The sequence below is a fragment of the Equus przewalskii genome, chromosome 29 (genome assembly GCF_037783145.1).
Source record: "Equus przewalskii isolate Varuska chromosome 29, EquPr2, whole genome shotgun sequence".
Taxonomy (NCBI): Eukaryota; Metazoa; Chordata; class Mammalia; order Perissodactyla; family Equidae; genus Equus; species Equus przewalskii.
The window spans coordinates 5,209,024-5,353,202 of record NC_091859.1 but is presented as its reverse complement, the minus strand read 5'-3'; the positions used below and the strand labels follow the sequence as shown (position 1 = coordinate 5,353,202).

The window sequence follows — 144,179 nt, the reverse complement described above, 5'->3', positions numbered from 1 at the left end:
ATAAGATATTCTAATCTACCTTTCCAAATTTAAGCATATGTTCCATATTATTCTTTTCTCTGCAGATAATGCATCACAGAGTATTTGGGTTGACTAGGAGTAATTTTTTTTTATTTTTTTCCTTTTTCTCCCCAAAGCCCCCCAGTACACAGTTGTATATTCTTCGTTGTGGGTCCTTCTAGTTGTGGCATGTGGGACGCCGCCTCAGCGTGGCTTGATGAGCAGTGCCACGTCCGCGCCCAGGATTTGAACCAACAAGACACTGGGCCGCCTGCAGCGGAGCGCGGGAACTTAACCACTTGGCCACGGGGCCAGCCCCTGACTAGGAGTAATTTTTAATTCCCACCACTACTGCTAAATCTTGACAAAGAAGTCAGGTGGAACAGCGGCTTCTTTTTTTATTATTAAGCATGTAGACTAGCAAAGGGAGAATTTATCTTTTCCTTTATTTAACATATTCTAAAAAATCCCTCTTCACGATAGCCTAAGTAACGATGGCTTCTGGGAAGGAATCCTTGCCCTGAAATAAAGTAAGGAGGCCCTTTGTTTATATTCACACTCATCTGGTTCTGAGTTTTGTTAAGAAAAAGTAGCATGAAAGAAAAATAATAAAAATATTTGAAAAATCTCAACTTGGAGCATAAGGTCATGAAGAAAGGCGACCTTGGTTCATCTTGCCTTAGGACAATGACCTTGACAAAGGACTTTGATTTGAAATTGGTTAATGGGTTCCAGAGAATGAAGGAGCTGTTACAAGTATAATGTGCATTTCTTGAGAAAAGGAAACCTTGCTGGAAACGTTTAACCTTCGATCTTGCCTCATAAGAGGTTGAAGGGGGTCAGACAGACCAGGACCACATGGAATTAAGAAGGGCTTATTCTCCCTGAGGGTGAATCTCTCCCACTAGCTCTTCCCTGGGCACACAGTTTACTTTCTACTAGAAGGCTCTTAATTGTTTGGGGAAACACTTAATACCTTCTTACTACCAAACCCTTCAGTAGGCAACATAAGATGAATGCTGGGCAAAACACAGTGTCAGTTTCTTTCTCAAGGCAGAAAAGGACGTCAAGATATCCTTGCCTACCAGAACAACCATCATTTATTGAGCGTTTACCATGTGCTTGGCATTTTGCACACATCATCTGATTTAATCCTTCTAATAATCCTACCAGGTGTGTAGTATCATCCTTTTACGAATAAAGAAATAGGTGCAAAGAAGTCAAGTCTTAGGCCAGGCTCACAGAGCTAGTGGGTTGAAACGACGTCTGTTTGATTCCAAAGCCCACACACTGTCATTTGCACCACTCTGTCTAAATAAACTGAAAAGAACTTCTTAACATTTATAATGAAAAGAGTCAACAGTGGAAAGAAATGGAAAATAAAATACTTTTAAAAATGTTGATAATTAAATACAAATTAAATTCAAAATCAAATGTTACTCATAATCACATTTTACTCACTGTAAAATATACTGAGACAAATACATGGAGGACAGATAGCAGAAATACTTTTAGGTCAGAAGCAGGCCCAGCTGCAAATGATAGGATGTGGCTGTGGAATTTAGGGACGACACAAGCCTGTCAGAAAGCAAACAGGTCAGGTCCTGGAGCATCAAGAAGAACCCAAGAACCCAGGGGGAGAAAGGACGATGGTTGCTGAAGACCAGTGTGGCAGTGAAATTCACCTATATAGTTTCATTCAGTAGAAACACTAATAAACCTAGGCAAGAAAAAATAAGTACTGTAAGCAGCAGAGCTAAATTGACCGTAGAATCTAAAGGGCAGAATTTTCGTGTCAGCCCCAGGAGTCGTCACTTTCACATTTGCTGGTATCATGAAAATATGGATTGCCCATATTTAGAAAAGCTCACAGCAGGCAGGAATACTTCCAGCCTCCTGCCGCAAAATCAGGAGATGTCAATCACCACTACGTGTTTTTGCACAGCGCTTGGTGGATACGATAAGGCTGCTATTATAATGAGTTTATCCTGGATTGGCCCCAGCATATAAAATAAAACTATAATATTATAAGCCAGTTCTGTACTTTGTCACGCAGATCTATCCCGGGGCAGTGATTCTCAACCAATGGCCTCCTCCCCCTCCCCGAGAGGGCACGTGGACTGGAGAAGTTTTTGATCGTTACAACGTGGAGGGCGGGGTGCTGTGGCATCTAGGGGGCAGAGGCATCCTGTAATGCACAGAACAGGTCCCCACACAAAGAAAGACCCAGCCCCAAACGTCAGTAGCGTCGGGGTGGAGACGCCCTGGACCAGAAGAGGCTACTGCATTTGTGGCCTGAGGGGTGGTTTTGGTCACCGCTGTTTGGAGCTCCCCACTCTCCCAAGTATCACTTCTCAGGCATCATCGCTTCCCGCACAGAGGTCATCAGAAGGCCTAGAACGTGAACCAGAGACGGCATCGTTTATTTTTCTTTCTGTCTAAAACAATAAATCATCCTGTAGCTCAGGTATCAGGTTCCCTCGGTTGTCACTGGCGTCCCTGGGGCTTTTCTGACATCAACAAACCGAAACCCAGGGCCCTTGGGCGCCCGGCCCGCGGCTGGGTGAGATTCCTCCCCCGCAGCAGCGCGCGCAGCAGAGCCCTTGTGGTGGGAAAAGCAAAATCCCTGGGGAACCAGGCGTTTTCGTAACGTCATTTATTTAGTCTAGAGGAGAAATTTTGCTCTTTAAGAACAGGAAGGTTGCGGATTCCCAGAAGCTGGAAATCGGCCGAGAGAGTGCTTGTCCACTGGGGAAGTCAATCACGTAGAGTTTACTTAAAAGGACGAGGCGAGGGGGAGGGTGCTGGAACCCCCCCACCCCCCGCCCCGATCCGGCCAGTTTCCCGGCGCTGGAGCCTCCTCCACCTTGGGCTGCTCCCTCCGGAGGGGGCGGCAGCGCCCCGGGGCCCGGCCCGGCCGTCGGCAGGGGAGCAGGTCTGCGTTCCCAGCTCCCGGGCGCTCCTGGAAGCGGCCGGGCCCGTGCCGAGGGGCGGCGGCGGCGGGAGCGGAGCCGGGACGTGGGAGGTGCCGGCGGCTGGACGCGGCGGGCAGAGGCGGGCCTCTGGCCTTTGTCTGCCGGTCTCAGCCGGAGGCGGGTCGAGCCAGCCGCGGCCGCCCCGCCGACCCCGCGGAGCGGCCGGGGACTCGGCCGGGACGCCGGGGCGGGGCTCCGCAGGCCACGCCCACCGGGGGGTCTTTAAAAGGTGAGCGCTCGCGCCGCCGCGGCGTCCTGACTCGCGCGCCCCCTGATTCGGCCTCAGTTCTCCGCCCGCTCTGCGTGGTCCTGCTCCGACTCGAGTGAGTACCGGCGATGGGGGCGTGTCTGCTGACCCCGAGGGGGGCTCTCAGGGTCCGCAGGCAGCCCCCCAGCCCCTCTGACATCCCTGTCGCGCTCCCCGTGTGGCCCCCCAGCCACCCTCCGCACACCTGCGCGGCTCCCCGCGGCCGCCCCGGAGCCCGCGCGCGGGGGCAGGGAGGTGACCGCGCGCGCCCAGCACACCGTTTCCCCGGGAGGGAGGCGACTCGAGAGTGTCGCGGCGTCGCTCGCCCGCCGTTCAGCAGCCGAGGGCCCCTCAGCCCGCGCCGTCCTCCTCCGGCGGGGGCGGCATCCGAGTCTGGGGGCTCCTCTGCTCCGAGTGCGGCGGCGCTGGCGGCGACCTCCCCGGGGGCTGCTTAGGAGCCCTGGGGGTGCGGTAGGGGCTTCGACAGCCCCCCAGTCCGGAACCCTTCCCGGCTGCGGTGCTGAGCTCCTGGCACCCCCATTGTTTGCTGGTCTCTGCCCGCCAAGCACTCAACCTTAAATGTTGAAGAAACAGCGGTGAAACGTCAGATTGAGCACTCCCAGATTTTTCCGGAACTTTCTACAATTCAGGTACAACCAGGAAAGCAAGAAGGCTCGGTTGTGAAATTCTGCAACAGGTCCTGCAAATCATATCCTGGGTTCCAAAGCTCCACGCAGGCAGCCCCTAGGGGCACGGGGGTTTTCTAAGTGGATAGACACCCCACCCAAGCCAGGACGTTTGTTGCTTAAATGGTTACCCAAAATGTTAAACGTGTTTGATTTGCAGTCTGCACACCAAGCACGTTTTCATTTTATAAATGCTTTTTCTTTTTTTTTTTTTTTTAAGAGTGGTGCCTGAGCTAACAACTGTTGCCAGTCTTCTCTCCCCCCCACCCCCCCCCTTCTTCTCCCCAAAGCTCTCCAGTACATAGCTGTATATCCTAGTTGTGGGCCCTACTGGTTGTGCTGTGTGGGACCCCGCCTCCGCATGGCCTGCCAAGCAGTGCCGTGTCCACGCCGGGGATCAAAACCGGCGAAACCCTGGGCCACCGAAGCGGAGCGCGCGAGCTCACCCAGTCTCCACAGCCGGCCCAATGTTTTTTATTTTGAATACTGATTTTTTTTTTTAACTCGGGCAGTAGAAATGGTCTTAGTTCTTAACTTTTCTGATTAACCTGTTTTAAAGCTCTACTTATAAAATGCCAAGAATTCGAGTAGGACAACCACAGAGCTGGCTATAATTTGACTCAAATTTTTCAGGAAAGAGATGGGTGGTAGATTCTAAAAGGGTGAATCTCACGTCATTTGAAAACTGCGTACCACACTAGGACCGATTTTATGAAGTCATCTCTGGTCTCCCCCACTCCGCTTGATCATCACTCTCAAGCTGTTGCCGCTGCTACTTTGTCAGTATGTCTCCGGGTTCTTTCTACTCTGGGTTCTAGTGTCCTTTGCTTCTTTAGAGTGAAGTTATGTAGCGACAGTGTCTGCGTCCTGTGAGTCTGTGAAACGGTGCTTGCTTGGGTGCCTTGAGCACGGCTGGACCAGGGCCAATATTGGTGAATTGAATGAAAGACGGAGTAAAGTTGCAGTTGTGGCCATTGGGAATTTAATTGGACAGACAATAGATACATTAGCAGATTTAAGCCAAGGCTTCCGTCATAATTTTTTACTGAATTCCTCCAAAGGTATTCAACAAACGTTGATTGATGCTGGTATATGCTAACTACTGTGTTGAAAGCAGTACTCACTGGAGATCTGTCCTGATGAATTGCCAAATCACTTGGGTTTGAAGAAACTGTAATTTATACTAAAACAGCAAGAATGTTGGCATAGAGTAGAGGGGGCAGCAGTAAATGAGGAGCTTTAGAAGCCTGGGTCCAGCCTCAAGGCTGCCGCTAAACGGCTGTGGAGGTCTGGGCCTCTCATTTTCCTTCTCTGTCAAAAATTAGGTAAATCAGATGAGCTGGGGCTTGTGAGCCCCCTGTGGGAGAGGAGGGCAGACCCACATTCACGTCCCAGCTCCAGCACCCTCTGGCCTCAGTTACTTCATCTTGTGAAGTGGCTGTAATAGCAGACCTGGCAGGCTTGGCTGAAGGCGCATTGATCGTTGCACAAAGGCCAGCCCAGCCTGGGAGAGATTCCTGGGCATTAGCCGCTGAGCTACAGGTGGTGGAATACGTGGGGATGCGGCCGGCTGGGGCGCCTCTTCCAGAGCAGCGTGCCTCCCGAGGGAGGGCATCTGCGAGGCAGCGCCTGGAAGCCAGCCTTCCCTCTGCTGACTGGCACCGGCTCCTCGAGGCGCTGTGTGGTTCCTGGCCTGGTATTTGCATGGGCTCCCTTGGGTTCTGTTGGGTGGCGAGTCCCCAGACTCCCTGAGGGCCTTGATTACGTAGAATGGTGATACTTTACTGTTTCTGTGTTGTGGACCCTTCTGGCAGTCTGGTGAAGCCCCAGAACCCCTGCTCAAAATCTTAAGTGCATAAAGTACACGGTACCAAGTTCACCAATCCCCAGAATTTCAAGGAATCCTTGGGTTAAGAACCCTGCCTTAGCGGCGTTTTCTCAGACTGGACTGTGGAGGAGCCAGGCACAAGTCCTGAGGTTTTGGTGTGGGCGACGGAGGAGGCACACTGAATCCTTGCAGATGGTATCAGGTTTCTTGCTTTGTTGTTTGCCATCTCATGCTAACAGTGCGACTAACTGGCCTTCACTAAGAAGAAGAGGACAGATACCATGTAATACATTAGGGCCAAATGACTTTCCCAGTTCCCTCTGGGAAGGGTTTCCTGGTGGCTTCAGCGTCCTTCCAGAAGAGCAGAGTGAACCGCTCCTTATGCAGCACACCAGTACAGGAAGCACCCAGCGTAAGAGGAACCCGGGCCAGAGCCACAAAGTCAGTACTGCATTTGCGTTCTCAGCAGTGGTTTAGTCTTAGCAAAACATCAGTCAAATAAGCTCAATACAGTTTATTTGAATTTTATTGGTATTAATTTTTAAGTTGAATTGGTAATTTTGTTTGGTTTCGGTTATAATCTACTTAATATCTCACTACCTCAGCTTGCCTGCCTGTAAAATGGGGATGATGATAATGCCCACCTCCATTGTTACTAGGAAGTAAATCAGGTGATAGAAGTAAGTTACTTAACAGAAGTGAGGCATCTGGTAAGCTTTATGAAAGTGTTTGTAATCACTGTTACTTATCATGTGGCAGGCACTATTCTAAGGGCTTTACATATATTATTTAATCTCAGAACAGCTTTATGATATAAATAAGTTATTTCCATTTTTAAAATGAGAAAACTAGCAGATTAAATCTCCACCCTAAGATCATTTGGCAAATAAACAGTAATCTTGGCATATAAATCTCGGTCTGACTCCATGTAAAAATCACATAAATGCTGAACTGTTTGAATGAATAAATGTCTTGTAGATTGCACAGATTGTGGATTGCTGTGGCAGATGCTGAAAGTCGGGGTGACCGAGTTTACAGCATAGTTGGATTCTGATGACAACATGGGATTGGCAGGTAGTATCCAGATCTGGCAGGGATTTTGCTGTGCTCCAAGTTGAAGACACTGGTAACAAGGTACAGAATTAGTAATTAACGGTGTGATTGTAGTGAACCCAGGACAGCTAGTGGCTGCAAGGAGGTCTCTCTGTGAGGTCAGACTGGGGTTAGCGGAGAGGAGTGGTAGAGAGCTGTTCGGGTTGAAAGCAGCACTTGGAGCGTGAGATCGGCACACATTGGACACTTACTAAGGGCTAGTTGGATGGATGAAGGCTGGGCAGGGGAAGTGTTCCTATGTGCAGGTAACTCAGGAATTGATAATTCTCGCGTGATTTGAATGGCCTCAACCTTTGAATCAGCTGTGGAGTTCTGGGGCTAGCTTGTGGCTCTGGAGTCAGACATGAATGGTTGAGCCTGGCTTTGCATCTTTGGAGGTCAGTGACAGCAAGTCACCTAACGACTGAACTTTTCCTAGCCAATGTCAGGCCCAGTAGTGCTCCTGAAGGAACAGAAAGCCAACATTTGTGGAGTGAGGCTCTTTGCCAGGTACTTTACAGAGTTACCTCATTACATCCTTATAACTGCCCTATGAGCGAGTGCGCATCCAGTTCCGAGTTATAGCTGGGGAAACGGAGGCGCAGAGGTTAGCACCACAGATCTGGTAACTGCCTGTCAGACTTAGACCTATCTGATTCTAAGTTCCACACTCTTTCTCTTATACCAGGAATGTCTTATAGGTGGCACGTGCACTGCAATTTCCATGGCAGACATTATTAATCAAAATAATCTTTAATGCAGAACCTCAGCTGAACTCCGGAATCGTTTTCAACATAGTTTGAGTAACCCACTATCAGTGAATCTACAAGATGATACCATTTCGCCGTCCTGTCTGTATAAGGAGAGGATGCAGACTTCCCAGAGCCCTCTCTGCGTGCCTCTAGGTCATGGGTTATACTGTATTGCTCTTGTTTGTTTACATATTTCTACCACCAAAGTGGAATTCCTATAAGCCCAGCCCAGGATATGGCTTGTAAAATGTTGAATGGATACATTTCTCTGAGGGCTTCATAAACAGTAAAGCATCGTACAGCGTTTGTTAGCTGCCCTGTCCAAGAAGAACTGCTTGAGGTTCAGAAATGAAGTCAGGGGCAGCTGGACAAGGGAGGGAGGTGAGAGCTGGCCTCATGTGGAGGGATTAGGGGCATAAGGAAAAGATGGATATATGAGACGGGCAGGAGAAGAGGAGCATTGATGACAAAGACTGAACATTGCGAAATCATGATGTTAGAGTCTACCATGGGCCAGCCCAGGGGCATGTTAAGTTTGTGTGCTCCACTCCTGTGGCTTGCAGGTTCAGATCCCAGGTGTGGGCCTAGCACTGCTTGTCAAGCCATGCTCTAACGGCATCCCACGTAAAATAGAGGAAGACTGGCAACAGATGTTAGCTCAAGGCCAGTCTTACACACACACGTGCTACCAGTAATGGAGCGCCTACTATAAGCATTTTCTGGTCTCATTCTCTTAATAACTCTATAAGGTACTGTTATCTTCATTCTGCATATGAAGGAAATGAGACTGTGCTAACTCCACGATCCATGCTCTTAATTCACCCTTGGGCTGAGCTGTCTTAAAGGCCAGCTTGAAGATAGAAGAACCAAATGGAACGTGAAACCAGCTGACTGCTAAGACATGATGAGTCTGTCCTTGGTTCAGTGGTAGATAGGGAAGGAGAATAAGCAGGGTAGCAGAAGAAAAAATTTTAGAATGGACATTGAGTAAAGCTTAATTTCCAATTAACTACAGCTCTCAAACTCCAGCCTTGTTAAAAATTACTGTAATGGGAGACAATGCTACCAACTTACATATTTTTTAATAAGCGACCCCTCTGGATGTAGCTCAAGATGAAACTAGTTTATAATAAACGCTCCCCTTTCAGGAAATTGGATTATAGCCAGGTTCTAGAGTAAGAACAAAGCCCTGTATGTAGCAATAAGTTGTCAAAGCTTCTGGAAGCATTTAGAATCTGGGTTTATAGATGGATTCACTCCAAACCTTTGGTATCCGAGCAAATAACATACACTGCAAGTGGCGACGTGTAGACACGAAACTCACGGATTCAAGGCATGTAGATTCTAAAAGCAGACAGTGCGGCCCAGGTGGTGAGAATGAGCCATGTGGCCATCCGCTGCTCTCGCTGGGCATCTAGAGGATGAGGTAACGTTACCACAGAAGGTGCCTCAGGTTTAGACGACAGTAATTTTCTTCTGGGGGTAAGTCTGATGAATTTTGGGTGGTGTCTTAGACTGGAGAGAAGCAGCAAAAAGAAATTGCACATAGGTGTTCAGATGTAAAGCAAGCTTTTTAATCTAATGCAGTGGATAAATCTTAGTGCTGAGACTCTTTCAGACATGGAAAACTAAAGAACAAGACTAGGAAACAGAAGGAACCTGTGTTTGGCCTCTTTTGTGAGATGTGTGTAAAGTGGGATTTTATTTCTCCTCTTACATTTTGTAAATTAAGGCATGGGATCGGGAAAGGCACGCAGCCCGGACTGCTCCATGCAGATCCAGTGTGCTGTGATTAATGTCAGCTGTGGGAGCAATGCAGCCAGAGGCATGGAGGGAAAATGAAACCTCGGTTTTCTTTATACGCGTGGCCATGCCAAGAGCGGCAGGGACGGAAGATCCTCACCCTTCCTCCTGCAAAATTCGGGAAATGTCCACAGGGCTTCACCCTAAAAGTAGACATTTGAAATTCATTTCTTAGACAGTCTTCACAAGTGGAACTATTGTTCTGCTTGCAGTGTGTTTTAATGTCCCAGAAAAAGGAGGTTTATGGTGACTAAGCAGCTGAGTTTTTTCTTTACCCTGTTTGTGGCCAAGTGGGTTTTCCTCCTGGAGTACTGATAGCAGGATGGACAGCGTGCGATGCCCCCTCTGTCTTCAAGCTAACAGTGCCTGGGTGTCTGCTAAGGCATCTGCTTACCTTGTTTTATGTTCACAACAGCTCTGTGATGTGGCGAGAGCTGCCTTTCCCTATTTCACAGATGAGGAAACTAAGCCCAGGGTTGTACAACCGTTAGAATAGTGAAGTTAACCCAGATCTCTCTAAACCAATCTTCCTTCCTCCCTCCTCCTTCCCCTCCCTCCCTCCTTCCTTCCCTCCATCCCTTCCTCCCTCCCTCCTTCCCTCTCTCCCTTTTCAGATGTACAGAATAGGAAATAATATAAGACACACACAGATACCTACTATTCAGCTTAAAAAATAAAACATAAATGCAGCTGAAGCTTTCAGAGGATGCTTTTTCTATTATACTATTTGCCTGGACCACAGAGAGAATTATTCAGAAATTCATAGGAAAGCGTTTAAACTGGATGGAAATAAAAAGTTAATGACTTGGAAATTTTACTTAGAATCCAAAAAAAAGTGACAGAGAAGTAGGACAGTGCCTTGTCTTGATAAGCATAAGATTGAATTGGGAATTGTACAAACAAGTTGAAAATGGAAAGATTCTTTAAAACAATAAAAATTAAATATTTTGATATATGCCAAGTCCTCTGATACGTGGTGTGGGGAATACAGAGATGTGGTCCCCACCCTCAAGGGGAGGAAGCTCATAACATAGTAAGAAGCTGAATGCTGTAGAACTTTGATAGGTATTTCCTGAAAAGAGAACACATTCACATTTGGCTGGTGTGGCATATACAATAGAAGTTAAACTTGACTCACGAGAAGTGAATTTAAGTAACCTTGATGAAGCAACGGAAGATATTCTCCCCTTTTTAAAAGTCCACGCTGCTCTTTAATAGAGAATAACATAAAATGATGAGTTCATTTTTAAAAATTTATTTTTAAATGTAATTCAGAAACAACCCAGGGATAGCATCAGCCTTGATGGAAATCTGGCTCCCTGAAGGTGATTGCTGCAAAATCAGTATGTGTGAAAACTAAGATGCCAGACGGATGTTAAACAGTACACTGTCTAATATGAGAAATGCTGCAGCAGTAACAACATACTGTAAAAGGCAGCTGGGCTACTGACGCTGGGGATCCAATTTTAAGTAGTTGTCATGTCTTTACCTGCAGTCCTGGATCTGGGTCTTGGTTTCCTCAGGAATCACGAGGGTCCTTCCAGCAGATGTCTGTGGCGTCCGTGAGCATTCCAGAACATGCGTAACTTTGGAGCCATGGGGCAAAATCAGTACCACTAATTGCACTCCAAACCCAAGCCAGTGCAGGCTGCTGGGGTCAAGACTGTGTCAGGTTTCACCGTCAGGCTGAAGGTTCACCGTTGATTTAAACACAGGAGCGCTGGTCTCCAGGGAAAGGAATGAGAGGTTCATGCAACTGCTGAAGGGGAGCCCGCAGAGGTATTCCGTTGTCGCTGGATATCGGTCCATATGGGTGCCTTCACCGTGGCCTGGTAACACTTCTGGACCCTTGAATTACTCTGTTCCTGCCTGAATAATGGAAGTGGACGTTTTGCAAGTTGAGACTGACAAGTCAGTGACAACTGGTCATACCAGCCAGGTCTCTTTGTGTGTGTGTGTTGTTGTTTCGAGGAACAGGAGCTCCATCTCCAGATGACTTAAAAAGGGAATTTACTGGCTCACGTAAGAGAGGAGTGCACGATCAGACGAGGCACGGCTGAACAGCGTCTGAACCTAGTCTCTCCATCCCCGGTTTCCTCTGTGCTGGCTTCATGCTTAGGTTCTTTGCTCACAGCCGCTACACAGCCGCTGGCAACTCCAGCCCTACTTTCGCACAGTTCTGACCAAAGCCCCGGGTCATGAGCCCGTTCCTTAGCAGTCACTATGGCAGGAGGGGAACACAGGGATCTCAGTGCCACGATGAGTCACGTGCCCAGCCCTGGAGTTGGGGGTAGTGTCAGTACTGTCTAAACTAGTGTTTCTCAAACTACTTCTTATTTTTGTTTTAATTTCCAAGTACAGACATTCTCTAACTCAGCTGTGTTCAACAAAATGAGCCCGCTGATCACGCTCTTGATTGTTGTGGCATAAAATTGTATTAAAGTTTCTAGATGCTTACCTGAATTTCATCTGGAATTGGGACCATCACCAAGAGACCACATGTTGTTAAGTACATTGCTGAACCACATGGACGAAGAAAGATGGTCACTTTCCTGGAAGGAAATCCGGGGAAACTATTACCAGAAGGGGGCGAGAATGCCCTGTGCAGAGAGATGCCCAACACAATGACTAATTCTGTAAATCCATCATTTGGAGAGGCCTCATCTCAGTGTTAGGAAATGGTTGGGTTCTGGATCATCTTCCTGGTGTAGGGTGAGAATTTACAGCCCCCTTTTTAGTTTAAGGATTGTGGATTCTTCAGGTTTGAGTTAGTGAGGAGGTCTCAGCTTGCTGGAGAACTGGCTGTCCCCTAGAGAGGCATGTGGCTCGTGCCAGGAGACTGACAGGCCAGGGCTGCAGGCGCCACTTGCCGAAGGGAAGAGTGAAAATAAGGTGGGCAGAAAGGCACACTTTCTCTGTGCTTTTAGACACCAGGCAGACATGACATGCTGTCCTTGCAGGGCAACTTTCTGTCCTGGCCGAGGCCTTTGGGTGTGTTGGCCATTCGGAAGCAGGCATTGTAAACTGGGTCCCTGCAGACGCATTCGTGAGAAGGGGGATTAGAACATGTCAGCCGCACGTCACAGCACGAGAGCCTGGCACTGACACTCGGGCCCCCCACCGCCGCAGGCCCGTTGCCCAGAGGTTATTCTGACATACTCAGCGGCACTGCAGTTCGCCGGCACGGGTTCTTGGTAGCGTGTTCTGTGTGGACTGACAGGCCCGTCAAAGAAGGAAAGCCACTGTCGGCCGGACTAGGGGACTTTGGGACTAGTGGAGCACAGAAACTGCGGTCACCCCCACCTGGATGGCTGTTTGCTGTGGTGACAGCTGTACGAGTCACAGACACAACTGCTCGGGCTGTAAGCCTGCCTAACTGCAGCCGACAAATATAAAGCCGGCTCTTACAGGGCAGGACGACAGTGTCTTCCTCCCTAGATAGCCAGTCATAGCTTGTACGTGTTCTGCGTTAAGAATTTGGTGGTGGCACGATGAATTAACGTGTAATAAACGCCCCAACGCCATGTCAGTTCCTCGCTGAGTGTAGATAGCACGCGTTAAGATGGTAGTGGGGGCAGTGTGCTCCTTTCTTCATGCCCAGGGGTTCCAGTGGCAGAGTTAGTTCTGTGCCTGGTGACCTGTACGTTCTAGTGAATGCAGGTCCTTTGTCTTGTAGGGGAAAAAAGCTCGCCTATGACAAGCCAGAGTTTCCTAATGAAAGAGCTGTAATTTGGGAGATGAGATTATTTTGGAGGAGGGCAGGCCTTTTCCAGATGTGGTTAGAGCGGTTCGTAAACACAGTCTGCAGCTGCCCCTGGGTTTAAACAGCCTCTGGGGCATCTGTAAGACACCTCATGTGGTGCGGGACAGTCTGACGAAGTCTTTGTTCCTTCAGGATGCCCGTGTGGGGAGGTGGAAACAAGTGTGGGGCCTGCGGGCGGACCGTGTACCACGCGGAGGAGGTGCAGTGTGATGGGCGAAGCTTCCACCGCTGCTGCTTTCTGTGCAGTAAGTACCTCCCGGAATTGATGCTGAGAAGCTTCGGTTCACTTCTTGAAGGGAAAAGCTGTGGTGTTGTTAACAAAGATTATTTTAGAAGCACAAGTGGTTTTTGCCTGTCTGTCCCCCTAGACATTGTAAATGCTCAGCCCAGCAGCCAGGGCAGCAGGGGTGACCGGGACATCTGGCCTTCCAGTGTCCCCAGAGCTCTCAGCCTCCACTGGGCCTTTCCTGCACTGACTTCTTCTCACCTCCGTCCCCGCTTCACTCAGAGCTCGGGTCGTTCACAGCCTGGCACCCGCAGTTTCTGGCGCGTCCTGTGGGCCTGGCTGTGGCTTCTGATTGGATGGCCCCTCCTCGCCCCAGCTTGCTTTCTGGCTGGGCTCCTTCTCTGACATCTACTTGCTGTTTCTTACCACACTGTTAGTTGAAATTCAGATGTCTGGAAGCTCATCTTCTCTAGAGGCTCAAATTGTCTTCTTTGGTAGTGAATAATCAGAGTTATTTCTGGTTATTGATATCCTAAATTGGAGGGAAAGGAACTTAGGATATGAAAATCTCATAGAGCAAGTTGGGAATTACTTTGTTTATAGATGGGAAATGATCAGAGTGTCTGATATAGACAGGAAGTAGGACATAAAACAGCACGTGCCCATATGCTCGAAAGACAGAGTGCCTGATAACAAGAGAAACAGAACAAGAGATGAGCTGTCGCTCTGCCCATTCCCTCTGTGACAACGAAGTGTTCAGTTTTTGTTGTTTTTTTTAAATATTTTTTTTTTTAAAGATTGGCCCTAACATCTGTCGCCAATCTTTTTTTTTCTTCCTCTTCTCCCCAAAGCCCCTCAGTACATAGTTGCATATTCTAGTTGTGAGTGCCTCTGGTTGTGGCATGTGGGACGCCGCCTCAACATGGCCTGATGAGTGGTGCCATGTCCATGCCCAGGATCCAAGCCGGTGAAACTCTGGGCCGCCAAAGCAGAGCGCACAAACTTAACCGCTCGGCCACGGGACGGCCCCAAAGTCTTCAGTTTTAAAACAGGAGAGTAGCTGCTTCAGAAAGCTCTTCATTAATCACCTGATTCAAATGACAAAATTTTCTTTCGTGCAGGCTCTGTCAGATGAGGAACTCACCTGTATGTGCAGACACTTGCTGTATCTATAGTACCGTACAGTGAAAATTACTGTTAGAAACTGCATCTAATAAAACATAAATCACGTCACACTAAGAAATAATCTTCAGGAAAAACTTGTCTCTCAAATTGTAGTTGTCGTTTTCCCTCCCGGCACCAGTCTTCAAGGGGTCAGGGCTTGCCTGCAGCATCACTGCTTCACGGACAACCGGGAGCAGGCCACAGAAGGTCAGTTACAGAGAGCAGAAAGACAGCAGATGCGTGTTTGCTGTGTGCCTCCAGACTCGCCGCCACTTCGCAGATTTGCCTTAACCATTTCTTCTCTTAGAAGTTCCTTTTTTTCCCTTAAGGAATGTATTTTTCTGGCAGGTTTCTAACCAAAAGAGTACGTGAACAAAGAGGAAAGGCAAATACTTTAGAAACTGTTGTGAGTTTCATCTGGGTGAAGCCATGATGGCTAGACCAAAAGTTAGTGTTTACTAAACGTCGGGCTCCTCCTAAGGTCTGTCTCTGTGCACTACAGCCTTGTAAGGAAGTGGTTCTGAGGGGTCTCCAGGCCTAGACGACTTTGACTGCGGAGGAGGCCGAGGACGCGGGGGCGAGAGTGGCGAGAGGAACATTTTCATATGCTTAAACTTGCTTTGGTTAGTAGATATGTGTTTTTCAAAGCTTTTTATATTTATATATATTTATTCTGCCTGCTAAGGGTGTTTGTTCTTCCGCAGTGTGTGGTTTTAGGGTAGCTGTCTGAAGTAGATGCGTCATTCTGAGCCTCAGCAGCATTCTATTCCACCAGACAATACAAACTTCGTCACCTCCCCCTCCTTTAAACCAGCCGGCTAGCCTTTCCCTGTCCTTCTGTCTGTCCTTCCTCCTTTTGTTTCTCCCCTTTTGAATAAGGGGGAGAATCTCCTTTTCTACTACACTCATCTTGGATTTCCAGCTGCCCCACTGTGCTACCAGTGAGCTCCCTCATAATTTCTTTTTTTCTCAAGCTTAATTGAAGTTTTATAAAGTGAAATAATGTCTGGATAGAACATGAGGACATCTGGCAGTTTTATGAAGTGGGATACGTGGAAATGGGGCAAGAACTCCATCAAGAATGAATGTGTTCTCCTTTGGGACAGAAGAGGAAACACATGCAGACTGTAAAGCACTCGCCGTTTTCCAGCGCACTCAGCGCTGCGGGGGAAGCGGGCCGAGATGAGAGAAATGCTGTTTCCCTTTTAGACTAGTGATGCAACCTCAACTTCTGGATTGCAAAATGTTTTTGTCCCAGGGGGTCCTTTCTGGGCACGAGGGTCTAAAGAGGCAGCTGCCCCAAGGTGCACTCGGCTCCCTTTGCTCTGTCTTAGGTTGTGATCCAACAGTCCTTGGATGAAGATGCTGAAAAGGTGGTGCTGAGGGTCGGGAGCACAGTGTTCCTTTTATTCATGTCATTATTGCCATCTCTGAAATTGGCTCCCTCCTGCCCGAGAGGCAACCCATATTCAACGTGTGAGGCTTCAGGATGTTAACGTTCCGAGATATTTCTGAAACAACTGTCATATCCATAGAGGAAGGCAAATCGCCATCCAGCGTGGCTGAGCCTCCAGATGCTGTCCCCTGGCTATTGGGAAGCCACAGAATAAACAGGGAATGTTAGCGAGCCTGTGCCTTTACCACTTGTGGACCATGTGTCAGCGCTGCCATTGTTCTAAGGAAAAAGGCATCTTTGACACACTTTTAAAGTCTAGCTTTTCCCCCCTCAGTGGTTTGCAGGAAGAATTTAGATAGCACCACAGTGGCAATTCATGATGAAGAGATCTACTGCAAATCCTGCTACGGGAAGAAGTATGGGCCCAAAGGCTATGGGTACGGCCAGGGCGCGGGCACGCTCAACATGGACCGTGGCGAGAGGCTGGGCATCAAGCCGGAGAGGTGAGTGAGTACTAGGTGTCACCCTAGAAATGAGTTATAACAATTCATGTGCTTGGGGAACAGGGATCTGGGAGTTTCCGGATTTATAGCTTAAATTAAGTAAATGACTAATTTTCTAGTGTAAATTAGTGACTATTCTTTAAGCTCGAAATACTGAGTTTTGGACCTGACACAGTTCTTACTGACTTTTCCAGTGGTTCCTAATCCTGCTTTTAGAGCATTCTAAGGTGTGTCAGGGGGTCATGATGTTCCCAAAAGAGGTCTGAATTTACTTCATTTCACAGCACCTTGGGGACCAGACGCCAGGAGCTCAAAGGATAGAGCAGTGTGGCATCTGAGTCACGAGATGCGTGTCTCATGAGCAATTGAGCGGTCAATGAAAATTCCTGTCACTCCTTCCGCGTAAGACTATTTCCTCATCAAGAAATTGCTTTTCTATAACTTAAAAATTGAAATGATTTTCTGTTTTTGATTCTTTGAAAGATTAGTGTTAAACTTTAAAGGTTTCAGTAGCAAAGTGCTAAGTTTGCTAAACTTCTCTTAGTATTTCAGGCTCAGGCTATGTAATTTCTTCATTTGGAATTTCCTCTTAATCCCTATTTTTGGTCCAGTAATTCCCCCACATGAACTCACATTTTTCACATCCATTTTATATTGAAGATGTCAAAATTGGTGTAATACCCCAAGAAGATGGCCATTGGATAAGACCATTAACGGTGTCCTTACTGTGGGCTGGACGCCAGGCTGGACTAATAACACGTGTTCACTCGTGGACTGCTTGCAACAACCCTGAAGGCAGGGCTTCCCGTCTTACTCAAGAGCAGATTGAGACAATGAGAATTCAGTGATTTGCCTAAAATCGTACTGCTAGTTAATTGTAGAGCCTGGAACTTAACCTAGTGTAACCCCAAAGCTTGCACTCTTAAAACATGATGCATAAGGTATGCCTGAAATAATGATTATTGAGTGCCTACTGTCTGCCGACCGTCTGTGCTCATCGTAGATGATCCTCACAGTAACTGTTAGAGTTCAGATACTTGGCCCCTATCATGTAGATGGGACACTCAGGGTCAGGTCACACAGGTAAGCAGCAGAGCCAGGATTGGAGCTTGTGTCCGTTTGGCTCCCAAACCTGTCCTCTCTCCATGGCACTGGGGCCACCTCTCTGTTCCTCGGTTTCCCCCCTGGTTCCAAGCCCTGGCGCCTTGCAGCAGTTGTACAGGGCCAGCTCACTCCTGGTGCGTGCCGTCACCTGCAGGAGCCCGGCTTCCCTTTGTCTTTGTTAGAGTTCATTGTTCTTGCTCTGCTCTCCTTTTCTGAGTTATTAAAACTCATTCTTGTTTCCCAAGATTTCACTGGGAATAAAACCTCTTTCCTCCTGCTTGCCCACCCTCTCCAGGCATTGGCGAGCCCTCTGTGCTGGCCTGACTCGCTCTGTGCCTTGAACTCTTCCTCTTCTTAGCCTGGCCACAGGCTGCCTTCCTTCAGGACCAGGTAGAGGGACTTCCTTTTCCAAGACGCCTTTCTTAAAGACTGCACTCGGGGACACCTGTGGTCTGGGCCATGCTGGTGGCATGTGGTAATTGTAACAGCTTTGGGGACCAAACGTCTTTCCGAGGATCTCCTGGAGAGGCGGCAGAGTGGGCAGAACTGCCCCTGAGGCCAGCCTGCACTGTTCACCAATTCAGCAACCTCTAGGCCCTCAGGCAGTTACCTAATACCTAAGCCCCCAGTTCTTTATCTGTAATCCGAGGTAACCAGTAGCGATAGCCTACAACGTTGTGAGAATGCAGGGGAAAGAGAATCTCTCTGAGGTTCTTGTTAACATAATCGGCAGATGTGGAAATTTTTCTCGGGAAACTCATAAATGCAAGTATTGGCTATCCTTCTGAACAGCGTTTAAAATCACTTTTGGAAGTAGGCACATACAGTAGGTTGTGGAGATGATTTGTAATATGCTACATTAGGAACAGAAAAACCAATGCTGTGAATTAGTACTTGAATTGGTATTTGTTGCTTAGAATAAAATTTCCAGTGGCCACCCCAAACACGGTTCATGAAATGCCTTGTATTAAATAGCTTGGGTGGAGGCACAGAAGACTGTTAAATGACCCAAAAGTGGCTAAAGTGGAGATGAAGATACTGAAGACGCAATTGGAGAGTTTGAAGAAACTGTTTTATGAAACGGCAGTATTTCTAAATTAACATTTTATTTTAAGTGTGTTTGTAACTTCATAAAATGGAACTTAGAAAACGTTTGTTCCCATAGGAGAACTGACCTGGGCACCACCTTCTGCTTGCCCACTGGTTAGATCTTAGCTGCTCTACAAACTTACAAGGTTCTAGAAGGGTCTCTAAATCTTCCCAAAGCCCAGAATGGTGTTCTGCATAGTAGGTGCGCCTGCATCTTGAATGGAAAAAATTAGAGCAAGGAAAATATGGATTACCGGGTGACCTGTAAATAATGACAAAAATACCACTCTACCCAGAGAAAAAGTAAAAATAGATCACATAGGAATAGGCAGATTTTCTAAAATATTCCGTGCAGAAAATAATTTTTCAGTTTCCCCTATTTGAGACATACTAAGAAATTAAGTATCTGTAAAACATACTTAACTTTCTTACTTGTAGACTACTTACTTATAGGACCCATTTGCAGAAACTTAACTGCTAAGTTAATGATTTTTCAATCTTACGTGACATGAAAGGCTAGATGCGATTCTAGTGGTACTAATATATGAGTCTGGGGTAAAAATACGTGCTACGGTAGGTTTTTATAAAGCACAGAATAATTGTTGAGTGCAGAGGCTAGCACTGGGGAGCAGGTGAATTTCGATGAGTTTACACTCGGGGACAGAAATGTTAAGTCTGGGGCCTTGTCTGTCCGTCTGTACTAATAATAAGCCCATAAATAGGTTCAAGTAATAACTGACCAGCACCTGAGACTCGTGCTGCCTTGTGGACTTAGACGGGCCTTTTGGAGAATCTTGCCTAATATTTTCCCCCTTTCCACAAGTGTTCAACCTCACAGGCCTACAACAAATCCAAACACTTCTAAATTTGCTCAGAAATACGGAGGCGCGGAGAAGTGCTCCAGGTGTGGCGATTCCGTGTATGCTGCCGAGAAGATCATTGGAGCTGGAAAGGTACGGTGCCGTTGTGAGTTAATGACAGTGAAAGACTACTCTCCACGCCCTTTCTCCTCCCCTGAACCCGCCACATCCCACGCAGGCACTCGGTCTCATAAGTAATGCCTTGGATTAAACTTTTTTAAATCAAATTTCCATCTGAATCATTAATTTTTTGAGGTGATGCCCTTATTTGACAGATCACATCTATGTTTAAAAGAAACTTGTTTTCACGGGGGGTGCTCCCGAAGGTTCTTACCTAAAAAGGCCGGACTGTTAACAAATTGGGACCCTGCAGTTTTATTCAGTGTAATGAAGAAAAGCAGCGAACCAGAGTCAGGACCCCTGATGCTAATGCGGTGTGTGGATTTGGAAATGTTCCATAAGCACATCACCTCTTGAGCTGCAGTGTTCTCAGGCTTCAAATGGGCGCACAGGCCTGCGGCCAGGTCCAAGACTGCACCCAGAGAAACGCCCTCAGGCACAGCTCCCAGCCCTTGTCTTCCATGAAGGAAGTCCGAACCCAGCCGTTTTGTGGGTGACCAAGAATGTAGACACTGGGCAGGTCCAGTTCCAGCCTGCTAGTGGGCTTTGGACCATGGCACCCAGGCGCTTGCTTTGGGTGGATCTTTCTGAGCCCCTTCCTGCCACAGCATCAGCATCAGCATCGGCATCAGCATCAGCATCTAAATTGTGCTCCAGGAAACCGGCCTCTCAACCTTACTCTTCTGTCCGTTCCAGCCCTGGCACAAAAACTGCTTCCGATGTGCCAAGTGTGGGAAGAGTCTTGAATCAACAACTCTGACTGAGAAAGAAGGTGAAATCTATTGTAAAGGTAAAATTAATTTCAGTTATCGCTATCCATGTGAATAGCCCACACTGGCTATTGGTTAGAACAAAAGAGTACTCTGCGGATGGGGGAAAGAGGGGGATAGTGTCTCTGGCTATTTGAAAAGAAAAGATCTAGAGATGCTTTCAGATGACGGAAGCACAGAACAATTTTAAATGATACAATTAAGTTCCTGATCATTTAAAACTCCCCTGCAAATAAAAGCAAACAGAAAACCTCACCACAGACAGTCTTCTTTCAACTTCATGTTTTAAGCAAAGCCTGTGAGGATGTGCTTTCTATGTACGAGTAGAGAAGGTAGTAGACAAATATGCAATTTGCCGGCCTGCCTTCTATGCCGGGCATGCAGTGGGACCGAGACTACCCACTGTGGAACCAGGATGCCTCACTTGGCCCTGGCAGCTGTAAGATATTTGCTACCTGGCACATCTTATGCAAGGCGAACTTTTTTGGGCATAGCCAACAGTTTTTTACGTTATGGGGTCTGATGTGTGGGTCTTAAGCAATGCTAGCAAAGCTTAATGGACTGGTACTCACTCTCCCTTTTCTTTTGTAGGATGCTATGCAAAGAACTTCGGGCCCAAGGGATTCGGCTACGGCCAGGGAGCAGGAGCCCTTGTTCACGCTCAGTAAAGGTGTGACCCCAGAGCCGGGTCCCAAACGGAGGATCTCTACGTCTCTAGGCACAGATAACCCAGCACTAAACTACTGTGAACCTCTGCGGGCACTGAAGTACTGTGTCTCGCCCTGTCCTGGGACAGGCTGGCTGACGCGTAGGAAGAGCACTGTATCCTTCTGCTTTATTCATCAGCATTTTCGAGAACCATTTCTTTTACATTTTAAATAAAACTGCAGCTTGACTGGGGTGTTCACTGTCTTTCAGTTACCTGCATGTTACTAGATGGAGTGCACCCCGTTGCACAGTTGCCACACTAGGTTCACGTTTGCAGTATAGCTGTTGGAAAAGATCTCTCTCTAAACTGGCAAGTGTGACTCGAGAGTGCGGGCCGCAGGCCGCAGCGTTCAGGCTCCCAGAGCTGGCGTTCAGCAGGGCCATGTCTCCTGCCTGCTCCTCTCGCTTGGTGGTTACTTGTCTCCCTTTGGGAGCAGTTTCCTAAAGCATAGCTCCTAGACAACGTGCATTACAAGCACCTGGGAGCATTAAAAGGCAGATTCCTGGGCTCCACTCAGCCCCACAGAAGCAGAGTCTCTAGGGGCAGGGTCCCAGAAGCCATTTCAACAAGCTCATCAGAAAGGCACACTGACCCAGGGTGGGCACACCGTAAACCCAAGCGCTTAAAAATTCCTTCTCTGTACCTACAGATCATTACCAACAGCCACCTACAGACCACGGCGGAACGTGAGGCTGAATGTGACTTTTTTAGACTCTCCACTCTAATCTGATAGGCGGTGATTTACTAAATCTGGAAACGGGTGCTTTTCTCACATCTCACTTCTATATCAGTAGCAAAGAACATTGCGCTGTCCTGGCACATTCAGTGGGCTCAGGGAGAAAAGGAGCACTAGATGATAAGGAGTATCTGCTTTATTGTCCTAGAAACTTCTAGTTCTTTACCAAAGACTCATCCAACCCTTTATTTTTCAGGGGTAGGGTGTGAAATTGGCCTGTCATGTGTATCGATCTGTGAACAAACCATCTTTTACAAAGCCTGTTTCAACATACTATATTGCTTATTTTGAAAAGCTAACGGGGGTGTGTTATGTATGACATCAAAAAAATAAGCAGAAACTTAGGAAGATTGAGCAAGGGTATACCAGGTGAAAGAAGTCATGCTTGCTGACATCCCAGCCTTGAGCACTTCACCTATTCTGTAAGGCATACCGCTTCCATTGTGGGAGAGGGGAGGGCCTTTTTGTTAAGAAGGCTGGGGAAATTATTCACCAATAAAGGAGAAAGGTTGAATTGAAGAGTTATGGAGTAACTTCTAATTCTATATGTGGTAGTTTTAAAACATGCCTACAAGTTCTTTGACAGTCCCATCAAAAGAGTAATTCCCCTCCCTTTGAATAAAGGTCAACCTTGGTGACTTTTTTTTTTTTTCCTTGGTGAGGAAGATTGGCCCTGAGCTAACATCTGTTGCCAACCTTCCTCTTTTTGCTTGAGGAAGAATGTCCCTGAGCTACTATCTCTGCCCATCTTCCTCTGTTTTCTATGTGGGACGCTGCCACAATGTGGCTTGACCAGCAGTGTGTAGGTCCACACTCCCAAGTGTGACCCCTGGGCCACTGAAGTGGAGCACACAAACTTAACCACTACGTTTCAACCACTGGGCCGGCCCCTTGGTGACTCATTTTGAACTAACAGAATATGATGGACAGGAATAGCTTAGAAAAGACAACACAGCTTTTGCCTGCCTCTTTCTCTTGGCATGCTCACTCCTGGAACTCGGCCGCTGTGTTTTGAGGAAACCCTGACGACATGGGGAGGTCACATGTAGGTGTTACAGCCATACCCCAGCTGAGGTCTCGCCCATCGGCCATGTGAGCGCACCTTCAGGTCCTCCAGTCCCCAGCTTCTCGACCACCCAGCTGACACCCAGTGGAGCAAAGGGAGCTATTCCTCTTGAGTCCTGACCAAATGGCAGGTCTGTGAACAAAAATACTGCTTTAAGCCACTAACTGTTGGGGTGGGGTGGTAGGCTGCTATAGATAACCAGAATGTTCTATAGATATTAAACTTCCCCACACAGAGCCAGCATTTCCCACACCGACTGCATTTCCCAAATTGTATTGGAAATGCTAGTTCCTATCTGAGGAAAAGACAGTGAAGTTGCCAGGTGCGTGATAATTTGAGATTTTTGCCCGATAAACAGTTTAGACAGCCATTCAAAATTAAAATCATCCTTAAATTGGGAGCTGTGGCAAACAGCTGCTCCAAAACTGTGACCTTAGCTTCCAGAGGTTCCAAGAGGGGACAAGGGGACTTGGCTTTGGGCAGAACTCGCTCTTTCGGTGAGGAATCACGTCATCATGTGGTCGTAAGTTGACGGGGTGGCCTCAAAGTAATCCAAATGCGATATTAAGGTGCTGCATGGGAAATAAACAGTTATTTTAAAATGACCCATCTGGGATATTTTCAGCCCCTTGTGGTGGGGTGGTATATTTCTAGAGGACTGCCGGCAATTCTGATGGCGGAAAGTCAGGATCCGTTGGGCGTGGGGAGTGCTGCAGCCAGCGGTCTGCGTGTCTGCGTCCCTGTAGGTGCACGGTGCACACTCGCACGTGGAAGGCCTCAAGATCCTGTTGAGAAGCCTGTCTGAACTTGAAGAAAGCCTTACACTGACAGTTGTCCACGGACCCAGTGACATCTTAAGGAACACTGGGAAATGTTGGTCAGGACTTGGTTCTCAAACTTTTTGACCCCTTTCCAATTCTTAAATTACTGAGGACCCTAAAGAGCTTTTGTTTATGACAGTTATATCTACCAATATTTTCCAGACTAGAAATTAAACAAAATTTTTAAAAAATATATTAACTCAGACTTCCACTTACAGCCAAATGGACATAACAGGGACCAGATTTACTCTCACTTCAAACAACCAAAAACACAGACAAATTACATTAAAAAAATATGGTTTTCAGGACACTGGACAGGAGGCACCCAAGAACAGTTACGGGGAAAATGCCATCTGTCTTAGGGTTAGCACAGCTTACTGCTTTGAGAGTTTCCAGTTTCCAGTGCAAGGAGGGAGAACGCGGGTGGAGCTGGAAGGCATCTAGAGGGACAAGGCCGCGAGAGTTCGAGGAGCTGGAGAGAGCTGCACAAGAAACGAAACACAGAGCACTGCTCAGCCCCTACCTCACGAGTCTTCAGCTGAGTTCTGACAGCACGTGCGTGTCAGCTAACTACCCAAGACCATGGACAAAGCCATGTGACAGACTTAAAGGGAACGCTGTCTGGTGCTCCTACAGAGCCAGGAAGAGCGCCTGTTCCCACCAGTAGGAAATGATTCCTGGGGCTTTGGATGGAGTACACAGGTCTCGCTTCAGTAACGAGGAATAATTAGCTCTAAATTGAACACTGCTCCGGTCCTAACAAATTGTGTTTAACAGCAAAGCCTAAAAGGTCAGTTTCCAAATAACTGCATCCCACAACAGAGCATTTTTTATAGGAATACAAAAATAGCCAGAACTCAATTCAGAGTGTGGCACCCTATCCAAAGTGACCAGGCACGCAAAGCAGCAGGCAAATCTGACCCATGATGAGGGAGAAAAGTCTACCAAATCTGACCCAGACCTGACACAGATGTGGAAATCAGCAGGTAGGTATTCAAACAATTAATTACAATTGTACTCCATATTTTCAAAAAGTTAAGTAGAGATCCAGGACATAGGAAAATTGTCCAAATGAAATACTGTAGGTGAAACCTATGATGTGGGAGATGAAAAATACACTGAATGGTATTAATGACAGACTAGACATACAGAAAAAATTTAAGTGAACTTGACAAAAAAACTATCCAAAATAAACACTGGAAAAAAGAGAACTTAAAAAATGAATTGATCAGTGAGCTGTAGGACAATCTCAAGCAGCCTAATAAATGTGTACCTGGAGTCTCCAGAAAGGGGACAGGAAAAGTATTTGAAGAAATGATGACTGAGAAATGCCCCAATTTGATGAAGACGGTAAACCTGCAGATCTCAGCAGCGGCAGCAGCAGTGAGCCTTCCGATGCTTTGACTGGAAACCGTCCCTCTCTGAGCCCTGGAAACTCTGCTGTCTGTCAAGTATTTGTCAATCCACGTAAGTGTCTGATGACAGATTTCTAGTAAAATTTATCTGAGCAAAACATTCAAACTCCAATTCAAAGGCAACAAGGGTTTTCTAAGAGACACATCCAGTTTCCTTGAGTTTGTGACTTAGCTGACCTGGAAGAAGGGACATCTGAGTGTTCCACTTGGAATTACAAATTTTTCTATTTTAAAAGTCACATAAGAAGAACTTTATGAAATGAAAGGTGTGCTTTCTGACAGAAGCTATGATTTCTTGTCCTGGTATGTACCACTTGTTTCCAGTTACCTCTGTAACGACACTCTTAGACCCCGACACCCACATCATAGGTAGTCTTCCAATCTGGGCAGGACCAGGGGATCCAGACAGTCGACACGGCGGAGGAGACAGGCACCTTACCGGGATGGAAACTGATGGCCTGCTGTGGAGTTGCCTTGATTTTATAAACTGGTTCAAAATATTGTTACTCGAGCTCTACATAGCTCTGGAGGGATTACTTTCAATATTATAATAATGAAATGAGTCTTAGTCCAATCTGAAAACATTCATTACCACTGGGTTCTCAGTTGAACCACAGACCATCATGTGAACAACAGAAAAGGGTTCCTTCATGATTTCTGCTTTTAAAAGTCCCAAATAAAGATGCTTTCTTTGTCACGCATAGCTTCTCAAGTAAATGAGATCAATGCTTGGTAGGTTTCCTTTTGCCATATTTCACTACAGTGCCTTTAGACATACATATATTTAAAACCTGGAGATTCACATAGTCCCTGAGGATCCTAATTAACTCCATGGAATCCAAAATTCTTAAAGAAAAATGTATTCTCTTTATTAAAAAAAATTAGTTACATACACACATACATACAGAACTGGAGTTTTTTCCAGAATACTCCTACCACGTTTTACTTTTGCCAATTTCTACCGTCTTGTGACCTGAATCCTAGTGACCCAGATAGAAATATATAGAAAAATCTTTTCATATCATAGGTACCACAACCAGTGTCTCATCAATTTCTTGAAGTGAACTGAGTAAAATAACAAACAAGCACACATTTAAGAGTCAATATTTATTCTGATTAATATTTTACAAAATTTTGACAGATTTAATTTATGTAAGGAGAGCTAATTTATTAAACACTTTACAGGTTTTTCTTTCCACAGAGTAACACGGTAAGTAGCAAAATAATACTTGGCACAGTTATAAATAAAATATAAAAGTATCCATAGCTTAAGTATAATGATACTGTTTTACGCCTATTAATATTTCAAATAAATTGCTGGGAACAACAAAAATATGAAGAAAAAAACTCCAAAGAAATAATTCATGTTCAGAGCTGAGAAAGAAGTTCCTATTTGCTGAAAGTATCCAATTAAGCTGAACAGAACTATTCCCCAAAGGGTCACCTTCATACACAACTTTAGAACTGGGTTAAGCTGGTGCCACACGCAAGACCTACACAGTAATTACACAGACGGTACACTGCTGCATAGTTGGCTCCTGACTATCCGACCGTTTTCGCATCACAGATCTCACTGGTACTCTGAGACGGTTAGTAGTAAAGCAGTAACGTTGCAAATATTTTCCATGTAATTATACATCTAGAGTTTTTTTCTATTTAACTGAAAGACACCTCTTTTGCACTGAAAAGAATATTGTACCACAAAGAAAGAACATGGTAACAACACTCTCATCCAGACTCTGAGAAAACCACCATTGTATTTGACTGTTAAAAAAAGTATTAAAAATTGCAACTGAGTCTTCATGTGAAGTGGCTCAAAATACAAAAAATTAAAACAAATTCTAGCCTTTTATAAATAATTTTGAATTTAAAAATTATCTAAAATTTCCCCCAATTAGTAGTCAAAACTAGCAGAGACATTTGTAAAGTTAACCAATTTTTCACATTCTATGACAAAATGGCACAATGCTATTGCCATCCCACACCCATCTCTTCCCTTTTCAAAAATAAAGTACGTATGCCAATTTTCTAATATTAAAACACTCACATACACTAAGGGTAATCTTTTTGATGTGTGACTTATGGTCAAAGAAACTACTATATAAAAATGGTACTTGGAAATACTGAACATCAACTATATACATTTCACTGCTCCTCTCACTAAGGCAAGGGGCGAGTACACCACTAGATTGCTTTAAGACCTGTAATCTGCATTTTACAGGGAATACTAATTTTACCAAGCATCAGACATGCAGTGAACTTGCAGATTATAATGCCTATTAACAGCGATATTGAACATCACTAGAAGCTCATTAGTTATCTCCCTTTTCTTTTTGGTTGGATAAAATGAAATGAGCAGCTTTAAATACACTAACACATACACAAAGAGAAAACTATTTGATAAATTATTTATATACAGATACACAATCTTTACACGGGTCTAGGATCTGCCATCTGACCCCCTTCCCCCCCTCCCCCAGCCCAGCCCCTCTCAGGTTTCCCACAGGTTGCTCGAACCACAGTTTGCTACAGCACTTAAGAGGACTAAGCCAAGTCTCACTCTGTAAACAGTATTTATGGAAGCAGTGACTAACAGTTCACCATGAGAATATGGAAATGCTGCAACAAAAATTGATCAGTGCATCACGGTGAACAGGAAGAAAACCTTTCTGAAATTATTTCAGACAGCATTAACACATTTCAAAACATTCAATATTGGGAACATTGAAATAATCTTGGGGATTAAGTTCTGATAGGTCATTTTTTTAAAACCAGAATATACCATTAGCTTTTCCTTTAGTCACATGTGCTATGTACAGAAATCATGCTCCATCTTTAGCTAAACTCCATTATTTTGCCCACAAGTCATTTTGCAGCTCAGAATTTAAAAAGTATATCCATTTATCTCCATTACTGAGAATTTTGCATTACTTCTTCTGCCTTTTCTTGAAAATGCCTCAACTCTTAAAAATTGGACCGTCTGCACATGACATTAAATTCTAATTTAGGCTTTACTGGATAGTATGTGCTAGTATACATTCTATGAGGTGTATCATGCACTTAGTAGGGCTTTAAGTTTGAACAAAATAACATGACTTACTCATGCAAGTGCTTTATTATCAGACCATAAAACCTCAGAGCAAGGTTGCTATAAATTATTTCACTGAACTAGAAATATATCAGCATTGCAACAGCTGATAGCAATAAATATTGTTAGCACTTTTTTTGTGAACATTATTTTCTTGTACCTTTGAAGACATGTTATAGGAGATCCCTAATAAAACCACATGATTTTCACCACAGTATTTACATGTACATTCTGAAATGTACATAATACTAGTCTGAATCAATTTAAGACAACTCTCCTGAAATTAAATGCAATACTATTAGTACATTGCATCATAAAATTTAGCTGTATACCATAAATTTAGTTTTACTAGAATCGAACATTTCTGATCAGTATACCATGTCTGTCAACAGAATAAGTTCACTCTTCTTTTTGTGAAAAATGTTATGAGAAAACCAAAAAGTTGAGTATGTTATAATTCCCACATTAAGAACCATTAAAATTCTTTGTAAGATCTTTATTCTTCCCAGAAGTGGCAGTGTGTTCTGTCCATGTTTACTTTTGTTAATAAAAGTGTTGAAAAAAAGACTGTAAAATTCACTGTTAGCCCTACATATAGCATGCTATTATTCAAAGGATGTGGATTCGAGCGTGAGAGAGACACAGACAGACACGATTTTCAGGCACCACTCAGCAATATGCTTCATAAGGTAAAGATGCTGCTACACGAGCTGGTACCCAGATCCTGATATTTGGTCATATTCTATTGTATACTGCCTGGTCCAGTCCACGATAACAGGACGAAAGAGGCCACAGCATCGAAACTCAAAGAAGTCTATAATATTCCTTACACATCCATGGCTAAAAACCCCCCACAAAAAAGGAAAGGAAAGGAAAAAGTCTGTTAGTATAATGATTTAATATGAGTTTAATATAATTTTGGTGTTAAATATATTATTTTCTAAACTTAAAAACTCAGGTTACTTGCTGGAAAGAACTTGTTTATAACTCTACAAACTACATATGCATTCATATTTCTTCACAGCTCTGCCAACACTGATTTGTCTTTTGCTAATTTAATGGGTTACACAATTATATTTAAAGTTATTTAAATGTGCATTCCTTTCATTGCTGAGTCATGGACAATTTTTGATAAGAACCTTTCCTTGATTGGTAGCTCTTTGGTAAGGAGACAAACTACATCCAAAATTGAGAAAGTAGAAGACAAAATAATTACAAATAGCATGAATTTGGCAGTGTACCAAACAGTAACAATTTAAAACAAGAAATGTCAAGGAAAAAGTTCACGGAATTTTAGGACTTCAAGAACAAGTGTGGAAAAGCAGTCAGTTTTCCAGCTTATGTAATTATTGTGCCTCCTGGGGGAAATAATACTACCCAGTTGACTCTTACTTTTGCTCTTATTTAAAGGTTTGCTTGCTTTCTAGAAGCATGTAATTATTAACAGCACTGCAAAAGCTTGAAGGTATTAGGCAAGGAGCTCGAGTAAAACTCCCAGTTTTAACTATTTCATATAATTAAACAGTACTACTGTTTCTAAGCAGCAAGCTGCATGCAAACTTTAAATATATATATATATAAAGAATAGGACAGTCTCTTCAATAAATTGTGTTGGGGAAACTGGACAGCCACATGCAAAGGAATGAAACTGGACCACTATCTTACACCATGCACAAAAATTAACTCAAAATGGATTAAAGGCTTGAATGTAAGACCTGAAACCATACAACTCCTAGAAGAAAAAACATGTGGTAAGCTTTTTGACATTGGTCTTAGTATCTTTTTGAATCTGACACCAAAAGCAAAGGCAACAAAAACAAAAATAAGCAAGTGCGACTACATCAGACTAAAAAGCTTCTACACAGCAGAGAAAACCATGAACAAAATGAGAAGGCAACCCACTGAATGGGGAAACTATCTGAAAATCATTTATCTGATAAGAGTTAACATCCAAAATATACGAAGAACTCATACAACTCAATATCAAAAAAACAAACAATCTGATTAAAAAATGGGCAGAAGATGGAATAAACAATTTTCCAAAGACATACAGATGGCCAACAGGTACATGAAAAGGTAGTCAACATCACTAATCATCCGAGAAATGCAAATCAAAACCACAATGAGATATCACCTCACACTTGTTAGAATGACTATTATAAAAAATACAAGAAATAACAAGTGTTGGCAAGGATGTGGAGAAAAGGGAACCCTTGTACACTGTTGGTGGGAATTTAAATTGGTGCAGTCACTATGGAAAATAGTATGGAGATTCCTCAAAAAATTAAAAATAGAACCACCATATGATCCAGCAATCCCACTTATGGTTATTTATCCAAAGAAAATGAAAACACTAACTCAAAAAGATATATGCACCCCTAAGTTCATTGCAGCATTATTTACAACAGCCAAGATATGGAAACAACCTCAGTATCCATCGATGGATGAACGGATCAAAATATGTATGTGTGTATACACATACACACACACACACACACACACATGCATACACACAATGGAATATTATTCAGCCATAAAAAAGAAGGAAATCTTGCCATTTGTGACAACATGAACAGACACTGGGGCGTTACACTAAGTGAAATAAGTCAGACAAAGAAAGATAAACACCATATGAACTCATTTACATGTGGAATCTAAAAAAGAAACAAGCAAAGGAATGACAACCAAGCTCATAGATACAGAGAACAGACTGGTGACTGCCAGAGGTGGGAGGTAGGTGAAGCAGCTGAAGGGGGTCAAAAGGCAAAAACTTCCAGTTATAAAATAAATAAGTCATGAAGATGTAACATACTGCATGGTGACTACAGTAAATAATACTGTATTGTAAATTTGAAAGTTGCTAAGAGAGATCTTAAAAGTTCTCATCACAAGAAAAAAACTGTGTAATTATGTGTTGTGATGGATGTTAACTAGACTTGTAGTGATCATTCTGCAATGTATATGTATCGAATCATATTTTGTACACCTGAAACTAATATAATGTTATATGTGAATTTAAAAAAAAGGAAAAAGAAAACCTATGTGTGTAGGAACTTTTGTGTCATTCAGAGGGCAAATAAATAATTCGCACTGAAAAGCAGCTGCCCCAGAGTCTGGAAAATTTCCCTAAATATGAATTTCAATTGACTGTATTTTTTAAAATCTTATTTCAATTCTCTGAATACATTCATTTCTCAATAAAACTTTGTAAATTGAGGGGCTGGCCCAGTGACGTAGTGGTTAAGTTTTGTGCACTCCACTTTGGTGGCCCGTGATCTGTGGCTTTGGATCCCAGGTGTGGACCTACACACGGCTCATCAAGCCACACTGTGGTGGCATCCCACAACAAAATGGAGGAAGATGGGCACAGATGTTAGCTCAGCAACAATCTTCCTCAAGCAAAAAGAAAGATTGGCAACAGATGTTAGCTCAGGGCCAGTCTTCCTCACCAGAAAAAAAACAAAATAAAATAAATTGTAAATTGAGGAAAGGTGAAAGAACAAATACTAAATGTTAGTTGGCCAATAAAGTTTGAATTGTGTAATAAAGAAAAAAAAGAATATCACAAACATATATTTAATGTGATGAATTCTAGAGTTATGGTGAACTAACCAATGCTACATGTGGCAGAAATCTGAGAATTCAGTAGGATTTACAGGCTATTTTACATTTGCTAAGTATAAGAAATATTCTCTGCTTAATAACCTATTGCCATACCTACAGAACTACTTCTCTGTGATGTAGTTCACTAGATACTTGCTGAGTAAGGAAATTTATATGCCAAGGGAGAACAGTACATTTCTAAGCATTACGTACTTGAATGGGCTTTCAATAGATGTCGTTGTGACTTTAAAGTGCTTGTATCTTCTGGCGTTCATCCTCTCATTTGTAGTGATACCTAAGCACGATATCTAAGAGGCAAGAAAAAGAAAACCATTAAACTGTCTCTGAATATTTCGTATACAATAAGTTAATTCTCGAGAGGCCCAAGATGGAGAGAAACTGATGAAGTCTGTTTCTGCTTTCCATCAGGAGATTATAAAGCGAGTTTACGTGATGTTTTGACTCTGTGAAAAGTAGCTGGTTAAACGGGGAAAATATTTAAAAACAAGTAATTTGGCATTGTGCTTGTGGAGAGATGGAGACTATGCACACAGACCACCTCTCCATTTAAGAATGAGCTTTAAAAAAAAAATCCTTAATTTAAAAAACCCTGAACTCTTGAGTAAATATTGATATTTATGGGTAATACAACATTCCTATTAAAATGAACATAAAGTTAATGGCATCATCAATCTAAGCTCACACTTATGTCCAGCTGGATGTAGGTGAACCAGCAACAGAAATAAAAAGTTTTGTTGATAGGATAAAAAGTCAAAGTTTACAACATAAAAAGAGGGAGGGGGGAGGGAAAGAGGTAAACTGAAGATTGTAATCCTTGAGAAGCAGCAGTGGTTAAAAAGAGATAGGTTATTACCTTTTAAGCGAGGAGTGAGTTTAGAGTCGACTGAGTCACCAAAGAACAAATGAAGGACCTACACGTACCTGGTACATCTGACACATGAGTAACACGGCCACCCACAGGAAGTGAAAAACACTGTTCAGAAACATCCAAAACATCCACGGGGAACACGTGGCAATTTGAGTAATGTATGTCCAAAATCCATCCTTGGTGTACGTGGTCTCGCAGTGGAGCCCCCAGTCTACAATCAGAGAAGTACCCACATGTGCTCAGTAATCGTCCAAGCACCTTGTGTAGGCATTTGTGGCAGGGACCACTCTGGAAACAGGGTCCAGAGCCCAGCTTTAACTGATGACTTTCCATGTACACTTTTTATACTCTTCAATAATCCCATTATACATTAGTGAAAAAACATCAGAGACAGAAACGGAAAAAGCAGCAGCCAATCTTAAAAAAACCAACTACTGGACTGTAACAACGTACAGTTTTTATTGGTTGCAATTGCATACATCAATACTTAAACAAACATTTTCTTTATACTAAGATGATATATATATAAGTGAGGTATTTTTGGAGGGCAGGCATATAACACAAGATCACCTTGGTGACGGGTCTTTTTCCAAAACAAAATTGACTCTTCGAGAGCTGCTGCCATGAAGAACTACTGTTGTTACAGACTGGATGGGTCCTCTCTCTTAGGTGTGTTGGGCCCAGAAATTAGGTCAAGATCTTTGACTAAGTCTTTCTATTAATCTCTACTTGAGGAATTAGCCTCCCTTTTCATTAGGGCAATAACAGAGAATATTCTTAATATCTTGGGAGTAGAAGGACTAGGAAATCATCCTTCCAAGACATTTTTTAAGCTAGGATTTAATACATCTTTATGCTAAATACCACCAAGCCCTGAAGCACAGTAACTAGACTCTTCATTTAAACTCTTTCCAAATTATGTTCTTGATGCAACAAAAACCCATCATTTCCTCTAAGATACTAAACCCATATGATCAAGTAAATGATAACTTATTCTTAAAAGAGTAACGTCTAATACCTTTTAATATTCTCTAACAGATAATAATTATATCTTACTTTTCAAAATATTTCAAGTTCTGTGCAAACTTAACTTCAACTATATTTTCCCTGCTTGGTAAGAAAGAGCAACTGGCACAATCACAAAACCAATCAACTACTAGAGTAAGGCAAGCACATGATGTGAAAAATGTTGCTGTATTTTACCCAGAAGCTTTTCAAAGCCTATTAAGCCAACAAGCTTCTCAGAGGACACACATACATGTATTAAGAGGTGGTTAATTGATAATTCTGTTGCTTATCCTACATGTTGAATATGTTTGATAGTTCTATTTTTTTCTTTATGCTTCATTATAGTGAGGAGCCCCAAGCAACAATTTTTGGTTAAAAGACTTTTGTCATTATATTTTCGGTTAATATGGTAAGGATGAGTATGCAAACATTTGTGTTTTAAGAAGGTAAAAAACTAATTGTACTTACAAGAAATACAACCATAAATCATCCAGCAGATCATGAAAAGCAAGAAGAACAGGTAGCCCATAAAGTATCTATGGTTGCCTGCACCTAAAAAACAAAACAGAAGCAATTTTTATCAGCTAAGAAAAAACAACTGGAAATACATCCTTTGGGGGGATGGGAGGCAAATGCCATGAAGGGTGTGATACAACTTTGACAATAATCACATATATTAAGTATTTTATAAATTTTTCTTCAAGAAAAAAATGTTTTAATAAAAGTCTTAAAATAAAAATGCTTATAATTGCACACAAAGACGTGATGACTGCAACAGTGCTCATTCTGAAGGCAAGAGAGCCCCAATAAGCCAAATGACTCTCAGTTCTGAGCTTTAACCCTACTGCTTGCTTTGTGAGCTATCAAAGAACCCTACTTTATCTCACTTTTATAAATTTTATAATCCAACTTTTCAAAGACTTCTCCCCAACAGATCCCCACAATCTTCGTAAGGCTTCCCGCTGTCACCTCATAAAATCCCCAGGCCCATCTCTCAGCCCACCTAGTACATCAGACCACACCATTCCTGAACACTGAGGTAAGCAGAGTTCTCATCTGTCACTCTCCTCTGCCTCTGTACATCACATCCTTTGAAATATTGTTAAAAGCCTTACATTCTCTAGTTTAACTAAAAAGGAATACTATCTGCTTCCTTATCAATTTCACCATTATCCAATGGAAAAGATAAGAGTAGGTACTAGAAAGAACTGATAGAAAAATGATATCAATCTTTTCTAGGCACTGATTTTAGAACCCTTTTCCCTCTCTCTCAAATGAGTTGCTGTTTCGTCAACCAGGAGGTAATTGAGGGGATGGGGGGTGTAGTAGGGTGCAGGAATGAACTTCCCACTATCTACCTTAATATTGCACTTTATTAATTACCTAGAGTAACTTAAATGAGCAACATATTCAGATACTGCTAATAAAACTTACCTACACAGTTGCCCACCCATGGGCAGTGATGATCAAATTTCGCTATGCAGCGATTACACACACCACAATGTTTGGACCTCACTGGTTTCCGTATCTGTTAATAGGCACGTCAAAAGATTATGAAAGGCATTATACTAAAGACAGGAAAGCTGAACATTTATTTTCTAAAATACAATTATGAAAAAAGAAAACTATATTTTTTGAAAAAGATTACACCAAGGTTTCCAAAAGAATAAGATGAAAAAGACAAGGGTAATCTAGAATATAAACTTTTAAGAATGGAGTAGAACCACCAATTTACAAAAAACAAATAAGAATCAAAGACCAATTTGCTGTTGCAATGAATGGTACTATAATTTACATCCCTCAAACTTCTGAATAATAAAAACACATCAACCTCCAGGCACCTAAATGAAAATTTATTGTGATTAATGGTTATGATATTGGCTGTGCTTTAATAAAATGAAATCGTTCCTTAATAAAAGGAAAGTCAAGTCAGAAGTTAATAAAAGCAGCTTTTAAAATTCAAAATCATCAATAAAATACATCTTCCCAAAGTTAACAAAACTAACAACAAACACTAAGTGTGCACATCTCTTTTCTTTCAGTGCGTCCTGAGATCTCAGATGAAGGTATAGCACTTCCCCTGCTGAACTGCATGCCCCGATCTAAGAAAGGACAACATGCTTAGGAAGTTTAGGCAGTCTCTACTGCTTGCAAAGATCGGAAAATACATTACTCAGCTCTTGACGGGCAATAAAGAATTCATGTCTATGGGGCCTTAAGTGTTGTAAAATATTTTGCTCTAAATTGGCCAAGCGAACACAAGCAGTCTCAATGCGGATACATGACAAGAGATACAGGTATTAACCCACTCCAGACACAAAATTCATAATAGCCTTCATTGGTGTTTCAACAAAAGCACTGCCATTTCCCCAACAGTTTGCATAAGATTATACGCTATTTTGAGGTACCAAGAAAAAAGCATAAGTGGACTGTGCAGTTCTGACATGTACTAAAATCATCTGTGGACGAAAGAAAGAATAAGCTATTCCTCACCACAGATATGAGATTAAATTTATTTAGGAGAAAGCAGCAGGATATATCAAACAAATTCTACCCTCACTTCCAACGCTCAGCTACATATCCCCTTTGGGCAACATTTGACAACGAATTCTGAACAAAGACTGACACCAGGTTCCTGAACATAACAGTCTCCTTGGTTCACTTACAGAATAATTCATTTTTAGGAAATTTCTGATCTATATGTGTCTTCTTAGGGACTTGTCTATTTATCAAAGTGAAGGATACCCATATAATGATAAATACCTCTGGCAATCTGAACCATTTTATAATAGGATATGTTCTATACTTTACAACACCAAATTATCTATCCAGAACTACAGGGCTTACAATAACATAATATATAAAAAACTGTTAATACTATGATGACAAAAACAGTCTTGTTCTTGCCATCAGATATTTATTTAACAATGAAAGTGTATTGAGTGACTCTATGAAGAATTTGTTTTCCATTCCGCAAATATACCAGCAATACATACTTGACTTTACGGAAGAGAATAGTATTTCCACAGAATAGCAAAACATAAAAACATTCTAGAGAGTGACAACAGTATCATGGTGGAGTAAGTTGTTCCCTTTGTCTCTCCCACTTGAGTTACAATCAGTTGGACAGCCACTGATGAACAGAGACTCCCTACATAGCACAACAGGACACACAAGAAATCTAGGCATCTATACAGCTGAAGGTGGGTGGACTGGACCCCCAGGAGGCAGTGGAACTAGGGGAGCAGCCCTCCCATCCCTGTAGCAGCAATCCAGCACAAGGATCCCCACACTGGCCAGCACACCTGTGAGAAAACAGGCACAGGGTGCCTCTGGCCAACCTCCCAGAGGACTTAAGCCTACATGCCTGCAAGTGGTCCCGGCAGGGATAGAGAAGTCGGGCCAGCTTACTACCTGCCAGTTTCCCAGTGGACTTAGCCTGTTTGCCTGCGAGTGGTACTGGCAGGGGCGAGAAGCGGGGAAGCTTGCTACCTGCCTATCTCCCAGACAATCCAGCATGCATGCCGCTTGCTCCCCCAGCAGTAGCCGGGTCTTTCCAACAGTGGAGATAGTATACAAAACATGGATTTTCCTGGCTGGGGTGGGGTGCTATGACCTGAATTCCTAAAACACACTGGCTAGTGCCAGAGATGAGAGGCTACACAGTGAGCAACAACAAAAACCTCTCCCTGCCTAGCCCCTGCTCCCCCTAGCAGTGGCAGGTGGAACCTGCAACCAGAGGTTTCAAGAACCACAGCAGAACTGGTGAACCAGCTCCCATTGGTGGCATCCCGGATACCAGCTCCACCAGCAGCGAGGGCTGCATACAATTCCCCAGGTCCCTGGGCTCCTGGCAGCGACAATGACATCCATGAACCCAGCACCCTTGGCAGTGGTGCAACCAGCACCCACAGATAACCCTGCAGCAGCAGCACAGGTGGTGCACGGAGTAGCAGTATTTGAGCATCTCCACTACAAAGCCAGTGGAGGAATATGAAACCCAGGTGACCCTGGAAGCAGTATAAGAGCTTGCAGCCTGGTGACCCTGGTGGAGACAATTGAGACTAAAGGAAAGGCAACAGCAACCCAAGAGGCAGAAGCAGCACAAGGAGGGCACTGAAGATGACCCTGGTAAAGGCAGTGAAGGGTGGAAAGTGCAGGCTCTCAAATACAACCAGAAGCAGCAAATAACCAAAGTAACCAAAGCCTCACACAAATAAGAAAGGTGGTTACTACTACAAAAGCACTGGCAGAGGATCAATTCACCAAACACCATGAAGAACTGCAGTAACATGGCAGAAGAGAAGCAGAACGACAGCTCTCCAGAAACCAACTCAAGTCACAGAAGTCTACACTCTGACTGAGAGAGAATTCAAAATAGCTGTCATAAAGAAGCTCAACAAGTTACAAGAAAAGTCAGAAAGACAGTTCAATGAGCTCAGGAATAAATTAATAAATTGAAGGATTACTTTACCAAAGAGATTGAAACTCCATTAAAAAACCAAGAGAAATTCTGGAGAAGAAGATCACAATAACTGAGATGAAAAATCATGTAGAAAGCATAAAAAACAGAGCAAACCATATGGAGGAGGGAAGCTGTGAGCTTGAGGACAGAAATCTAGAAATGAGTAGGTAGAGGAGGAGAGAGAAAAAAGATTTTTAAAAAATGAAGAAATTCTTTGAGACATATCCAACTCAAGTAGGAAGGAGGATCCCAGAGGGAAAAGGGAGAGAGAAACGAGCAGAGAGCTTATTATTCAAAGAAATAACAGCTGGGAACGTCCAAACCTGGGAAAGGAACTTGTCATGCAAATACAGGAAACTAATAAAACTCTTAATTCCACCAACACAAAAACACCCTCTCCAAGGCACAAAAGTCAATGACAAAAAAAAATATTAAGGGCAGCAAAACACAAGAAAATAACCTACAAAAGAACCCCCATCAGGCTTTCAGCAGATTTATCAGCAGAAATCCTACAGGCTAGAAGAGTGTGGAATGATATATTTGAAATATTGAAAAACAAAAACTTTCAGCCAAGAATAGTCTATCCAGTGAAATTATCCTTCACATATGACAAAGAAACAAAAGCTTTCTCAGATAAACAAAAGCTGAAGGAGTTCATCACCACTAGACCTGACTAACAAGAATGCTGAAAGGCGCCCTCCCATCAGAAACTAAAAAGCAAAGGTTAACAAAACCTTAAGCAAAGAGATAACACATAGACAGAATCAGAAAATTGCAGCTCTGTACCAGAATAGGTTAGGAAATACTTAATTAACATAAAGGATAAAGGGAAAGAAAGCATCAAAAATAATTATAAACACTTCAATTTGGTCAAAAACTCACAACACACAAAAGAATAATTTGTGACAACAAAAACACAGAAGGGGAAGAGGAGGGGATGGAAAATATATAGGCTAATGGACATAAGAGGATGCCCGAAAATGGACTATCTCATCTATGAGACCTTTTATACAAACCTCATGGTAACCAATAAACAAAAAATCAGAGCAAAGTTACAAATCGTTAATAAAGAGAAAACTGAGAAAAACATCAAAGAAAACCACCAAACTCAAATGGCAGACAGAAACACAAGGGAAAAGAAATAATGGAAATATAGGACAATTGGAAAATGAAAGATAAAGTGGTAGTACTAAGCCCTCATATATCAATAATCACTCTAAATTTAAATGGATTGAACTCACCAAAAGACACAGAGTGGCTGGATGGATTAAAAAACAAGACCCAAAAAAATGCTGCCTCCAGGAAACACATCTCAGCTCTAAAGACAAACACAGGCTCAGAGTGAAGGGAAGGAAGATGATACTCCCAGAAAATGGCAAGCAAAAGAAAGCACGTGTAGCTGTACTTCTATCAGACAAACGAGACTTCAAGATAAAAAACATAACAACAGACAAAGAGGGGCATTATAAAATGATAAAAGGGATATTCCAACAAGAGGACATAACACTTATGAATATATATGCACATAACACAGCAGCACCAAAGTATATAAAGGAATTATTAACAGATGTAAAGAGAGAAACTGACAGCAACACAATAATATTAAGGGACCTTAACACCCCACTTAAATCAGTGGATAGATCATCCAGACAAAAAGTCAACAAGGAAACAGTGGACTTAAAAGAAACACTAGACCAGATGGACTTACTAGATATATATAGAACATTCCATCCAAAAACAGCAGAATACACATTCTTCTCAAGTGCACATGGAACATTCCCAAACACAGATCATATGCTGGGAAACAAAGCAAGCCTCAATAAATTTAAGAAGACTGAAATCATATCAAGTATCTTTTCTGACCACAATGCTATGAAACTAGTAGTCAACTATAAGAAAAAAGCTAGGGATATCACAAAGATGTGGAGACTAAACAACATGCTACTAAACAACTATTGGATCAATGAAGAAATCAAAGGAGAAATAAAAAAATACTTTGAGACAAATGAGAATGAAAAGACAACATACTAAATCTTATGGGATAAAGTATAAGCAGTGCTAAGAGGGAAATTTACAGCAATACAGGCCTACCTCAACAAACAAGAAAAATCTCAAATAAGCAATCTTACACTATACCTGACAGAATCAGAAAAAGAAGAACACACAAAGTCCAAAGTAAGCAGAAGGAGGGAAATAATAAAAATCAGAGCAGAAATAAAATAGAGAGTACAAAAAAATAACCCCACAATAGAAAGGATCAATGAAACTAAGAGCTGGTTCTTTGAGAAGATAAACAAAATTGACAAATCCTTAGCCAGATTCACTAAGAAAAAAAGAAGATTCAAATGAATAAAATCAGAAATGAAAGGGAAAAAATAATGGATAGCAGAGAAATACAATTAAAGAGAATACTATGAAAAGCAATATGCCAACAAATTGGATGGCCTACAGAAATGGATAAATTCTTAGAATAATACAACCTCCCAACATTGAATCAAGAAGAAACACAGAATCTGAAAGGACCAATCACAAATAAAGAGATTGAAACAGTAATCAAAAACCTCCCAAAAAACAAAATTCCAAGTCCAGATAGCTTCTCTGGCAAATCCTACCAAACATTCAAAGAAGATGTAATACTTATCCTTCTCAAACTATTTCAAAATATTGAAGAGGACTGGATGCTTCCTAGCTCATTCTACGAGGACAACATTACCCTGATATGAAAACCAGACAAGAACAACACAAAAAAGGAAAATTACAGGTGAATATCACTGATGAAGATAAATGAAAAATCCTCAACGAAATATTAGCAAATCTAATACAATAATGCACTGAAAGGATCAGACACCATGATCAAGTTGGATTTATTCCAGGGATGCAAGGATGGTTCAACATCCACAAATCAATCAACGTGATGCACCATATTAACAAAATGAGGAATAAAAGTCACATGATCATCTCAATAGATGCAGAGAAAGCATCTGACAAGATCCAACATCCATTTAGGATAAAAACTCTCAATAAAATGGGTATGGAAGGAAAGTACCTCAACATAATAAAGGCCATATATGACAAACCTAAAGCCAACATCATACTTAATGGGCAAAAACTGAAAGTCATTCCTCTGAGAACAGTAACAAGACAAGTGTGCCCACTCTCATCACTCTTATTCAACATAGTACTCAAGGTTTTAGGCAGGGCAATTAGGCAAGAAAAAGAAATAAAAGGGATCCAAAGGAGAAAGGAAGAAGTAAAACTGTAATATTTGCAGAAGACATGATGCTCTATACAGAAAAGCCTAAAGAATCCACCAAAAAACTATCAGAAATAATCAATGAATAAAGTAAAGTTGCAGAGTACAAAATCAAGATACAAAAACCACTTGCATTTCTATACACTAACAACAGGCCAGCAGAAAGAGAAATCAAGAACACAGTCCCATTTACAATCACAACAAAAAGAATAAAATACTTAGGAATAAATTTAACCAAGGAGGTGAAAGACCTATAGACTGAAAACTATAAGACATTATTGAAAGAAATCAATGAAGAGATAAAAAAATAAAAGATATTCCATACCCATCGATTCAAAGAATAAACATAGTTAAAACGTCCACATCACCTAAAGCAATCTACAGATTTAATGCAATCCCAATCAGAATCCCAATGACATTCTTCACGGCAAAAGAACAAAAAATCCTAAAATTTATAGGGAACAAGAAAAGACCCCAAATAGCCAAAGCAATCCTGAGAAAAAAGAACAAAGCTGGAGAAATCACCTCCCTGACTTAAAATATAGTACAAAGCCATATAGTAATCAAAACGGCATGGTACTGGTACAAAAACAGACACACAGATCAGTGGAACAGAACTGAAAGCCCAGAAATAAAACCACCCATCTATGGACAGTTAATCTTCGACAAAGGAGCCAAGAACACATAGTGGAGAAAGGAAAGTCTCTTCAATAAATGGTAGTGGGAAAACTGGACAAACACTTGCAAAAGAATGAAAGTAGACCATTATCTTGCACCATACACAAAAATCAACTCAAAATGGATTAAAAAATTGAATTTAAGATCTGAAACCATAAAACTCCCAGAATAAAACATAGGCTGTACACTCTTTGACATTGATCTTAGCAGCAACTTTTCAAATACCACGTCTACTCAGACAAGGGAAACAAAAGAAAAACTAAACAAATGGGACTACACCAGACAAAAAAGCTCTGCAAGGCAAAGAAACCAGGAACAAAATGGAAAAAAAAGCACAAACTGGGAGAAAATATTTGCAAATCATATATCCAACAAGGGGTTAATTTCCAAAACATATACAGAACACATACAACTCAACAATAACAAAATGAACAACCTGATCAAAAAATGGGCAGAAGATATGAACAGACATTTATCCTAGGATATACAGATGCCCAACAGGAGCATGAAAAGATGTTCAACATCACTAATTACTAGGGAAATGCAAATCAAAACTATAATGAAATATCACCTCACACCTGTCAGAATGGCTATAATTAACAAGTCAAAAACTAAGAAATGTTGGAGAAGATGTGGAGAAAAGGGAACACCCATATTCCACTGGTGGAAATGCAAACTGGTGCAGCCACTATGGAAAACAGTATGGAGATTTCTCAAAAAATTAAAAATAGAAACACTATATGATCCAGCTATTCCACTTCCGGATATCTATCCAAAGAACATGAAATCAATAATTCAAAAAGATGTATTGCACCTCTATGTTCATTACACCATTGTTCAGAATAGCCAAGACATAGAAGCAACCCAAGTGTCCCTCAACAGATGAATGGATAAAGAAGATGTGGTATATATACATACAATGAAATATTAACAGCCATAAAAAAGAAGGAAATACTAAAGTATAACATTAAAGATAAAGGGACAGAAAAAACCCAAAACAAAGATAATCTCATCATTTTAACCACAAACTCACAACACAAGATGGACTAAGATGTGACAAAAACACCATAGGAGGGGAAGGGGAAGGGGATTGAATCGGTTTAGTGTAAGGAAATAAGAGGCCATCAGAAAATGGACTATCTTATCTATGAGATTTTGCACACAAACCTCATGGTAACCACTAAACAAAAAACCAGAACAGAGACACAAATAATAAATAAGGAGAAAACAAAGAAACCCAACATAAAAGACTACATAACTCAATTGGCAGACCAAAATACACAGGACGAGAAACAAAGGAAATGCAGGAGAACTGGAAAATGAGTTATAAAATGGCAGCATTACACCCTTATATATCGATGATCACCCTAAACATAAATGGATTGAATTCTCCAATGAAAAGACACAGAGTGGTGAGATGGAGTAGAGAACAAGACCCAACAATATGCTGCCTCCAGGAAACACATCTCAGCTCTAACGACAAACACAGGCTCAGACTGAAGGGATGGAAGACAATACTCCAAGCTAATGGGAGACAAAAGAAAGCAATTGTTGCTATACTTATGTCAGACAAAGTAGACTTCAAGATAAGACAAGTAAAGAGAGACAAAGAGGGGCAGTATATAATGATCAAAGGGACACTCCACCAACAAGACATAACACATTTTTATAAATATCTATACAGTCAATACAGGAGCACCAAAGTACATAAAGCAAATATTAACAAACCTAAAATGAGATATTATTAATAACACAGTAATAGTAGGGGACCTCAACACTCCACTCACATAGATGGACAGATCATCCAGACAGAAAGTCAACAAGGAAACAGTGGAATTAAATGAAAAGCTAGATCAGTTGGACTTAACAGATATACAGAACACTCAATCCCAAAACTTCAAAATGCACATTCTACTCAAGTGTGCATGGAACATTCTCAAGGATAGACCATATGTTGGGAAACAAGGCAAGCCTCAATAAATTTAAGAAGACTGAAATAATAACAAGCATCTTTTCCAATCATAATGCTATGAAGCTAGAAATTAATTACAAGAAAAAAGTTTAGAAAGGGACAAAGATGTGGAGACTAAACAACATGCTATTGAACAACCAATGGATCACTGAAGAAATTAAAGGAGAAATCAAAAAATATCTGGAGACAAATGAAAATGAAAACACACCATACCAACTCATATGGCATGCAGCAAAAGCAGTACTAAGAGGGAAATTCATTGCAATACAGGCTTACCTCATCAAAAAAAGAAAAATCTCAAATACTCAATCTCAAATTACACCTAACTGAATCAGAAAAAGAAGAACAAGCACAGCCCAAAGTCAGCAGAAGGCGACAAATAATAAAAACCAGAGCAGAAATAACTGCAATTGAAACAAAAAAGGCAATAGAAAGGATCAATGAAACAAAGAGCTGGTTCTTTGAGAAGATAAAACAAAACTGACAAACCCCTAGCCAGACTTACAAAGAAAAAAGAGCGAAAGCTCAGATAAATAAAACTAGAAATGAAAGAGGAGAAATTACCATGGATACCACAGAAATATAAAGAATTATAAGAAAATACTACAAAAAGCTATATGCCAACACAATGGACAATCCAGAAGAAATGGATAAATTCTTGGACTCTTACAACCTCCCAAAGCTGAATCAAGAAGAAATAGATAATCTGAATAGACCAATCACAAGTAAAGAGATGGAAACAGCAATCAAAAGCATCCCCAAAAATAAAAGCCCAGGACCAGATGGCTTCCCTGGAGCATTCTACCAAACTTTCAAAGAGGATTTAATACCTATCCTTCTGAAGCTATTCCAAAAAATTAGGGAAGATGGAATGCTTCCTAACACATTCTATGTAGCCAACATCACTCTGATACCAAAGCCTGACAAGGACAACACAAAAAAGGAAAACTACAGGTCAATATTGCTGATGAACACAGATGCAAAAATCCTCAGCAAAATACTGGCAGCCTGAATGCAGCAATACATCAAAAAGATCATACAGCATGATCAAGTAGGATTTATACCAGGGACACAGGGATAGTTCAACATCCGCAAATCAATCAGTGTGATACACCACATTAACAAAATGAGGAATAAAAAACACATGATCATCTAAATAGACACAGAGAAAGCATCTGACAAGATCCAACAGCCATTTACGATAAAAGCTCTTAACAAAATTGTGATAGAAGGAAATTTCCTCAACATAATAAAGGCCATGTATGACAAACCAATAGCCAACATCATACTCAATGGGCAAAACCTGAATGCCATCCCTTTGAGAGGAGGAACAAGACAAGGGTGTCCCTCCTCTCACCACTCTTATTCAACATAGTACTGGAGGTTTCGGCCAGAGCAATTAGGCAAGAAAAAGGAATAAAAGGAATCCAAATAGGAAATGAAGAAGTGAAACTCTTACTGTTTGCAGACAACATTATCTTACATATAGAAAACCCTAAAGAAATCATCAGAGAACTATTAGAAATAATCAACAGCTTCAGCAACGTTGCAGGGTACAAAATCAACTTACAAAAATCAGTTGCATTTCTAGACGCTACTAATGAACTTAAAGAAAGAGAACCCAAGAATACAACTCCATTTACAATTGCAACAAAAAGAATAAAATATCTAAGAATAAATTTAAGCAAGGAGGTGAAGGATTTATACAATGAAAACTATAAGACATTATTGAAAGATAACGACATAAAGAAATGGAAAGAGATTCCATGCACATGGATCAGAAGAATAAATATAGTTAAAATGTCCATATTACCCAAAGCAATCCACAGATTCAATGCAATCCCAATCAGAATCCCAATGACATTCTTCATGGAAATAGAACAAAGAATCCTAAAATTCATATGGGGCAACCAAAGACCCCAAATGGCTAAAGCAATCCTGAGAAAAAAGAACAAAGCTGGAGGCATCACAATCCCTGACTTCAAAATGTACTACAAAGCCATAGTTATCAAAACAGCATGGTACTGGTACAAAAACAGACACACAGATCAATGGAACAGAAGTGAAAGCCCAGAAATAAAACCCCACATCAAGAGACAGCTAATCTTCAACAAAGGTGCCAAGAATATACAATGGAGAAAAGGAAGTCTCTTTAATAAATGGTGTTGGAGAATCCCGACAACCGCTTGCAAAAGAAGGAAAGCAGACCATTCTCTCACACCATACACAACAATAAACTCAAAATGGATCAAAGACTTGAAGATAAGTCCTGAAACCATAAAACTCCTAGAAGATAATATAGGTGGTACACTCTGTGACATCAAACTTAAAAGGATCTTTTCGAATACCCTGTCTTCTCAGACAAGGGAAACAAAAGAAAAAATAAACAAGTGGGACTTCATTAAAGAGCTTCCGGAAGGCAAAAGAAAACTAGGATCAAAACAAAAAGACAACCCACCAATTGGGAGCAAATATTTGCAAATCATATATCTGATAAGGGGTTAATCTCCACAATATGTAAAGAACTCACATGGCTGAATAACAAAAAACCAAACAGCCCGATCAAAAAATGGGTGGGGGGGGGCCAGCCCAGTGGTGCAGTGGTTAAGTTCGCATGTTCTGCTTCAGCAACCCAGGGTTCGCTGGTTCAGAACCCAGATGTGGACACGGCACCACTTGGCAAGCCATGCTGTGGCAGGCGTCCCACATAGAAAGTAGAAGAAGAAGGGCATGAATGTTAGCTCAGGGCCAGTCTTCCTCAGCAAAAAGAGGAGGAATGGCAACAGATGTTAACTCAGGGCTAATCTTCCTCAAAAAAGAAAAAAAAATAAAAATTAAAAAATGGGCAGAGGATATTATGAACCGACATTTTTCCAAAGAAGATATAGACGGCCAATAAACACATGAAAAGATGTTCAACATCACTAATCACCAGGGAAATGCAAATCAGAACTACACTAAGATACTATCTTATACCTTTTAAAATGGCTATAATCACTAAGACTAAAAGTAAATGCTGGAGAGGATGTGGACAAAAGGGAACCCTCATACACTGCTGGTAGGAATGCAACCTGGTGCAGTCCCTATGGAAAACAGTGTGGAGACTCCTCAAAAAACTAAAAATAGAAATACCATATGACCCAGCTATCCCACTACTGGTGGTCTATCCAAACAATTTGAAATCAACAATCCAAAGTGACCTGTGTACCCCTATGTTCATTGCAGCACTACTCACAATAGCCAAGACGTGGAAGCAATCCAAGTGCCCAGTGACCAATGACTGTATAAAGACGTGGTATATATATACCACGGAATACTACTCAGCCATAAAAAAAGACAAATTGATCCCATCTGCAACAACACAGATAGACCTGAAAGGCATTATGCTAAGTGAAATAAGCCAGATGTGGAAAGACAAACATCATATGATTTCACTCATATGTGGGAGATAAACACACAAACACAACAGTTCAGTGGTTACCAGGGGAAGGGAGATGGGAGCTGGGGACAGGGGTGAAGGGGAGCACTTATGTGATGATGGACAAGAAATAACGTACAACTGAAATTTCACAATGATGTAAACTATTATGAACTCAAAAAAAAAAAGAATTACAATCTTGTAAATTATCCATTGTAAAGCACAGAAACAAAAACTTTTTAAAAGAATGCTTGAAAATGCAAAGGAATCTAGTCAGCACCCTCAAGTTGCTACCAAAAGTAATACATTATATATATTTTTCCCTTTTTTTTTTTTTTTTTGGTGAGGAAGATTGTCCCTGAGCTAACATCTGTGCCAATCTTCCTCTACTTTGTATTTGGGACACCACCACAGCACGGCTTGATGGGCGGTGTATAGGTGCGCTCCCAGGATCCAAACCTGCAAACCCTAGGCTGCTGAAGTGGAGCACGTGAACTTAACCACTACACCACCAGGGGGCCCCTGCATGTATTTTGAATATTCAAAACAACTACTGTTTCGTCAAAGAATGTTAAATGAACAACTTAAGGAATCCATAGAATTAGAGCTCAGTTTCAAAAACATTTATTCCATAACTCTAAGTCAATTATTTTACTATTATTCCAATATTAAGATATTAGCTCAGCTGCAGTGTAGAAATTAAAGATATAACTGTAAGAGCCTTTAGTTTCAGGTATGATTTGGGGCTATTTCAGTTTCTGTGTAAGAAAACATGGGTTAACCACTGTGGCAGTCTATACATGTTTCACAAGAACTAATTATAAAAATTAAGCAGAAAATAAAATCACAAAACAGTATTATTCTATAGTAATTTGATGTCTATAATAAGAAACAATGTCAATATTACTATATCTGATTCCATAAGTAAATGCTATTTAATTTCATTTATATCTTTATCTATGACCTGAAGATGACAACTTTTAATAGAAATGATAAAACAGTGCTCAAAGTTGCATAAACACTCTAATACAGGCAAACACTACTCAAATTGAACCAGTTTAGAGGTCATGTTATCTTAGAAGATATCTAATGGATTTTCCCACTGTGACCTTTAAATATAAGAATAAAGTTTCTTAAAGTGTAATTAGGAGAACATATTAGCGAATCACAGTAAACCTTTGATTTTAAATACGTTATTACTTAGTTTTTTATTTGAGTTACATTTTAAAAGAGAAAAAGAGTAAGAATGAACACGAATGAATGGCAGCTCTGAATCAGAAGTGTAGTCAGGGGCTAGGTCAGGAGTAAGCACAGCGGGAAGGAGACATCGTTTCGCCACCTGTCCTCTTGTCCCACAGTCTAAAAGGCACTTTTGGGGGCATGAAGTGTGCTCAGAGAAAGAAACTATTCTCCTCACTCCCCACAACCTCTGTGCTCTGCCACCGCCAAGGGAAGAGGAGAGGGGAAAGCATAAAGAAAAAATACTACCAAACAGGTACTGCAGAATATACTGAGGTCCAGACTTCCTGTCTCTGCAAGCTCAACTATTGTCTGTGAATCAAAAACAGAGAGATTTTATTCAAAATGGAACAATGTTCACCAACTACTGTGCCATCAACATGAATCAGTGAACATGATGCTTGTCATCAATTAACCAATGTTGTCAGCTCAAAATAATAAAATCTTATGTTCATTTACTTCTGCTATTTCATTACAGTATGAAAACAGGAATTTTATTTCTTGGATTTGTAAAGAGGCAACCCTAAATTTAATTACGGAAATACTCCTCCAACAATCAAACTAAGTTACCTACCCTAAGAAATGGTTGGGTTTTGATGATTAAGACATGAAAATAAACCTAACTCCAGTAAAAAAGTGATCTTCAGAACTAGATTATGACTAAGATAACCTGGCAAACCAATTAGCAGTAATGTCTGAAGAAAGCTGTTAACATAAGGGTAGCAATTTCTGTCAGCCTAGAAAAAGGGGAACCCAACCATAAGAACGTGCCAGTGTTTTTATCTACTGTGGACAGGAATAACTCATCAGGATTTGTTTTGCTTTCAGAAACTGTATAAAAGAGCTCTTAAGATAATCTAATTGCCTCTTGTCCAAGTCTCTACTTACGTGCCATCTTTAGATTATAAATTTGGTTTCCTAAGTACCTGGGTCATAGATGAGGGGGTTCCCTGGATCATAAATACAAATATTTCAGTTATTGGAACAATATATCTGCATTATCAACCAATTTATTGGCCTTCAAGTTTATACCGTATTTCAACAAACATTTAGTGAATGCGTTATTATTTGCTGAGGGTTTATAGAAATGTTTAAAATATTGTATTCGTCCCTCAAAGCAATCACAGTAGCCCTATATGGAGAGAAACAAGAAATTATAAAACGTCATGGAAGCGTTAAGGACAGGATCACAAGAGCACCAGGGTGAGCAGAAACTACACATGATCTCAGTTTGGTTTGAAACTTCTCCATATTCTAAAAAACAGTTTCTTCCTTTGTGCTCTATCTGCTATAAACACTGATAATTTGGCAGTTAAACACATGTGACTAGTTAGATTGTATCTTGCTACCTTTTTCTTTTGTTCTTCTGTAGCTTTAATAATCCCTGGATCTGATTTCCAAGATTTTCCAAAATTGTAGAAAAGTGCAACACTATTAGCAAGGAATGGAAGGTGGATAAATAAAAAGTTGAGATGTGCCTGAAGTCAAGGAATATAAAGAAGCAATGATAAATGAGTTACGATTATAGGTAAACTTAGAATCCACAAAATTTTACCACACACAAAAAACCACCTACCATCAAAAAAATACAACCTAGTTTATCTATTACATCAAAATAGATACATTTTTCCATTATATTACTTAACACAAAAAGTAAAAATAATGACTTCTTTACAAACTGTAAATCATGTAGGTTAGGCTTATGTGATACTTTTTAAAAATCAGTGAATACATTAAAAATTCAGTGAACACATTATTTTTAAATGATCATTATTTCTTTTGACAAAAATGAAGGGACTTCTCATGTTCAAAGTTATTAACATATTACTGTATCTATATGCATTAAAATCTTTATATATCTACAAACACTTCAGTTATCACACCCATCTATTTTAAAGATTGCTTTTAAATACTCTGTTGCCTTTTTTGAACACATTCAAGTTGACTTTAATTGTAGAAAAGATATTTATAAACTTGCTTAAAATAAAAATAGTTTCTATGTTCACATTTTTCTACCTAATGAAAACATAAGAAATCTACTAGGTATTTATAAATATAAGTGAAAAGTCAAAGACTATTTTAAATAACACTAGGAGAAATAAAGCAATGTTGCCAAAGCAACACAGTTATGAGAAAAAATATCTGGGCTACTCAAATATCATTTTCAATACTTTATGTAGGTACAAGCATCATACAAGAATCTTGTAAGATTTTTTGACATTATCATGTATACTCACTATTTATATTTCTTATGAAGCAAAGATAAAAAGAACAGCTTCTTGAATGAAATGATCATATATTTGTTCGCTAATTACCAAAACACTGAAAAATCGCTTAAAATACAGGAGAAAAAAAGGAAGAAGATATGAGTAGTTACTATCACCTGCCATATACAAAAGCGATGTCTCTTTTTCCAGTCCTTTATTTTCTCCCCACTTCCACCATCCGTATTCCACAAAATCCACTGATACAATAAGCACAGAATAAATAGGAAGTCAAATTTTCAGCTGCTCCACCAGCTAAAAATCTCTTGAGAATAAAGAGTAAATGTATGTGTGAAGAATGCTGAAACCCTGGCATTTTTTAGGGGCAGTACCTTTACTTACTGTAAGTTTCAAAAAGTTGCTGACAAGTAAATAACAGGTCAGGTTCTTATAGCCAGGATTAAATTTGTAAGGGGCTAACTACCAGCTCAATAAATGATTATAGATTTCAAAGGGATTTATTCAGGAATTAAACATCAGATGAACTTAAAGAATTTCTTTGCTTGTTCTTTAAAGGCAAAGAGATTAGGTATCTTCAAATGGTGGTTTGAAATTAGCTTCAGCAACAGGTTCAGACCAGTTAATTTTAAAAATTTAACTGAAATAGGCATTCTCTATAAATAGCATGAGTTTTTTGGTAAAGGTTTAAAACAACCTTTATTCCTGATGAAAATTAAAAAAACACTAAGAAGTATAAAGAGAAAAACAATAATTCCACCCAGAGATATCTTCTCTTACTTGGCAGTGTGTTTTTTATCATAATTGGGACCATAGTGTATTTATTAACACTAATAAAATAAATAACACATTAATCACCAATTATGTGCCATTTAAGCTGCACAAGAATCCTATGATAAATTCTGCTGCTATCCCCACTTTACAGGTGACAAAACTGAGAGAGAGGTTAATTAAGTAGTCTAAGGTTAAGAGAGAATTAGAGGTGGAGCTGATACTAAAACCCAGGCTCCTATTATCAATGCTATTCTGCTTCCTCGAAGCACTGAGCAGAATGTCCTAATTCACTAAATATTATGGGAGCAGTATCTTCAGGTATGAACATTTTTAAGGCTTGATATATATTTTATACTGTCAGATTATTTCCAGAAAGATATACCAATTTATAACCACACTAGCAGCATATACTGATCATTGAGTGAAGAAAAAAGTGTTGCCAATTTTAGAGGCAAAAGAAGTGTTATTCTATTGTAAACAGTCCTCCAACTGGAGATAAAACAAGTATTTGTCATCGATGTTTTTAAATGTTTATGGAATTATTTTTTTACATTTAACTCTCTACTCTACTTGGATGTTACTTCGATACCTGCTGTGAAATGCAGCTCTAACTTATCATAATACCCTACAAAATGAACCAAAAATAGTAAATCAAACAAACCAACTGCCCAGCCAAATACCAGAACAACTTTGGAAAGGGGACAAGCCACAGTATACCACAGAGTTCACGCTGGAAGTCAAGGAAAGAAGAAGATTCTGGGGAGGCAGGCTGCCTGCGTAGTTCTTAATCCTGCCTCCACCTGTAGAAGCAGTCTGAAAAACGCAGATGAGAAGACAAAGTCAGAATCTGCATCAATCTCACCCGGGTCCTCTGACACTAAATAGGGCCCCCACCAAATCCACATGCTGAAGCCCTGAACTCTAATGTGACTGGATCTGCAGACAGGGTCTTTAGGAGGTAATTAAGGTTAAATTTGGTCATAAGGGTAGGACTCTAAGCCGACAAGCCTACGGCCCTATAAGTGAAAGAAGAGGGAGAGATCTCTCTCGCTCTCTCCTTGCCATGTGAGCCAGCAATGTCAAGGCTGATACCACAACTGAACGAGGAAAGAGTACGCCGAAGCAATGGCTTCTCTAATAGGCAAGAAAGATACTGCTCCTCCCCATCATTCATTATACACAGTGTCAAATATACAGGATAAGATCTTAAATAAGAGAATATCTTTAGTGACTTCAGAGAACTTTTGCACAAGCGCACAAAAAAAGATATACAAGAATATAGCAATATTGTTGGAATTCATAGAAGGTGGTGATTGGGTACTGGAAGATAGGTATTAAAAAGCTTAGAGGATATTAGAAGGAAACTAGGAAAAATACACAGTAAACTGAAGGAGTCCTAAGAGTAAACTATAGAAAAGAATGGTTAAAAGGAAAATGCATAGAGGAAAATGATAATTTTACACTCTCCTCATTTTTATATATGTAATCATCCCAGGCTCTAAAAGCTCTTCATGTCTATCTTTAGTTTAAAAACTTAATTTAACTTAAAATATGACTGAAAAATGATTTATTTTTAGACATAAAATTTCTAATAACCTATAGAATGAAATAGAAATAGAAATAGAAATCTAATAACCTTCTATAATGAAATAATATTTCAAAAGTGGTGCCAACCACAGTTGACTGTCCTGGCTATGACAATGAATTTTACAGTTGATTATTATGATTATTATATTATATGGTCAATAAACAAAATTTTCAAATAAATAAAAGGACAAGAAACAAGATAAAACTACTCATGAATCCAACACCCAGAGACAACCACAGCTAAAATTATATGTACTCACTTGACACTCTTATCCTTTTTGCATTTCAAAATTAGAATCACTCCATAAATATAATGTTTTTGCTTATTATATACACTTTAAGTATCAGCTCATATCATTAAATCCTAGAAAAGCTTTTTTTTCTTTTTTGGTGAGGAAGATTGGCCCTGAGCTAACATCTGTTGCCAATCTTCCTCTTTTTGCTTGAGGAAGATTGTCGCTGAGCTAACATCTGAGCCAATCTTCCTCTATTTTGTAAGTGGGATGCCACCACAGCACAGCTTGATGAGTGGTGTGTAGGTCCACTCCCACAATCTGAACCTGCGAACCCCGGGCCACTAAAGCAGAGCATGCAAACTTAACCACTATGCCACTGGGCCAGCCCCTAAATCTTAGCAAATTATTTTAATTGCTATTTTAGCCCATACTATTATGTAGTGTAACTGATAGAACTATCCCCCTATTCAGGTTGTTTCCATTTTTTCCCTATCCTAATAGTACAATAATAAACATCCTGGTAAATAAATCTTTGATCATATCTCTGATTATTTACTTACGAATAAGAAATCATTAAGAGAGATTTAAAGCTCTTTCTACAGGTTGTCAAGTTGCTTTTGAGGGGGCTTTATGAATTTAAAATCATGCTCAGAGTCTAACATAAAGACATCTGAAGATACACTGTCTCAGGGCAAAAAGCTGGGTTCTACCCCAGACCCTTGATAATCACCTACGTGATTTTGAGCAAGACGTACAACTTCTCTGAACTTCCGTTTTTCCATCAGTTAGAAAACAGCATTATGATTTGTGTGGTTTGTTTTTTAGTCTCAAAGAATTATTCTGAGAAACAAGTAAAACAATGTATCTGAAAGAGCTATAAACAAAAAAGCACTGAATTAATGTAAAGTACATATGGGGTGATAATTAATGAATAGTAGAAAAGAATAAGAACTTATTTATTAAAAGTTTCTATCAACATGAAATTTATTATCACCACAAAATGCTTATTGGATATCATATTATGAAAACTAAAGGTTCACACAGGTGATCCTCAGGCCAACTCATTACAACTGATCTGTTACCCCACAATCAACACTCACGGTGATTTTCAGTCATCCGTGGACATGCACAAAGCGGCAAATGTAAGAATCTCCTTCGCACACATTCCCAGCTGAGTCGACAAGGTGACACTCTGCCTTCCTGTTTCAACTCTCATGCTGTAAACAAGTGTCCTTTCCGCGGTCTATTTAGTCCCACATTTTTTGCAGTTTTTGTGCTCTTTGTTGATGATTTTGCTTTTTCTTTTCTGAAGAATATTGGCCCTGAGCTAATATCCATGCCCATCTTCCTCTACTTTATATGTGGGACGCCTGGCACAGCGTGGCTTGACAAGTGGTGCATAGGTCTGTGCCCGGGATCCAAACCAGCGAACCTGGGCCACGGATGCGGAGCATGCGAACCCCACTGCTCCGCCCCTGGGCCAGCCCCTGATGAGTCTGCTTTTTAAAATGGCCTCCAAGTGTAGTGCTCAAATGCTGTCTAATGTTTGTAAGTGCAAGAAGACTGAGAAATGCGTGCCTTACAATGTGTGTGTCAGATATGCTTTGTTCAGGCATAGGTTATAGTGCTGTTGGCCATGAGTTGAACGTTAATGATCAACAATAAATATTAAATTTGATGTTTAAACAGAAACATGTAAAACAAGGTTATGTAGTGACTGGTTGACAAAAATGTTGCAGTAATCTAACCACCTTCTTCCCCCAGGAGTAATAGGTTCAGTATTTGCTAATTCAGTATTCACAGAGACTTTACAGAACATAAGTACTGTGAATAATGAAAATTGACTCTAACTCTATTTTTCAAAACTAGTCTAACCAGCTTTAATTATGGATATGTAATCATGAGTTGCACGAGGCAAGTGGTAAAAGCAACAACAAAGAGGTTGAGGACAGCAGAGCGGTGGACCCTGCCAGCTGCTGCGTTCTCTCGCTGCACCTTAATCCTGGCCTCGTATTATGAGCCTCAGAGCTCCTTCCTGTCTAACAGCCTTTGTGCTTTCATTATAAATTATTCCAGGCTCCTTTCTGTTCCCTTTCTGCTCCACTCTCTGGTCTCAAAAATTTAATACCAAAAAACAAAAAATGTAGCTCTAAAATCATACAGGGCCTAGATATATATATGTTCTTTTTTTTTTTTTTTTTTAAAGATTTTATTTTTTCCTTTTTCTCCCCAAAGCCCCCCGGTACATAGTTGTGTATTCTTCGTTGTGGGTCCTTCTAGTTGTGGCATGTGGGACGCTGCCTCAGCGTGGTCCGATGAGCAGTGCCATGTCCGCGCCCAGGATTCGAACCAACGAAACACTGGGCCGCCTGCAGCGGAGCGCGCGAACTTAACCACTCGGCCACGGGGCCAGCCCCTATATATGTTCTTTTATAACATAGAGAAGTGTCAAGTTTTTTTGGATAATCAGAATTTAAATTTGTTTGTGATTTCATTCTACATTCCATGAATATCACGCACACATACACATACACTCAAAAGAAACTATAAATGCACATTTAAAGTCCATTTGGACACAAACTTAACTAGATTTAAGAGTCATGCATAAACAATAATATGCACTTATGCAACACTTTACATGTCAGGTATGTCCTACACTATAGTATATTCCACTTTTCAAGAATTCTGTGAGAGAGCACTAGGACCAGCCCTCCGTTACAGACAAGTATAGAACTTAGTATGCTCACTGCTCATACTACAATTCTTATTCGAAAAATTAACATGTGAAATTTACTCAATGCATTTAAAAAATGAATTATATGCCATTCTATTTTAAAGCCAGAATTATTCAAATAGGGAAAGTTAAATAGACTTGATTGTTCTAGCCTTCCCTTCAAAATCTACCTTTCACATTCTCAACTCCCCAGCTTCAGAAACTTGCAAAGCTATTTTATACTCTCTCCAAATAAAGCAAAGCAAAAGATTCAAATTATACTATATAAAACTCTCTGGCATAAAGGTTTTATTGTTTTTTTTTTTTTTTACTTTTAATTAAGATTATGATAGTGGGGCCGGCCCTGTGGCCGAGTGGTTAAGTTTGCGTGCTCCGCTTCAGTGGCCCAGGGTTTCGCTGCTTCTGATCCTGGGCACAGACATGGCACCACTCATCAGGCCATGGTGAGGCAGCGTCCCACGTGCCACAACTAGAAGGACCCACAACTAAAATATACAACTATGTACTGGGGGGATTTTTGGAGAAAAAGCAAAAAAAAAAGACTGGCAACAGTTGTTAGCTCAGGTGCCAATCTTAAAAAAAGAGTCAAAACAAAACAAAGAAGTGAAATTTAAGAAAAAAAAAAGATTATGATACGTTTACAACCTTGTGAAACTTCAGTCGTACCTTATTGTTTGTCAGTCATGTTGTAGGTGCACCACTTCACCCTTTGTGCCCACCCCCTTTCCCCTGGTAACCACTAATCTGTTCTCTTTGTCTACATGTGTAACTTCCACATATGAGTGGAGTCATACAGAGACTGTCTTTCTCTATCTGGCTTATTTCACTTCACATAATACCCTCAAGGTCCACCCATGTTGTTGTGAATGGGATGATTTTATCCTTTTTTTACGGCTGAGTAGTATTCCATCGTGTGTGTGTGTGCGCATGTGCGCGCATGTGTGTGTGTGTACACCGTATCTTCTTTATCCAATCATCAGTTGATGGGCACTGAGGTTGCTTCCACGTCTTGGCTATTGTAAACAATGCTGCAATGAACACAGGGGTGCATGGGACTTTTGGAATTGCTGATTTCAAGTTCTTTGGATAGATACCCAGTAGTGGGACGGCTGGGTCATATGGTATTTCTACTTTTAATTTTTTGAGAAATCTCCATACTGTTTTCCATAGTGGCTGCACCAGTTTGCATTCCCACCAGCAGTGTATGAGGGTTCCTTTTTCTCCACAACCTCTCCAACATGTGTTACTTTTTGCTTTGGTTATTTTTGTCTGGTGTAAAGTTTTCATTATTTGGTAATTTACTAATTTTTCTGCCTTTCTCACTTACACGCATAACAGACTAAGAGTACGGCAACAGTCTAAAATTATTTTGAGATGTGAATCTGACTTTTTTCCTTGAACATAAAATTTACTGTCCAATTTAGGAAACAAAGTTAGAAAATATGTCTGGAATACTAAAGTCATTTCAGAGGTCAGTGTTTTTTATACATCTAAAACAGATGAGGTAATGAAAATAAGCAGATCTGTTTTACTCATATCAAATGTCCCAATACCACAATTCTAATACTCAATAAATCCTTGAAAAACAATTTTTATGTCAAGGTATAATACTAACCCAGAATGAGCTAGCGAAAACTGCCACATGGAAAAATTTCAATAGATACTTATGCCCAGAAAGTATTTTAAAAGTAGTATACTTTCTGAAAGTAATCACATAATGCTGTAAGAATAAAAGAACTACAAGTGTAGCTTCAATTCTGTGCCTCACTCTCAAAAGTAAAATAAGCATGTTTTGTTTTCAATTAAAATACAAAACAACTGAACAAAAAGAATACAGTATTATACCACGCAAGACTGGGAAGTGAAACCACGTATTAATTAAACTCATTCAGAACAGTTACAAGTCCCCGAGAGCTGCATACTGTTTAAAACATATTTTATATACTTTATGTTTTGAAAAATGATGAACAAACATGAAATTTATTTATTATAATAATTTATTTATTATAATAAATCAGACTGCCCTACTGATTGACCTATGCAACAATACCAAAAGTTGACACTGGTCTTATTTCTTTGATACACACACATGTTCACACACACACATTCATAATTTCCAACTACGTTACTTTTTAAAAGTATACTACATTGAAATAATTTGCTCGTTAGTAAACATTTGAAGATACAGCATTACATGCTTTCCATGAAGCAAAAGAGAAAATTAACCGTTACCTACCACAGCAAAATAATTGTGAAATTAAGAAAATATTTAGAGAAAAGTTTGATACTAAAACATGAAAATCAGAAGTTTAGTAGAAAGGTTTAGAACACGTGTTATAAAGTCAAACAAGTACGTATTTCTTTCCCAGCTTTCCCAGAAGCCAACCATGTGGCGCTGAGCAAGGATGACAGCTTACCCTGTTTAAACTTAAATTTTCCCATCAATAAAATGGAGATAACAATACTAAAATATAGGATGTATGTTAAATGAGTACAAAGTATTCAAGAAAATGCCCTTAAACACTCAGTAAATGGCAGCTATTATTACTGATGTTGTTATCTAAAGCAGCTTTCAAAAGCAAGCTATTCAATATAAAACATTTAAAAACAATATTTACATTAGTTCCCACTTATTTTTCTAAGAATACTTTTTTAATACAGCAAATCGTGAGTAGTTCGGTCCCAATGTTAAATTACTATTAAACATTTGTTTAAAAACAAACAAAAATTGCTTTAGATACGATCTTTATAACCAAAGGATATCATTCCAAAACCAAAAGAACCACGTCACATACATCCAGAATTTGGTTGCCAAATATATTCCAAGGGGCAATGCGCTATGCATTGAATGATCAAAAAAGGATCTGGAAAACACAAGTTTTGTAAAATTTGAGCTCTATATTTCACTGTAAAAATGAATCTTTATTTATCTAAATGAAAATTAGACACACATTCTACATAGCAAACTCTGGTTTAACTAAAATCCAGAAGTCCAGGATACTTAACTCCTAAGGCTGTTTTCACAGTAATCAATGATAAATGAGTTCACAGTTGAATGACTCGGCAAGATTCTGAGCTCCTTTTAGTTCACCAAGACTTAAAATTATATTCCCTTTACTTTTCACCTTCAGGATTTCAGGCTATTCCTCTTCTTTTAAATCAACAATTCACTTTAGCATACAGTCACGTGCCGCATAACAACGTTCTGGTCAACGGACCACATATACACAACAGCGGTCCCACAAGATTCATACCACACAGCTAGGTGTGTAGTAGGCTATGCCCTCTAGGTTTGTGTAAGTACATGGTACGATGTTCGCACAACGACGAAATCACCTAACAACACATTTCTCAGAACATATCCCATAGTTAATGACACATGACTACATATATAACTGTATCATTCAGCGTATTATTCACCAAAGATACTATAATTTTGACACATGAGTAGAAAGCAATCCTCATATTTTCTCTGTTTCCTCATTTCTCTTTACCTACACACTCCCATTAAGCTTCAGCACCTCTTTTCAAACAGAATGAACTGGCTACAATTTAGTGGAATTGAAGGTCACTATTTACAGTATTTAGAATTTAGGAAAAATAAATCTTATTAAAACATAAGCAGGATCAATCATTCATGTAGGCTAAATAGAAAGTCTTGGTGATTTCCTATTTATAATAGCCCTTGGAACTCCTAGAAATACTAAAATTGAGATTAATTACCCAGAATTAAGCCCCTTTTTGAGAGTTAACACAAGTGTGTTACAAGTCATTTTTGTTTCTGTGTGTTATTTTCAGAACTCTTTTTTGAAATTTAGGTAAAAACAAGGTACTAAAGGAATGGAAATTAAGTGGAAATCTACGGACCGAAAGAAAATGGAATGATCATAATGTTTAAAGAAAAAAGAGAGAGAAAATTAAAAAGAAAAAACGGAGCCTACTTTACATGCTTAGACTCTACTTTGCTCCTAAAAATCAAACCTCTTTCTTACATACTGCCTATGATGAAAGAAAATATAACTCGTATGGAAAGGTAAGCTCAAGCATTATGATTACCTAAAAACAAGCACCATGTATATTACATTTAGAGTTCAACAAATGCAAGTACACGTCTACCAAAATGTTTTAAAACCATTTCAGCCTTACAAATTAGATGCTAGACTTTGTCACTGAAAGCACCTTTAGGAACATTTTAACAATGTTAAAATTTTAAAAGATTTCACACACAAATTTGACAAAATTTTTTAAGATTAAATTAAGATCAAACATGTTACACAAAGCCAATGTTCTAAACATACAAAATATTAATTTTATATAGCAGGTCCAAATTATACTCCCTCATGTAAAGTTAAAATATAGTTAAAAACAACATACTTACTTTGAAAGAAATTGTACTGTAGCCCAAACACCACCATACATTAGCCCTTTAATGAGCCAAGAATCAATATTTAGGTCTGCTATAAACCCAACCAGCCAAATAACTAGGAAAGGAGTTCCCAGCATTACTTTCTGCCGAAATTCCTGTATAGAAAGAAAAAAACAATTAGTTAGAAGGTTTTGCATGTTTCAAGTAACCTCAATGTGAACCATTGTTACCTTTGTGAAAACACGCAACAGAGGGTGAAATTCATCCATTCAAGTATGCCTACTATGTGCAGGTACTATTCAAGGCACTAAATAAAAAATTTAAAAGCACATAGTTAAAATTGTGGAAAATGAGAACAAAAGTTTAAGACTGGGTCTATAGACAGTCAGATATAAAAGATAGCAGTACCACCTGCTAACATGTGGACAGGCTAGAAGACAGGTCACGACAAATACCACCCTGTTTTACCAGGCGCACTGCTTACTAGAGAGACAAGGAAGGACCAGAAGGACTGATGGTCAAAGAACTGTATCAGAGAAGGAAAGCTGAGGAAGCTTAGCCTGGAGAAGAGATTTGGAATGACACATATAAACAGTATATTAAAACCGTAAAATGAGATACAAAATAAAGTCAATCTACAGGGTACCAGAGTCCAGAGAACGGACACTGTGTCTCTGAACATTTCAAAGCAGAGTGCCTAATATTCCAGAGGTAGTTCCAGTTCATTTTCGTACTGGTCTGGTTGTCACGAAGTCCATACTTCTAAGTATAAAACCTATCTACTTCCTCGTGACATCTATCACAACTGTATCCTCAGAGCAACACGAGGTCCATCTATTGCCTCTTCCACACAACAGCCTTCACAAACTCACGGGCAGCTATCCAGTCTCTCTGAGTTACTTTAGTTGACAGATCTAAGATATCCCAGCTGTGATAGAATAAAGCTAAAAGTGTAAACATTACTTTCCTCATTGAATATTTACCTTTGTGGAGGCTAAGATGATATTACACTTTTTTAGCATCTCTTTCATCCTGTTGGCTTCTAGTGAAACACTTTTTAGTAAAAATGGCCACATCTTCCCCAATAGCCACTGTAATTCATTTTCTGAACTCAATTTGTACTTTCAACATAGACTAATAATTAAACATATCAACTTCAGAGTTTAATTTTATGCTGTAGTAAAATAACTAATCCTTCCAATTTGTTTTTTCACCTCTAGTATGTGTGAATTTTACATCAAAACATTAGAGAAGATTTATAACTGGGAAAAGAGAGTATGAGAAAGGGTGGGTACTGATAGGAGAGAAGATGAACATGTGTCATTTGAAAAAGTATTTACTAAAATTACCTGTGATTTTGCTTATTTTTAGTCAAGATACTGGTCTCCCTCAGCAATGGCCACACTTTTTCATTATTAAAAATTAATATACAATTTACATATAGTAAAATTCATCCTCTTTTGTGTACAGTTCTCTGAGTTTTGGTTAACTTACACAGCTGTGTAACCAGCAAGAAAATCAAAACACAGAACAGCTCTCTCAAGCCCTGAACCACTGTGTGCCCTGGTCCCAGGCCCGGGCAAACACTAATCTGATTTCTGCCTCTATACTCTCTTTGCAGGAATGTCATATAAACGGAACTACACTGAATGCAATCTTTTAAGCCCGGCTTCTTTCACTTAGAGAGCACATTCGACATTCATCATGTTGCCTGTGTTAGCAGTGAGTTCCTTTTAAACGCTGAGTAGCATTCTATCACAGGATGTATCCGTTTGTTTATCCACTCCCCAGCTAAGGGATTACAGCTGTTTCCAGTTTTTGATGATTGTGAATAAAGCCAGTATAAACATTTGTGCACAGGTTTTTGTGTGAATGTAAGTTGATTTCACTTGGACAAAGACCCATGTGTGGGATTTCTGGATTTGTTTTTCAAACTGTCATTTAACATATATATTATAGTATTATAAAGATGTAATGGTGACGCACTGCTTCTACAGATATGAGAAATCTGTTTTCACTTATATTTTATTACAGAAATTCTCAAATGCAGTCATCCCTTGGTATCTGCACGGGACTGGTTCCAGGACCCCCACGGCTACCAAAATCCAGCGATGTTCACGTCCCTTATACAAAATGGCATAGTATTGGCATATAACCTATGCGAATCCTCCCATATACTTTAAATCACCTCTAGATTACGTTTACTTCCTAATACAATGTAAATGGTAAGTAAATACTTGTTATACTGTATTGTTTAGGGAATAATGACAAGAAAAACACTGTACATGTTCAGTACAGACGCAACCATTGTAGGCCTTGCGATCCAAGGATGACTGAATCTGTGGATTTGGAACCTGCGGATACAGAGGGCTGACTATACACAGTAAATTTGAAAGCATTTTATAGTGAATACCTGTATATCAACCACCGAGACTCTACAATTCAGTGATCAATTTTTGTATGTGTGTGTGTGAGGAAGACTGGCCTTGAGCTAACACTTGTTGCCAATCTTCCTCTTTTTGCTTGAGGAAGATTGTCACTCAGCTAACATCTGCGCCAATCTTCTATTTTATGTGGGATTCTGCCACAGCATGGCTTGACGAGTGGTGCTAGGTCTGCACCCAGGACCCAAACCTGCAAACCCCAGGCCACTGAAGTGGCGCATGCAAACTTAACCATTACACCACCAGGTCAGCCCCTCAGTAATCAATTTTTTAATTCAAGTTTTTAGTTTGAAATAACTATAGATTCACATGCAGTTGTAATGATTAATACAGACAGATCTCAAGTACCCTTTACCCATGTTCCCCCAATGGTTAACACCTTGCAAAACGGTAGTACAATATCACAACCAGGATACTGACATTTATAGTTAAGGTACAGAGTATTTCCATCACTGCAAGGATTCCTCATGTCCTTTTATAGCAACTTCCCCCCTACCCTATTCTCACTTCCATAGGAACCTCTAGCAACCACTAAACTGTTCTACATTTCTATAATCTTGTCATTTCAAGAATTTTATATAAATGGAATTATACGGTATGTATGTAACCTTATGAGATTGGCTTTTTCACTCAATGTAATTATCTGCAGTTTCACCCAGGTTATTGCATGTACCATTAGTTCATTTCCTTTTACTGCTGAGGAATATTCCATGGTACGAATGTACACAGTTTAACCACTCACCCATTGAAGGACTTTGGGGTTATTTCTAGTTTGGGGCTATTATGACTAAAGCTGCTATAAACATTCACATACAGGTTTGCGTGTGAACATAAACTTTCATTTCTCTGGGATAAATGCCTAAGAGTGCAGTTTCTAGACTGTATGGTAAGTGCATGTTAAGTTTTTAAGAAGAAACTGCCAACTGTTCTCCAGGGTACTGTACTGTTTCACACTCTTACCAGCAACGCATGCATGAGTAATCCAGTCTCTCTGTACCCTCACCACATTCGGCGTTGTTACAGCTTTCTATTTCAGTTCTTCTGATAGGTGTGTGATAGTAAGTCACTGTGGCTTTAAGTCACCTAGCCACTGTGCCTGATGACTAAAGATGTCAAACATCTTGTCTGTGCTTATCTGCCATTTTTATATCTTCCTTGGTTAAATATCTCTCCTTGTTTTCAGCCCATTTTCTAATTGGATTGTGTGATTTTTCACTGTTGAGTTTGGAAAGTTCTTTCTATATTCTGGAAACTAGTCCTTTGTTGGATATGTGGCTTACAAATACTTTCTCCCAGTCTGTAGTTTGTCTTTTCATCCTAATAACATGGTCTTTTGTAGAATAAAAGTTTCCAATTTTGATGAAGTCCAACTGATCGATTTTTACCCTTATGGATTGTGCTTTTTGTGTCAAAGCCAACTCTTTGCCTAGTTCTAGATTTTGGTAATTTTCTCTGTTTTTTTCCTAAACGTTTTATAGTTTCATGTTTTACATTTAAGTCTGTGAACCATTTTGAGTTAATTTTTTTACACGGTGTGACATTTGAGTTTTGTTTTGTTTTGTGTTTTGCCTACGCACAGCCTTTTCAACAAATGATGCTAGAGCCTTTGGATATCTTTCCACCACTGAACTGCTCTTGCACTTCTCTCAGAAGTCAGTGGGCACCTCTCTGTGGTTCTGTTTCTGGGCTGTCTGTTCTGTTCCATTGATCTACCAGTTTATTCCTCCAGCAATACCACACAATCTTGATTCCTGTAGCTATACAGCATGTCTTGAAACTGCGTAGAGTGATTCCTCTTTTTCAAAATTGTTTTAGCTATTCCATGTCTACTGACTTTTCATATACATTTTAGAATAATCTTGGTTATATAGACCAAAAATCCTGCTGGACTTTTTACTTAATTGCATTAAATCTGTCTATCAATTTGGGGACAACTGACATATTTACTATGTTGAGTCTTTCAATTCATGAACACAGTATGCCTCCCCATTTATTTAAATCTTCTTTGATTTATTTCACTGGCATTTTAAAATTTTCAGTATACAAGTACTTTACCTATTTGGTTAGATTTACATCTAAGTATTTAAAATTCTTTTGTGAGCAATACTAAGATACTGTATCAAGTAGTACTGTATTTTTAATTTCAATGTCCACATGTTTATTGCAAATATATAGAAATAAAAGATTTTTTTTTCTTTTGGTGAGGAAGATTGGCCCTGAACTAACATCTGTTGCCAACTTTCCTCTTTTTTGCTTGAGGAAGATTGTCCCTGAGCTAACATCTGTGACAATCTTCCTCTATTTTATATGTGGGATGCCACCACAGCATGGCTTGATGAGCAGTGTGTAGGTCTGCATCCAGGATCTGAACCTGCAAATCCCTGGCCACCAAAGAGGAGCATGCAAGCCTAATCACTATGCCACCAGGCCAGCCCCAATAAAATAAGATTTTTTACATATTTATCTTATATCCTGTGACCTTGCTGAACTCATTTATGAGTTCTAGGAGTTTATTGTGTAGATTCCTTGGGATTTTCTACACACAGTCATGTCAACCACAAATAGGAACAATTTTATTATTTTTTCCTTTCTGATTTATATGCCTTTTAACTTCCTCTTCTTGCTTTATTCCACTAGCTGGAACTTCCAGCACTGTGTGGAGTGAGAGCAGTAAAAGGGCATCCCTGCCTTGTTCTTGAGCTTAGGGGAAAGCAGTCAGTCCTTCACTTTTAAGTATCACGTTAGTTGAAGGTTTTATACATGTTCTTTATAAAGTTCAGGAAATTCTCTTCTATTCCTATTTTCCTGAGAGTTTTATCATGAATGGATATTGATCTTTATCAAATGCTTTTTCTGCATTGATTGATGATATAACCATGAGATTACTCTTCTTTAGTTTGTGAATACGGTAGGTTACACTGAATTATTTTTTAATATTACACAAGCCTCGCATCCCTAGCATAAACCCAATTTGGCCATGATGCATAATTCCTTTTATAGATTGCTGACTTCTACTTGTTAACACTTGGTTAAGGATCTTTGAGCCTATAATGAGGAAGACTAGTCTACAGTTTCCTCTTGTGTACTGTCTTTGCCTGACTTTGGTATCAGGGTAACATACTGTTTCCATTCTGCTACTCGCTAGTTCCACAAGCAACTTGCTGATATTCCTATATGTGAAGTGAGTTTCTTACAGACAGCATATAGTTGGGCTATATTTTATAATCCATACTGCCAATATCTTTTAATTGGTATATTGAGACTGTTTACATTTGATGTGATTATTGATATGTTAGGGTTTAAGTCTATAATTTTGTATTTTGTTTTCTATTTGTTCTCTGTATGTTTCTCTATTTCCTTTTTCCTGCCTTCTTGTGGGTTACTGGGAAGTCTTTCAGAATTCTGTTTTGGTTTATCTATAGTGTTTTTGAGTATATCTATTTCTATAGCTTTTTTAGTGGTTACTCTAAGTATTACATTATATAAACATAATTTACCACAATGTACTCGTGTCATTGATTTTACCAGTTCCTGTGAAGTGAGGAAACCTTACCTCCCTTTATGTCCCTCTGCCCTCCCTGGTTTATACTGTAAATTGTCTCAAATATGTTCTCTACATACATTTAGAGCCACATCAGACAGCACTATAATTTCTGCTTCAACTGTCAAGCATAATTTGGAAGACATAAGATGAGAAGGAAAGTTTACCATATTTACCCATAATTTTGCCTACCCTGATGTTATGTTCCAAGATTCTGTTTTTCATCATTTCCTCTCTGGTTAAAGAAATTCTCTTAGACATTCTTTTAGGGTAGGTCTGCTGGTGACAAATTCTCTTAGTTTTCCTTTATCTAAGAATGTGCTGATTTCTCCATCACTTCTGACACATACTTTCACCGGGTATAGGATTCTGGGTTGACAGTTCTTTCCATCCAGCACTTGGAAAATGTGCCAGTTCCTTCTGGCCTCTTTGGTTTCTGATGAGAAATCCACTATCATTTGAATCGTTTTAGCCCCATTTATAAGGGGATTTCAGGATTTTTATTTTTTGGGTTTTAGTTTCCAGAAGTTTGACCCCATGTTCAGTGAAGATGTCTTTGAGTTTATTCTGTTTAGCCTTCCTTCCACTTCTTAATCTATAGGTTTGTCTTTTGCCAAATTTGGGGATTTTTTTGGCCATTGTATCCTTGAGAACTTTTTCAACCCCACCCTCTTTCTCTTCTTCTTCTGCGACTCCAATTGTATTAACATTAGATATTCTGTTATAACCACAGGTCCCTGAGGCTCTGTTCATTTTATTTTTTTCAGATTATTGCCTCTAGTTTTTCAAAATGGGTAATATTTATTGTCCTCTCTTCAAGGTTACTGATTTTTTCCTCTGTCCCCTCTATTCTGCTGTTGAGTCCATCCATTGAGTCTTTTTTATTTTGGTTATTGTAATTTTCCAGTTTTAAAATTTCCATTTGGTTCTTCTTTGTATTTTTTCTATATTTCTATTTCTTTATTTCTTTTCAAGCATGTTCATAACTACTCACTGAAGCCTTTTTATGATGGCTGCTTTAAAATCAGTCAGATAATTCTAACATCTCTGTCATCACGTCGTTGGTATTCTATTTTTTTTTGAGGAAGATTACCCCTGAGCTAACACCTGCTGCCAATCCTCCTCTTTTTGCTGAGGAAGACTGGCCCTGAGCTAACATCCGTGCCCATCTTCCTCTACTTTATACATGGGACACCTACCACAGCATGGCTTTTGCCAAGCAGCGCCATGTCCGCACCCAGGATCCGAACCGGTGAAACCCGGGCCGATGAGAAGCAGAACGTGCACACTTAACCACTGTGCCACCGGGCTGGCCCGTTTTGGATCTTCTTGGTTCTTGGTGTGATGAGCAATTTTCGTTCAAAACCTAGACATCTGGGGTATTATGAGATACTGGATCTTATTTAAACTTTTCATTTTAGAAGGATTCCTCTGATGTAGTTTGGCAAGGGGAGAGGAGTGAGGCATCTTCTCATTACTGCCAGGTAGGGTGGTAGTCCAGGATCCCAAGCTGACCTCCACTGACACCTGAGGAGGGCATCCCAATACTGTTAGGCAAAGGTGGGACTTCCAGCTCTCCACTATACCTCTACTGATATCTCCCTGGCTGGGAGGGTCAGGAGTGCCACATTACTGTTTCCTGTGTGGTCTCCACTGATACAGCAGGCTATGGGACCTCAACAATCAGTGAGGATGAAATTTTCAACTCTCTACCCGACCTTCTCTGACACCACCCCAGAAGAGAAGTTGGGGCACTTTACTACAGCCTGGTAACGGTAAAAGTTACGCCTTTACTAGGGTGAGTCGGGGCAGGAGGGGAGGCCCCCACAGTTTTTTCTGTAGTGTTCAGCTGCAGTAGAAAGTTATTTTCTAAAAGTTTCTATCTTGCTAAGCTGCCTCTTTTGCGGTCCTTGGGCTAGAGAGCAGGCTTTCGTTGGGGCCTCTTCCGTCTGCACCCATTTGTGATTCTGGCTTGTTGAATTTGTCAGCTCCTCTTCTGGGATACATGAGGCGAAAAAAGAGAATGCAGGGAAACCACCACCATGCCATTCTGAGCTCCCTGGCTGCTCTGCTTTCTTCTCTCCATCTTCCAGAGTCTTCTTACATTTGTTTGTACATAATGTCCAGATTTTGCAGTTTTACTGAGCAGGGAGGAATAGGGAAAAGTACATCTACTCCATCTTCCCAGATTTATTTTCACATAATCAATAAACATTAAAGAGGAAGATATGTGAGACTTCCACTGTTAACAAAAGGGATCATGGGTTGTTAAATATTAAGAAATACTAATTTAGAGATTTCCCTCTAACTTATTATTACAGAAGTAAACTCATTTAACCATAAATCTGTCTAAAATCTTCTAACCTCAAAAAATCTAAGAGCTTTAAAAACAGTTTTCTAAATCAAGATTTCCTCCATATCTCATTAGCTACTAGCACTGTCCAAAAATATATTCTTTCCATTTTGGGATGACTTATTTTTTAGTAAAATACTATTGTGACCTAGCTATCATTGATTTCTTACCTAGGTTTAAATAAAGAACATACTTCACACTAGCAAATCAAGTCACCTACATGATTTAAATTTTTCTAACGTGAAATGAAAAGAGAACAACAGTCTTCATAATTAAAAATACTTAACGTCACAAAATCCCCAACCATCATATATTTTTATCTAGTAACCTTTTTAAAAAACATATTATATTTAAAGTTACTAATGCAAAAAAAAAAAAACCCCAAGAAATAAAGTGCAGGGGGTACTCAACTTCCGAACTGATCACAATAATACACAAATGTCAATAAAATTGTGCTAAACTTTTTAATGAAGCTCTCTTTTTCAAAAGAAATCATCTAAACACATATATAGCTCATTATTTCTATAATAAGTAACTTTATATATTAATAAACATTTAAAATTTACAAAGTCATTTTCACCTGACTATATATGTTTAAAAAATCTTTAGAATATTTACACTAAACAAAATGAAAGCATAAAGATTATGGGACTTTCCAAAGTAATATAAGACACTTTTATTACTAGGCTCATTATTATGAGACATTAGCCATTTTCCACTCTGTTGAGCAAAACTAGAGCAAAAAAACCCTAGAGAACAGAGCAACATCAAAGTAAATAAATAATAAATCATTTTTTGTATTATATTTAATAGTGAAATGAGAGAGTTATCACGACATGCAAAAACTACTCATTATTCTCAACTAACAGACTGAAAATAGGCAAGATTATAAATCATAAATCTAACTCTTTTGATGTCTAAGTAATGGACCAATGGACTTTTCAGCTTACTAAGGAAGTCTGAACTCCCACAAATAAGTGAGGTATGCTTTCAAGTGTGCTTCCCTTTATCCAAAACTTGTCATTTTGTTCTAACAGACAGATCAATCTTAACTTTAAACAAACAGTATTACCACTAGAACACCCTGAATAAGACATACATAAGATGGTACTCAAGGCTTAATGCCATTCAAGTTGTGATTATTGACAAGTTAGCAAATATCTTGTCAATTAGTTATATAAAGAAATTGTGGGTCAGCTAATTTTTCCTTTTATAAGGAAAGAAATATATACTCCTCTTTGGCAGAAATTTTCTTAGTTTTGGTATCATATTATTAAAATCGGGCAACTGAACCAATAGTTTAAAATTGAAGGTATGTGGAAGATCTAAAACAGACTTTCTATAGAGAAGTAAAGAATATACGTTTCTATCTCTAAAAAATGTTACAACACATCACATAAGAATGGAAAGTTTAAATTAATTAGAGCGAGAGTTGAGTAGTTAAAAAAGATATGTATTAGGACTAAGACTTTTCACAATTTATTACCATACTAAAAAATGCACTTAAACAGGAAAAACTTTTATGATGTCTCTATTACTTAAAGAAGGCCAGCTGAATTAACGAACTAACATTTATGTTAGTGGCCTATGGAGATTTAGACAGCTTTCCTATTTATCAGATAATATGAACAGTCCATCACCCATGTAGGCAGAGCCCTGAGAAACTTTGCTATCTCCTTTCATTTTATCCTAGATGAAATGGTATTTTAAAAATTACACTGGCCAATGTCAAAATTAAAGGCTGTAAATACTCATGCTAAGAAAGTATGCCTATGAATCTAGCTTAAAAAGACTATCTATTGAAAATCTTCAGTCATAAATTTACCTTATCAGCCTTCAGCTTTCTAAGGAAAGATGGATTGTCATATCCTTTTGCTTGCCTTGCCTCTTGCAAATGGTTGATCATCCACACATTTTTTCTCTGCTTTGCCAAATCAAGTGCTGATTCACCCTGATAAAATAAGCAGAAGAAATTCACATTAAAAATGAAGAAAAAGCAGAATATTTTAGTTAGTAACTTTTAAAGCACTTCCATAAAAATAAACTGACTACACTATTCATCCATTAACATAGTTTTTACATTGGGCAAAGTCAATTACTAAAAGAATCTAAATAATCACATGTTACTGATTATGCTTTCCCATTCAAGGTACAATCAGAAAATGTATCACCCAACGTCTTCAACAGATTCTACTTCTGCTGGCGTTTTGATTTAGAGAGTAAATCAAAAAGTAGGTATTTTAGCACCTGCTGGATCAGAGGCTATCACTAAGTTTATCAGATATTTCATATTCTTTAAGGGTTTCATTAGTAATAGCTATCGCCACAAAACATCCTGCTATAATATCAAATTGCCAGAAATCTCTCAGTTTAATTTCAGTGATGACAAGTCTGAAGAAGAGGCTTGAGAAGAAAAAGAAAAGTCAAATTCTACTTCTACAAGACCTGCATTCTTGATCGTCTTAAATTCATCCACCCATCCAGAAATTTTCAAAGAGAATAAGAGCAATAACAAAAAATAGTGAAACTCAAGTTATAGACTTGTAGTTTAACCTCAAGAAAAAGAATGCCAAATAGTGTAAGTGAATAGAACTAAAATGTTTTAAAAGAAGTAAGAAACAAGAAATAAGCATCCCCAATTCTGGATCTATGCTTCTTTTTGTCTTTATTAATTTAAAATCTTATTTCTCCTTTCGTAAATTAGTCAGATACCTACATTTCTATTCTATTTAAAATTCTCCACTATTTATTACTTCTTTAAACAGAAAAGTGAAATTCAAAATTTTGTTTGCCAAAATTTCAAGCATGTATAGATGAATATTCAAAACCACTTTAGAAAAAAGAAAAAAAAACATTGAAATTGTATTTTAAAAAACTGAATGAAAATAAAGTAATAAGGAGACTTGGGGTGCCTTATTTATGAGGGATGATTATTTAACTAGAGTACAATTTATTTTTTAAAAAACACACTGAAAAAGAAGCAAAATAAACACACCACAACCACCAATAGTAACAACTATAACAACACGACAATAACAACAAAAAGCCCAACCAATCCTTTAATAAAAAGATCAATCGTATTTAACAAGGAATGGGCTAATCTTGGTAATAAGTCTTCCACAAAAAGGGATATTTACCTTAAAATATCTCCTTACCTATTCAAAAATTCTATTACCTAAATTGTCAGAACCAGCTAATTAATCCAAACTATAAAGATTACCTGAATAAAAGCAATCCCTTGGGTAACAACGCCCAGAGAATATCCTGCAGTTGCCTCGGTCCAGCTGAGCATCCCTTCCACTAGAGGGCCAGTGACACCTAAGGATCGCCTAGACAAAAAGATGGAGGGAGCTTTAAGAAATCTTGCAACTACTCTTCTAGTCATCTGACTACTTTTGTATAGCTCTTTTATTCAGCTGGTAAAATAAACAAGCAATTAATTTGAAAAAATATACTAAACCCAGGGTTCTGAATCAAGTCTATGTTGGATCACTCCATGTGTCAGCCAAAATGGTAAACGATAACAACAGCAGCATTAACAACAAGTATCATGGAGTAGTTATAGACCATGTAACTGGGAATAAAAGAAATTCTTCAAGGGTTTGGGGAGATAAACATAATGGAAGGTAGAGGGTGGAAGATCACTTTTTGCCTAAGCAAGGTTGAATTTCATTATTAAAACTAAGGAAAATTCTTCCTTGGAGACCATCTAGGTCAGGTACTTAAGAAGTAATGAAAACTACTTTCTGAAAACAGCTTCTTACCTCATTTCAAGAAACCATGTGAGTCTTTCAATATATTAATTAACAAAGCTCAGTAATTTTACATTCTGCACAAGTTAAAAATTATGTCATTTGACAATTTTAGAAAGAAAAATTCATAAATGCTTGGGCAGCACTCAGAGATTGTTTCCCCAAAACTCAATTCACCTAAATTTATCTATATAACCAAAAACATGTGCAAGGGGGCAAAATATTATTTTTTAAAAATTCACAAATGTGACACTACCATAAAAAGGGATGACCGTATGTGTATTTTTTTGTTAATTCTTAGTATCCCAAATCACTTTTTCTCCCCAACTGTTCTTACTTAACAAAATTTGAGTTTATTCTATATAACTATTATCTAGGGCCATGGTTCTTTGAGTCATATCTGATGAAGCCACTGACCCTCTCCCCAGGAAAGTTGTAATACATGTAACATTTTTATAACAATTTCAGGGGTCCATGAACCCACCCTCTAACCAAATTTCACTGGTGGGTCCCAGATTAAGAACCTCTAAGCTATGGTATATGGCCATTCCTGATCCATCTAAGGATCAAAATAGCCATTTTAAAGTTATCTAGCATTTAATATTACTTGTCTCCAAAATAAGTTCTATCTTATTTTGATAAAAGAATCATTTGTTTATATATTAAAAGAATTGAATTCCTTACTCAAATAACTAATTCACAAGAGTAAACATCTAGTTAATATAAAGATAGATTTCTAAGAAACTTAAGCCTAATCTTATTTAGGAAATAGCTATTTTAGAAGAAACAGGATCAACTAATAATTATGTAACTATTATAACACAAAGTATAATTTTTCATATTCTTTGGAGAATGTAACTTTTACTAGCTGTTAAAGCTATATCCAGATTTGTAGGCTACATCTTTTTGTTATAATTTGTGATTATCAATCAGACTCTCTTAAGACCTAAAATAAAAAATGTTTTTCCATTTGACAAAGCATCTAGGGGTTTTTTTTAATTAATGAATTTTTCCCTTTCAAAATTCGTAGCAATTTAAGTTTACTTAATTAGCTTGACATTCCACATAGCTAAAATGATATGTGACTCAAATTACATATGACTAAAACAGAACCAATTCCCATCACGTTTACCCCCCAAAAATCTTTTTCCTTCTGTCTTCATAACCTCAATATACATCACAAGACATTCAGTTATTAAAATCCAAACTTAGGTGATCAAGGTTGTTTTCTTTCACCCTCACATCTACACTACCTTTTCATTTCTACTCTATCATTTCCAAATCCATTCATTCCTCTCCATCTCTACTCCCACAATCACAGATAAACTAACATCATCACTTGTCTGATTTATTGCAACAGCCAACTGATCTTCATCTGCCCCTTCCATTTTCTTAATTCTTCAAAGCATTCTCCACACAGCAACCAAAGCAATCTTGTAAAAATATTTAAAACACAAAGATTATATAACCAGGCGACATAAAATCCTTCCAATTGTTTCTCATGACTGAAAATACAATTAAAACTCCTTACTGTGGCCTTGCATGACCTGGCAACTGCCATTCTCAGTGACTTCAACCGCCTGCTCGCTGCACTCGGTCCAGGCTGTCATTTCTGAACCTCTAACATGGCGAGCTTATTCCTGGCCTTGGGCCTTGCATCTGCAGGTTCCTCTACATGGGAAGTTTTTTCCCCACAAATCTTTGCATTAACTGATCCCTTCTCAGCCAACAAGTCTCAAAGCAATGTCATCTCCTCAAAGGCATTCACAAATCACTCTCACCTCTCACGTGATGTGGCCTCCTCAGCCCTCCTCAGTCTACCACGTCTGTCTGTGTGTGTGTTTAATTTACTTATTGTTTATTTCCTCAATACAACCTAAGCGGTGAGAGAATAAGGACTGCATCTGTCTTAAACACCATGACTTCCCAGAACTGAACAAATGTGCTGAATGAATGAATAAAAGGTTTCCATCAGAAGGTGGTGACTGGACTCCAGCATATTAGGAGTGCCAGATTCTAGCAGAAAATGCATTGATACTATTTCATCTTTTTAATTACATAAAAAGACCATTTTAAAACAAAAACCTACTTTTTCACCAGTGTAGATAAAAAGACTATTTTTACTCTGAAAGTATAAATGTTCCCTGAGCAACTGAAGCAACCTGTTACACTTTATTTTCTTTAAAAATAATGCCTCTCCAAATAAGTCAGACAGAAAGATAAAAACTATATGACCTCACTTATATGTGGAATCTTAAAAAAAAAAAAAAACAGAAAAACAAACCAAGCTCATAGATACAGAGAACAGACTGGTGGTTTCCCGGGGGAGGAGGGGGTTGGGGGCTGGGCTTATAAAATACATAAGTCATGGGGATGTAATGTACAGCATGGCAACTACGTTAACAACCCTGCACTGCATATCTGAAAGCTGCTAAGAGAGTAAATCTTGAGGGCTCTCATCACAAGAAAAAAAGAACATTTTGTGACTGTGTAGCATGACGAATGTTGACTAGACTTGTGGTGGTCATTTCATGATGTGTATAGGTGTTGATCATTATGTTGTACACCTGAAGCCAGTGGAATGTTGTATGCCAATTACATCTCAATTTAAAAAAATTAATTAAAAAGCATAATAATGTCACTCCAGAAGCTACTTTTATTTGAAAAGATGTTAAATTTACAAATTACACAACTCAAATATTTAAAGATCATAATCAAAGAGAAGTTATCCACAATTTTATATGGATAGAAAACAGTATTTTTTAAATGCTCTAAAAATATACACTACTAGTTTCAAAGACCAGAACTGTGTAGTCATCCTATCATAATTCTTTGGTATTCCTGTAATTTCAATATACTGATATGGCTCTTGGCAGAGTCCATGGAGACTCACCATTTGCCATAGTGAAACAGGCTCTATCTTTGCAATGACATAACACTAAGTTATCCTGAAATGTACTCCTGGGGCATGAACACTTTAGGAACGGCTGTCTGGTATCAAAGAGAAGAAAAGTAACCTAAGCAATTCAGATAACAAAACATAAGGTAATCTCACTAATTGTTTCTTATGGGGATACTGGTCAGGTTTAGTCAAACTCCTCCTTTCTTATCCTTGGGGTCAGTCTAATTTACTAATCAGTGTTATGAACTCTTCAGAGCTTCCTAGTTAAAAACATTTGGAAAAGGAAAAATTTCCCTTTATAGTTTCAGAAGTGGCAGAGAGTTATTCTAGCAGAGTCATGAAAACTAGCTTAGATGTAAGGCTCAGGATTACACAAATTGTCATTCAGTCAGTCCACAAATATTTAGAGTGCCCATTAGGTGTCAGGTACTATAGTACGTTGACTTTACTCTTTCTGTATGTTTACTGGCAGATACTAGATCATTCTGATTACTTTGGATAGGGACAAGAAGACTTCAAATTTAAAAAAAAAAAAAACAAAAAAAAGAGGGGCCAGGCCGGTGGCACAGCAGTTAAGTGCACACATTCCACTTTGGCGGCCCAGGGTTCGCCAGTTCGGATCCTGGGTGTGGACATGGCACCGCTTGGCAAGCCATGCTGTGGTAGGCATCCCACATATAAAGTAGAGGAAGCTGGGCATGGACGTTATCTCGGGGCCACTCTTCCTCAGCAAAAAGAGGAGGATTAGCAGCAGATGTTAGCTCAGGGCTAATCTTCCTTAAAAAAAAAAAAAAGAAAGAAAAGAAACGGTTTTCTCAATTTCTTACAGTTTCCAGTAAGATATTTGATATTTACTTTGAAAAAATATTTTAAATTAGACTCATTTCTAAAAACTGGTTAAAATCCTAACTAAATTAGGCTCCATATAACTAGTCTAAGTTATCTTATTTTAGTAGTATAACCTTCTCTTCTTAGAGTAATCAAATAGAGATAAACTATTCATTGGAACATAAATAGATGCCCTGATCCAGCAGGAGATAACCTACTTTTTGATTGCCATTTCAGATTACTATGTGGTTCAAATCCCTTTCATATTTAATTAGCACATATCCTTTAGAAATTTAAGAAATATGACTCAGAAAATATGATTTATAGTTAAAATTAAAGAACATTTGTCAATGGGCACAAACTTATTTATGAATGTACATTATTAAAAGATGTTTAAAAGTTTAAAGTCATTTCACAGAAAGAGACTGCTGCTGAAAGATGTTGTGGATCTTGAAGCTTAAAAATAAGCATAGTTAACCAAAATTTAAGACCACCAACAGAATTTTCTTGCAGGTATTCATAAATGTCTACAAATTTCTAAATACTCAGAGTATAAGTGCTAACTGTGCTTTGCTCTCAGTGTATACTTTTCCTGGATTAGTCCAGCATTTGAGGGAGAGGGGTTCTCCTATAAACATCATAAAGGTGTTCATCAAATTTAAAGGTCCTGATCTTTAAAAAAATAAGACAACAAATGACCAAGTCAAAGAATCACTAAAGTTATTGTGCATAATGTGGTTTAACTACAAACTTGTGATTCTCTGTAGTGGTCTTCTTAAAGAAACCAGAAAACACTATTCCCTTCAGCTACGAAAACACAGATTATATAATTTAATTTCCAAAAGTCCATAGGAATTCAGTAATGAAAAGGCCACTAAAATCTTAAAACTACTTGAATAGTAAAAGATGAAGTAAGTAAACCAATCTTTCAAAATAAATTCTTGCATGGAAGCAAAGTGCTGAGCTTAAATAACACATTTCTTCCATCTTTGACAGTCTATGAAAAAAATCTATGTTTTATTGAGGAATTCACATCTTAGTAGCCACATTTCACATAGCATATCAATCTGGGTTATTTTTACCTTGATATTCTGGGCATCAACATTAGCTCCAGCTTCCAGAAGAAGACTAATGACTGTGGTATTCCCTGCTAGTACTGCCCAATGCAGAGCAGTGTTTTTGTGATACTTGTCACCAAGGTTAACTGAAACATTGAATGTTAAAAGCAATCTAGTTGGATCCACACTGAAAAGGAAAAAAAAAAACAAACAACAACAACAACCCTAATTTCAATTATAGAAATCATTACAGATACTAAACTGATTGTGGCTGCATATGCATTCCATCTTTGAACATTTCTATTCTAACCTATACTCAACAACTTTACAATTGGTAATGAGAGAACATTCAGATAGGAAGTATTAAGAATGTGCAACGCCATATAAAGTAACATAGCTCCAAGGGGGAGCATTCTTGGTCTGGACAATTTTAATTTTTGATCTAGGGATTAATATCATTTAACATCTATATAATTAAACAAATTAAATTTTTTAATTTAAATCTGGATTGTTCCAAAAATGATTTAAGGCAACTTATTGATATATTAAACTTGCAAACATGCAAATTACATGAAAAAATTACTCTTTAAAGAGATGATAACATCTCCCATTCGTGGAAATTGTTAAAAGAGGAACAGATTAAAGATACTACAATTACCAAGGTAAAGGTAAGCAAAGAGACACAAACATCCAAAAAGGTTATTTATGTTATATACCATATACTCATAATAAAAATTTTAAATATTAGAAGTAGAATATTAATTGCTTTTCCTCATCACTTATTTTACATTTGATTAATGTTGAAAATGATCTGAATAAGTATTTTATAATGGTTACATACCTATGTGTTCTATAAGCTGCCCACATTAAAGGTGTCATTCCATTCTGATCCATCATATCTACATCCTGATAGAGTAAAAAGAAAAAAGTCAGGCAGTAAAAATTGCTAAGTTCCTACCAAATTTACTTGGAAAAATCTAATTTACACATCACAGGAGAAGTCAATATAACACTACTCAATCAAGGGTGATTTATGAAAGTTTTTCTTTCTTAACTTTAAAATAAAACTATTTATTGTCACTAAATATTTTATTTACTATGTATATAAATATTTGACATATATAGTAAATATATATTTAATTAACGTATATTTATAGTTTTCCCTTTTAAGATACTTTAAACAGCCTTTCAATGTTTTGCATTTAAAGATCTTGACCTATTCTTCATCTTTCAGCCACAAACGACAGGTCAAATGATTTAAGTCTCTGAAAAACTTATTTATACTAATTCATGATAGGAAGAAATAATAAAACTGTTCATTCCTAGGCATTTCAAAATAAAGAATAAAAAGACCTATCATTTTAATGAACTCAAAAAAGTCTGTTTGCCTTTTACTTAATCGTCATGCATGCACATTTTTAGAGTTAAATGATTCTGCAAAGTATGTGGTGAAAAAGCAACCTGATAAAGCAATTCTCCTACTCCCCACCATTTTCACCTTTTTTATCTCATTATTTTGGCATTTACCTCCATATCTTAAAATAGGATGAATTACTACTTTCTGATTTTTCAGTTGTAGGCATTATCTTTTGAGACTCCTCAGTATGCAAAATGAGAATTTCTCTCTTTCCTCTCCCTGCCCCATCAAAATATGCACCTTTCCTATTCTGTCCTTTCAAGACATCTACTCTGGTTCTACAAATATTTGGTATTTACATTATTATAAACATATATGAATACTATTCCCAGCAATTACATAGTAAACCAGGATTACTTTTCCTCTCCTACCCAACGTTCTGCTTTCCTTAGTACTCTTTTCCCCTCTTTCGCTTAGCTTTTTTTAGCAAATGAGAATTAAAACTACCATCTATTCAACCAAAACTCTTCCTTAGTTATCTAAATTTCCACTCAAGACACTGTGATGGATCAGGGATTCTATCAGTTTCACTTCCCTAAAATCCTACTTTTACCCGGCTCCAATTCAGACTGATTACCCCATACGTCTGAGGCATCTACCTCATTAACTAGATGAGGAGTTCTTTGAGGATCAAAATTATATTAAATTCATCTTTGTTTTCTCATTGCCGGCAGAGCAGATGATCAAAAACCATTTGTTATATGAAAAGACATGTTTATCTGTCTGTTATTCTAGGATTGGGAAAGGCTTGGGCTTTAGAGTAAGACAGACATGGTTTGGAATTCCTATCTCCACCCCTTAATAGCTAAAAGACTGGCAGAATTACTTTAATTATCTGAGTCTCAGCTTCCTCATCTAAAATGTGAATACACATAATGGCTTCATAAGACCCTTGTGATGATTAAATGGAATTATGTGAGCAAAGCAGTTCAGGTATAAGAGATATTCAATAAATATTCAGTTTCCTCTTCTTCCCTTCCCCACCTTCCATTCCTGAATTACAATGCGCCAGCAATTCTAATCCAAGTTGTGTGATCTAACTTACCAGTCAATGGAGGGAGGACAGAGATAGAGCGCGTACACTATAAAACACCTCCTATTTCTATGCAGCAGCTCTCTGCGAGCCACTATTACTGAGGCGAAGATGTCTCAATTGCAAACACTATCCAAGCGTACTGAGGCAGGAAAAAAGCTGAGAACCACTACATCATTCAAACTAGAACACATATTCTCGGACGTCATTAGTTTTAGTCCTTCATCATGAACATCGTAATCCAATGTTACGTCTTAGCCATTACAAATCCATTTCTGGATTTAGTTTAAGTTTTGTTGGCAACATATGTAACCTCACTCAATATTTCCAATATACACATTGACTTTTTTTCAATTAAAATCTTTTAAAAAATCTTCTCTGAAGAAATGACAAACTTCCTTGTTTCTTCAATGAGAGTGAAGTACTGTAACTTATTTTACTTTCTTCACTGTCCTGGTTTCAAGAAAGCTCAACTAAATTTAATGTCCAATTAAAACAAAGATGTAAATTCTTATGTTTAAGTTTCTTCTTCCTTCTTAGTTGTGACTCTTTTCACATCCTTTTAAAAAAGTGATAGTCTTAAAAATATCAATAAATAGAATAAAAAATGTAAAGTTATGCCAAATCTCAAGAGTACTAAAAGAAAAATGAAATTCAACCTTTTCTCTCTTTGGGTCAGAATTTAAAACTTGGTACTTCTTTTCGAAGTTCAGCCTGGATGTATGGGTATTCTCTATTAGGAAGAATTAACCAAGCCCAGATCAAAAGCTTATGGGAACTCCATGATCAACAGGGCTCCATAACTTAGCATTTTCCCCTGAAACTCATCCAAAAGAATCGGTAGTGAGCACTGAATATATTTAACAGTATAACTAAAACGAAACAATTGTGAAGAACAGAACAACAAACTGAATGGAAATGTTATATGCCCTAAGAATGTAAAATTGATACAATTAACAAAAAATGGGGAAAAAATAGAAAAAGAAGGTTGAAAAGAAAGTATGATAAGCGCCTAATGTGTAATAGCTATGAGTCAAAGGATATTATTTAAAGCTGAAAAGTAACAGAAATGCAGTTATATTTATCAGAACAAAGTTAACACTAAGAAAAACAATATTATTGACTAAAGTCAGTGAAAGACAGAGAAGAGAAAGAAAAAATTAAAATATACTAATTTTATTATTGCTTATCATTGGGAACTAATCAGAACTAATAAAACTTGAGCAAACACCTGATTGAAGTAAGAGAGAGGAAGAGTGAAAACTGTGTGACCGTCTGAAGAAAGGATTTACGGAGCAGAAGAGAAGAGAAGCACAAAGGCCCTACCTAAGACAACAGTCTAGCAGAGCTGTTCAATGAACAGCAAGAAGACTGGTGTGACTACAGCGGAGGGAGGGAGGGTAGACAATAGAGGATGAGCTCGAGTGGTACCTGGACTACCACACATGGCCAGAGAAGGACTCTGGACCCCATTTGAAGGATGATGTAATGTACATTAGAGAGGTTTTCTTTTACAATATATTAGTGTATACGTGGAAAAAGTTCTGGAAAAACACATACTAAAGTGCTAAAGGAAGTGATCTCAATTGGGGGCAAGGGGAAAGGGGGAGGTGGGATTTCATTTCTAAGTCATATTCTTCTATTATGTTTGAATATTCTACAATAAGCACGTGTTACTTTTATAAACAAAAAAATTTACTCATGAAAAAGAAAATTATTTGTCAGACATTACCATCATCATGCATTTATTGTACAAAAGATACTGTGACAGACAGAAAGCACTACCCTTTCAGAATTTTATAGCCTACATACTATACCAGGGTAAAAAGATTACTAAAACACCCAAACTCCAAAGTGAATAAGCTAACAAAAAGATTCAAAAATTTACAGTACTTTTCCTACCTCGTTAAAAACTCTAAGAAGACAAGTGAGTGTGCGTAAATTCATATCTGCAATAGAGAAGGCCACTAAAGACACTGTCATGTGCTACAGCACCATCGAATGCTTCCAACCCCAGTCTAGAAGAAACTGTGGAAGAAAAAGATAATCCCCCGTGGCACTTGGTCTCTAAAGATGGCCCCCAATAAACCTCACCTCCTGGTATTCCCATCCTTGGTTTCCCGCAGTGAACATGGGCTGGCCCTGTTACTTGCTTTAACTGACAGAATGGAGCAGAAATGTTGCTGTGCCAGATCAAGGTCTAAGACAAAAAAAGGCAGACAGCCTCTGCTTTGGTTCTTTTGGGGAGCTCTGAGCCACCATGTGAGAAGGCTAGTTCCCTTGCTGGAGAGACCACGTGGAGGCGTACTGTTGAGAAGAAGTTCTGGGACTGCCTGGAGAAAAAGAGAGGCCAAGCTGTCCTAGTATCCCCGTTGAGCCCAAACTTTTAGCCATTCCTATCCAGGTACAAGGTACGTGAGTGAGCCATTCTCCAGCTCAGTCGAGCCCCCAGCTGACTACAGCCCCCAGATAGTATCACAAGGATAAGAACCACCCAGCCAAGCCCAGAGTTGCGATATCTAATAAATGGCTGGTGTTGTTCCAAAGCCATTAGATTTTAGTAGTCTGTTAACAGAGTAATAGATAATAAACTCCCCCTTCCAGAAATTAACTTAACTAGTTTATGCCTCTTTTCCTAAGTCATAACGTGCAATACACAACTGTGATTGCCTGGCACCGCCAACAATAAATACCTTAAAGGATTCATAAAATAAGTACTATTCAAATTATAAATCAGCACAGAATTTTAAATTAAAATAACAATTGTTAATAGCAAGGAATTAAAATCATTTGTCTTACTCTTACGATGAGATCATTAGCTATAAAAGCACTGTCTAAGTATAAACAGAGAAAACACATGGAAGTAAAGCTGTGACGTTACTTTTAACAAATACATTTATTGCAAACCATGCTAGACATAAAGTGATAATACTGATGTGATTACAGTCACTACATACTCAAGGAAAATCAGAAAGAACCACTTAAATCATGAGAAGTTTCTGACATGTAGGCAGTAGCATTATTTTATACAGCAGAAACTGAGAAACCAATCTTAAAGAATTTATCCCCTTAGAGAGGCACTTAATACATAAAATAACCAGCAATATCTTTTAAAAAGTTTAAATGAATTCAGATGATATATTCAAAAGACATACTTAAGGAAAAAAATAGATACCATTTTAAATTTTCTCCCTTTCTGAGATTCATCTCTACCACTCTTGGAAATAAAAAACCCAACTTAATGGATCATTACCTGGTTCATCATTGTCTTTCTTATTTTTATGTTAACTACATTAAATATCAAACTAACTATATATTTACTTATTCTCTTCATCCATCAGAAAGCACTATTTAAATTTCACCAGGTTGTTACAGTTGTAACACCAATGATATTAGGCATTTAAACTATGAAGAACATGTGATTAAAATCCACATCATTGTGATTTTTTTACCTGTCCTTTTGCTATGAGATAAGCAACAATTGAGGTATGTCCAAACTGAGCAGCCAGATGAATACAGCTACATCCTTCTCCATCAATTAATGAAGGATCTGCACCATATTTCATTAGTTGCACAACCATAGATAGATGGCCTTGTCTAAAACATAAAAGAATAAACACTTAAATATATAAAGTTATTTGAAACAGGATCCTCTGGAAAGATCTTTTTTAGATAGGGTAATGGTGGAAAAGATTACACAAATATTTTTAAAGTTGTTTTAATATAAGTATATGTCAATACATTTAGGATTTTATGGTTCATAAGTCTTGACTGGCATAACAGTCTTTGAAAATTATAGTTTCTTTAAATATGTAATAAATAGTTACTTTATTCTATTAATCCTATTCCAATATGATCTTAATTGTCCCATGAATGGGGAAACTTCTTTAATTGTAAATATATACATGTGCAAAAGGATTACATTTACAAATCTAAAGTTTAACCCAATCTTATAACTAACTGGATTAATATCAGCATGGTTAATTTCCTAAGAACACTTTGGACAATAGGTTTGCTTCCAATGCAGGTAACAAGGTAACACTGATCAGCAATACATTAGTACATTATTGATATTAACTATTGACATAATAAGTTCTCATTCATTTTAGCATATTATTAAAAAAAAGTTGCTTAGTTATAGACTAATAAAGGAACCAAAGGAAAAATAATTCAGAAGCAATTTAAACCTTGTGGCCCAGTGCAATGGAGTCGAATTTAGGTCTCCTCCAAGTTGATCCACAATAGCACCTTTCGAAATATAGTATCTATAAGACAAAATTTTAAATAATTTAGACAACTTCTGTTTTCAGTTTTAAGAAATTATGTGAAAAATAAAGAAAAAATGTTTTCCATTTTAGATCTCATGCTAGTTTATGCCTTTGATGATAAACAATCTCTTGTGATAGTTTTAAAAATATATTTAGCAGAATTTTATAATCAAACACATCACACTCTCTTTCAGAAGTAAAAGGAAAATAATTTTTTTAAGTTACAAAAAAGAATAGCAATGCCAAATAGCAACCATATAAAGAAGAAGGCAGTTAGAAAACCACTAAAATGTGGATCAGAGAGCAGCAGCAAATGGCATCTTGGAATTAGAATAGTTGTAGAATAGGCCAGAAAGTTAGTCTACCATGGGTAAAAGTTCAGCTTTTTAAGCTTTACTTTCCTCAGAAGATTACTGTAGATTAAATCAAACAATATACGTGAAAGAATTTTATAAATAGTTAAGTATAACATACAGGTTCTTTATGATGCTTATTTATTATGCCTTTAAAGTTGTCTTGCTCTAAAAAGAGCAACCTCATTGCTTAATATATTGATGTCACAACAGCTTGATACTCTCTGAAATGAACAGGATCTAGCTGCACATTATAACGTGTGCTCTGGGACTGATCAGTGCAATGAGTCTTGAACATAAAGGATTTCAAGGTATGTGACGTCAAATGCTTAACGCACGTATTCCACTGAGGCTCTTAAACTGCTGCAAGTGGTCAGTGCTTTAGATCACCAATGCATTCACTCTTTAATGTACATAGTTCTAAACATTTAATATATTTATACTGTAATGCTTGACTCAGAAGTTTTCTGCTTTATATAAATATTTGTTAAATTGGTGCTTTTAAAGCATTATGTAATGAAAGGCCCACTGTATCATGTAAAATAGTTTGAAGTAACTAAACAAAATATTTCCAGTCTAAAATATCAGACAATAGTCTGAACACAAAGATTTAACTATTCCTAAATTGTTTCTTAAGGTACCTAGTAGACATTATATAATAATTGAAAGTGGTTTTTTGAGACCAAAGTTAAGTATAGCTCAGCCAAAGAACAGCTTTGATAGAAAATATTTTCTTAAAAATTCCAACTGGGATGTTTTTTAAAGCAATGTTATTAACTTCTCTATAGTCAATCTATCTATTCCTGAGAGTTATTTTCACTCAGATTTCAAATCCTTGCCAGGGCTATGGCAATAAGTGATTTCCAAACTAGTTCTAAAGTATAACTGTTTTTTTAACAAGGATAGGGAAACTCTTTGCTTCATGCTAAAAAAGAATAACTTCTATCATCTTTTTATTGTAAACTCCTGGATTGTACTTTTATAACATGTTATTCTTTGTAGCTTAAGACCCTTGTGAGAAGATCGTATACTACTTCTCTGTGAACTCACGCCTCCTTGCAGCACTACAAGAAAGTTATCATCGAGGAATGTTCTTGTGGGTACTAAGGACCCCTAGGTTTTCAGCAGGGACCATCAGTGAACAGGAAACACCAACAAGTATTTGAAAGATGAGAAGCAATGTCTCCAAGAGGACACCAATGTGAAGCAAACCAGAATACACCATAAACCGTGGAAAGGCTAAGGAATTAAAGGCAACTGTCACCTCCAAAGAAAGTAATAAGAAGCTGAATTGTAAACAGAAACATTGGTTGAAAGTCAATATAAGTGGCCAAAGAATTATTGTTTTCTAACTTCTATTCTCACTGACAGTGAGTATTTATTTAGCATCACAAATAGGCATTTTCATGACACGGAAGCAATCAAGCAGCAGACAGTACTAGACAAAGCATTCTTCGTGCACTGTAATGTTAAATCTTAAAATGTGACTACTCAAATTTGTAATATTATTGCAGTAATAATTCAAACTCTTAAAGTTCAGGATCATTCTTCGTTCCTAAACTTCAAACTGAATGGTGGTAATTCCCGGCTTCAGCCTCAGGCTCACGTTGATTTTCACACTCAACCATTCAGCATCTTCCAAAGGTGTGCTCAGGCACCTCTACCAGACAAGTCCAAGACTCTGGAAGCTAAACCAGAGAACCATGAGAGACACTGTACTGAAAACATCCAATTCAATGAAAGTTCACATGCTCAACAACAAGAAGCCCAGGCCCTCTCCTTGCCCAGATCAGCTGGCAGCCAGACAGATGCTCAACCCCTCCTCACAAAGAGATTAGAAGACATTTGAGAGGTTCCTTTTGCGAACGTTCCAAGTCCCACAACTTCCAATCGGCTTTGTTATGTCTCTCCTAAATATAAATAGTCAAATAAGACCAGATAATTGAGGCAAGCTTCAAATACGGAAGGAAACCAAAATAAACAGAAGCAGCCCAAAATGAACAGACCATATACAGAGAAGACAAATTTAAAAAACAAAACAAAGGGGCTGACCCAGTGGCATAATGGTTGGGTTTGCGCACTCCACTTTGGCAGCCCGGGGTTCATGGGTTCAGATCCTGGGCAGGGGCCTACACACCACTCGTCAAGCCATGCTGTAGCAGTATCCCACATACAAAGAATAGAGGAAGATTGGCACAGGTGTTAGTTCAGAGCAAATCTTCCTCAAGCAAAAAAAAAGAGGAAGAAGGGCAACAGATGTTAGCTCAGGGCCAATCTTCCTCCCCAAAAAACCAAAACACAAACAAAAAACACCCCAAAACAAAAACTATAATTGCTATCTTCCAAAAATAAGAGAAGATAATATACCCACGCAATAAGAACAAAATATTTTAAAAAGGTGGGGGTGGGGACAGAGATCAAGAAAGAATGCATGAAAACTGAAAATGCAAGAAATACAATTACAAATGCAAAAGAAGAATTAGAAGATAAATCAAGAAAATTTCCCAAAAATACAATAGGTATACTCAGAGATAAAAGGTACTTGGAATAAAGATAAGAAAAAGAATCAATCTGGTTGGTTCCAGTATCTGACAAATAAGAGTTCCTGAAAGAAAAAAGAGAGAGAAGGGAAGTGAGGCACTCCTGAAGGTACAATGAAGAATACTTTCTTGAGCTAAAAAGGCCAGTTTCCAGATTAAAAGTGGCCACTTAATGGCCTTAAACTGGATGTAAAATAAAAAAATAAATTTTAAAAACCACATCAACGCACAATAATGTAAACTTTCACAAAGTCAGGGATAAAGAAAAAAACTTACATGATCCCGGGGAAAAAGAATAAGCCACATACACAGTGTGTTCTCAGAAAATTCGAAGCTCCATATTTTTGATAAAGACGCCTACTCTTTAATGGAGCCTTGACCTGAAATCAAACTGAAATCAGAGACTACAAGCGCTGTCAGCTGTGGTTAATGCAGACTCTTATGGTAACAGGAGACTGTCGAAGACAAGAGCCTGAGCGAATCCTTTCTATTTTATTATATTAAAGTAAAAGCTGTGAAATACTAGTTGAAACACTTTCCTTGAAAACACTATGAATATAAACTTATCCCAGGCTAGGGTAAAAGTCTCCTTTTTTCCAAGTTACACTTTACTTTATATCTTATTGTCATCACAAAAGTGACCCACCTACTGCATTTGCAGTAAGTTCCCTTAATACGTCCTGATGGAACCTAAGTGTCAGAAGAGACACTTCTCCATGGATCGCTCACGCCCTCACGCATCTTGCTGGGTCTGTGAGAAGAGTGCAAGGCCCTGACCACTCTTTACGCGGGCCGTTTCTCAGAGCTGTGTTTCTCTCAAGCTACCCTGAGCGATGAGGCAATGTCTCCCTCGGAGACAAACAGCAGGCTTGCTTACCACTTACTGTCAAAGCACCAAATTCCCCAAGCTGCAGCACAAACCCACAGTGTGTGCTGCATCCATCTAGACCATATCATGCCACTGCCACAGGATCTAGGAAGCAAGAGGGTCCTGTATAAATGATACCCATGCTATTTGCTGTGCTATGAATAATAAAAGCTTTGTCTCTTCCTGAGTCATCTTCTGCCAGTGTCCATGAAATAGTAACACACTGTAGCTTTTAGTAGGGTGTAATTCCAGACCTGAGTAAAAATTAATCTTGAGGCTATGAATACCATTTCTTATTGAAAACTGCATTTACTCACCATGTTTTTTAGGAAAGTAATTTGCTAGACTATGTATTGTAAGAAATTAAGTTTACCCATCTGAGGATATAATATACACACAGATACTTTGAATATTAACCCACTCTCTAATTGTTGACTTTATTCTATAACCTTACTAGTTCATAAGTGGCTTGGAACAATTTGAAGGCAGGCAGCATCAAGACTTTTTGCCTGTATTTCCCACTTCAGACTTCCTTGTTTATTTTTTTTATCTTTTTTTGGCGAGGAAGACTGGTCCTGAGCTAACATCCACTGCCAATCTTCCTCGTTTTGCTTGAGGAAGATTCTCCCTGAGCTAACATCTGTGCCAATCTTCCTCTATTTTGTATGTGGGATGCCACCACAGCATGGCTTGATGAGCAGTGTGTATGTACACACCTGAGACCCGAACCAGCGAACCCCAGGCCACCAGTGCAGAGCATGCAAACTCAACCACTACACCACTGGGCTGGCCCCTTTCTTGTTTATTTTTAAACACAAGACAAATGTGAATTTTTTGATCAACAGAATGAGATCAAACATATCTCAACTGTGACACTGGAAGCAAGAAAATAATAAAGTAATACTTCAAAATTCTGAGAAAACTGTTTTTAACCTATAAGCCTATGCTCAGCCAAACAACCAATAAGGAACAAGGGCAGAAGAGAGACTGACTTCCAAATATGTACCTCCTAAGCACTCTCTTTCAGAAAGCTATCAGAAAACGTGCTCTACTAAAACCAGGCAGCAAACCAACAGAGACAAAAAACCGAGATCCAGGAAACTGAGACCAACAACGCAGCAAAAGGATTTCCCAGAATGACGTCAAAGGAAAGTCTCAAGACAATGGTTGTAATGTAGCTCTAAAGAGCAGAAAGGTAGAGAAATCAGGAATGAGTTCATCCCCCTCCTCCAAAAAAGGACTTGATAAATTATCTGGTACTGTGTGCATACAGAGGGGTTTTACAGTTCTAAGAGAACAGGAAGAATGAGGTACAATATATAGAAAAGTAAATGAAAAGAATGAAGCAACTGTTACTTAAAAGTCAAAATTCTACAGGAAAGAACAGACAGATAATCACAGAACAGTTCTGGGCTTAGCAGTGAGAATTTACATGTAACGATGTAAGCTTTGCATAGTGATTCCACTAAAACTGTACCCGAGGATGGAGGAAGAAGCAGCGAGGTGATCTAGGACAGCTAGTTGTACCAAAACAGAGAGTCAAAATATGATAATTGATAAATCAAAAAACAGCATAAAAGTGGGCAATATTTATTAAAATTCAAAGTTCACCTGTCTTCTAAGAATTCTACAGAAATATACGAACAGAAGCAAAATGGTATGTGCATAAGATATTAATTATAGCACTGTTTGTAATAATAAAAATACCAGAATCAATCTACATGTCCATCAAAAGGAAATCATTAAATATGTAAATCCACAAAATATTATACAGTCATTTAAAAAAATGATGCAGCTCTATTTGTACTGACATGAAAAGTCTTGAAGACATATAAATTAAACGAAAAAGCAGAAAGGTATTTGCTATCATTTATGTAAAGAAAATAACTTTCTAGATAAAAGCAGCAGTATAAATATATAAAGTATAACAGTAAATACTGAAAAAAACAGCTCCAGTATTGAAAATAGTTACTTCTGAGGTATAGGACCCAGAAGGTGGGGAGGGACTGCTATTTCCCATTGTAAGCCTTTAAGCACTACAGTCATGTGCCACATAAAGACGTTTAGGTCAACAATGGAGGGCCTATATGGAGGGCACATATGATGGTGGTCCATAAGATTAATACCATACAGCCTAGGTGTGTAGTAGGCTATACAATCTAGGTTTGTGTAGTACACTCTATGATGTTTGCACAATGACAAAATCACCTAACAATCAAGTTCTCAGAATGTAAGTCTTTCGTTAAGCAACACATGACTGTAGTTGATTTTCAAATTGTTTATGTACTATTTTGATTGAAATAATATTAACTGAAAAAATTACAAAGGCTGCAGAAGGCTAGATAATTTGAACCCTCCTATTAAAGAAAACTGAAAAGGCTCAATGAAATATAAGAAACAATTCCTAAAAAGCAAAGCCAAAGAAGATTAAGAGCATTTACCTGGCCAAGATTCAGGAGAGGGTTAAAACCCAAAGGAGTTAGAAAACCACTTGGGCACCAACTGCCCTAGAGACTATTTGCTGATGCAGAAGAGTGTCCAAGAGACGAGGTAAGCAGACAAAAGTACAATAAGGGTTGAGACCCTAACAAGCTGCGCCATAGAAGTAATGAAGAACCAGAAGTAAATCTGGCTCTAGCGTGGACTTCAGCTGAGTGATCCAGAAAATCTAAAGCTATGAAATTGAATCAAAGTTGGGCCGAGCAGAAACAAATGGAAATCTTTTCATCTTAGGCTTCAAATCATTAAAAAAATGAATAATTTTTCCAATACAATGTCTAGCACATATTCAAAGAAAATCAGCCATGCAAAGGAACAACATAACAGATACAGACCCACGCAGACTCCAAAGGCTGTCTTCTCAGAAACAGATTTTAAAATAATTATATTTACTATGGTCACATATATAAGAAAAGCTGAAAATTTCAGCAATAAGTGACTTAAGTAATACAGGTTTAAAAAAATAAGAATTCTAAAACTAAAAAATAAAATTATGAATGCACTGAACAGATTTATTAGCAGATTATACATAAATAGAAAATAAATTAACTGGAAGATAGGTCAAAATAAGTTTCCAGAAGGAAGCAGACAAAAGGATAGTACACACAGAAGAGGATAAAAGACACAGAGTACACAATAAAAACATCAAACATAGGTTTAACTGGAGTTCCAGAAGGAGAGCAAGAGAATAGGGTACAAGCAATATTTGAAGAACTAATGGCTGAGATTTTTCCAGAACTGATGAAAACATCAATCTACAGAATCAAGAATTCCTTGCATTCTCATTCAAGGCAAATAAAAAGAAATCCACACCTAGATACATCATCATGAAACAGGAGAAAACCAGAAACAAAGAAAGACTTTTAAAGCAACCAGAAAAGGAAAAAACAAAAGGCCTTCAAAAGCACAATACTTAGACTGATTTCTCAACAGTAATGGAAGCCAGAAAAGAGTAGAATGATATTTTCAATGGGTAAAAAAGACAAAAATGCAACAAAAATTGCCAACCTAGATTTCTATACCATGAGAAAATTTCGTTCACAAATGAGGATGAAATTAAAACATTTTCCAACAAACAAAAACAGAATTAGACATCAGGAGACCCATACTGAAGGCAGAAGGAAGGTTAGAGATACAAGAAGGAAAAAAAGGAACAAAGAAAATGGAAATGTCTGTGGAAGCAAGTGATCCATGGGCTCAATACTTTAGTCACCACTTGCGTAGTCTTTCTTCAGCACTCTATGGGCAGCTTCTTTTACCTGGCATTAATATCCTATTTGTCTCTAGATTCTGTGCTGTCCTTAATTGCACATCAGCAAGCAGTTCATTTCAGATTCATGTCTTTATCTAAAGATCTCATGTCCAAATTGTTAGAGACTACTGAACCAGATTTACTAAGACTTCCTATCATCCCGACTCTTGCTTTTCAAACTCCCTCTTATTAATACTAAATGAGCAAATTAACAATAAGGAATAAAATTCATTTACACTTAGTATGTAAAGTATTCATCACTTATGCTGGCATGAATAGTTAAATCAGATTATTATTACCTATTATCTTTGTAACCCCTCTCTTCCCTTTTGTAGCTTTTCCCTTAGAACTCATGTTTAGAATGTGAGCTGCAAGTCAGACCACCTGAGTTAAGTCCTGAGCCCAACTTTTATTAGCTGTACGTCATGGGTAGCATAATGTCTTCAGGCTTCACTTTCCACAGCAGAAGCACAGCAGTAATTGTTATTTTTCACACAGAGTTATTTCAAGAATTAAGATGAAAGGAAATATACATGGAAAGCACTCAGTACAGTACCTGGCACATAAGCATTCAATATACACTAAAAACAGATTTCTTCAGGAAAAAAGGTACACAGAATACACATTTTAAAAGGTATGAATTTTAGAAATTATTAATTTTTATAATTATTTTTAATAATTTTATAATAATAACTAATTACTTAAAAACAGAGAAAACACATACTTGACTAAATCTATTCTGTTATTGATGGCAGCCCAATGGAGGAGGGTAACATTTTCCTTGTCTGGTTGCCGTACATCATAACCTGCTTCCACCAATTCTCGGCAGCGTTCATATATTCCATATCTTGACAAGAAAGAAAAGAGAGGCGATTGTTACTACTTTTGACAAGAAATTTAAAGCTCAAAATAACATTTCCAGAAGAAAAAAATGCTCCGTTTTGATACATGGAAATCAAAATGGATTTCTCAACATAAAATGTCACTTTAAAATATCAATATTCCAACAGTTTTTACTAATCCATTTTACCGTTTTAAATGTCTCATGTATAAGAATGCACTATCTCATTAAGTAGAAGGGAAAATGACACTAGAAATAAAAAGTCTATCAGTCGCTTATTTTTGTTAGTATCACCACTTATTCCACAAAACACTTAAGGCAGTTTATAAAAATACATCTAATTATGTTAAAACATACTAAATCGTAAAAAAGCAGTAACAAAGAGCATACCAATGATTTAGAAGAACATCAAGAAAGGACATTTTATAAGCCTCAGGTTTCTTTATTTACAAATTCAACTTTGATATTCCTGAAGGCAAATAAAAAGAATGCGTGGGGCTGGGAAGAGGGGTGGGTGGGGAGGAGTCCTGTGCGTTCAAGCCCACTGGGAGCATTTAGGAAAGACGCTGCTATTTGATAAAGAGGAGAGGTGCATGCGGAGAGCCCGATCCCTCCCTCTCTGTCTGCCCTTGGTCCTTGTGTGGCAGCATACTTTTGTTGTTGTTGTTGTTATTGAGGAAGATTAGCCCTGAGCTAAGATCTGTTGCCAATCTTCCTTTTTTTTGTTTGTTTTTTTGCTTGAGGAAGATTAGCCCTGAGCTAAGATCTGTGCCAATCTTCCTCCACTTTATATGTGGGTTGCTGTCACAGCATGGCTGACGAGTGGTGTAGGTCTGTACCCAAGATCAGAACCTGCGAACCTGGACCACTGAAGTGGAGTGCACAGAACTTAACCACTATGCCACAAGGCTGGCCCCCAGCATAATATTTTTTAAACTTTTTATTACAGAAATTTTGAAGCATAAGCAAAAGTAAAGAGAATAGTATGATAAATCACTAAGAATCCATCATGGAGCCTCAGGAACCATCAATTTTATCCTAGACAAAATATTGGGTCCTTGGAAATATGAGACACAAAAACAAACTTAAATGAGCTTTGACCATATTTGTAATTTGTTAGAGTGGTCTCCAAAATGGGGAAGGCACACTGCAGGGTGAGGCTGGGGGAAGGGTGGCACAATATTGGGACACTGGAAGCAAATATTAAAACTTCTACCTATATTCATGTGTTAGCTAATAGAGAAAGAAATTAAGCTTCATTAATATTTAATACAGCCTTCACACTGCTGCCCTTACCAGCTCTGTACACACACACATGCACAAGGTAATCAACCTAAGAGAAGGGCAAGAGTTCCACAATGGACAGGCGATGACAGTGGTACCTTCAGTTCTTTTCTTTTTCAGGAAATTCTTTACATGTGCCCAATAAGTGAACTAGGCATATTACCTTAATGAGTAGAATCTACCTTGCACTTTGAATAAGTGACCATGAAAATCTTTTTAACCACACAGATGTTTCAAATTTGCTGGCTTCTCAGGAGAGGTGGGGGGAGGGGGATTAGTGATGGCAAATGACTGAGTAGTATGCTATCAACTATACGCTCTTAAGAAGGGTAAAGATATTTAGTCTGTCCCCCTTCAAGGCAAAGGAGATTTTTCAGACACAGTGAGAAAGTAAGTACTTTTATTTCAGAAAAATACCTGCTCTAAAGAGAGTATTTTTTAAAAAATATGTCTGTAAATGTTTCCATCATTATATAATATAGTTTCTGAAAGATCTAAATACATTACCTATAAAAACCTTCTCATGTGGACACACTAAAAAATTTTGAAACAATTTTCTAACATGTGTGAACCCATTTGTTGTAATTACTAAAACGTCAAAACCTGATTAGTTTGCAAGAACTGTCATCAGAAAATGGATATTTACAAGGTAAAATTCAGTAAAATCTTTGCTTCAAGTAATTACTGTGACTTAGTAAATACAGCATACATTGTAACTTTCCTATTAGGGAATTATGTATCTTTGTGAGGTTAACGTTTTTCAGCAAAACAAACAAATCATTAAGACAAAGTATCCAAATAAAATAATTTAGGATCAGATTTCCATATGGTTGCAGCATAAAATATTAAACCATCTAAAATAATAATGAGGAAGCACATTTAATTATACTACTCTCACTGTAAATAAGATTAATGAGAGGCATTAAAGACCTAAAAGTTAATCTACAAATTCAATGAAATTCTAATTAAAATCCCAAATGAATATCTCACGAACTGGTCCCAAGTAGAACCCTAAAATTCATTTATGAGAGTAAAAGGCCAAGAACAGCATAGACAATGCTGACAATTAAGAAATAACTAAAAAGCTGTGGTACTATATAAAATAAAACAAACTGAAGAGAAAACAGTATTTAGAAATGGACTACAGAGTGACATCAGCATCATGGGGGAATATGACATCCATCATTTTGTCCTCCTCCAACAATATTCAGCATCTATCCACAAACAAAAGTGTCTCTGCGGCAGCTGTGGGATCAAGCACCATATTCCAAGGGAGCTGTGGGGGCAGCTCACATAAAAGAACTAGAACACATATCCTAGTTGGGATATACAACCATGTACTTGGGGCTTTGGCGAGGGGGTAAAAAAAGAGGAAGATCAGCAACAGATGTTAGCTCAGGGCAAATCTTTCTCTGGAGAAAAAGAAAAGTTTTTTTTTTTCCTCTTAAGAGGAAAGATGCTGGAGTATACTTGCTGATAGAAGTGATGCATTAGGGTGAGGGAGATTAATGACAAAGGAGAGAAAGGAAATATCAAAAGGAGTAAAACCTCAAAAGGGAAAAATGAAAGTCAGGCAGTGTAATTTGTTTGCTAAATACAGTTGGCACAATGTGCTTTGATTTTCGACATAACATTCAAAAAGGTAGGGTGACGTCAGTGGGCTAAGGACCTCTGAAAGTTTGCCTCTCCACAAAAGTAATGAAAAAACTGAAAAAAACTGTCAGAATTAACTTTTTCAGACCTCTGGAAATTAGCAGAAGGCTTTCAGCAATCTAAGGAACATTTAGTCAAAATATCAGCTGAATTTCAGTTAGAATACTGAACTGCGCAGTGTTTTAATATATCATAGCCCCATCCTCTGCATCCAGTATCCTTGAAAAATAAGTGTGTATTCCTGGTACTGGTGCCAGAGTGAGCAGAACCAGGATGGAATTCTTTCAAAGCCTCATGCCCAAAGAGGAGTCATTATTTGACCTGTCTGGTGGTTCCCCAGAAGAGTTCACTTGAAAGGCTTATCTATCTGACCTCACCCAAATTCAATTAAAAGCTTTCCTGGGGAGTGTTTGCTGAATATCTTAACATCACTGTTGCTTCAGAGGATGGGTAACAGTTGGAACAAACAACAGAAAAACCCAAAAGCTTAAAACCAAAAGCTGAGGAATCCATAGGGGTTTTGAAAAGCTTGGATATATTCTTGGGAATCTAGAAGACCATGCACACGTGTAAGGTGGTGGCACATGTTCAACAAAGACCTGAGAAGGCCCTAAGCTCTCGCCTGACTGACCTCGAGGTTCTGTGCAAGCAGAAAGTGAAGGCTAAGGCAGAGCTGTAAGCTGTCAGTGTTGAGTGGCCCAACATTCACAGAGACCCTTAGCAAAGATCAAGACTCACCGGTTCCAGGGATTTAAGAAGTCTCTATCCAATCATCAGCTGACCACTAACTAACCGAGTAGAGATTTCAGTGGCCACACATGACAAAGATACAGACTTTACAGAATTAGTTTAGAAATGTCACAAACAACAAACAACCCTGGAAGAACCTGGTATCCAGAATTGTCACATTATATTATTTGAACAGTTTTCAACAAAAAATTACAAGACAGGCAAAGGAACAAGAAAGTATAACCCATAAGGGGGTAGAGGAGAAGCAATTAATAGAAACTGTCCCTAAGGAATCCCAGACATCACAAAGACTTTAAATTAGCTATTTTAAATTTGTACAAAGAACTAAATGAAACCATGTCTAAAAACCTACATATGAAAAGAGTATCTCACAGACATTGTTATAGAGGATATCAACAAAGAGAAAGAAACTGTGTTCATATTTCACTTAAAATACAGATGTCAAAGAAGAAAACTATAACAAAAAACTTACTGTGTAGCCTTGACTATGTCCCATGTGCTGTAATCATCAATATGAGTTTTCCGTCCAAGAGGTTCACCATATCCATGGTTATAATGGCTTTGGGGTTTGACTTCCTGTTAAAGAGAAAATCACAGAGCCAAGAATTGAGAAAAGACATGCAGGAAACATTTCAATATTTTACTACTGCTTTTGTGCTGTTTTGAGAACGCTCATTATTGAAATGATTAAGTTTTACCTTATTCTGAAGTCTGTTAGAAAAAAAGCATGTTCAAATAGCTCTACCTTAGTACACACTCTCAAAACAGAAAAGCTGCAAGACTAGAAATTATTGAAAAACTGGTAACTGAAATTCATCTTTAGCTCCATAGAACTCTCTTACTTCTTCATCAAATCAACTCTCATTTCCTCAGACCAATTTTTCTATTATTCCGCATAATCCCTAGCTCTAATACTCTACTTTAAAACATTCATCACATGCCAAATCAACTCTCAGATCCTAAAGAAAGGAAACCAGAGAGATGATTGTCCTATTCTTCTCAGCCGTTATCGTTCCTTATCCTCCTCCATGCTGACAGCTTGCTGAGCATCTACCCTTGGGTGAAGAAAGAACACCGAGGCAGCTCTCATAAAATACGAACCCACTTGAGAAGTTCTAAAAACGTCACCCTTAAGGAAACGAATTTTTAACATAAAAATTTAATCAAGAGTTTTACAAAATATTACATCAATTCAAAGGTTACATGCTGTGTGCAATTTTCTATTTAAAATACAAAACTTGCTGTGCATAGTCAGCTAAGATACAATTATGTTCCTTTTATATAAAAACAGAAAAATTGAGTATGTCTGGTTCTGATATTATCCATTCAAATTTCTATGATTATCTTTCCCTCATACACACTCGCACACACAAAAGTAAATATAAATAAAAGGATACGTCATAACAAGATATTGGAAAGAATTCAATCCTTAGAACAATCCATGCTCTCTTGGCCACTGATATTTAATAATACAAATTTTAATGGAGGAAAAAGGCTATTATCTTTAGATTAGCCATTCAGTTTGTGTGAGAATTCCAAAACTAATTTGTTTGAGCTATAAATTTAGAAGACTATCAATCTGAGTATTTTCAATGAAGGGAATTAAAAAGTTTCACAAAAGCAAATTCTGCTTAGTATATATAACATTTCAGCAGATAAATGCTTAGTTCCTTATGAAAATGGTACAGCCAATATTAAAATACCACAGTAATGATTATAAATCCACTTAGCAGAAGAAAGAAAATAGACATCAATTTTAAGCTGAGACTCACAACATACATACTGCATATACTTTACTAAGCGACTTTCTAAGAGATTGTTCCCAGACTCCTTTAAAATATACTCAGTTAAATTTCAACAAGAGGTATAATATTTTAGATATGTGCAATATTCTGAGTAACTAATAAGCAAAATACATAAAACTTCCCTATTTAATTTTTTAAAACCTAGTTTCTATTTAATTTGTCCACTGAATTCCAGGTCTCAACTTCTCTATGCTCTACACTCAGTGGAGCGAAGTGAAGAAAGACACTTCTCAGACCAGTAACACTTCTTTCTTTCTAAATGTTCTTTTCTAATTTTATTCTCCCCTACCACAAGGAAAATAATTTTTTAAACTTTGACTCTGACTTTTATAGGGCTATAAGACACCTTAAGGAAAATAAAAACCTGGTTACGGTTTACAAGCAGAACAGAATAACATATCTGACAGAACCTGTATTGAGAGCCTGCTATGCATAAAGCACTCTACAATGTACTGAGACTCCAAGCCAGACCAGAGCGAGGCCAGGGCAAAGTTTAAGGAGGTGCCAAAAATCTCAGTAATGAAGATAAAAAAATATTTTAATGGATTATCTTCTAAAAATCAAAACCAATACAAAAAAATCCCAAATATCACCATTTTAACTACAGACAGCATCAGTATGGCTGATTTTTCCTTTGCACCAGGCTCCACTGGGGCTCGGAGCAGCACTGCAAACATGTACCAAATACGGTCTCCTGCCCTCAAGGACCTGACAAACCAGAGCAGAAGAACAAAGTAGACAAGAAACAGAAGTCAAATATTAGAAGCGAGAGCTTTCCAATAATACATTAAAATCTAAATAAAGATAATATACCGTCCACAAAGTAATAACATAACTTTATAAGCTCTTTCAATTTGAAAATCTGCTAGGGCAAATTGCTCTTCTAAGGACAAATACATTGCTTTTACAGGCAAATAATGAATATTCACAAAATAAAAAGTAAGTCTCTCTTTAAGGCTTACCATTGCACTGCTTTCATATGACTTTAATTTTATTTTTACCCCCAGAGTCTTCACTTACTGTACATGATGATTAAATTGTATTCTCAGTTTCTCTACAGTCCATTTTGTTTCACTAACACTGCCAAATGTGACCTCTCAAATGTACTAGAAATTGGACCTTTTTTTCCTGTAACATTTTAAAATTAAACCTATACTAGTATCTAGTTTATCCCATCTCCAAGGATTGTTTCTTTGTTTTTACTTTTTAGTAAAAGAAGTCTGATCTTTTAAAAGATGGATTTACATAGAGTGATTCTAGAGAGGAGGAGTTACTCCCACTAAAAGGTAGAAGAAACGGTGTAAGGAAATCGCTGATCTGTTTTATCTGATCTTGTTACCAAAAGAAAAAGAATTTATAATATGAAAATTTTTCTCACTTTTAAACAGATTGGAAACTGAGTCATCTCTAGAACTAGTAAGCTGTCAATGTGACAAACGACAATAGTCTCTGTCAAGATCACCATCACTACCACTAGGCTTAGGAATAATAACTGTAATTTGTAAACTTTAAAAACAAAAAATGTAAAAAATACTGTGTTGATATAAATAAGTATATCTTATAAATGTATAGATATTAAATTTTTTATTACAAAGTTACTATCATAACAGATACATTTTCAACATACAAATATTTAATTAATGACACTCTTTAAAATTCTATCATTTTCCCTTGATTTTAATGGGAACCAAGAAGCAATTTAATTGATACTTCTACCAAGAAAAGTAATACTAATTTAAAAATATATACATACGTCATTGTAACTTTTAAGAATGCAGTAGTCATGCATCACTGAACATTTCAGTCAACAATGGACTGCATATACAACAGTGGTCCCATCAGATTAGTACCATATAGGCTAGGTGTATAGGAGGCTATACCATCTAGGTCCGTGTAAGTACACTCAAGGATGCTGACCACAAAATCACCTATCGACGCATTTCTCAGAATGTATCCCCACCATTAAGCAATGCATGACTGTAATTCCTTTAGAAGTAGCTTGGTGTAATAGAAGAAGTCCCAGACTGAGAGGCTATTGAATTGAAAGTCTGCCACTCTCTTATCTGGGCTATAACTCAGCAAGGCAATCAACTGTACTGTAAGATTCAGGTCGCTTACTGGTAAAAAGAGGACAATTAAGATGAGCATAGAGGTCCTCTGAGGTGTCTCAAGGACCAACATCAAGGCATCCATGGCTCCATGGTTTCAGCCCCACTCAATTCATTCCCTTCTTAAGCAACACACTTTGTTATTTATCCTGTTTTTAGATACTGGGGCTTTACATAAGATTTCTTTAATTAATAAAAGAAATTCAGGTGCTTTTTTAAAAAGTTCAGAAACTACTAGAAGTCCTCCAAGATCCCTTCTAAGGCTAACATACAATGATTTTATATATGGGAATAAAGAAATTACAGCCACTAGGAAGATCCTTAAAGAACGAAAGGTTTTTACAGCCTTGATAGTTGTTAAAGAGAACTGGAAGGAGAAAAGGCACCTCCAAAATCTGCTGTTGAAATGATAGGAACGAGAAGAGCTGGGAGAAGCTCAGCTGCTATACACTGCTGCTAAGAGACATCAATGTGACAGAACTCAAACTTACACAGCAGGTATAGGCAAACACTGGCTTGTACGTCAAGAAGATAGATGCCATAATACATGTTTATTCACATGCCCAGGTGGAATTATATAACCAATCAACTAGTTACCAAGTGTCTGTGTGCAATCTAGTTAACCTTTTTGAAATGCTAGACCTATTAAACCTTTAGTTTACATTCATTTTAAAAAAGAGAGGGAGGCAGCATTGACCAAAGAATCCTCTATGGCCTAGAGCTTATTAGTTTATTACCAACTAAATATGACGTTTTATAAGTGCTTTATCAAAAAATCCTCCATTAATCGGTTCTACGGTAGAATATACTGAAAGAATAAAGATGCAAGAAGAGTAAATTCAGGAATATTCAGAAAGAAGGGTAAGAGAAGGGACTTGCCCTACCATCAATTACAATATATTAGAAAGCAAACCAATGTAAAAATAAGAGCATTGCAGTAATCAACAGTCACAGCATGGAACAGAGCTTGAAGGAGAATTAGAATCAGGAGAAAAAGATAAACAGCATTGTTTAACAACAGGGATATGTTCTGAGAGATGTGCCGTTAGACGATTCTGTCATTGTGCTAACATCACAGAGGGTACTCACACAAACCCACATGGTATAGCCTACTACACACCTTGCTATACGGTACTAATCTTAGGGGATCACCATTGTATATGCAGTTCGTAACAGAATGAAGCACTGTTATGCGGCACATAACTATATTATTCAATAAATGATATAAATGGACAAATGGCTAGCCATTTGCGATAAAAAAAAATTCAGTGGGCTCCAACAGAGAAGGATGGTGTCCTTGATGGAAAGAAGTCAACAAATACAGCCACAGATATAGTTTCTTTAACAGCAGATGATACTGAAAAAATAGGGCCACACAAAGCAGAATTCAGGGTAGCAGGCTCCCAGGAGGCTTCTCAGGTCAGCCACACTCCCCATGAGAACACAAAGATGACTATACCATTCTCCTGGCGAGAGAAGCACGCACCCTCTCGTTCTTGGGGAGTCTTTGCGCCCCACTGGACTCTCCTGACTGTCCAAGAGACTCTGGCCATATGCCTGGTGCTCACCAGTTCTAAATAACTTGTTCAAAACAGCTCCAGGACTTTTCCACATGTTTACTGCAACGCAAGGTAAACTGCAGATCAACTTCCCAGGCTTCCCAGAGATGTGACTCTCCCCTGGCAGGACCAGGCCTCAGTCTGCCTAAAGACTCCTCCTACAGACTCCCACTTCACTTCTTATATCAGATAACTTCCAGCCAGACCAAAGATTCAAATATAAGAATATTGGCTATAACAGTCCTAATGTAAAAAATTAAATTAAATTAAATTAAAAATCTGAGAAAAGCATAAAAAACACCACATTTGAAAAATAGGCTTGAGGCCCACCCGGTGGCAGAGTGGTTAAGTTTGCACACTCCGCTTCAGCGGCCCAGGGTTTCGCAGGTTTGGATCCTGGGCGCGGACATGGCACCGCTCATTAGGCCATGTTGAGACGGCATCACACATGCCACAACTAGAAGGACCCACAACTAAAATATACAACTGTGTACTGGGGGGATTTGGGGAGAAAAAGCAATTAAAAAAAAAAAGAAAGAAAGAAAAATAGGCAAAGGATATGAAGATAATTCCAAGAGGGCCAAATACAACAGGGCAAATATATGCATGCAAAGATGCCATAATCCTAAATTAACTAAACAAATGCATTTCTAAACCACAAAAAAAAGAGGGAGAGAAATCAATTCAATAAAATTCAAGGGCACACACATGTTACCTACAAGACACATGTTACCCACCTGCCTTTGGTGCATAGCCCAAATACATAGGTGAATTAGCAAACAGCAGGGCTCAAGCATATGTTTACGACTTGCAGTATGTAAATACCTGCTGTCAGGTATCATTCTAACAGGCTGGACTCTGAATCAAAAAGCTAACTGTACTTATATAATTTTGACCTGCTCAAAATTAATTCCATTAAATGTGTAAGATGAAATTAGAGCACTTTCATAAAGGGTTGCTAACAAGAAGAAGACAGGAAAGGAAAAAAGTCTCCATGAATACTTGAATCATTTTTAAGTCCAAGCTAAAATTGATGAGCCAAATGTGAGACCTTCTTAAAAACTGCAATAGTGATGAACCAAACTCTCGGGATACCGTAAGGATTTTTAAAAAGGAATACTGATTATACAGAATGAAAAGAAAGACAGCATAAGCACCAAACACACATAACCACGTGAACAATGAATGATAAGGAAAACCACTAGAAAATTATAGCTTTCTTTAAAAATGTATTTAGTTGACAGTGCCAGCAGATGGCATTACACTCAAGACAGAATCCTTTACTAACCTATTTGACGCACCCACTGTAAGGGAAAATTGGACAAAAATGATTTGGTTATATAATGGAAAGATTTTTGAATCAATTTTCTTAGTCAGCAATAGGTTTCTTATACATTATGTATTCTGCTGTGGTCCCCGATCCCTGGCTAAAATTATATGATTGTTGTTTCTAATAAACATAGTCCAACTTCAGGCACAGGTTCTCTTTACGCTGTAGTACTACCATAGCTTCAATCCAAACTATCAAATTAACCTTGACTGCTTCCAACAAATTTTAGACTAGGAAAATAATCATCACCTTCCAGCTTCTTTAAAAACTGGTTTTCACTTCATTTTCTTCTAGCATTAATCCATATGTATACACATATTTGTAACAATTACATAAATTTGGTATACTTTTTTTTCCACAGACATTTGATGAACAAATGCCAATATGTCTATTTTTCTCCATCTCCTATCTTTTTAAAAATAAATTTTAATTTTAGAATTCTTATTTAGGGTAGTTTAAGATTTACAAAACCAATGCAGAGTTCCCATATTTCACAATCCAGTTTCCTCCATTGTTAACATCTAACATCAGTATGGTACATTTGTTACAATTAATGAACCAATAATGATACATTATTATTAACTGAAGACTATACTTTATTCAGATTTCCTTAGTTTTTACATAATGTCCTTCTTGTGTTCCAGGATATCATCTAGGATATCATATTTAAGTTGGCATGACTCCCTAGGCTCCTCTTGGCTATGACAATTTCTCGGATCTTCCTTGTTTTTGATGACCTTGACAGTTCTGGAAATAGTCAGGTATTTTGTAGAATGACCTTCAACTGGGACATGCCTGATGTTTTTTTCATTACTAAACTGGAGTTGTGTTTTTATGAGGAAGTGTTTTTTAATTTAGCTTAATTTTGAAAATCTCTTTCAACACTGCTATACAATCTTTATTTGCCCAAATGTTTATATATTTTCACAGTCTGTAATCATAGTACTCATATTTTTTACATTCTTCCCTTTTACATTTCTTCATGCCATTACACATAGTTTTTATAAGTACTGTTTTTAACCATTGCAAAATATTAAACTGATATATTGAAACATACTGGAATATTTCCCAATCACTGAACATTCAAGTTATTCTTAGATTTCCTAACTAAACTCAGACATTGTTTCTTAGGCATTCCTCTTATACGTCCTCCCCTAACATTCCCTTCACCATCAGACTGTGAGCTACGACAGGGCAAGAGCCCTATCTTGACCATGTGTTCTCCCAGTGCATGGCACACACAGGGCTTGGTAACATTAGTGCCATTAAACGAAATGAAAAAACGGATAGATTTTCCTACTAAAAACACTTCAACTCATTTAACATTTCTTCTTTTCAACTGGAGGAAGCTTCCTGGAGAGGGATTCTTAAAGGGTATGAATGTTTTTATGGTTCTTGATACAGTATCTAAATTGTTTTGCAAAAGGATTATATTTGTAATCCCATCAGCAATATATGACCAACCATCTCTCCATAAACTCACTGGCACTAGGTGTTATTTTTAATTCTCCTCTAACTTAAATAGATTAAATAATACTTGAAATTTCAACTTTAAATATATGTTCCTATTCTAGTTCGTCTTTTGAGAACTGCTTGCTCTTATCCTTTGACCATTTTATTCTATATGAGTCCTAAAATTTGTTTAATATATTTGAGTCAAATTTTTCTGTATAGAGAAGATTAGATATTAATCTTTTTCATACTGATCTAAACACTTCTGTTCCATTTTTAGAGTTATCTGTGCTTTTAATATATTTCCAGGATTACACTTTTTATAGTCACATATATTAATCTTTTTCTTGGGCTTTTTTGGTCTTGACTTTTATATTTAAAACTACTATAATCATTAGCGCTACCCATCAAACATTTCCAGTTCTCTTCCCAAGCATATGGTTGGATTGTATGCCCTTAGCCCCTTGAAAGTTGAGTCCAAGTGATTTTTTTTTTAACCAAGAGAATATGAATGAAAGAGAAATGTTGCTCTCAGATAACAGGTTTCAAGAGCCAGTATGCAACTCTTCACTTTCTCTTTCCTTCTGCTACGGAAAATGGCAACGTTCCAGAGAGCGGATAATCAGTGTGGGTCCTAAAGCAGCCATTATTCAACCCACAATGCATGTGTACTAAACCACTAACATGTAAGCCACTAAGATTTCAGGGTTGCTACTGCAGCAAAACCTAGTTTATCCTGACTAATACAACTCAGAGTTATTTGGTAAGTGGTATGCATTTGGGGATCTATGTAAACCATTTCCATTGTATTTTAGAGCTGGTTATAACTAGTATATGGCAGTACTACCAATGTTCAGATTTACGTTTGTATCTGACCACATTGTTAAAAATATAAACTATGATTTTTAACAATCTCTTTGAATAGTCTAAGAATATAATCAAATCTCCTGCAATTAAGTGTGGTCTTTCATTTCCATGGCAAATGGCATTGGCAACCACCTCAAATACAAGATTGGAAAAATTAATAATAACAATACATCCTTATTTCCTTGTATTTTTGTCCATTTTAAAAAGACAATGCCTTTATTGTTTACCCATTATATATAAAGTTGTTAAATTGTCCTTATTCAAATACATTCCAGAGAATGAATAGCACTGCATGTGGATATAAATGCCCACTTATCACACCCTTGCATTACAGAATATGTCTGACTTCGTATTTCACTTGAGATTAAGTCTCAATTTTGTCCTCCAACTATAGGATTCTGACTCACATTATTTTAATACACCTCCTAGTCGGACTAAAAATCTTACGGAAGTCATCTACTCTCCCTTCTGCCCTTCACATACACAGTCAACTCTTCTTACCAGCAACCCAATCTCAAGTCCTGGCCACATTTCCAACTAGGCCCCAGAGAGCTGGGGCAGACACAAAATGTCCCATTTCTGGAAAATTCTGAAGTAGTACCTTTTAAGTGTTGTAAGTTATTTTGTTACTTTGTTTTTTCACTGTATGAGTCACGTGCACATGTAAATTAAGTTATTTAAATTTAATTACCAAAATACAAACGTGGGTGGCAAAGAAACACTTATACATCCTAAAAGAAGGAATGCACAAATCCCATCTTCAATTGAGAATAAACAAAGGCACTTAGGCATCTAGTTCAGCAGGCAATAGAGAATCAATTGAGGAATTTTGAGCAAGGAAGTAACAGGATTAGATATGTCATTTTAAAGGATCATCTAATGATATTTCTTCCTTCTCACCACCTCCACAACATATTCTTCCTCCTTCCTGTCCTATTTACTAAAAGGCACTTCCAATTACCAAAATGTCCAAGCTAAAAACTCACTCAACCTTCACTCAGTCTCCCAAAATCAGTTACCACGTCTTACTACTACTTTTCTCAAAACAAATCCCTATCAGTCCTTTTCTGTTTTGCCTCTACAATATTCTCTCAAAAAATGGTCTGTCCACATTGCTGTTCCAATCACTCTCCTGCTTAAAATCCTTAAAATTATGCTCATATGGTAAAGTGAGAACATTTCAGCAATCCTACAAAGTCACATGACCTGGTGCGAGCTTACTTTTTCCAGTTTTAGTATCCAGCATTCCCTTCTAAGCATCCTACATGTTTACGTAAACCAATCTCCAAAAAGTCACGTCCTTTAAAAACCTCAGTATCTTTTTGCTCATGTGAGCTCTTTTGCTCAGAAGGCACACCCCACCCGCCTCAGAGTCAGTAAACTTTTACAAATCCTTCAATTCACAAGTCACACGTCACCACAGCCTTCCCTGCTTCCCTCAGGCAGAGTTAACTGTCCTGTTGTCTGTGTTCCTATTGCTATGCAAACAAATTACGCAAAACAGCCCTGTGTGATGGTATATGTGTTAGTTTCCTACTGCTGCTGTAACAGATTACCACAAATTTAGTGGCTTAAAACAACACAAATTTACCATCTTACGGTTCTGGAGGTCAGAAGTCAAAAATCAAGTACCAATACCACACGTTGTCAGCAGGCCACGCTCCCTCAGGAGGCTCTGGGAAGAGGCCATGTTTGACTCTTCCAGCCCTAGTGGCTCCTGGCATGCCTTGGCTTGTGGCAACCTCACTCCAATATTCGAGGCCAGCATCTTCAAATCTCTCTGGTCTACTTCATATATAGCCTTCCCCTCTGTGTGTTCTAATCTCCCTCGGCCTTCCTCTTATAAGGATACATGTGATTGCAATTAGGGTAATCCAGACAATCTCCCCATCTCAAGACCCTTAATTTAATCATCCCTGCAAAGACTGTTTCTCCTTCATAAGGTAATACTTACAGGTTCCAGGGATTAAGATTTGATATCTTGGGGGGGTAGGGGGGGCAATAATTCTGCCTACCATAGGATGGGAATAAAGGGGGAAAAGTGAAAAGTAGAGGCAAACCAGATTACACAAGCGGGCACTGTTTGTAGTTTTCTCTCGGCTATCAAATACCCTCAATAAGTGGCAATAAATATCAACTGCTGGCTCTCTCATGTGGGGCATTCTGAGAAATGTGAAGTTCACCCCATGGAGACAAAGACACTATTAACCAAACTTCAGTCAGACTCCTCTGAGCCCTCTTCTGAAAAAACACAAATTTCGTAACATTTTGTATGATACCATTACATACAAAAACAAAGAAATAAATGTAGTATGTATATAAAATATACATTTATATATGCTTTTACTTTCTACTATAGACCCTTCTATACTATTTAAATTTTTGACAATAATCATGTGTCACTTTTTTTTAAAGCCAAAAAACCCACGCTGGGGTTTAAATTTCTGATACCTTGAAAATTCATAGATTATTCAACAACATAGAATAAATCAGATGTTAGGATGACAGCTCAGAAAGTTTAAATTTTTATTTGGTCTGCTACGATATAGTGCTAGATTCTAGTTTGTCAAATGTTTTTTTTTCCCCAAATGTGGCCCTTTTTTGGACTTGGTTGCTTTCAGTTATCCACAGGAAAAAAAGCAGACAAATAAGGAAAAACAAGTTTAAATAATGAGAACTTATGAAAGCAAATTAATTAACTTCTTACATAAACAGCTGGAAGATCCTAGATATTTATATTGAGTGTTCAATTAGAAAGCAAGATTTCCTTAGAAAATAATGCCTGCAGTTTATTCATGATGATAGTTACAGAATTATAAATCGAGATTAATGGATATTTTTAATTACAGTGAAGGGAGATAAAATCTCCAAGGTAGATACGGGTTTAACAATGCTGTACACGCTCTCCCATAATCTTAAATTGCAGAAAGAAAGATTATAAAACAAATAAAAGCTAACTCTAATTGTGTGCTAAGTACTGTTCCAAACTAGAGACAAATCCACAGAATGAAAGCTACTGCTGACTCTAAGATGCACCACTCCTTTATGTACCACTACAAAGAAACACTGCCAACTGAGCTACATACAACACAGAGCTTTCTTCTTACCTAGGATTTTTATTTATACTAATTGAAAGATCTCTTACAGACTTATTGTGACAGACTTTCGTCATATACTACTCTTGGGATATATTAAAAGGAGATAGATAAGACAAATAAATTGGTTATGGTATTGCTAAAACATGTTCAAGATCAGACTCTTCTGAATCACTTCTCAACCTAGAGCTGTCAATATCCATATACTGTTTTTCATTACAGTATTGTTTTATGGGCCACCAAGAACACACAGAGCATTTCCTAAAAGAAGGTGTCACTATTATCTCACGGATTTTGTCTCAAGCCGCTGACACCCATTCTTCAAGTCTGATGCTGGCATTTTCTTGATCTTACCAGAGCTATCAACATTTTTCAGAAAGCAACCAAGATTCTCATTCTTTCCTCAAATGTTCCTGAAACGGACAGGTGACCGAAACGGGGGCTGCAAGTATACAATCACACCATCAGGAATCATCACAAAGACTGCACACGCGCCAGCAGGAACAACTAATCACTACCACCACCAGGCCCCACTCACCGTGAGACAAACTCCAACTTCAGAGAGATTAAAATGTAAAATATACACACGTTAAAACCTACAAAATATGGCATATTAACGCATTTAACCTCATAAGAAACCTAAGAGGTAGGTGCTATTATTTCCCCCATTTTCCACATAAGAAAACTGAAGCACCAAGAGGTTAAGTCATTTGCTCAAGATCATACAGCTACTAACAGCTGGATGTGACATTTGAACTACATTATTCTCCCTGAAAAAACCAAACAGCTCTATTAACTAAGAGAATGTGGTCTAGCAACCAATCTTTAGAAGAGATTAAAAAATAATACACAAGACAGTGGGCCTCTTCAAAAAGGCTTGAGCCTGAGGCGCCTGTAGTTAAGGCAGCAGCGCCTGCCCTCCCGTCAACCACCGCCACCGCCGCAACGTGAGAGCGTGCACCTACAGCCCCCACCACACCGAGGCTTCTCTCACTTCCTTGCAAGGGATTGATTTTACCTTACGAATTCAGACTAAGCAGGAGAAAGAAAGAAAAAGAATAGATGGAATAAAAGAAAATTTGAAAGTGAGGGTTTTTAAGGGAATTTAGTTTTATTATTTCAAGTCAAAGGGTAGCTCAAAGAAGTGGTCTTACAGCAACTGCCAAAACTGAGTCCTCTGCTAACACCTTTATTAACAAGAGCTGATAGTAACTCTGATGGAGATTTTCTATTACCTAGTAAACAATAATTTGTGTTTTGACCTATTAATTTATATGGCAGAGTATGTATGACAATTATGGGTTTGGAGTCAGAGAGTTTAGGTTCTAACACAAACTCTGCCAACTGCTAATGATGTGAATTTAGATAAATTATCTCACCCCTCACAGTCTATTTCTTAATCTGTAAACCGTTCAATAATATCTACTTGCAGAACAACTGTCAACAGTAAATGAGCAAAACATGGAAATAATCAAAATGTCCTTCAGTGGGTGAATGGATAAACAAACTGTGGTACACTCAGACAATGGAATATTATTTAGCACTAAAAAAAGCTATCAAGTCATGAAAAGACATGGAGAAACCTTAAATGCACATTACTAAGTGAAAGAAACCAATCTGAAAAGGCTTCACACTGTGTGATTCTAACTACATGACATTACGGTAAAGACAAAGCTATGGAGACAGTAAAAAGATCAGCGGTTGCCGGAGCTGGCAGGGAGGGAGGGATAAATGGCATGGATAAACAGGTGGAGCGCAGAGGATTTTTAGGGCAGTGAAAATATTCTGTATGATACTATATTAGTGGATATATGTCATTATACATTTGGCAAAACTCCGAGAATGTACACCAAAAGTGAAACCTAATGTAAACTATGGACCTTGGGTGACAACGATGTGTCGATGTAGGTTCATCTAACTGTAACATATTTACCACTTTGGTGCAGGATGTTGATGGGGGGGAGGGGAACGGGTATATGGGAATCCTCTGTAATTTCGGCTCAATTTTTCTGTAAACCTAAAACTACTCTAAAAAATAAAGTCCATTAAAAAAATAAAAATTTTCTTTAAAAAGTAAATGAGGACATTTGCAGTAACAGCTCACCAGTGCCTGGCAAATAATGTTCAATCAACTGTAACTATATCATCACTATCACACTGTGCTGCTAGAAAAAAGGAGCAACTGGATTCAAGCAGTTTGAACCTGGATTCAAATTCAGTTCCACCACTTACCAGCAAGTTACTTACCCCCTCTATGCCTCAATTTCCTTATTTGTGAAAAAGGTGTGAGAATTAAATGAATATATATGCAAAACTGTTTAGGATAGAGGCTAGCTCAAAGTTATAATTTGCTAAGTGTTAACAATTACTATTATTATCTAACAGATTGAAGAGAGAACATGAAAAGCACACAGTACAATGCCTTACATATTAAATGTCAAATTAGTTTCCCTCCTCCTCCTTAATAAAACTTTTCCCACACATCAAGGGCGTATCAGAGAGTGGGGGATAAAGTACAGGAGTGCTTATCAGAATCACCTCAGAGCTTTTTCAAAATCTACATACCACAAACCCACATACTAAATTAGAAACTTTGAGAGGTGTGTATAGAAGCATGTGTATTCTAACAAAGTTCTCTATAAGATTCTAATACACACACACATTCTGACTTCACCCAACCCATCTCCCACACAAATCCAGTTCTGATGAAGTTACTGCACACCAGCAATTAACTGTATTCAGTGCACAGAAATATCATATATTTAACCATAAATTTCTTGGAGTTTCTATGCATTGTCTAGATCAGGGGCTGGTGAACATAGCCCACAGGTCAAACCTGGCCCACCACCTGATTTTACATAAAAAGTTTTACTGGAACACAGCAGAGGCAATCATTTCCATGTTGCTTTCATACAACCACCAACGGAGCTGAGCAGCTGCTACAGAGACTATATGGGCCACAAACTTGAAAATATTTACTATCTGGCCTTTACAGAAAAAGTTTCCTAACCCCTGGTCTAGATATTCAGATAGAATGCTATTCAGTAGCTCAACTAGAACTCTTAGTGTTAAGAATGAGTTAAATGTAATTACAGCATCTCTTTTTTTAATTTATGTTTTTATTGTGGTAACATTGGTTTATAACATCATATAAATTTCAGGTGTACAAAATATTTCAACTTCTGTAGAGAGTACATCGTGTTCACTACCAAAAGTCTAGTGGCCATCCATCACTGCAAAAATGTGCCCTCCTCTTTACCCCTTTCACCCTTCTCCCACCCTCTAGGAACCACCAATCTATTTTCTGTATCTGTGTGTTTGTTGTCATTTTTTTATCTTCCACAAATGAATTGAAATCGTATGGTATTCGGCTTTCTGGCTTTCTCCATCTGACTTATTTCACTTAGCTTAACACCCGTGAGGTTCATCCATGTTGTCACAAATGACAAGATTTCATCTTTTTTAATGGCTGAGTAGTATTCCACCATGGGGGGGTGGGGGGGGAGAGAGAGAGAGAGAGATCTAACACATCTTTTTTATCCATTCATCCACTGATGGGCACTTAAGTTGCTTCCAAGTCTCAGCTATTGTGAATAACGCTGCAACGAACATAGGGGTGCATATATCTTTTCAAATTAGTGTTTTCATGTTCCTTGGATAAATATCCAGAAGTGGAAAAGCTGGAACATATGGTAGTTCTATTTTTAATTTTCTGATGAATCTCCATACTGTTTTCCATAGTGGCTGCACCAATTTACATTCCCAACAACATCTCTTAAAGTGCGGAGAAGACTGGGAACAAAGCAAATAAGCAGTTCTTTATATTAAGAGTACAGGGGACAGAAACAGTTTTGCCTGCTAGCATTCCTTTTTTAAGGACTTGTTCCTCCCCCAATTCCAAGAGATCCTGGCCAATTACAGGCCCTATCCCACGGTCACAGGAGGGGGCATATAACCTAAATCACGATAACCTGATGCCCCTTTCCAATGTGGAATAACGGAAGACAGGCAGTCCCTCTAGATAGCTGAGATTTGAGATGTATGGCAAAAAGTGCTGGCATCCAGGTCCCCGCTACACAGAAGAAAGATACTGTTCTACGTTAAGACAAAATGAAGCCAAAAGGCAGAGAAGAGGAGAGAGAGAAAACATTCTCAGCTCGGGTTCCAGTTATCTTTGAGTCCAACTGCACCCCTGCCCTCCTGAGTGTGGGTTATGTGAGCCAGCAAATTCCCTTTTTTTGCCCAAGTAAGTTTTGAAAGAGTTGGTGATATTTGCAACCCAAGGATTCTAACTAACACAACAAGCAACTCCTGTCTTCAGCTCATAGAAGGGTTTATTTACTTATCTTTTATTTTTCATGAGAATGAGAATAGTTTTGGTTACCAGTTTTGGTCATCTCTCATTAAATGTTCATAAATTTAAATTAAACAAATGTTCATAATCAGAAAGTTATTTTTAAAAACTGAACAAGGGTATAGTATAGTAACATCAGAATCAGTAGTTAGCATTTTTCACTTGATTTTTCATAGTATAAAACAATTGATAAAAAACACAAGCTATCTGACATATATACAAAAAAACCTTCAGGTACCTTTAGCGCTATCATCTCCGTCTCTTCAACACTAACCACCGATGATCAGAAAGATGAGCCTAAGACACTATAATATTCTGATTTATCAAAGAAAGACTATCATATTTAGTATGTATTAACCTTAGGAAACAGAATAAGTCATTTTGCAAATTTTCAACAACAGTTGAAAGAAAAACCAAAAATATTCTGTTTAACCCTCTATAACTCAGGAAATCAAGTTATTCACAGTATCTCCTTTACAGAAGGCTGAAGTTTCACTGTACTTTCAAATTAGCCACCTGTAGCTCGATTTTAATGAGATTTTAATAGAAGATATTATCCTACAACTGGATAATTATTACCTTGAGAGGGAATTTCACTTGCATATTTTATAATATGATATTGCCTTGAATCAATTTTTCAAACTCCAAAGTTTAAAATATCTGGTAGTTTATTCTTGAATTACCCATCTGTCATAAAATCTAATCATAATACTAGAATTAGCTGATGCTTAGAAGTAGAATTTCACATAACCCTGATACTGAAGTAACACCTTTTTGGATTATGTAGCATTTGGGGGTTCTGTTAAGAGCATACTATGTCAAGACACCTTAGCTGACTCACTCAACTACCCTACCACACCCACAGGATACTCTGTAGAGGAGAGGAGGTCTGCAGTGCGTTTTTAATTTTTAAGAAAATGCGCACACACACTCACCTTCACTTATCTTGAGGGATCTGGAGGCCTACTGTTAATCTTTTGTTATTTTGCAATGCCTTATTTTGTATTCCTCATTACTTTGCGGCCTAGCAAAGCGTCAAGATCATACTTAGATGCTCAATAAACACTCCTCATATCAAAGCACACATCTTTAAGGAAACTAAATAGTGCAAAAAAGCCTCACAATAAAGAGTCCTCTGCCTGTCTTCTCTTCAATTGCCACCAATTTTAATGATCTTCCTTAGTCAATGCCTCCCCATCTAACTTACGTATACCACCACTGCTTAAGACATTACTAACTTCTTACCACAACATTAATAGCTGACATGTATTGTGTCACTAAGTGCCAGACAGAGAACTTTATATGTATTACCTCATTCAATCTGCACAACAACCTCACGAGGTAGCTGCTATTATAATCCCATTTTAGTCTGGAAAACTGGGACACAGTTCAATAACTTGCCCAGGGCCACACAGCTAATAAGTGGCAAAACTAGGATTTGAACTCAAGCAGCCAAACACCAGCGCTCACACTTTTAACCTATATCCCTCTTGTATCCACCCACACGCAGTCCACCCTTAATAAACACTTTTGGAATAATTCTCTCAAATTATATAAAAACAGCAAAATAAAACAAAGAAATCAAAACAGTTAAATGGCATTTCTCACAACAAAATATAATTTTTGGTTCTACAGGTCAGTAATTTTCAACTTTGGCTTTGCTCTCATCCACGCGGTTACTAACTAGTTTCATTTTAATTTTATGTATATTGACTTAGTGGTTACTGTGCTCGAGGTATAGTATTTTTAAATGTAAATTACAATTATATGACCTATAGCATTTTTGCTGAATTAAAAAAAGGCATCAGATGCCAAAGACTGCTGGAAAAACATGCTTTGAAGGTAGGGTGTACCAGTAACTATCAGAAGAAGAAAAACAATTTTCAAAGTAATTTTCTGAGTTCTGAAAGCAAATGAGTTAACTTACACATGTGTACACATACATATCTCTAACTACAAAATACGTCAAAAAATAGTAATGGAAAAGGCAAAATCACTTTCACTAAAGAAAAGCTTCAAAAAATATTTAATAAAATCTGTGAAGACAGGAGACGCAGTAATACTTCAGTTTAATATTCTAAACAAAAAAATTAGACATGAATACGGACAAAATTAATGCGGAAAAAAATGTTACCATTAAAAAGAAAATGAGAAACGAGAGAAAAGGCAGTAATACAAGTTTTGAAACTGAGACAAAAAGGAAGCAAGAGATGAAAGGCCTAGATAATCTAGGCAATCCAGTCCAAAGCTCTGAGTCAGATCTTGCTGAAACAGAGAGCCCCTATAATGACACTCCAGCAGAAGGGAGTACGGTGGCCTCATTCTGGAAAGAGCTGAGACGGCTTACTGAGGATGTACTAGTGGGTGAAACGGAAGACTGCTGACAGCAAGTCAGATGGACCTGTAGACAAACACATGGTCTCTATCGTTCTGCTGAAGTCTTTCTTCTAAGCACTGTAGATGACAGGAATCTGACACTGCTTATAGGCTACACTACCAATTCAGCACTTATTTGGATTCTACGTGTTTCAAGTGTATATATCTTCCCAACTAGATCATTAACTTCTAGAGAGCAGAAGCCATCCTATGTATTTTATTTTCACCCATATAACCTAGCACAGTGCTATACTTCTGATAGACAGATGCTCAAGCCTATGGATCTTGAAAAATCACAACACACAATCAGAACATTAGAGTTTGAAGAAATCTTAAGAGATTATCTAGTCTAGTCCTAATTTTATTCTAAAGGCAAAGAAACTAAGAGTAGTTAAATGTCCACCAGCCTCAAGTCACAGAGGCAGGACTGGCACCCTAATCCCCTGATAATCGGTTCATCCATTTTATGAATACAAAAGCATAACGTGACCATGATGATATTAAGCAGTAGAACCTAGCTTCTCAGTTTGTCATCAGAGCCTGGCTCCTAACCAGTACCCCATACTGCCTCTCACTGAATTTACCACAAAAATCCGAAGTCTCAAGAGTCCAGTACAGTGCCTGACCCAAACAAGATCAACAAACGTTTAAATGACTGACTACACGAATGAATTACTTAATTAAAAAATAAGGTTCTCTCATAGCAAATACCTCTAAAAAGGTGGGTTCATTGCTCACATAATTACATAATCCCCCTAAGAAAGATTTTAGCAGAGAGCAGTTTGCATACTAAGAGGAGATTTAAGGAATGACTAATTTCTTTATCCTACAAATAATTCATTTATTCAACAAATATTTAATGAGACACTATTTTTGTGACACAATATTAAATTTGAAGAAAGAAGTAAAATAAAACTTTCTTCTGCAAGATCCTATTCCACTAAATTAAAAACCCCACAAGTTTCTAAACCATACACCAAAACCAAAATAAATGTGTAACACCTCCCTCCTTGTTCTGGTAAAGGAAAAAGAAACAACAGTAACTGAGCAGCAACAATATGCCAGTTCTTGAACCTCAACACAGAGTCTTGCCTAACCCCTTACAGTCAAGTGAACTGGCAACATCCCCATTTTCTAATGAACAAACTGAGGCTTAAGTACTCGTCTCAGGTCACTTAGCTAAGGACTACACATCCAGAATGCAAACTCAAGTCTGTCTGACCAAAAGTCTATGTTCTCTCCAAAAAGGGGTTTAAAGTACTATTATTTTATTTGTTCACCAAGGCAGAGTATGGGTTTCTTTCCAAGGGAGACTGAAAATACTGCTTAAGAACAACAAAAAGAATATATTTCTCATTTAATCCTCACAATAACCTATTAGTATTATTTCATCCCATTATTATAAAAGAAGAAGCTGGAACTCAGAGAAGCAGTTTATCCAAGAACGCACTGCAAGGAAGCAGCAGTACTCTACCACGTCTGCACCAGGTGAGAACGCAGCCCTCACCAGAGGAACCACACAGAAAGTCCTTAGCCCTCAGAGTCACGAGCATAAGACTCCAAGCATCGAAACTCATCAGATCTTGTGTTTGTTAGGTAAAAAGGAATGGAAGATATCATTTATTTCAACTTGCACTTTCAATGATGAGGAAGCCGATTTTCTAGTCATATTCTATCATATGGTAACCTAGAGACTGGTCTCTGAACTTCAAGCCTGCAGGCCATTCCGTTATACCAAGCAAGCTCTGGATTTGTTACCAGAGAAAATTATTCTTAAAGTATCAAACAATAAACTACTTCGCAAAGTAAAGCTTTACGAAAAGAGAACACTATGTTAAAACACATAGAAGCAACATTTAAGTATCTGAAACACTTTCACAGTAACAGATGAATAGACACATTCCTTAGCAACGTTTCAATGTATCATCTGCAAACTACTTTGTCTCTTGACATATTTTTAGGGCCTAAGTGTGCTCTAAAAGAGAGATGTCTCCAACGCCAGTCCTGAAAATGTTACCGCTTTGGTAAAAAAAATGTTCAAGCAGGTGCTGCCTGGAACACACATCCCTGGAGGGCAGGAGGCCTGTCAGTATTGCTCATCGCTCTGGTTCAGCTCCTAAGACAGCACCTTGCCCAAGTCAGGTGTTCAATACTTACTTACTTAACATATGAACAGAAAGGCTCACAGATCAATATAGCATGATCTCACTTTAGCAAAAAAAACAAAACAAAATAAACCCTATAAAAGTGAGGGGAAAAAAATAATATGATTATACTGTACAGTTCTGTTTGTCACAAATCCAGGGGAGCTTTTTCTATTGAGAAAAATATGGCATATTCCTAAGGAACACTCTCATCTGTTTTTGATAAGTCAAAGTGATGAATGAGAGGGTGGCTGAGTATTAATATATAATACTGGTTAAGTGTTTGTCTTTATTCACATTTTACAAAATAATATAAGCATGCTACAAGCCAAAATCCAGAAATAAAGAGAACCATCCTAATGCAGAGTAACCGGGGAGAGACTTCCATGTTTGCTCATCCTACTACAACACAAAGATTCTTCATCCCTTAACGTCGCAAAAACTACCGGAGTTCTTCAGGAAGCTCCGCCGCTGCCCCATCCGCACATCTCTGTGGATCCTTAAAAGCCGGAATGCATCAAGAACTGCTTCCAGCACCAGCTCAGCTATAAACTAAGGTAAACAAGTACAGAGTGTGACTGAGCGTGGAGCGGGGCACTGTTTACTGAGATGGGAATATACTCATGTTGTGATGCGAAACGTGTTGCACTGTCCTCCCCAGGCTCCAAAAAAGACAAAAACGGTACTCTGACAAGCTAATGTGTGAGTCGGTCTGGTCCCAAAAGTTCTGACCTGTCTTTTCAGTCGGTTAAGGACAAACGCTCAAATAAGGACATCCGACACAAGGTGCCCCGAGGTGCTGCCTAGGGCATAACCTGGAAGCACATCACTTTGTCCAAGAAACTGTGCTCGTACCCTACACTCCCCCACAGGGAGCTAAACGGGAGGAAGAGACCGTCATTCACCCGGGCGGAGGAAAGAGATGAAATCAAAACCACACGCGCCTCCTCCTCGCCCGAGAGGCTCGGGGCAGGACCCGGGGCTCAAGCGGCGGGCCCACCCCAGCGCCAGGCCCCGCCGCCGGAGCCCCGCGAGCAGCCCACCGCACCTCCGCCTCCCGGCTCGGCTGGGCCCGGGCCGGGCCCGCCCCGCTATCTCCTCCCCGTTATCCGCTCGCCGGGCCTGGATTTGCCTCCCCGCCCTCCCCAACTTCGGCCCGCTCCACTGCCCCACACGCGGAGGCCACGGCCCTCCGCGAGTCCGGGGGAGGGAGGTCGGGGGGCCGCAGGGCGAGGAAAGCGCTCGGCGCGGCGCCTCACCTCAGGATGGAGAAGGGGCACGCAGCCCGCCTCGGGCTCGTACTCGTCCGGGCCGTCCGCCATCTTGGTGTTAAATCCCTCCTCCCGCTGCATGCCGGGAGAAAGCGTTTCACCCTCGCGGGGCGCGGGCGAGGCGGAGGGCGAGCGCGAGCCCCGCCGGAGGCGACGCGGCCGCCGCCTCCTTCCCCTCGCGGCGTGACGCCCCCTCGGCCCCCTCCCCGCTCCGAGGGCGCGGGCCCTGCGCGCGTGCGCGCGAGCGGGGCGGCCGGAGCGGGGCCGCGCTCTGCGGCACGGCGCGGGCAGCGGGCGGCAGGCTGTGGGCGTGGGCGTGGGCGCCGCGCGGGGCGGGCCCGGCCGGGCAGCTGTGCGCCGCTGGCCGCCGGCCGCTGGCGGAGGCGTGCACGCGAGTGCAGAGCGCCTGAGCGCGCAGCGGAGAGCGCGGGCCGCGGCGGCGAGAGGCCCCGCCCGGGACCCGGGACCCGCCTCCGGCTCGGGGGCCGAGGCTGGGACTCTCGGGCTCGGAGGCAGACGGCGTCGCTCCTGCGGACCGAGACGCGGCGCGGCCTGCACGCTCGAAGGGGCCGTCCGCGCTGGAGGCCTCCGGGGGCGCCGCCTGGAGAAGCCTCTTGCACTGCTCCCAGCACGTCCTCGTCGGTCTGGAGTTCACAGCTGCCCCGGAAAAGTGAACGCGCTCAAAGCCTGCACGCCCCGTCTGCTACATTCTAACGGAACCCGGGATTTCAGACCTGAAGTCATTTAAACTGAATTCGCTGAAATGCCAAGCAAATAAAACGACTAACGGCTTTTTAAAACGGCTATTAGGGCTGCGTGAGCGGGGGGAGAATTGCTTCCTGGAAATGTGCTGATGGGACAACTATAGAAAGCATTGGTCTTTGTTTTTAGCTATTAAAAGCTGTAAATCTAAACCGCTCAGAGGAAGATTGAGCGGAGATGATGGAACCCGATCCATTGGAGATCCTGATACTAACCTGCCTCGTGTTAAAGCCAGACCAGCCAAGGACACCGGGAGGAAGCCTGCGATGCGCGGACGTCAGGCGGCTGTGGAAGTGGGAAGGAGGGGCACTCCCGGGGAAGCGAGCATCCCGCTGGAAAAGGGAGCATGAAGCTGTTTCGTAAGGTTTAGGCTCCCACCAAACGAGTCAGGAGGGTCTAGGAGTGCGGGGATCCGCTCTGGACTGGACGCTGTTTCTGAGGCAGGATTAGGAAAAGCGGAGGTTAACCAGGGATTGGATGCTGTCTGAGGAGAAGACCGTTTAGGAACTGGGTACGCCCGGTAATAAATGAAAATAGCAAAGTGGGCCTGAGCCTCCTTGGTGAGAAAGCGAAGAGAGGTGATCTGGCATTTTCCAGCTGCCGCTTGGCAGCAGGAAAAACACGATTCTCTGTTAACTTTGCAGCCGGCTTTGTGTCCGTCCTCCCAGCACTGCTGTTTTTTCTCATTTCAGCCTGAGCTGGATTTTATTCTTTTGCTTTTAAATTCTTTAAAACCAAGAATTTTCACTCTTTGACCAAGCGTGCAGAACTAGGCAGAATTAGGGTTCTGCCTTTGTAGCTCCAAGCTGCTTTCAGTCCCATTCTAACATGGAAAGAAGTAATTTTCACTTCAGCAGTTCAGTTTTCATCTTGCCTCTCCTTATTCTAACGTCATGCGTTTACTGGGAATAGAGAAAAGATGGGAATAAAGAAAGGAAACAGTCAAGAAGTTAGGAGATGGGGTAAAGAAGGTATTGAATTGTAGAAGAGTGAAGAAACTAGTCCTGGGGAACATAAAAGGATGTTTCATGGCTGCCCTTGTTTTAGGAACACTGGGGCAGGAGTATGAGGAGGCATTTTCAAAAATTGGAGAATGTTTAACCTTTCTCAGTGATCCTAGGCTCACAGAGATCCCAAATGGAAAGATCAAGGGCCAAATTCAGCCAGCAAAAATGTTTCACTTGGCCCACATGGTAGTTTTCTAAATATATTTTAAGTACATACTAAAATTCAATAAATCAGGACATTTCACTTTAAAATCTAGATTTCTAGTTTATCTGGAAAACACGAGATCTGGGCCTCTTTACTGGGTCTCTATTGGGCCTATGGCGTGCTTCACTCATTTTCATTACCTGCCTGGCTGCTATAGAAGTTTTTTTGTGACTTCTGAGAATTCTACAACTTAAACAGAGAAAATACTAAAAGTAGGTGAAAAGAAGTTGAACAATTCAACTAGAGTCCATGTCTGCCTTGTTCACTACTGTAAGATAGTAATTAAATCATTATTAAATGAAGAAAGAAAGAAACCAGGAATAAGAGCAGCCATTCTCAGGAAAATATGTTGAAACTGAGCTTTGGGCTGTGTTCAGTATGGACTAAAATGAACCCTAGAGATACAGTCAGAGTCTGTGTTGGTAACTATAGAGTTCTTATCTACACCCAGATTTGAAACAATATATTCAGGGTACTGTAAAGGACAGCTGAGAAAGCGGGCATGTCAATGGATAGAATGGCGAAAGAATTGCTTAGATTAGGGAGGAATGAAGAATAGTTGCTGAAAGAGAATAAAATACAAAGACAAAATGGACCTAGTTAGAGAAGAATTGTGAAATGGATTTAGAAGCAGACGGATTGAAAGCAATGGGGAATTATTGTATGGATGTGGCTTCATACGTAACTTCAGAGACTACTGAAGCTAGTCTAAAGCTAGACTGCTGGAGCTAAAGACAGCATTAGAGATCATCCAGTTCTAGTCCAACTCCAACATTTCACAAATGGGGAGATGATGGTCGGGGAATTTAAGAAAGCTGCTTAAAGTCACAAAACTAGGTAGGAACAGAACCATGTCTAGAGGCCTCCTCACTTTTCCTCGTCTGCTGCTCTTGCCTCTACCCCACATTTTTTCTGTTGCAGTGATCCTCAGTGAATTATTATTTGGTTCATTTAATAATTATTTATTAAGCATTTGTTCTGTGTAAATGTTAGAATTAGTAACCATAACATAGTCAGAGATCATCTTTGAGATACCATTCAGATTATTTGACCTAGCCAAATGCTGTTCAGTAATCATAGTCCTTTGAAATCTAATTAAATCTGTTAATTGTACAGTTTTCCTATAAGCCATTTCATAAATGTCTATGTCTCATTAGAATTGTAGACTTTAAAAACCAAATAAAATACTGACTACTTAGAACTGGAATGGGGCAAAGGGTCTGCTATTTCAACAAAAGAAAGCAAGCGCATATAGCAATAGTCTATAATCTGATTTTAAGTGAAATGACGACAATATTTTTGCACTCATATTCTGTCTGAATCATTGATATGGATAAAATAAAACTAGCGGGGGCCGGCCCCATGGTGCAGCAGTTAAGTTCGCATGTTCCGTTTCTCAGCGGCCTGGGGTTCCCTGGTTCAGATCCTGGGTTGGGACATGGCACCGCTTGGCAAGCCATGCTGTGGTAGGCATCCCACATATAAAGTAGAGGAAGGTGGGCATGGATGTTAGCTCAGGGCCAGTCTTCCTCAGCAAAAAGAGGAAGATTGGCAGTAGTTAGTTCATGGCTAATCTTCCTCAAAAAAAAAAAAAAAAAACTAGAGAATTAAAGGAAATATGTAGAATTTGGCATGTGTGATACCAGCTTCTAAGAGGGCCCCTAAACATTCTTATCACCAGGTCCTGACACCTTTGTGTATTGCCCTCCCACACTGACCTGTATAATCAATGAGATATTGCAGAAAAATATGTGTGACTTTTGAGGCCAGCTCATAGAAGGTGTTGTGGCTTTGCCATGTTCTCTCTTGGATTACCAGCCCTGGGAGAAGCCAGCTGCCATATCATGAAGACACTCATGCAGCCCTATGGAGAGGTCACATGGCAAGGAACTGAAGGCTCCTGCCTTGCCAGGCATGAGAATGAGCCACTTTAAAAGCAGATCCCACAGCCCCAGTCAAACCTTCAGATGATTGCAACCCCAGCTGACATCTTGACCACAAGCTCATGAGAGACCCTGAGCCAGAGCCACTCACCTAAATTGCACCTGGATTCCTGATTCACTAGAACTGTGTGAACTCTAAGTGTTTAATTTTCTGAGCTGCTGAATTGTGAGATAATTTGTTCTGCAGCGATAGGTAATACTGAGTGTAAAGCCTGGACCCCTGAAATCATTTACAAAGTTGTATGTCTACGAGAATATGGCAGAACCAAAACATTCAACTTGATTTAATAGAACTGTTTATTTTTTTCCCTAAGCTTTCTCCCTTTAAAGGAATGTACAACTGATTTTGTTGTTATTTTTGGCGGGGGAGGGAGAGGTGTGGTATGCAGATTCTTCCTTTCCAGGAACTGTTTGAAGACTGAGCTGATTACATCCCTAAAGAGAGTAGATCAGCACTGATAACTTGGGGTCAGCCTGCAGGGGCCATCAACGTCTCTAGTAAAAGAAAAGAAGAGAATGGAACTTTGTGTTGAGAAATAATGAAGATTTGAAATGACAATGTATATATTGAAGTGGGCAGGCAGAGAGGATTGTCCAAATGGCAAGGGTATGGATTGCTGGATCTAAACTTGCCTAAGAAAGTCCTGCTGCCAGGAGATGTGGAGTGATTGGACTCAGAGAAGAGGAGAAGATTCCTCTAGGAGGACGTGTAAAGTGCTCAGGAGCCTCGTGGGTCAGAGCACTTGCAACACCCAAGGCCTCCTCTCATGCTGGATGTGGAAGCCTGCTTCTCTTGTTAAGCACCAGGACGCCATCATTTTATTACTGTTTGGGAAGAACCCAAGTTATGCCCGGCAGTGCCACTAAGTTGGATTCTTTGCCTTTTGACCCTCTGCAGTGTTGTAGGGCACCTCTGCCCAAAGAGACCCCATGAACACCTGCAAGTGGAGACGTGGGAGAGGATCTGAGGAAGGCACAACTAAAGAAGCTTGAGACCCTCCTCTCAACTACGACAGCGATCGAAGGAAGCCCTTCTCATATGTGGATGCCCGTTTTTCTGGGGAGAGAGTCTACAGCTTTCCTCAGATTTTCAAGTGGGTATATGATCCAAAAACGGCTGCTCAAATCTAGGAACGTTTAAAATGTAAAAGCCACATTTTTAGAAGTATTACTTCCTTTTACATAAATGAACATTCATACTAGGGACTTTTTACTATATTATTACATTATTTACATGAGATTAATTTATATGAGTGGTTTGTAAATGATAGTCTCCATGAGGACAAGAATACCAATCCTATACATAATACTTAGCATACTGCATCCTCATTGTAGTTATTCTATAATTATTTGTTAAATGAATGAATAACGAATGAAGAAGATAAGAAAAAAGGAAAGCATGAACAACATTCCACATAATTTATTTCCCCTATGGGGAAAAAGATAAAGTTAAACCAACTTTGTTAGGATTCAGACAGTATGTTTTAGTTTAAAATAGAAAACGAATGAAAGTATGCTGGTTAATCTGCATTTCCTCTTCTTCCCCATCCCTCAAATCCATTCTTCGCTGTTTTCTGCCTTATGCTCTAGCAAATAGATCACCAAGGACTGCATCTCCTGGGCTACCTGGCCAAATTGGCTGCTGTTTGAGTTTGGCTGATAGGAAGCACTGGCCAAAGAAGTAGGTCAGAGTATTTCTTCCTGTTTCTCCTCTACTTTGACAAAGACTGTCAGCAGCCTCATCCCTCTTAGACGACAGTGCCTACCTGGTGGTCCCTCTTCCACAGCTCCTGCTGTCAGCTGGCTCTCCTCCCCATGTCCCTTCAGCCTGAGGGGTATTCCTGGTCTCTGGGTGCCTCTCAGCCCTTGCTCATCCCCTTAACCCTATCCACAGCGCTGTAAGTCGTACTTTCACTAACACTTCTTCCTGTGGGTCACGTGGAGGGAATTCTGTTTCCTGGAGGGGCCCTAACTGGTACATATTCTATGTGCCAGTCACTGTTCTAAATGCTTCCTGCGGATTATTTCATTTAATTCCCATATGAAGTCTAAGAGGTAAATACTGTTAATATCGCCTTTTTACAGGGGAGTGAGCCGTTTACAGTGAGTTAACATGATGGCTACATGGGATTGTACCAGGGTGTCTGTAGACATCTACACAGTAGGTAGTTTGCAAACGACTAATGATGTACCAACAACTTCTGAAATCAAATATGTAGACAACAGCTAATAAGCCATTAGGTTGTTGTATGCTAGTTGATTATGTATCATGACTGGATAGAAATAGACACTTTTGTTGCCATAAAATTACCTGTTTGATCCAATACACTATTTATTAGCTGTTCTATGACAATTCGACAGTCCCAGAAAACTGTTTTTGACTATCTACATAGTACTTAAAATTAATTACAGTTTTATGAGGAGTTAATTCTTATTGAAAATACGTCTTTTACGTTGCTACCACTAGGCAATGAAAGTAGTTGAGAGAAGCTTAATTCCCTCTATGAATTAGGGGGAAATATGGAAAAATCAAAGCACATTTTCAATGATCTCCCACACCTTTTCCACATCTCAGCCCATCCTCTGCTTGCCCCCTGTGTGTGCTATATACTTGGTGTCATTTATGTTTTCAGAATGACTGCTGGACTGCAGGACTGAATTCGCACATCTTCACTGACCCACACTCACAATGGGAACAAATCGGGTGTTCTTTACACTTTGTCTTCAGAAAACAGAAGAGGGCTTTGATTTGGCTGTTGTGACACATGAAGGCTATCTGCTCGCCTGTCACCCTGGTTCTAGGGAATGATACTCTTGTGTTTGGGGCATGCTCGACTTAGGGCTGGGAAGGGCAGCAGTGGAGCTAACAGCGCCTTCACTCACTCTGCTGGACGCCTACCAAGGGCCTGTTCAGGAGGATGTTTTATATCAGAGCTTCATTAGGACAGTATGGATGTATGGTAACTGTTGCAGGCCAAGACTGTGACCAGGCCCCTTCCATAATGTTCGCCAGCACTGCTGTCTCTGACCTCTTCTCCCAGGCCCCAGTCCATCCTTAGAGAGAGATATATCCTGATTGGTTTGTGTCCCCTAAGCTGTTGGACCAGGAACCAGGGGCTTTTCTCTCAGCGGCTTATTTACACCTAAGAATCAAACTGAAAGTTGGAAATCTAACTATGATTGGCTCAACTGCTTTATCTTACTTAGGAAACAGTTTAGTAAATTGAAACATTCTTCTATCCAGATTTCCCAGGCTGGTCAGACCACCTGGGTTTGAACCCCAATTCCATCATCTTAATTCCGTGGCCTGAGGAAGGTTACATACGTTCTCTGGCTGCAACATGCTTGTGTGGTTGCCGTGCCCTTTCTTTTCCTCTTGCTCAGGCTGGGGTAGCTCTGACAGGCTTTCCATTTGTTGTGATGCAGTGTGGATGACGTTTTTACTTTCTCTCCTCCATACCTGAGTCCAGTTTGGTTTCCACTCTTAGTTTCTGTTTGAGGACAGAGTATTTCACCTTCTGTTTACTTTTCAGTCCCTCAAGGAAAAGATAGGGGGGGAGATAAGTTCTCCTGAGCAAAGGCACAGCCTGCGTCAGAAAGCCTGGGTCATGCTATCTTTGCTGAGACTTTGTTCCAGCCGAGAGTTAGATCTCGTTCCCGCAGGAAATACCGTCAGCCCTCAGCCAGTCCCCCATCTCAGGGAGCAGCCCTGCGGCCTTCCCTTTCACGGGAAGAGTCAGCCCCGTAGGTCACGTTCCCCACAGCACCTGCCTTTCTTGCAGCTCTTTCTAGGAATGTACAGTGAGAAAAGGAAAAATATAAGGAGATGCATTTGTTTGTTTCTCTACAAATTTGGGGATATTAGTGTGAATCTCAGAATTTAGTATATTTGTCTGTATAGCTTAAGATGGGTAGGTGTTTGAAGGGACAAATTAAGAAGTAAGCCTGTTCATTCTTTTCTGCTCTGTTTCAGAATGTTTCTCTGTGTGCTTGCCAGTCTTTTCATTTTTCTTTTCTTAACTTAAGGTATGCCCTTTTTCATTTTTGGATTGCTGAATTGGTGAATTTTCTAGACCGTTTTTTTTTGAACAAGTATTAAGGAGGAGAAAGCCTGTGGTGCAGTTTAGTTGGCCACCTGGACATTTCAAAAATCCCTAACACATGAGCATTTTCCTCTACCCCCCCACTAAGCCTGTGACTTGTTGATAGAATCGGAAGCTCCAGAGAACATTCCCGCATCACTGACCCAGAGGCCCCTGACCCCTCCAGCCCTCATTGCTGAGGGTGGGTTCTTTCTATAACTGGTCACTTCATTCACTGCATGATTTCTCCTCATTTCATTCTCTGAGATTACTCTCAAATTCGGCTTTTGGGATACTCGCTGTTAGATTATTCCATCATGAGAAAGCCCTAAGAACTACAGATTTCCAAGCATACACACACAAAATTTTGCATAAATATCAGAGGGTTCAGGAATCCCCGAGCATAATCCATGGACCCCAGGTGAAAAGTCCCTGTGTGACAAGTCATAGCTCTAGTTCCTAACTAATGTTTTTAACCTATCGAGGACTTTGAGAAGTCATCTAGTTTATCCTAGTGCCTTCAGATAAAATAATTCTCCGTAAATGTGGTATAGAAGAAAGACTATTATAAGAAACTGAACACTGGTTCTGGCTTCACAGCTAATTAATTGTATCATCTTTGTAATTTTAATTTCTCAGCCTCAGTTTTGTCACCTGGAAAATGAAAGGGCTGGGAACAGGTGCTCTCTAAAGTCTCCTCATCTGTATGACTCTAATTATAATAATACCATCCCACCAGATGACAATTTCCTTTTAAACTCTCATAATGAAAAGCCCACATGTCCTTAATTAACCTCTGTTCTGTTTTGTCTGTAATAGTTTTTCTGAACAGAAATTTCTTCCTGATTTCTGTTCTAAATCTCTCACGCTGTGGGTCTTCTTTGATTTTATTTGCCTCTCGATTGTCTTAATATTCCCTTTTATCTTCCTTAACTAAATCATTCCTAGACAGGTAAAGTCTTACTAGTGAAATCTAAGGAAGGACTTCTATCACGAAGTACCCTTTTCCCCACTTGCAAATCATTAATGCACATAAAGGAGACGAGACACGGTCCTAACACCCAAAGGCAGTCCATCAGATAGTCTGTTTCTCAGGAAGGTGAGAGAAGCTGAACTGTTGTGGTTGTGGTACCCAATGTTCCCTGCTCCTCTCTTCTAGTTTATACCCTTCCAAGCTTCACTCAGAGAGAAGGTGCCAGACCTAAAGATCCCACATAAGAGAATAGAATAGAAGTGAGATCATTTATCTGAACCTAGGGCCTTACTCCATCTTACACATCAGCACTGAGTTGCTGCATCCCCAGACCCCTGCAGAATTCTATTCAAAATACCTGCTTATCTAGGAATTACCAATTTTCCTCTTTTTTTGTTGTTTTTTTAATCAGCTTTTCAATTTTAAAAGTATTCATTGCACATCTTTTTAAAAATTTAAATAATAGGGTAAGACCTACAACTAAAATTAAGTTTTAAGTCTTTTTGCTTCCCACTCATCCCAATAAGACTTCCCAGAGTTAATCATGGTTAATCGCAATTTCCCCAAAGTTTACGGTATTTACACACATATCCTTAAACGATGACATCTTAACTGTGCAAACTGTCCCACACTTTGCTTTTTTTCACTGAAGAATTTGTCTTGAATATCTTTCCATTGCAGCATTTATAGCCCTATTTTATTCTATTTAATGGCTTATGTAGTATTCTCCCAGGTCCTTGTATATCAGTTAGAATGTTTTTGGCTTTAAGTACCAGAAAACTTGACTAAAAGTGGCTTATATGATAAAGACCTTTATTATTTCTTACAACAAGAAGTCTAGAGTCAACTTGATTCAACACTTCAGTAATTTTATGAAAATTCAAATATTTTCTAAATTAATTCAACAGCTCAGTAATATTACAAAGAATCGGTCAGATTCTTTCCTTCTACTCTGCTATTCTCAGTAAAATGGTGAGAAACCTCATGGTCTCAATGTGGCTGCAGTAGCCCTAGCACACATAGCAGTATCTATAAGCAATAAAAGGACTGTTCCTTCTATTGTGCTTCTTTTTTAAATTAAGGAAAGCTTGCAGAGTACCACCCCTCAGGTCACATTGGTCAGGATTTAACTACCTGTCCATGCAAAGGCCAATCTTTGGCAAAAGAAATGAGACCACCCCGATTAGCTGATACAAGGGGTTCACAAACAATGGCTTATGGGCAAATCTGGCCCATTGCCTGTTTTTGTACAGCCTGTGAGCTATAGGTTTTACATTCTTAAATGGTTGCCAAAAAATCAAAAGAAAAATAATATTTTGTGACATAGGAAAATGATGTGAAATTCAAAGTTCAATGTCCAGAAATAAAATTTAGATATTCTTAAATACTGCCCTTCAGACTACAGCAGCAGAGTGGAGCAGCTGGATCAGAGACCATCTGGCTCACAAAGCGTGACATACTTACTCTCCCGGCCTTTGCAGGAAAAGCTGGCCCACGTCCGGCTCCAACTCTCCTCCGAGGCCGGCGCCTCCCCTGCGCACAGACTACTCGGTCAGTTTAGCACAAGCAAAACCGGGCTCCTCTCGGCAAGGAAGGAGCGGAAGAAGTGAGTTTGGACAGGAAGCCCGCCATGTCTGTTTTATGTTACCACACATTTCTCTAGAAGTTTCTGTGAGCGCTCAGAGCGGATTCTTCCTTCATGTGCAGAGGCACGGCAGCTGTCTCAGTGCTGGAGCCTGATGGTTCCCACACTGCCTCGGGCTACACGGAAGGGTGGGCATAAGGAGGAACGCAATTGTTCCTCATTTTTTACAAAGAGAAGTTCCAACTAGCAGGGCACACAAAAGTGTCTGACTCCTGCTCACCTCTCCGGCCTCCTCCCGCACATGACTCTATTGCTCCTGCCATCGTGAAACACGTAACATGTCCTGAATTTACCAAGCCTTTTCCTGACTCTTTGCTTTTGTCCATGCTGATACCTCCACACGGAACATTCTTCCCTCTTGTCCACATGGAAAATTTCAGGTTTTTTTTTTTTTTTTTTTTTTTTGCTCCAGAGCCCATGTTTTTCATTCTTTCTTTTCTTCTTCTTCCTGTTTTTTTTTTTTTGGTGAAGAAGATTGGCCCTGAGCTAACATGTGTTGCCAATCTTACTCTTTTTCTTTTTTTCTCCCCAAAGCCCCAGTACATAGTTGTATATCCTCGTTGTAAGTCATTCTAGTTCTTCTATGTGGGACACTGCCACAGCATAGCCTGATGAGCAGTGCTAGATCCACACCCAGGATCAGAACCTGCGAACCCTGGGCCCCCAGAGTGGAGTGCGCGAACTTAACCACTCAGTCACGGGGCCAGCCCCGGGAAAACTTCTAAGGTGAGACTTTAAGACATAATCGTTATTTCCTCTGAGAAACTCTATAGTACCACATGTGGGGCTCTATCTTACTTTGTTGTCTTTGCTTGGCCTCCCTGAAAAGAAGACCCTGAGACAAGGGCTTCCTCACATTCATTTATTTGGGGACATGATCCTAGGGAATAAGAGTTGGGGGTAGAGGACTAGGAGTAAAGCAGGACAAGAAGTAAAGCATTCTGGAAGTGCATTATCAGTCTGGTTACCTCTGTAGGCAGTGGGGGCTCTGCCCTGCAGGAGAGCGTCTGAGGGGCCAGAAGTCAGAACTGCTGGCTGTGACACAGCAGAAGGGAGCATCTCAGCCTCTGTTGCTATATGGCTGCCCCCGGAGTGTTTGTCGTCTCATACTTCCATGATTCCAGAGCAGAGAAGCCCCAGAGTAGAAAGTAGGACACTTCTGCTGCTGTCAGGGGTCTCCTTGGCTTGGCTGGCAGCTGTGGATGTGAAATGGGCCTAAGAGGTGTGTGATCCACTCCGCACTGTGTGTTCCTCGGACCTGCCATCAGCCTGCAGTACACGCAGTCTATCACAGAGCCTTCGAGGTGGTCGCTGACAGCAGTGCAACACAAGATTGGATACAGGGGTGCTAGAGGAATGCACCATTCCCTGAAGCTGTGCTGGGTCTCAAGGCCGTAACTGACATTCATCCTCTCTCTCTTCACCACCCTACTTGATCTAGGGCGTCTGCCTGGTGGGCTACCCAGTTCATCTAGGAGGGGCTGGAGCTCTCGGTTGCTTTCCCCTGGCCAGGTAGGGGCTGTTGCATCTGTCCATTTGTGTTTTGTCATTGGATGTGGAAGCACTGAAGCTGGGCGCAGAAGCACCTTGCTACTCACTGCCGAGCAGGTCAACTGGCGTGATGTCATCACCACAGCATGGATTTCTGTAGGCTATTGAGTCGGTTGATGTCCTCGTGGACTTCGCATATTGTTGCAGAGAAAGGGAAGTTAAGGCAGCCCTGGGTCAAGGCAGTGAGCATGTGCTGCTCTCCTTCCCCCATAAATGGTAACTGCTTTTGCTACTTTTTAACAGGAATTGAGAAGAACCTATTCACTGGAGCAATAACTAGGTACTAGGTTCCAAAGTCTGTGCGCCATGTTCTCGTAAATGTGCCCTACCTGGCACAGCAGCTGTGACTTGGGCTGTTCTTACAGTAAGTTTACAGTAGTGCACCGTCATTTTGTCTGATGGGTCTGGGCTTCCAGTGGCCCAGCGGGCTGAATAGGGGAGTTGAACAGGGATGTGATGGCACCAACCCCTCTCCATCCTTTAAGTCTTTGGTGGTGGCACTTGTCTGTATGTCTCTTCTCAGGGTGATCATTGTCTCAGCCAGTGGGAATGCGCAGTTTCACTGCTCCTTCCTGTCATAACAATTCTGACTATACTGGTCAGCAAATCAAAGGGAGGGTTCTGCCCGTTGCTAAGTATCTTCATTACATTCCTTCACATGGAAACCAGGGAAACAAGCAAACAGGTCAGTGACTCCAGGGACCTCTGTGAGAGGAAGCTGGGCCATCTGGTTTCCATGGACTCCCACTCTACCTGGAGACTCTGGGAGCACTTCTAGCTTCCTGGTAGGAGTGAGAGCTCAGACTCTGTATCCAACAAGTTTTGAAATGCCTGTGTGTTTCCCTTTTCTCAGCGTACGGTTTCTCCATGAATAGGCAGATGTCCTTTGGGAGAACAGTTGAGGAATGTAGTGTATATACTTGTGTGGGAATTGCTGGGTCTTTACTCAGCCTGCCTTTAAATGATGGGAGGGTCTTTGGGTCTGAGAACTCACTTAAATCTGAAAATTGGGTGAGAGGTTGCAATATTCCATTGAGACAGCTGGCATCAGCCTCCTGTTCACCAGCTGTTGATTCTTTTTGGTTACACATATAGAGCAAGGAACACCCTAGTGGAGGGTATTAAATGCTCATTTCGCTTGCCCTGAGGAACACTGGTCTGTTAATCATTACAGGGTCCTGTGGGTGAAGACATTCTGGTTGCCACTCTGGCCTTGCAGCCCATTATCGCAGTTATGTGCACTTTCCTTCCGTCAGTCAAGTGCTACCATCTGGCCTCTGCTATTTTGGATTCTTATCAATCCAATTGATATTAGCAAGCCAAGTCCCAGAGCAGCATCTCTTACCGTCAACTACAGTGCATAGCTACCACTGAGCTTCTCAGAGATGCCAATGGTACCATCACCACTGTGTTTCTTATTGCCTTGGAGATGGGTATGTCCTCTGGGCCCTTGTAAGGAACAGAGACAGATGGTGGGTTCTCAGGTCTCATTATAAATTTATTCTAACACTGTAACCTCCCTGAGCCTTCTGACACCTTCCTCAAGGCGGTCAAGGCACTTCTAGACTCTGCTTCATTTGTTATAGGCCTTCGTTCTATCCAAGCTTTAAGGAGCCATCCTAGCAGTATGTTAGGACCAGCTCCATGTGTCCTTGCTACGTCATGAAACTCCAAGCGGTTTTCAAAGTCGATAAATTCTCTCCTGCCCACCTTTATATTCTTGCCTCCCTGGCCCAACACTGTCAAGATTCACTCCCATATCTGCATCCTCAGGTCCTTCCAGTAAATATTAGGCGTGTCTTACAATTCTTTGCTTCTTTATGTGCTATTGCCTCATCTGAGGTTCTTGCAGGGTCTCCAGACAATGAGAGGCTCTTCTCCTCAAGCAAAGCAGAGAGGGCTGCTTGTGCCAACACAGAGATCAGAAGAATCTGGGGGTTCACATTTCTCAGGCTTGTCCATCTAAATGCTACCGTTCCGGATCTCAGGGTCCTGTTCTTTCCCTACCCAGGCCCTGCCTCTGGCATAGAAGACTTGCCAAGGCAGTGTACTCAGTCTCCTTTGTGGATCTCCTGCCTTCCAATTCACCCTGGGTCTGATTATCAGCACAGTTTGCTCTGTGCATGCAAAAGATAAGCATCTCTTTAAATGCTGCCCTGGAGGCCTTAGACTTTCACAGCCCGCCTTGAATTGAAAGTTGGTAACTTGAGCCCAGCAGTTTCTTTTTTTAAATTCTCCAAGAGCCCTTAACAAAAGTGAACCAATTCACAGGTCTTATAAATACCATTGCCTTCGAACTGTCCAAGGGCCATCCCTGGTCCATAAGCAAATGCTTGACTTTCTGTCTATCCCTCATCCCAGTCATCTACCAGTGAAAGTCTTAGTGATGCTGATTGAGGCCTTCCTACCACTTCCTTCCTACACTTCCTACCAACAGTGGAAGTGTCCGACTGTTGAGGGATTCAGTTCAGGAATCCCTTCCTGTGGGTCTGCTTTCTAGGTCTACTCCTGATATTAAATGTCTTATCTTGGGTTCCCTCAAAAGGCAGAGTCTGTGGGGCTGGCCCGGTGGCACAGTGGTTAAGTGTACACATTCTGCTTCGGTGGCCCGGGGTTCACTGGTTCCGATCCCAGGTGCAGGCATGGCACTGCTTGGCAAGTCTTGCTGTGGTAGGCGTCCCACATGTAAAGTAGAGGAAGATAGTCACAGATGTTAGCTCAGGGCCAATCTTCCTCAGCAAAAAAAAAAAAAAAAAAAAAGAGAAGGGTTGACAGCGGATGTTAGCTCAGGGCTCATCTTCCTCAAAAAAAAAAAAACCCAAAAGGCAGAGTCTGTGACAGGGACTTGGATGAAGCTGGATTACTTTGGCAAGTGATTCCAGGGGGCAGGAGTGGGGGTCTGGAGAAAAATGGCAAATGGAAAGAAAGAAAGCCAATCCAAGTGTGCATTATGGAGTTGGTCACCACTGTGGGCACCTGGAGCTTGGTCCTGCTGAGGGCCCTTTGAGAGCTGTGTGAACTGTGCTTCAGAATTCTCTGACACAGAAGAGGAGACAATTGCTCCACTGGCTCTACTCCTCAGTGGTAAAAGGTTGCCCCAGTGAATGTCAGCTCCTTCAGACTCCCCAGTCTGTGCCAGTGCTAAGACATCTGGATGGGCTTCTGCAGGTGTCCCTTGTCATGGCAGCAGAGAAGGCCTACTGTAAAAAGCAAGAAATGTTCCATGCACTTGAGGCAAGGGCAGAGCAGAGCTGGTTATGGCGGCAATGGCTGAAGCAAAAGAGTGAGCCAAGAGAATATGAGGAAGGAATAAAAAATGTCTCTCACACACACACGTACGCCTCTCCTATTGAGCTAATCAGACTGTATCAGTTATTTCTCTGTGTGCCTGTCAACAATCCTAGATGCTAAGTACTTTGAAAAGAGGGACATGGGATAAAGTAGTATTATGTGCCTCCTGAAATGATGCATTGAGAAGAAGACAACATCACTCCTATTATATTCCTACCAAAAGCCATATCCTGAGTCTAATCACGAAGAAACATCTAGGAACCCAAATTGAGGGATATTCTACAAAATTTATAAACTATACTCCTAAAAAAAGTCAGTGTTGTGAAAAACAAGGAAAGACTGCAGAATTATTCCAAATTAAATAAAAACTAAATGTAACACAGGACCCAGAATTTTATTTTGCTGTAGTAGACTTTATTGGGACAAAGGGCAAAATTCAAATATGATCCAATTATTAGACAACACTTTCACATCAACGTTAATCTCCTGATTTTAATCATTGTACTATGGTTGTATAAAAGAATGTCCCTGTTTTTAGGAAATACATGCTAAAGTATGTGAGGATAATGAAACATCATATCTGAAAGTCTCAAAGAGAAAATGATAATCAAATGTTAATGTTTGAGTAATCTGGGTGAAGGATATATAGTAATTCTTTGTACAGTTACTGCAACAAAAGTTTGAAACTATGTCGAAATAAAAATTTTAATTTTAAACAAAAGAAATGGATATGTATTTATTTATCCATATATATGCATGTATGTGTGTGTGTTTGTTTATCAAGCACCTAGCACGATGTCTGCCGTCATATAGTAGATTTTCAGTAAATGTTCTAGAAATCAGGAAAGGAGTGCTCTGAAACAAACCAAGGACAGGTTTCTAGGTGATCTAGCACTTCCTTTCCTGTGATGATAATTTAGGAGACCCCGCTTAGGATTTGAGTGCTTTCACCCTAAGCTGCCATATAATTTCCAAATGAAGACCATCCTTTAAAAATGTACCTTGATCAAACTCATTTGATGAAGCCAGCATTACCTTAATATCAAAAGGAGACAAAGATATTACAAGAAAAGAAAACTATAAGCCAATATCTCTCATGAACATAGATACAACAATCTTCAAGAAAATATCAGCAAATCAAATCCAACAACGTATAAAAAAGAGTTATACACCACAACCAAGTGGGATTTATCCCAGTCATGAAGGCTGGTTCAACATTCGAAAATCAATTAATGTAATCCATCACATCAACAGGCTAAAAAAGAAAAATCACATGATCATATCAATAGATTCAGAAAAAATATTTGACAAAATCCAACACCCATTCATGATAAAAACTCTGAGTAAAGTAGGAGCAAAGGGGAATTTCTTCAACTTGATACGAAAAATCTACAAGAAATCTATAGCTAATATCATACTTAATGGTGAGAAACTAGACGTTTTCCGCCTATGATCAGGAATAAGGCAAGAACATTTCCTCTCACTCCTCCTTTCCAACATTGTACTGAAAGTACTAGCTAACGCCATAAGACAGGAAAAAGAAACAAAAGGTATATAGATGGGGAAGGAAAAAAGAAACTGTCTTTGTTTACAGATGACCTGATCATCTATGTAGAAAATCCAAAAGAGTCAACAAAAAAAACCTCCTGGAACTAATAATTAATTATAGCAAGTTTCCAGGATACAAGATTAATATACATAAGTTCATCACTTTCACACATACCAGCAATGAACAAGTGGAATTTGAAATGAAAAACACAATACCATTTACATAATCACCCCCCCAAAATGAAATACTTTAAATAAATCCAAGAAAACATGTACAAAATCTATAGGAGGAAAACTACAAAACTCCGAAGAACAAATCAAAGAAGAACTAAATGAATGGAGAGCTATTTCTTGTTCATAGGTAGGTAAACTCAATATTGTCAAGATCTCAATTCTTCCTAACTTGATATATAAGTCCAATGCAATCCCAATAAAAATCCCAGCATGTTATTTTGTGGATATTGACAAACTGATTCTAAAGTTTACAGAAAGAGACAAAAGACTCAGAATAGCCAACACAATATTGAAAGAAAAGAACAAAGTTGGAAGACTGATACTACCCAAATTCAAGACTTGCCATAAAGCTATAGTAATCAAGACAGTGTGGTACTGGTGAAAGACTAGACAAATACATCCATGGGACAAAAGAGGGAATGCAAAAAGACCCAGATCTACATAGTCAACTGGCCCTTGACAAAGAAGCAAAGGCAACACAACGAAGCAAAGGAACAATTGGACATCCACAGGCAAAAAAGCGAATCTAGACACAGACCTCACACCCTTCACAAAAATCAAATCAAAGTGGATCACAGATCTAAATGTAAAATGCAAAACTACAAAGCTCCTGGAAGATAACACAGGAGAAAGCTTAGCTGACCTTGAGTATGGTGATGGCTTTTCAGATACAACACAAAAGGCACAATCCATGAAAGAAATAATAGATAAGCTGGGCTTCATTAAAATTAAAAACTTGTGCTCTTCAAAAAGCAATTCAGGGGCTGGTTCCGTGGCCCAGTGGTTAAGTTGGCGGACTCTGCTTCGGTGGCCCAGGGTTTCACTGGTTCGAATCCTGGGGGCAGACATGGCACCGCTTGTCAAGCCATGCTGAGGTGGAACCCTACATGCCACAACTAGAAGGACCCACAACTAAAAATATTAACTATGTACCAGGGGGCTTTGGGAGAAAAAGGAAAAATAAAATCTTAAAAAAGAAAACAATTCAAGAGAATAAAAAAAAGCCACAGACTAAGAGAAAATATTTGCAAAAGACACATCTCTTAAAAGGCTTATCCAAAATATGTGAAGAACTCTTAAAACTCAAGTCAATAAGAAAACAAACAACCTGACGAAAACATAAGCCACTCACCAAAGAAGATATACAGATGGCAAATAAGCATATGATGCTCCACGTCATGTTCATCAGGGAAATGCAAATTCAAAAATAAGGAGACCCCACTACGTGCGTATTAGAATGTTCAAAAATGAACACTGACAACAGCAAATGCTGACAAGGGTGTGGAGCAGCAGGAACTCTCATTCACTGCTGGTGGGCACGCAAAATGGTACAGCTCCTTTGGAACACAGTTTGTTGGGTTCTCATAAAACTAAAACTGCAACAAAACATACTCTTGCCATATGATCCAGTTGTTGTGCTTCTTGGTATTTACCCAAAGGAACTGAAAATACATGTCCACACAAAAACCTGCACACAGATGTTTATAGCAGCTTTATTCATAATTGCCAAAGCTTGGAAGCAGCCAAGATGTCCTTCAGTAGGTGAATGGATAAATAAACTGTGATACATCCAGACAATGCAATATTATTCAGGGCTAAAAAGAAGTGACCTATCAAGCCATGAAAAGACATGGAAGAAGCTTAAAGACATGTTACTAAGAAGCCAATCTGAAAAGGCTAAAATACTGCATGCTTCCAACTGTGTAACATTCAGGGAAAGGCCAAATTATGGAGACAGTAAAAAGATCAGTGGCTGCCAGGAGTTACAGGGGGGCGGACTGAGGCAGGGGCATATGGGTGAAGGATGAATGAGCAAAGCACAGAGGATTTTTAGGACATTGAAAATGCTCTCATCTGGGCCAGCCCTTGGAGGAGTGGTTAAATTTGTGCGCTCCACTTCTGCGGCCCAGGCTTTCGCTGGTTTGGATACTGGGTGCAGACCTAGCATCGCTCATCAGGCCATGCTGAGGCTGCGTCCCATGTAGCAGAGCCGGAAGGACCTGCAACTAGAATATATAACAATATCCTTGCGGCGGGGGGAGGGGGGAGGCCGGGCGCGGGTTCCCGGAGGTGGCTTTGGGGAGAAGAAGAAGAAAAAGAAAAGATTGGCAACAGATGTTAGCTCAGGTGCCAATCTTTAAAAAAGAAAGAAAGAAAATACTCTCATCAATAGGCTCATCAATCCTAACAAATGTACCACTGTAGCCAGGGATGTTGAAAATGGGGGAGGCTGTGCATGTGTGGGGGCAGGGGGTATACCGGAAATCTCTGTACTTTCTCTGCGATTTTGCTGTGAACCCAAAACTGCTCTAAAAAAATTAGTCTTTAAATATGAAAAAATGTACATTGACTCAATGGACAATTAGCTATTAACAAAAATACAAAGATTACATTCTTGGGCGAGTGCAGATGAAATATCAAATAAAAAAATTGTGTATACTCTGGAATTTACTAAAATGGTTATATGTGGAAAGAGATCAAAAATAGTCCAAGAAAAGAAGGAATTCGTTATTTACATAAAGGGAATAGAGATGAACTCTCTGAAAATGGACTTAATAATAAATTTTTATTAAATGAACAAAAGAACAGGCATGCTGTCTTGCTATTGCTTATATTCCCAGCACTTAGGCAGTCACCGGGCGTCTGTTCGGGGCTCCATAGTAAAGCCTTGATGCTGCTGGGACCAGAGGGAGAGGCCGCCTGAGAAGGAGGCCCCGCAGAGGACAGCAGGCAGAGGCGGGATGAGGCGCACCCCGGGGAGCCGGCCCTGAGCTCGCTGACGCCCCGACTCCTCAGCTTCCTGGTACAGAAGCGCGCGACGTCTTTTTTCAGCCTGAACTAATTTGAGTCAGGCTCCTGCCCTTGCAGCCAAAACCCACCACGACCACTGCCAAACAAACTAACGAAAACTAAAACAGTTGGTTTGTCCTGCTCAGGGACCTCCCTGTGTTGGAGAGCTACTTCAGTTGAACTTAAAGGAAGATAATCAGGTCCTTGCTTAATCTTTGATCCGCGTTCCAGTATTCAGACTGCCCCCGTGCTAGTGACTTTCTCCTTTGTATTTGGCGGCTGCCTCGTGTTTCCGTCACTGCTGCTCTTGAGATGTGGGCCGATCCCAGCTTGCTCGTTTTACACATGGCATAATGACTTTGTTCCTTACCTCTTTCTTATATAACCTCTGAAAAGCTGCTTTCCGTGCTCTTGGCACTGAGCCAACCCATCCTGTATGATTTTTACATTTTTAAGCTACAATGTTTGAGGCTGCCATAAGCCATGTTGTGAGCTTTTTAAAGAGGATATGAGTGTCTGAGACTTTCGTTGCTGGGTGTTAAGAACGACGCGGCAAATGCAAGCAGACTGCAGCTTTGCACTGCGGGAGTGGGCGCGCGACCAGGTATCTTTTCCTCATATCAAAAGTCATTACCTCCTTATCTATGACCCTGCCACCAATCTCATTTTAATTTTAATTGTGTGCTTTAAAAATTTTAGTCATTTAATGTGAAACTCAAAAACATGTATACCCTTTCTTGGAAATTATCTGCAATATAAAATAATCCAGCCACAAAAAGAATACAGTTAGAGAAAAAGAAATACAAATGGTTAATAAATGTATAGTAAGGTGTTAGATCTCATTGAAGGTTAAAGAAATGCGTGCTGTACTAACAATGCTGTCCCACGCTGGCAAAGGTTAAGGACAGATGCTCGAGGATGCCTGCTGTGAGGGCAGGGGCTGGGACAGCCGTCTTGGGCGGCATTTTCAGAGTCTTTCTCTAAATTTCAATTACATCAACTCTTTGACCCAGCAATTTCATTTCTAGAAATTTGCCCTACAGATACATCACATAAGCATGCAAGAATATTTATTACAAAGTTATTTATTGTAGCAGTGTTTGCAATAGTGAAAAATCTAAAAATCATTCTAATTGTACCTCAATAGATAAGCAGTTATATATGTACAGTCCATCCATACTATGAAGTATTTACATGACATGAACAGATTGTTAAGTGGAGAAAGCTGAGTGCAAGATTGTGTGTGTGTGTGTGTGTGTGTGTGTGTGTGTGTGTAAGTATAAGCTCATTTGAGGGATTTGTAGGAAGAAATTGCACATGCTTACATGAAACGACGTGACTTCTGGGAAGTGGAATCTGAGAGGAAAGAATGGGATAATTATTTTTATTTCTCAACTATTTCTATTTGTACAGCACACTCTACTACTATTATAATAAAAGGTATTTTGAAGTCAATCACAATTTTGATTACTACGTAATCCATAAAACAATAGAAAACACAATTACCCTCTGCTATAAAATTAAACAGTAATTAAAGCTTGCGTGCCACTGTCATAGCAGGTGGTATTTTAAGATGATAATTAACTCAAGTATGAGGGCAATGTAAACAAAAGTGAATAAAAGTGAAATTTAAAGGTTACTCACTTTTCAATCGACATTGATAATACAAGAACTAATGTAAATGAACTACTGAATTCTGTTTTGTGTTATGAGAGCAAGTTTATTGTTTGGAATTATATGTTCAATAGCCAACAGTGAAGCCACTTCGCTCCCTTGTCTTCAAGACCCTACGTCCTCCTACGGCCCTTCCATCGCCATCCTTGGTAGGGCAGTGGGAACTGTTGTGCAGGATCGGGGATATGGAATTTTCCCTACTTCCTTCTGTACCCTAGAAACAGGCAGTTTCTTTGGCTTTGTGGCCGGGGTCTGTGGCACTGTGGCTGCTATACAAGAAGCATCACGTGTTACAGCGGGGGCAGTCGTTCTTCCACTGCTTTGTAAACAAGTAATAAGGAGGTTAGGAGCTTCTAGGATTTGCCCATGATTAGCAGGTTGAACTAAGTGTCCCCAGCTAGACCGCTGGCGGGGACTGGGTATGTAACACAGGAAAGAAAGGGCAGAAAACATTGAGACACTGAGGAACAGTTGCTAGACGAACCATATCAAGGCCTTGCTAAATGAAGCGGGATTTAGCAATTATTTACTGAAGTGTTTCCATGTCTGTCTTCCTACCAGGCTGAAAGCTCCTGGGGTGCAACTGGCACAATGACTGGCACATAGTAGGTACTCATTAAATATAGATTTGAGTAAATGGATGGATCAATGAATGAATGTCCAGGACAGAAGAAAGACTCACTAGAGAGTTGCACTAACTCCCTAAATGAGAGGGAGAAAAAAAACATCCAGGTGACACGAACGAGAGGGAATAGCAGAGACGAATGCCAGGAAGAGTTAGAACGGGAATCTTGAGCTGTCGCAATGGTGGGGAGCCACTTGGGAGGCCTTATTACCCTTGAGTAACCTCAGATAACCCAGAGAAATACACAGCTGAACTCAAATAGCTTAAAGCTAACATAGAGTGTGTCCAGAATTTCCCCAAATAAGGGGGAATCCCAGTGTTCCTAGGAAAGGAGAACTTTGGAGAGTTCCACCCTTGGTAAAACTCGCTCAGAGTTTGCGTAGAGTAACTTATGCCATTTGTCTGCTCAGATTCTATTATTCCATGCCAATGAAGGTTTCCATACCATCAGCTTTCCCAAGCTACTGAGCTCTGCTTCAACCCCAGAGGCAAATAATACCTGGAGAGACTTCAACACAGCAGGCACCTTCTGGCACACTCAGGAGCGGAGCCGCCACTGCTGCTATTACAAACATGAATCCTCTTATCACCACCACAGCCGCCGTCGTTGGCTAAGAGTGAAATCATCCGATAGTAAATCCTAACCCTAAAACACATCGGGGACCCTGACCAATCAGGGTGGCAGCTCCTCCTTTCCTCCTTAGGGTGGGGTACGGAGAGAAGCGGGCAGAGAAAGATGAAGTATTCCCTGTGGCTTTATCTTTATCTCTCTGTCTATGTTGCTAGACACATACCAGGAAAACTTTGAGAATCCAGAGAACTTCAGGAACCAGATAGGTTCTGGAGCTTCAGAAATTCAAACTGGGACTCAAGACCTCCAGGATTTCTCTCTTGCTCACTCCATCTCTCATATTTACTTACTTCTGCTTGGCGTCATTCTCTCCTAGAACAGATGGGCTTTTTTACCGGGAGAAAACATATCTGCCAGCAGTCCTAGGCTTATATCATCCCAGTTATCTTTCCCAGAAGATGATAGATTTTCTCTGCTTCATTTTGAATACTTCCAGGGAAAACTCTGAGTGACCTGAGTCATTTAACCATCCCTGGGCCAATCATTGTGGTCAAGAGGAGCTTACAGTGATTGATCCTGCCTACATTGCTTATCTACCTTAGGCCAGGAGTGGGGTCCTATGATTGGCAGCTCCGTAAAAACCCTATAGGATGCATAGTGGGAGTGATGCCCTGCTCCTGAAAAAGGGGAAGATATTATTGAAAGAAGAGAAAAGAGAGGCTTCAGATGTCCACAAAAGAGAGATCAAAGATAGCTAGCTGGCTAGCTAACTGGATGGGAAACCAGCTAATTAGATGACTATATAGATGACAGTGGCATGGGTTAGTGATCATTATAGGGTCTAATATTTATTCTCATTATTTTTTCCCAGAAATCTATTTTTGTTATTTTCTCGTGTTCAATTATCCAACGTATTATAAAACTATTGTCATACACCGAAAAAAGAAAAACATGCTGATATCCTAATTAGAATTGATGACACCTAGGAGTAATTTGAAAAGAATGGACATTTTTACAACATTAGACTTCCTATCCAAGTACATGGCATAGCTTTCCACTTATTTAATCAGTTTTTAATCTTCTAAAAAAATTTTGTGGGTCTTTTATGTAATATAGTCAGGATATTATTAGCCTAATAGCTGACACCAGAACATTCTTTGATTAGGAAAATTCCTTAATAAAGTAGAGGTGGGGCTGCCACATACTGCTGCTCTATCTGTGCACTGTACAACTCCAGGGAGCCCCATTTACATGGACTGCAATGTGAGTGAGGCCCCTGGAGTTATGCAATGAAGCAGCTCCCGGAAGAAGATGCGACTGCTGACAGGAGGCAGAGCAACGAGAGGACGGCTAAGCTTCTCTGTACGAGAATTGGAGAGAACTTGATTTAGCTCTTGAGAAATGACGGAAAAGAGGAAAAAGGATCAGAAAGGTGGCAGGACAAAGAGAGACGCTTCTGTGATGTGGAAGGAAGAGTGGTACATGGGTGAAGCAGCCAGTGAGAAAATCTTGGCAGTGGGATGAACGAGGAACATTTTAGAACAGGAATGCTCTACAAACAATCTTCAGTTGCCTGAGGTGGGATAAGCAGGCTCCTATCTTCAGTACGATTTCTGCTACTGGATACATTCTTTTTCTTCAAGATTACCTCAGGGATGGGAAAGGAAACAGAGAGCCTGGGCTATGCCCCAACTTGTGTCAATGTCACAGCAGAGATACAGGAATAGATACAAACGTGGAAGGAACAGAACAAGAATTCAGGGCATGGAAATAGAGGGTTTGAGCCAATCAGATCTGGAACACAGGATTCCAGGGTGAGGGCACTGCTGCTGACACCTGAATCACGTTTATAGTGACTCTATACCACTCTTAGGAGCATTCTGTAAATTACTTTGTGGTTTTTTTCTTGTCCTTATAAATGGGACTCTATTTTCCGTAATATTTTCCTGCTAGTTTTTGCAGGTTACAGGAATCTATCTGTCCCTATCTGTCTATCTATCTATCTAGGCATATATGAAATATATGTAACATATATGTGAAACAAAAAATAAAAAAAACATATATTAGGCCTTTAGGTGCTTTTTATTCCTTCTTGCTGATCTGGCTTTTATCTGATACCATTTTCCTTTAGATCAAAGAATTTCTTTTAGCATTTCTTGTAGTTTAGGTCAGCCTTCAACAGATTCTCTCAACTTTCACCTTTTGGAAATGTCTTTATTTTGTATTTCTTTTTAAGGAATCATCTGGGTATATTGTGGGCTGGCTTGTTTTCTTTGAGCACTTTAGAAATGCTGCAGTTTGGTTGTGATGTTCGTGTGTGTTTCTCTGTGTTTATCTTGCTCGTAGTTTGGTTCTGATGTACGTGTGTGTTTCTCTGTGTTTATCTTGCTCGTAGTTTGCTGAGCTTCTAGGTTCTGTGAGTTGATGTCGTTAAAGAATTTTGGAAAATTACTGGAAACTCCTTCCCCCAACCATCTCTCCTTCTGGGGCTCCAATTACACGTTGTAGATCATTGGTATTGTTCCAAAGGTCTTAGATGTTGCGATCTCTTTTTATTTTAACCTCTCTTTTCTCTTTGTGTTTCAGTTTGGGTAATGTCTGTTGACCCAAATGTCTTCAAGTTC

General features: G+C 39.4%; 2 protein-coding genes across 5 annotated transcripts; one reads left to right on the top strand and one right to left on the bottom strand.

Moving 5' to 3' along the window:
- Window positions 1-2,893: 2,893 nt before the first annotated feature.
- On the top strand, window positions 2,894-21,273 carry CSRP2 (cysteine and glycine rich protein 2). Of its 4 annotated transcripts, none has more exons than XM_070600235.1 (6): window positions 2,894-3,204; window positions 13,279-13,391; window positions 16,267-16,435; window positions 19,452-19,581; window positions 20,305-20,398; window positions 20,970-21,273. In XM_070600235.1, the coding sequence occupies exons 2-6, from the start codon at window positions 13,280-13,282 to the stop codon at window positions 21,044-21,046; spliced, it is 582 nt and encodes a 193-aa protein (XP_070456336.1). In that variant the 5' UTR covers window positions 2,894-3,204; window position 13,279; the 3' UTR covers window positions 21,047-21,273. The 4 variants fall into 4 exon arrangements, with proteins under 4 accessions (XP_070456336.1, XP_070456337.1, XP_070456335.1 ...); XM_070600236.1 differs by having other exon boundaries at window positions 2,910-3,298; XM_070600234.1 differs by lacking the exon at window positions 2,894-3,204 and adding an exon at window positions 3,228-3,872.
- Window positions 21,274-26,217: 4,944 nt separating this feature from the next.
- ZDHHC17 (zinc finger DHHC-type palmitoyltransferase 17) lies at window positions 26,218-118,915 on the bottom strand. Its single transcript, XM_070600233.1, has 17 exons — window positions 118,643-118,915; window positions 96,766-96,869; window positions 92,490-92,612; window positions 84,173-84,250; window positions 83,438-83,582; window positions 78,377-78,441; window positions 77,560-77,722; window positions 70,821-70,946; window positions 60,670-60,812; window positions 59,055-59,155; window positions 50,088-50,212; window positions 48,988-49,050; window positions 35,148-35,241; window positions 34,182-34,265; window positions 32,759-32,916; window positions 32,030-32,124; window positions 26,218-29,053 (listed from the first exon to the last, which is right to left on the bottom strand). The coding sequence occupies exons 1-17, from the start codon at window positions 118,733-118,735 to the stop codon at window positions 28,915-28,917; spliced, it is 1,899 nt and encodes a 632-aa protein (XP_070456334.1). The 5' UTR covers window positions 118,736-118,915; the 3' UTR covers window positions 26,218-28,914.
- Between the last annotated feature and the right edge of the window lie 25,264 nt (window positions 118,916-144,179).

Coding starts and splice junctions, on each gene's coding strand:
- ZDHHC17 (XM_070600233.1), bottom strand. CDS start 118,735: ATGCAGCGGGAGGAGGGATTTAACACCAAGATGGCGGACGGCCCGGAC. Junction 77,723..78,376: donor GCAGCTTATAGAACACATAG/GTATGTAACCAT, acceptor TTTCCTTTTCAG/TGTGGATCCAACTAGATTGC. Junction 29,054..32,029: donor TCTATTGAAAGCCCATTCAA/GTACGTAATGCT, acceptor GGGGGTTTTTAG/CCATGGATGTGTAAGGAATA.
- CSRP2 (XM_070600235.1), top strand. CDS start 13,280: ATGCCCGTGTGGGGAGGTGGAAACAAGTGTGGGGCCTGCGGGCGGACC. Junction 13,392..16,266: donor CCGCTGCTGCTTTCTGTGCA/GTAAGTACCTCC, acceptor TTCCCCCCTCAG/TGGTTTGCAGGAAGAATTTA. Junction 20,399..20,969: donor AGGTGAAATCTATTGTAAAG/GTAAAATTAATT, acceptor TTTCTTTTGTAG/GATGCTATGCAAAGAACTTC.